The 142,899-nt window shown below is 38.9% G+C and overlaps 10 protein-coding genes across 14 annotated transcripts; 6 read left to right on the top strand and 4 right to left on the bottom strand.

Moving 5' to 3' along the window:
• The first annotated feature begins 2,503 nt into the window (after positions 1-2,503).
• Positions 2,504-5,146, top strand: LOC119886402 (elastase-1-like). The gene is made up of 8 exons (XM_038697107.1): positions 2,504-2,662; positions 2,923-3,020; positions 3,169-3,269; positions 3,651-3,776; positions 4,075-4,211; positions 4,320-4,462; positions 4,730-4,879; positions 5,011-5,146. The coding sequence occupies exons 1-8, from the start codon at positions 2,623-2,625 to the stop codon at positions 5,020-5,022; spliced, it is 807 nt and encodes a 268-aa protein (XP_038553035.1). The 5' UTR covers positions 2,504-2,622; the 3' UTR covers positions 5,023-5,146.
• Positions 5,147-5,543: 397 nt separating this feature from the next.
• LOC119886403 (elastase-1-like) lies at positions 5,544-8,678 on the top strand. The gene is made up of 8 exons (XM_038697108.1): positions 5,544-5,593; positions 5,735-5,838; positions 6,451-6,551; positions 6,760-6,885; positions 7,206-7,342; positions 7,434-7,576; positions 8,272-8,421; positions 8,555-8,678. The coding sequence occupies exons 1-8, from the start codon at positions 5,554-5,556 to the stop codon at positions 8,570-8,572; spliced, it is 819 nt and encodes a 272-aa protein (XP_038553036.1). The 5' UTR covers positions 5,544-5,553; the 3' UTR covers positions 8,573-8,678.
• Positions 8,679-11,094: 2,416 nt separating this feature from the next.
• On the top strand, positions 11,095-15,213 carry LOC119886405 (elastase-1-like). Of its 2 annotated transcripts, XM_038697111.1 has the most exons (8): positions 11,095-11,184; positions 11,301-11,404; positions 12,599-12,699; positions 12,851-12,976; positions 13,521-13,657; positions 13,823-13,965; positions 14,698-14,847; positions 15,114-15,213. In XM_038697111.1, exons 1-8 carry the CDS (start codon positions 11,145-11,147, stop codon positions 15,123-15,125), a joined length of 813 nt encoding a protein of 270 aa, XP_038553039.1. In that variant the 5' UTR covers positions 11,095-11,144; the 3' UTR covers positions 15,126-15,213. The 2 variants fall into 2 exon arrangements, with proteins under 2 accessions (XP_038553039.1, XP_038553038.1); XM_038697110.1 differs by lacking the exon at positions 15,114-15,213 and having other exon boundaries at positions 14,698-14,880.
• A 4,963-nt stretch (positions 15,214-20,176) lies between these two features.
• On the bottom strand, positions 20,177-36,372 carry gls2b (glutaminase 2b (liver, mitochondrial)). The gene is made up of 18 exons (XM_038697109.1): positions 36,055-36,372; positions 34,701-34,800; positions 34,490-34,611; positions 30,796-30,925; positions 30,297-30,376; positions 29,331-29,494; positions 28,303-28,361; positions 27,473-27,505; positions 27,309-27,367; positions 27,084-27,150; positions 25,729-25,779; positions 25,431-25,607; positions 25,128-25,259; positions 24,568-24,660; positions 24,419-24,480; positions 23,817-23,893; positions 22,594-22,657; positions 20,177-21,688 (listed from the first exon to the last, which is right to left on the bottom strand). Exons 1-18 carry the CDS (start codon positions 36,225-36,227, stop codon positions 21,532-21,534), a joined length of 1,800 nt encoding a protein of 599 aa, XP_038553037.1. The 5' UTR covers positions 36,228-36,372; the 3' UTR covers positions 20,177-21,531.
• A 1,443-nt stretch (positions 36,373-37,815) lies between these two features.
• On the bottom strand, positions 37,816-40,619 carry rdh5 (retinol dehydrogenase 5 (11-cis/9-cis)). The gene is made up of 5 exons (XM_038697112.1): positions 40,490-40,619; positions 40,023-40,345; positions 39,653-39,911; positions 38,970-39,133; positions 37,816-38,434 (listed from the first exon to the last, which is right to left on the bottom strand). The coding sequence occupies exons 1-5, from the start codon at positions 40,585-40,587 to the stop codon at positions 38,214-38,216; spliced, it is 1,065 nt and encodes a 354-aa protein (XP_038553040.1). The 5' UTR covers positions 40,588-40,619; the 3' UTR covers positions 37,816-38,213.
• A 2,517-nt stretch (positions 40,620-43,136) lies between these two features.
• Positions 43,137-47,156, bottom strand: bloc1s1 (biogenesis of lysosomal organelles complex-1, subunit 1). The gene is made up of 4 exons (XM_038697113.1): positions 46,952-47,156; positions 46,747-46,819; positions 45,727-45,859; positions 43,137-43,872 (listed from the first exon to the last, which is right to left on the bottom strand). Exons 1-4 carry the CDS (start codon positions 47,010-47,012, stop codon positions 43,762-43,764), a joined length of 378 nt encoding a protein of 125 aa, XP_038553041.1. The 5' UTR covers positions 47,013-47,156; the 3' UTR covers positions 43,137-43,761.
• Positions 47,157-49,133: 1,977 nt separating this feature from the next.
• itcha (itchy E3 ubiquitin protein ligase a) lies at positions 49,134-69,840 on the top strand. Its single transcript, XM_038697114.1, has 24 exons — positions 49,134-49,261; positions 50,353-50,423; positions 50,735-50,876; positions 53,665-53,789; positions 54,674-54,805; positions 55,133-55,181; positions 55,283-55,461; positions 55,659-55,893; positions 57,016-57,111; positions 57,710-57,884; positions 58,758-58,827; positions 58,955-59,039; positions 60,091-60,219; positions 60,381-60,453; positions 60,680-60,751; positions 60,858-60,946; positions 61,134-61,293; positions 61,401-61,534; positions 62,532-62,672; positions 63,100-63,220; positions 63,303-63,407; positions 66,630-66,726; positions 66,834-66,906; positions 67,098-69,840. Exons 2-24 carry the CDS (start codon positions 50,399-50,401, stop codon positions 67,195-67,197), a joined length of 2,607 nt encoding a protein of 868 aa, XP_038553042.1. The 5' UTR covers positions 49,134-49,261; positions 50,353-50,398; the 3' UTR covers positions 67,198-69,840.
• Positions 69,841-71,187: 1,347 nt separating this feature from the next.
• pxmp4 (peroxisomal membrane protein 4) lies at positions 71,188-73,862 on the top strand. Its single transcript, XM_038697753.1, has 4 exons — positions 71,188-71,344; positions 71,961-72,023; positions 72,127-72,325; positions 72,435-73,862. The coding sequence occupies exons 1-4, from the start codon at positions 71,232-71,234 to the stop codon at positions 72,702-72,704; spliced, it is 645 nt and encodes a 214-aa protein (XP_038553681.1). The 5' UTR covers positions 71,188-71,231; the 3' UTR covers positions 72,705-73,862.
• A 5,922-nt stretch (positions 73,863-79,784) lies between these two features.
• On the top strand, positions 79,785-85,641 carry tgm5l (transglutaminase 5, like). Of its 4 annotated transcripts, none has more exons than XM_038697366.1 (14): positions 79,785-79,895; positions 80,085-80,267; positions 80,407-80,640; positions 81,012-81,130; positions 81,503-81,631; positions 82,008-82,185; positions 82,404-82,539; positions 82,806-82,909; positions 83,007-83,246; positions 83,355-83,417; positions 83,511-83,720; positions 83,820-83,977; positions 84,388-84,518; positions 85,050-85,641. In XM_038697366.1, exons 1-14 carry the CDS (start codon positions 79,799-79,801, stop codon positions 85,201-85,203), a joined length of 2,136 nt encoding a protein of 711 aa, XP_038553294.1. In that variant the 5' UTR covers positions 79,785-79,798; the 3' UTR covers positions 85,204-85,641. The 4 variants fall into 4 exon arrangements, with proteins under 4 accessions (XP_038553294.1, XP_038553295.1, XP_038553297.1 ...); XM_038697367.1 differs by having other exon boundaries at positions 83,355-83,411; positions 83,508-83,720; XM_038697369.1 differs by having other exon boundaries at positions 83,355-83,411.
• Positions 85,642-85,882: 241 nt separating this feature from the next.
• Positions 85,883-113,848, bottom strand: eya2 (EYA transcriptional coactivator and phosphatase 2). Its single transcript, XM_038697370.1, has 16 exons — positions 113,529-113,848; positions 104,073-104,152; positions 103,622-103,663; positions 103,122-103,242; positions 102,266-102,382; positions 97,236-97,312; positions 96,851-97,034; positions 96,349-96,485; positions 96,127-96,210; positions 91,754-91,843; positions 89,590-89,648; positions 88,746-88,906; positions 87,970-88,084; positions 87,686-87,807; positions 87,423-87,523; positions 85,883-87,045 (listed from the first exon to the last, which is right to left on the bottom strand). Exons 4-16 carry the CDS (start codon positions 103,222-103,224, stop codon positions 86,965-86,967), a joined length of 1,431 nt encoding a protein of 476 aa, XP_038553298.1. The 5' UTR covers positions 103,225-103,242; positions 103,622-103,663; positions 104,073-104,152; positions 113,529-113,848; the 3' UTR covers positions 85,883-86,964.
• Between the last annotated feature and the right edge of the window lie 29,051 nt (positions 113,849-142,899).

Here is a 142,899-nt window from a genome sequence, read left to right on the forward strand (position 1 = left end):
AAGTGCCCAAAACAATCAATCTAAATCAATTAATACTGCTTAAACAACACACTCTCTTGCCTCACAGCAAGTTGAGGGTTCCTGATGGTGACATGGCAGTGCTGATAACACAGTATACTGGAAAGAAAAGACTATAAACCAAAAGTAATGCTGGTTCCTTATTTTAATGGGGTTTAAATCTTTTAGTTCCACTCTGTCAACAGTTTGAGCTTTTCAAATAGTCTCACATTGGCATAATCAACAGTTAGTCTGCGATAACCCTCCCAGACTTTCTATCACAGTCCCAATCAGTGCGTCCCATTAATTTTTTTTGGGACCTCAATTTCCTGCCCATGTGTGAGACATCTTTATGGGAACCAAATCGACTATTCATTAACGAGGGGAAGTTGTATCAAGAGCAAACATCTTTAATTAACACATCCCCAGCACTTCCTGTCTTTGATCTCCCCATTTGATTTATGCCTCTGCAAGAAAAGGTTGGGGAGGTGGAGGGGTACACGAGGAGTTTGGAGTTGACGAAGACTCTCTATGAGAAAATTATGATAGTGTGGAGCCCCTGTTGATCAGAAAGTCGAGCAGCATTAGGACCTTTTCCCTGTGTGTCATGGGACCAGCTCAATTACCAGCCAGCGTGGCTATCTCTTCAATACCCGGATAAGGCAATAATCCAAAATGCACACAGTTTTAATGACTTTCTGTCTAATTAAGGACTATAAAAGACAGACACATCAGAGGCTTTCCTATTGTCCAGAAACCTATTGTTGGAAATATCAGCGTGACCAGTTTAGAAATAGTAAATGGCTTTTAAAAAACCTTAATATATACATATTTTAGTTAGAGACTTGCAGTGCATAAATCATCGCGTATTCCATCTACGATAAAACTGTTCAATATCAAAGAGGTCAGAGCAAAGTAGAGAGAAATCCTCTTCGACTCAGTTCTCACACCGGATTTAAATCTTTCAAGATTTTGACTTTGTATTCAAATGTTTTTTTTCGGCTTTTTTAAAAATCTCAGTAAATCTGTATTTAAAATTGACTTGTATGAAGATTTGGGTGTTGAAACAGAAATTCCAAGACTACATGTCAGCTGTCTGCCTCCAGTAAAATACAGATGAAATGCCTTTTTTAAGGTGTGTGTTCTTACATGGCTGAGTCGAGATTGTGTGTGTATGTTTTAGTCTTTAGCCCCATCTAGTGTTGGGCTGTATGTACAGTCAAAATGATTGATAATTTGACGTCTCTCCTCTTGACCTGAATAAATGAAAATCACTGCAAACATCTTAGAGTTTAATTACTTTAAGAATAAATACTTTAAACACTTTAAGAATGAATTTTCCAGTTGCATAAACAGCTGCTGTAACATTCTACCTTTTTTATTTTTACATTAAGAAATAAGTAGTCATTTGAAGAAAATGCAAGTAGCAGTCGTGCAGTGAATGTGCAGGAACTGAATGTAACCAGAGCCAATTTATTCCATGCTGAAACTTAATTCCTAAGCTCCATTCTTTATTTACCCGTTGCTTGAATATAATTAACTTTGGTATTTTCTTTATATTTCTGACTTTAAAAATCAAACAGAATATTTGGTTTTGGGAATACCAAAGAATATGTTCATATTTTAGTTTCCATAATTTGATCAACCATCATAGTTAGATTTAGATTTTTTGTTTTGTTTTTATTTGAGTTTTATTTAGAGTAGAATTTCAACATCTCCAATCTTTCTTAAGTGCTTGAAAAAAAAGCATTAGTAACAGACAAAAAACATATACTCTACAGTTACTCAGCTGAAGTCACTGAATGATGCCATAAAACAGAATGTGTCATTTAACAACAAAGGAGAATCTTTTTATAGAAGTATAATACATTTTGTTGTATGCTATCTCACATTGCTTGTTAATTATCATGTGCCTTTGCCTTCTTTTTCTTTATTACCTCTCAAAGAACCACTTGGGTCAAGAGACAGCACAGAAACATGTTTTCCAGTGCTTACTTCATAATTCAAGCTGGTTCAAATGGACATGTGATTATTTTGTGATGTAAATATTCACAAGAACTTGCTTTATATTACATCAGACAATTCATTTTAAGGTTTCATATTGGAGAGTAAAACCAAAAATGATATTTTTGTATATGCATGAAGTACACTGAAACCCATTCAAACAATTCATATGTTCAGCAACAAAATTGTGATGTTTGTTCATATTAGATTACTCAGCCATAAGGTCACCAGTCATCATTACACTTCTCCCCTGCAGGTCAAATTTCTGACTTTTTTCCCATAAATATTTGCCCAAAATACATGTGGTGGACTTTATCAACACAATAAATACATAAATATCCTTCTAAGTCTTTGAATCACTGTGACTCATGTCATCCAGTAATATACTTGTCAGTCTACATGTCATTCTTCATTGTAGACCGCTTTCTACTGGTCATAGCAGGAAATATGTGGTAACTGACTGTGATAACAATGTGTGAGACAGGCCACAGGTGCATACTTGGCTTTTGTCACAGGGGAAAGAACAGTCACACTTTTCTGCTCCAGCAAAGGTCAAGTTGAGGTATAAAAGAAGGGGAGAAGCATTCATTGCTTGTAGAAACGTTGTGACGCACTGCAGACATGCTCAGGTTTCTGGTGTTGACAAGTCTTGCAGCCGTGGGTAAGAAAATGACAGCACACACTGCGCTTTATTCATTATTGATCTCTTTCTGTCTCCTTCACTCTCTTGCTCTATCAGTCAGTCACTCATTTTTAGTTTAGTCAACACACAGGAGCTCCAGATAATCTGCTCTACCAGTCACACTCTCGCTGCGCTTGTTTCTCGTTTCCTCTGTTTGTATGTGGAAAGCAAATACTATTATGAGGCATCTGGGGAACCATGTATACATTGTGCCTCCTGTTTTTCATGTTTTTAACCAGTGCTGGCTGAGCTGGAGCCCCAGCCCAGGTACCTGGAGGACAGCTTTCAAAGGGTTGTGGGAGGTGAGGTGGCTAAACCCAACTCCTGGCCCTGGCAGGTAATCTACAGCCACATAAAATTGCAAATTAAATGCATTGATTCAGCAGGAAACTAAATTATGTTTAAGCTCTGACATCAGTTTAATTAATTACACTTAATAATGTTTTCACACATACAAAACTCTGGCCTTTTTTCTTCCCCCTTAGATCTCTCTTCAGTACAAATCTGGCAGCAGCTTCTACCACACATGTGGGGGAACCCTGATTGAGAGAGGCTGGGTTATGACAGCTGCTCACTGTGTGGACAGGTGACATAATGATTAACTAGAGCATAGACTCAGTGCTCTTTGGCTGTATGGGTTTTGGGTGTATTCATGATCCATTGTGAAATTAGTTTGACTTGAATAGCCATAGCCCACTCTTATCACAACCCAGAGGTATGATTTATTTCAGTATTTCTAAATGTCACCAGCATGAGGCAACTTCTCACAGCCTCATTTATAACTGTCACATCACCAGGGGATTTGTTTATTTGATTAGTCTCCAAACAAAGGAATAAAAAACAAAAAACAAAACCAGGAGTCATTTCATGGTGAATTGTGGTCTTTATTTCTTTTCCATCAGTTTACTGTAATACGAATTCATAAGGCTATACAGACTTATTTATTATTATTATTATTAAATTGCAGCAATAGGACATGGCGTGTCATTCTTGGTGAACATGACCTCAACAGCAACAATGGCAGAGAGCAGATCATGGACGTCAGCCATGTTTACATCCATCCCAAATGGGACTCCAGAAGAGTGTCTGCTGGGTGAGGATTGCATTTTTTCTTACATTTATCATGTTAAGGATCTTCACCGTACGTGTTTTTGTTGGTTGTTTTAAAATTATCCTTATAGAAGTAAGTTATAATGTTTTGAAGGGAATTCATTCACCTAATTTCTCAAATATCTCTGGATACCATATCTGTTCTAAACTGATACAGGGTAAGAATGTCACCTTAGGGAAGTGCAGGTCTAACCCATAGACAAAATGTCATTCCCAGGGGTTAGTATCTCTACAAAGTGATATTTGGTTACTCCTGTTTGATCCATGGATCTCCACCTCAGGTACGATATTGCCCTGCTGCGTTTGTCCTCTGAGGCCACCCTGAACTCCTATGTCCAGCTGGGCTCTCTGCCTCCCTCCGGCCAGATTCTGCCCAATAACAACCTCTGCTACATCACCGGATGGGGACGCACTTCCAGTGAGTTGATTGCATGATCCCTCTGAGCACCCGTCAGTTTCAATGCTGTACTCAGATTTATTCTCTAAAGCTCAATGTATCTTACCTTTCCAATTTCACTTTTTCCAGCTGGTGGCAGCCTGTCCGCCCAGCTGAAGCAGGCCTACCTCCCTGTTGTCGACTACAAGACCTGCTCCAGCAGTGCCTGGTGGGGCAGCACTGTCAAGACCACCATGGTGTGTGGTGGTGGTCGTGCTGAGGCTGGATGCAATGTGAGTCTCCTCCTACACGGAAAAGAGTTGCACTCTCAGTAACTAACACTATATTATCATCAAGTCTTATTATAGAGGACTTATTTGACCTGTACCTAGAAAAGTTTTTTCGATTTTAATTAAGATACATAGATGAGAGAACATTAAAAAACACAAAGAAGAGAAAGTAATCCTGCAAAATGAAACCCTCCAATGAATTAACTATATATACCACTGAATTATTGTCCACAATACTGAAGGTGCTCTCTGTAATCTCGTCCCTCTCAGGGTGACTCTGGTGGCCCTCTGAACTGCCTTGTTGACGGAAAATACTACGTCCATGGAATTGCCAGCTTTGTGTCCGGTATGGGATGTAACGCTCCCAAGAAGCCCACTGTCTTCACCCGTGTCTCTGCCTACATCGAATGGATTGACTCGGTCAGTATTAGGGATTTGTATGTCTATCGTATCCAAAAGAATATATCAGTATAGGAAAATTTAGGTATGGGTTTTATGGAATTTAAGTTGCATATGATGGGTAATCATTATTTCCTTCTTCTCTTTTCCAGACCATGATGTAAACAGAAGACTCATCTGTGTTGCAGCACACAAAGACGGAGACCACAGTTGACCATCTTTTCATGTACTGTCCTTCCTCACTTGTCTGGTCTCATTATACAGAAAATAAAATTAATCAAACTTTGAGTGATGACTCATTTCTCATCAGAACGTTTATGCAACCACACTTATGTATCTCATTATGAAGGTTACATTTCTTTTGCTTCAGAGATCAAACTATCCTCCCGAATGAATAAAATACCCCTAACTAAAGTACTAAAGTACTATAGTACCATTTCATGGATTTAAATTAAAGTGTGGACATGAAAATAAATGTTCAGCCCTTCAAAACTGATTGAGATTCTTGAAAACATGTTTTATGTTTCAGTAAATCCAGTGTGATGTGGCAACACGCCGTCACACGCTATCACAAACTGATAAAGTGTGAGATGGACAACAGGTGGCTTTCTGCAAAGCATAGTGTCCACATCAAATGAAGGTCAGCTCAGGGTATAAAAGATTGAGACGTTTAGAAATGTTTAGATGCTGCAGACATGCTCGTGTTTCTGCTGTTCACCACTCTCACAGCCACAGGTAACAAATATCAAGGCTGTACTGTGTACAATCTACTGCTGTTAAGAAAGGTTTTTTTTCTTGCTTAAAAACTTGGAAAACAGATATAATTATGGGAAACATGTTTAAATGGTGTTTTGATGAGTTTCCTCTGTGCCTCAGTGCTGGCTGAGTTGAAGCTTCAGTTCAGTAACGCAAAGGGCAGCACTGCAGGAAGAATTGTGGGAGGTGAAGCGGTGCCTTATCACACCTCCTGGCCTTGGCAGGTGCAGTATCACATAGCCAGACAGAACATGTAAAAGAAAGCTGTGTAAGTGCAAGTTCCTGTCTTTGTCATGCAGTACAGGTAGTACTATAGATGTAACCAAAAATGGGTAAACTTGGGCAACTCTCCATGTACAGTAATATCTGTTGCAGTCTGTCTTGTGTTATCTCCAGGAGTGCGATGCTACAAAATTCTTAAAAAGAAAAGTTTGGCATTTTGGGAAATACCCTTTCTTGCTGTGAGTTGGAAGAGAAGTTTATTCATTAAACAAGAAGCAACAGACAGCATCCAGTTAGTTAAGCTTAGCAGAAAGACTAAAAATGGGGGAAATAGGTAACTCCGTCTGAAGGTAACAAAATCTGCTATATTTGGCTGCTAAGTGGATTTTGTTATTGTGAGTTTGAAACACCCTGGCTGTCTTTATGCTAAGATAAGCTACAGTAACTCATCTTTTTTATATACATGTATAATTCTAAACGTATCAGCTTCTTCATTCTAAGTATGAGGACAATGGAAAAATCCTTTATTTGAGAACTTTCCTCCTTTTCTTGTTAACCTTTATAGAAAAAAAAGACTTTTTCTGGATAAGAACATGTGGTGAATCCTGCTCTAGGTCTCTCTCCAGTACCTCTCTGATGGCTCCTATCACCATTTCTGTGGAGGAACACTGATCAGGGCAGGATGGGTCATGACTGCTGCTCACTGTGTGTTCAGGTAACAGGTGCAATTATTCTAATCTAATAAACTGCATAGTAACTGTTAAATGTCCATACATACTATGGGCTGTATGTTTTTTTTTTTTTTTGAGATTCAGGTTTTGTCTTATTACACACATCTTGCACAAATATGTGTTTTCTGTTTCCTTTCATTTCTTTGTATCTTACCTCTCTGTGTTTTATTGTGGAAACAAACAAACTAACAGTTTCAGCTCTTTGCGTGTGGTCCTCGGTGATCTTGTTCTGCACCAAAGCTATGGATCAGAGCAATACAGGAGTGTCACTAGTGTTCATATCCATCCCGAATGGAACAGTAATAGCATCTCCTCTGGGTGGGTCTATCTGTTATTGCACTCTAACATCTGTCTAGTTTTCATATACCACACACAGTAAACATTTTGGGTAAACAGTTCGTATTTTCTTTAACATCTTAGCTTTACAGAAGTTTAGCCTTACTTTTACAGTCTTTTAAATTAGAGTTAATATTGTTAAAAGAGTTTTAATGGCTATGATAAGGTTAATTGCCTTTGAATGATGTCTTATATTTGCACCATTATTAAAAAGTCACTCTAATATATTATGCTCATTCAAATAGTTGAATGATATACTTAAAGTGGGAGACTTTCAAACAGTCTCATTCTTTGACCTTTAGTAATGACATCGCGCTGTTGCGGCTGTCTTCTGATGCCTCACTGAACTCTTATGTGGGGCGGGCTTCTCTGCCTCCTATTGGCGAGATCCTGCCCCACAACCACCCCTGCTACATCACTGGATATGGGCGCACCTCCAGTGAGTCAGATGCAACTCCTCAAAATCATAATTTTGACTGTAAGTATGCAGTCACCTGAGTATCACTGTACATGTTTGTCTCTCTCTTCAGCTGGTGGAAGTATGCCCACCAGAATGAGGCAGGCCTACCTTCCCATTGTTGACCACCAGACCTGCACCAGCTCCGGCTGGTGGGGTAGCACCGTCAAGACCAACATGATCTGTGCTGGAGGAGGCGCCCAGTCCGGATGCAACGTGAGTCTGCTGATGTAAAGAATATGAAAATACTACACATAGAGTGAAAAATACATTTCTAAAAAGCAATCAAACCAGGCACACTTGATTATACCTGCTAAATAAAAGTAGACACAGTCACCTTCTGTTGTTTATCATGATCTACTGTGGACGAATGAAAAACACATCACATCATCATACTTTATACCAGCATAACACCTGATAATACAGCTGTTAAAACATTACTAAAACTCATTCAGATATTTGTTGCTCTACTGTTACATTATTATTCTCATGAAATAAAGTATTGTATAAAGTTTTATGTGCAGTGGTGTAGTTGTAATTATAGCTTTTTAAATAAATTTTCCAGAAATTTGTGAGTTGAACACATTTTTATGAATTCAAGTATCACAAGAAGTTAATTCATTTAAACTAATTTTGAAAAACCATCTATAAAAACAGATCAAAGTGGAATAAGTGGTTATTAGCATACCCCTCTACAGTTTTGTGGAAGCCCATTTTTACCATTGTAAAAGTACACCCCATTCCCATCATTATCAGTTTGAGTCACAAAGTGAGGCTGCAAAATAAAAGAGTATCCCACATCCACCCAGAATATCAGCCATCAATTCCCCAAAGTTTGTAAATAACAGAAGTAAGATATGCTATATTTATGGCTATGTGTCTGTAACTAACAGTTCTTTGTTTCGTCCTAGGGTGACTTTGGTGGCCCTCTTAGCTGCAAAGTTAACAACAGCTGGTATGTCCACGGGATAGCCAGCTTTGTGTCTGGTATGGGATGCAACACGCCCCAGAAGCCCACTGTCTTCACTCGCGTCTCTGCCTACATCACATGGATGAACTCGGTCAGAGAGCAACAAAAAAACAGATATTATAAAGAACAGAATTACTTTAATCATCAAGTTCTTTTAAAATACAGTAGTTCACCAAGTCAATTAGTTGATGATATATTTAATATATGTAATTTTCTTCTTCCAGGTCATGAACAATTCTTGAAATGGATTTCTTTGCTACAGAAATTACTCCAAATTGAACATGTTTTCCATCTGCAGCTAACTGTGCTGGTTAAATGTTCTACAAATAAACTTCAGAATCAATTGTGTTTGTGTTATTAAACTATTTTGTAACTGCCTGATGTCCTGCACGTCTTAGTGTTGACTGCTTTTAATTTCATTTAACATTATGACACTGATGAAAAGAAATTCTGATCAAACCACCAATTATCAAACCATTTTCTTATCAGACCTCCTAAAACTTTACATTTGCCATTTTCCTGTTCAATGCAGCATGTGAGCATCGTTAGCACACAGCAAGTAAATCTGACAGAAATGGGACAAATACACAGACAAGCAGACAGTGGGGGCCATACCAGGGATATGAGGATATGCAATGCAAATTTGATCTGATTCTGAGTCCTGACAGCCAGCAGACCTGAATAAATGCTGACTTCATTTTGCAGTCCTTTGTCTTCTTTATTCTGTTTTTTTTTTTATTAATTAAACTTTATGTTCTCTTTTTGCTTCCACCAGAAGTTGGATAGACAAAATTAGACTCAGTGGTGTTAATAATAATAAACAGAAGGTTTGTGTTACCCTTTCTGCTGCCTCTGGTGGTTTTATGACATTTTAGAAGGAAATGGCTGCAGTGAGCACTGAGGCACTGAGGGTAGAGGCATGTTAAGTCTGCCTAAAGTGGGCTATGCTGTAATCAGAATGGAACTAGATACACTGATTGTTGTAACTGAAGAAACTCATTGCACTCATGTCTGATAGCCTTTTAACAGGTTTTCCATGAGCCAAGCACTTATTTTATTGAATGTGCCATTTTGACCTTGAAACATGGAGTATTTTCAATAAATATGTTTAAAGAAGGGCCTATGGGGAGGTTGTACTAGCCATTAGTTATGTGGATGTATACGTTACACCCTCCCAGCTATTCTTTTATTACTATAGGTTTGTTGTACCGGATGTTTCTAGCAGGACTTTTTAAAGTTTAAACTCTCACACTACAATGTGCCACACATACTAAATGGGCAGTTCTCTGTTTATCACCCTGTTACATTTGCAGTTAAATTGAACCAAAGAAACTATGCAATGAGTTTCTGAATTGTTGTGTAACAACGAGTTAACATACAATTGGTTTGCAGAACTTTAATTTAAAGCAATAGTTTGACATTTTGTTCATCTCCCTCAAACCAAGTCGTGTGCTGAAGCAGCCCTTTCTGCTGTACACTATCAACATTGAACACACAGTTATAACCTCCAGTGGGCCTCATGAATACTTATCAAAGGCTTAAAGAAAAAAGATCTGTTCTGTAGCCTCAGGGTTGTTACTGTCATCTTTAAATACTGATCTTAATCTATATTAATCAACAACTTGCAATTTGCAACATAATCATAATCTCATTACAGTGCCTCTGTCTCTACAAGTTCCCTTCTACCATCTATAGCTGGAGCTCGGCTGTCAACCAGCTGGAACAGCATGTTGTTGACTTTTAAAGCAGCTTTGAACAGAATGTGAATTTTTGTGCTTGATGAGACACCCATTTTTCATGGCTGAGGAGTCTGTGGCCCTTTCAAAACATGATGTGGATACTGTACTATACGTGCTCCACATCCTGTTTCGCTCATTAAGCACATCATATTCTACACATTACAGTAAAAGGTTTAGCATCTAAAAAACATAGTCAGCTGTTTCTTGGGTATAAACACAAATATGCAGCATGAGTTGGTCGCTGTTGATATTCAAGTCAAACATTTTACAAAATCACAGTTCATGAAATTAAACCTAAAATCCATGTCAAAGTGACAGCAGCCATACATGTATCCATCTTTGAAGATCAATATAAGCATTGGTTACATCTTGATCAATCTTGATGATGATGCTAAATTCCCTAATGTACTTACACTTGTCTACTACCACTAAACCACTAAAGGTGGTTTATGTTTTCAGCCACTCCAGCTAGTGTGAAAATGCACATTCTGCTCAATTGAAGTGACATACTGTATGGTCTATGCAGGCCAAATGCTTAATCACACTGTGGGGATGATCTTCCTTGGAGTACTACATCATTATGTATGAAAATTGTTTTTTCACATGACCTATGCTAGTAGTTGATTGCCTCCAGTTGGCTACACACTAGTAATATGAAATGCATCTGAGGAGGGGTTTTAACTGCAGAGGTGAACTTGTGTTATGTGTGTGCTTCAGGGTTTGGTTTAGTAGTGAAAAACGGTAAGAAATCTAGGCCAATACACGTGGAAAAAAAGCATTCGCTGGCTGAGTCAGCTATTCCATCTATCAACCCCCCCCCCCTCGTCCCCACTGTGGTGATAACTGTGAGACAGACACAGGTGGAGTGGTGCGCTGGTACTGAACAAATTACACACACAAACCCACGCACACACACACACACACACACACACACACACACACACACACACACACACACACACACACACACACACACACACACACACACACACACTATCAGTAGAAGAGGCCGTGAGGGTATAAAAGAGTAGTGGGCAGAAGTCTCCAGTGCAGAAAGTTTCAGGAGACTGCAGACATGCTTAGATTTCTTGTATTGACCTCTCTCGCAGCCCTCGGTAAGAACTACCTGATACTTCCTCTCCTTTGACATTCTGCAGACACAGAAACTCCTAACACACTTGAATACTTGATATCTGACTACAATGCTTGTATGTGTCTGTGCTTTGCTCAGTGCTGGCTGAGCTGGAGCCCCAGCCCAGGTACCTAGAGGATGACATTGCTCAGGAGAGAGTTGTGGGAGGTGAGGTGGCCAGAGCCAACTCCTGGCCCTGGCAGGTACTATATACTATGCTTCACTCTACAACAGTGGTGACAGAGTGTGAAAATAGTCTGTTATGATTTACAGTTCTGATTTGAAAATCGTACTTGAGTTAAAGCACTAAAGTAAAAAGTATTATCAACAAAATAAACTATAATAAACTAATTTTAAATGTACATCCACCTTCCTCCATGTAGCCTAACTATAACTAACCAGAAAACACAACAAAACTCAAAAAAAAGGAACAACCATTGGACACCATGGAGGGTGCAACAACCAGTGCGCTATTATGCTACAGAAATCAAATAACCTAGATTAACCTAATTTTTTTAAAACTGTTTTTAAAACTTTTTAAAACTTCTAATAGAATTAGCAGTAGAATAAAACGCCACCAAGGCAGACAACACAAAGATAAACAACAAAAACTCAACACCTCAGAGAAGGTAAAAGATTCTAAATGAACACAGAAGTCACACTGGAGGCTCCACCATGAGCATGTTAGCATTTAGCATGTTAGCCAGCGTGCACCTGTTGGTAACGCAACGAAGCGGGTATGTTCGATTTGTTTTATGTTTGTTTTATACAGCCTATGTTTTTTAAATAGAGTCAAGTGTGATTAATGGGTGCATTAAACCTGTGAAAAATGAATTGGCTGCCGCTTTATCATGCCATTTTCATGAGATTTTTGCTTTTGCTCATTGATGGGGGTAACTGGAACTGTAGCAAAGTACAATGGGCCCACTTGAAATAATAAATACTCAAGTAAAAGCAAAATTAAATATACTCAAAAAAGTACAAGAAGGCTACACAAAAAAACTTGTTACAATAAAAAATAAATAAATTTTAAAATTTTAAAAATAAAATAAAATTTGTTACAGTAATGTGAGTGGGCCTGAATGTATTTGTTATTTCCACCACGGCTTGTTAGTAGCCTCCCTGGCAACCCCATATGGGCCTTGATTGATAGCTTTGCACAACTCATCAACATGTCAAATCAGCCACATAACAGGATAAATGTAATGGAGAACAAAGCACAGTATTTCCCTCCGTCATGTGCTAGCATGGAAGTATAGGGTAGCATAATTAAAATCATGTCTAAATACAGTACTGTATTTAGTTACTTTCTACCAGTACTGTGCCGGATGTTAATATGAAAATGTGAATGTTTTGATTTCTTGTGGTTGTAATGCTCTCTGTTATCATTCCATTAGATCTCTCTTCAATACAAATCTGGTACCAGCTACTACCACACCTGTGGAGGAACCCTGATCAGGACAGGATGGGTCATGACTGCTGCTCACTGTGTGGACAGGTCGGTGTTTCATTAATCACATAATAGCTGCTGAACCTAAAACTAATAGAGACATGGATGAAGTAGCAGGATTTTTGGTTTGAAAAAATAAATTTTCAATGTGAAATATTGAGTATAAGTGGCAGAAATGTTCATGTTTGTACATCTACAGATCCCAGACTTGGCGTGTTGTTCTTGGAGATCACAACATCAACTCCCACGAGGGCACAGAGCAGTACATGAGCGTGAGCCGTGTTTACATCCACCCCAACTGGAACTCCAACAATGTTGCGGGAGGGTTAGTGGCTACTGCTCGTGTTTTAACCCACTTCTACATACAAAAACATGTGCCGGTACATGTACATCACATATTGTACATATTTATTATAAATATTTTTAACATGAAAAAGTAATGAAAAATGTCCTAAAAAGTCACATTATATGGGTATGTGATTTTGTATGTTTATTTAAATATTTTATCAATAAATACACACCCAACCATGCATCTACAGCTGAAGCAATTCATTTATTGCAACTATTTTGATAATCAATGTATTGCTTAAATACTTTTTCTTAAGCTAAACTGACAAACCCTCTGTGGTCCCATCTCATTTAATAAGAACATTTGCTTATATCTGTTTTAAAATGTTGTAAACATTGTGTGTGATTTGAAACGGGTGGTGATGGTGCAGGGGATAGGACACATACCTTTTGTGTGGGGAGACCCAGGTTCAACTCCCCACTGTGACACATCCACTGATGTGTCCCTCAACAATACACTTGACCCCTAGTTGCTCTGGAGGCATGAAAGATGTATTACTTTATGTTGGTGTTACCCTCAGGTGGGACATTGCTCTCCTGCGTCTGACCAATGTTGCTACTCTCAACAACTTCGTCCAGCTTGGTGCCCTGCCTCCCTCTGGTCAGGTCCTGCCCAATAACAATGCTTGTTACATCAGCGGATGGGGTCGTACCCAGAGTGAGTCTGACATGATGATACCTTTGAACCCAGTATTCAGTTTAGTATTTAGATACATTAAGAAAGTAATCTGTATATTACAACACATTTTTAAGAAATAGTGTATCATTCTGTTATTATAGGCTTCATCACAGTTGTATCATGTGTTTCTCCTGTCGTCCCCAGCTGGAGGTCAGCTGTCTGCCCAGCTGAAGCAGGCCTACCTGCCTGTTGTTGACTACAGGACCTGCTCCAGCAGTGGATGGTGGGGTAGCACTGTGAAGGACTCCATGGTCTGTGCTGGTGGTGGCAGCGAATCTGGTTGCCAGGTGAGCCTATGTGGTCTTAGAAAGGACTGTGTATGCTTTCACATTTAGTAGTTTTTAAAGAGTAGACTTAAAAGAGTGCTAAACCAATTTTAGCGTTACTCTCCTATGATATTGCCAAACTCACGATGGAAAGATATGGTCTTTTAAATTCCACACATCTATCTTTCTTGTCAAAACCTGTCGCCGACATTACCCACAAGGCAATCCTGAATCCGTGGGTGCTAGTAGTCACTTACAATTAAATTAATAAGAACTTCTGGGTTGCCAGGTTGTGGCTAATCCTGATGACTGATTGGACTTTATGACCACTTACCTTGTGGAAAAGAGCTGCAGATGGTCTGGACCAAGATCCATTTAAGAAAAACTTAAAGAACTGACAAGAACTTGTCAGAATTCAGTCCCACTCCTCCATGACAAAGTGAAATTGAACATCTCCCCCCTGAGCTGAGGGCTGACCCCTTCCTGTCAAGGAAGATATTTGGGAGGACACATGTGGGATCACTTGCTGCATCAGCAGGGGCATACGTCAGTTACAATGATCCAGGCGAGTGCTTAAGCTGCACAAAGTGTCAAAGTCTTGCAACTTAGTGTTCTGCACTAACTTGCTTGGGGCTGTTTGAGTTTAGAAGAAGATATGAGAAGAAAATTGGTGAACTGGAAAAAGGGTTATTTGCTCCCAACTCCACTAAAGGGCTCTGAGATTTGTCTGTAATGTGTTTTGTCTGAATCCAGGGTGACTCCGGCGGCCCCCTGAACTGCAATGTCAATGGCAAGTGGGTTGTCCACGGTGTTACCAGCTTTGTGTCCTCCTCTGGCTGCAACGCCTACAAGAAGCCCACTGTCTTCACCCGTGTCTCTGCCTACATCAGCTGGATGAACAGCGTCAGTATTAAACACTAACCCATATGAATCAGAGTATCAAATATTTTAAAAACATTCAAACATAAAACCTTTTAATGCTGGTTATGCATGATTTTTTACAGTGCAGTACAGACTTTTTACAGTATACTGCACATGCAGTAACTGGAGAATTTCATAATCTTTTCATACATTCATTCACCCTTACAAATGCATGTCTCTTTGTGCAGCATTTAGTTGGGATTCTTAAGGATAATCGCATAATTATTCATTTGTCCTTGCTTTGCCAGATCATGGGTTGAGAAGAAGTACGATCTCCATGGAGACAAGCGAACACTCATTCATTTCAGTTTCTGCCCATCTCCATCGAATAAAGTGTCCTATAATGTGCTTTTGACTTGCTTCATTTTTTTATGTTGTGTCCTGTGTGGGAGATAACAGGCACTGATCATCTTAGGATTTATAAAAGCAGAAGCAACTGTAAGTGAAGTGTAATTTCAGTTTATTTATTCACAGTTATTTTTCATGTCAGGGAATTTGTTTGAGATGACCTTCGGATAATAAATTGATTCCAAAACTAAAACATTTACACTGTCACAAATAGGGAAAATTAAATGCAGCTTTCAGTGAAGCGGTGGACATTCTGTGAAACTGCTTTTTATTGCGAGGGGTAAACAAAAAGATGTGATTAGACTGTGAAAACTTAAGAGTTCCTAAGACTTGACTTCAAGTGACAGCAACATTTAAGATGATTCTGTCTTTTAAAAAAAATCAAAGTCAGTACTCTAGAATACCTTGCATAATTGCATGAATGTGTTTAAACAATAACAAACTAATAAGCTGAGTTTCAGAACTTGCATACCCAGGTAATGTGGATACAAATATTTATAAAACGGGTAGATCAAATCAAGCAATCTGATTGGTTCATAGCAGTGATATAATGAGCGTATATAACGGGTATGACGTTGAATTCCTTTGCACAGATCCGTATGACGAACAGGGTTCGAGTTATAATCTGAGCTTCGTGGGGGTCACACGCCCCAGTTACACCTGGTATTAAAATGCGATATGATACAGATCCGGCGGAGATAAATAAATAATGAGAAAGAGAAAAAATCATTGCTTTTTACGTGATTCAACATTCCCCTCTCGCACACACGAAAACACACACAAACACACTCAGCAGTCCACTACTTGCCCCAGATGTCTGCGATAGTGCAAAAAAGTTTAAGTTTCAATAGCCTCTTCAAAAGACTATTGCTCAAGGAGAGAGGCAATTCTGCCCATTATGGTAGGTATAATATTTAAGTGTTATTATTTTAGGCACTGCTTGCCGCCGGCACACAAGAGTAAGCATATTATAAGTTACCAAAGTCAATCTACTGACGCTGGACAGTTTTTAGTGGCTGCACAATAAACAACAATGTGCATAAATAAATAAATAAATGTCTGTTGATGAAATAAAATAAAGTCAAATTGTAGTGCGTCTGTTAGCCTACTTTCCTTTTGCCACATTTGGTAACCGTTTTACAGAAGCAATAGCACACTTCAGGCCGTGATATAAGCCTACGCTTATTATATCACAACAACGCCCCTTAATATAATAGCCTAAGCGTATTCCACCGCCTGTCATGAGCTATTGCTTAAATATATATCAGTAATAATCAGTGTTAATTTAATTACGAGTGTCCATCCGTCCATCGTCAACCACTTATCGTGCGTACAGGGTCGCGGGGAGCTGGAGCCAATCCCAGCTGACATCAGTTGAAAGGCGGGGTACACCCTGGATAGGTCGCCAATCAGTCGCAGGGCCACACATAGACAAACAACCAGTCACACTCACACTTCACCTAAGGACAATTTTAGGGTCACCAATCAATCTAGTCCGTACGTCTTTGGACGGTGGGAGGAAGCCGGAGCACCCGGAGAGAACCCATGCAGACGCGGGGAGAACATGCAAACTCCACACCAGGTTAATAATGAGTGTGAATTAAAAAATTAAATTGTTGAAAATCAGCAACTGTGTGCACATCTCTAAGTAACATAAATATTTCAGGCTGCAAGCCAACATACACACATAATATTTCCTCAGAGGGTCATATTCACTTTCGTGTATTTAACTCTCATGCAGTCTATTTTTATAAGCGTGCTCTTTTATATGCTTGATCCTGTTACAGGGTCATGGGGGGCTGGAGTCCATCCCTATATCATTGGACTGGGAGAGGAGATCAGAGTCCCTGCAGGAAGCTCTCAGAAATGCAGACAGAGACATAGCCTACTGGTTTCACTCATAACTGAGCAAATTCATGAAACTATGCCACCTCTCAGATGGATGCCCTATTCATAACAAGAAAAATATCATTTTAAATGTCTGAATCAGTTTGTCAAATGATCTTCAAATGAAAACCTAATAAATCCCCTTGGCTGCCTTAACATTTATTTAAAATCAATCTGTTATAAGTTGTAGAACTCATAAAGTAGATCAACCTGCACCAGTCGCAGGGAGAGATAATAGCTGTCAGAAAAGATGAAATGGATATCACATGAAAAGCAAACAAAAACTATTGAAAGGAAGGACAATATTAAGAACATGCTTACACAAAGACAAAAGCGTACATGTCAAGGACCAGAATAATAAAGACCTCATGAAACAAAATTATATATGTGTATTGTATGTATATGTGTATAAAAGTGTTCATTTGACTTTTTAGACTATTTGGTCTTACTGAGATAAACTCACACTCCATTCACTAGGTGCCAATGTTTCCAATCATGCATTCACAATTCTGTAAAACATTTGAAATTCAGTCACAAAACAACGTTACACTTACAAATCCACCATCTCTGTGGTTATTAAAGTCAAAAATAAATCCATGCCCCCACCAACAAAATGTGTGGGAAGGGTCAAATCCCCTGTGGGTGGACTTTTTTAAACCACTTTCTCAGCTGAAAAAAAAAACAATTGTTAATGTGTCTGTAAAAGCTCTGTACAGTGGTTATGTCCTCTGCTTTAATGAGAAACAGTCACAACACTTGTAGGACTAATTAAAACCATTCATAACTTTTTTCCTGCTTGATTAATCATATTCTTGTGATGAAAAATATTCACCTCTCAATTTAACACACTTTCAGGGTGAATACAAATTCTACAGTATTCTCACATGTGCTCTCACAGATGGTTTTACCTTGACGCTGTTACAGTGAGTATTGATATTTTCTGTTTGACTAATTGGTCTCCACAGGTTTGTCCACTGAATTCATCCTTACCACCCACAACAGCTGTGCTCCCGGCCAACTGACCACATCTTGTCCCACAACAACCTCTGCTAAACCACTGCACACACTTCCAGTTAGACAAATAAATCATCACTACTGTCAGGGTGGAAAACAAACAAATCACAAATAAGAGTTGGGCTGTGTTGGAAAATTTGCTGGTGGATTTTCTGCCACTTTAGAAGATAATTGCCATGTAATTGGAGGTTTTCAGTTCTGAATGAAAACACAGCTAATAAGCACTAAACACAAAGTACAACTGAGGCTTATGGAAATGTCATTAGTTTTGCAGATTTGATCTTTTGAACAGAAACTAGACCTAGATCTTCAACAGTTCATCTTGGGTACATGAATAAATGTACAGCATGTCATAGCAATCTAATAGGCCTACCACAATGTGAGCAAACGTCAGGGGATCACCAAAGTCATTAGTTTCTCATTAGTTTCATCCTCTGGGGATCATGAATATCTGTGCAAATTGTCATGGCAATCCATAAAATAATTAAAATATTTTAGTCTGGCCCAAAGGGGTGGACCGACCAACCAACAGACCAACTAGTCGCTAGCATGGATACAAATATTCACATAAATCTTCAAAAACCAACTTGCTCTCCATCAGTTTACAATGACTGAAGAGCAGTACAGATTATATACTAGTCCACCAAAGCGTTTTTTTTTCTTAGGCCAGCGTCTGTTTTCAATTCATTGCAATGGGAGCGCCGCGTTTTTCAAAGCTGGTAAAAACGCCAGCAGCGTGACCAGGTGCTGAGCGCTGAGCGTTGTTTTCCGGTCGCCGAGAGTTGAAAAATGTTCAACTTTGGGAAAAACTCTGCGCTCATCACTGTCACTTTTTACTCAGTTGTCCAATCACAGTGCAGGAGGGGCGGGACAAACACCACACCGTAGCAACGGTTGCTATCTTGTAATTGGGCTTCGTTCAACCTCAGCTCTTGGACTAATCGGTGGTTCTCGACGAACCGATATCCGGCGAGTCCGTCCTCTCTCTCTACCTGCTTCAGCCTTTTCTTCATACAGAGTAAGGACCAGAACAAGTACTCTACTCTTTGTTGACATTTTTACATCCAGTAAAGTTAACTACTTGCAACATCACTTCCTCGGATTTTATGTATCATAGCAACCAAAGCAGTGGAAAAAACGCTGGCCCTCAAAAACGCCCGCCAGCGCTTCCTGCTGCTTTTCAGAAGAGCGGCTGGCGTTTTCAGCTGGCAGAAAAACGCTTTGGTGGACAGGGGCCCTAAAACAGAATTAAAACAATAGCAAATGTCACTAAATTCAAACCTACTCTCTCGGAGTCCATGGTAAAGAGGCCCTTATTTTTTCCAGGAAGAGTACTGGATTCAAGAATGTAATTTGGAAAGCGAAATTTGGAAAGCAACAAAAATGTGTTGCCTATTGAGACAGCACATATTGATATCTAACCTGCTGTCTTCCTTACCACAGAAAGCTGCATTCATCCAAAGCTTCCACAAGGTAGCCAACAAATGGTACATTTTTTGAATGCTTTCGAGAAAACAGAGAGCACCATAATATATATAGGCCTATTGTTTCACTCTTATCAGTGGGCTCCCACCAATTAGGAAATAGGTAGCACATTTTCCTTTCACTCAAAATGCACAGGCTTTTCCCATGCAGGAGCAGTATTGGTCTAACAGACTAAAGCAATTACAGTTGAAAGAAACACTTCGAGAGCAGTTAGAAATAAATTATTTTTCATTGTTTCCTTATTAGCTGATGGCGTCTTGTCTGCACAGCTGAAACAGGACTTCCTGCTTATTGCTCCAGTGGAGCAAAATAGAGGATCTATACATGATCATGGCCTGTACAGGCCAGTCTGATATAAGCTCTTTTCTACTCTGTAACATTATTTTCCTGCACAGGGATCTACAGCTGCTGCATCTGATGCTGTGGGTTTACCAGTCCAGATCACAGAAATGTATTTGATGGGGGCACAGTGCCTCCTGGTGGAAGCTAGGAAACCTGAAGCACATGCAATCACTGTGTTCGCCTGCGTCTCAGCCTAAAACAGCTACATGGACCAGGTCAATAAAGGGACAGTCAGTCAACACTGATTAATTCCAAATTTATAAATAAATACAAGGGAAAGTCTGTTAAAATGAGATGGCCATGCCACAGTGTAAGTTAGTTGTCTCATTTGTAGCCACAGGTGAATTTATCTCCTTACTGTCTGTTTCCTAAAAAACACAATTATGCAAAGAAACACTGTTGTAATAACGGCATTTAAAACAATTCACTGCCGACCACCTCCTGACAACACCAGACGTCTCCTGCTGCTTCTTCATCTTGTATTCCTACATTCAGCTGATTTAGTACATGCCGCTTACTGTCTTAACATCAAATCGTTGACTGCATGATGCATTGACTCCTCTAATAAAATCAAAACAAAACTACACTATGGGTGGCAGATAAATAAAATATGTTTAATGGATGTCTTCAATGTCAAAATAATTCACATGATAAATTAGTCTTTGGAATTTCTTGTTCACGCAGAGTTAAAATGTGCATAAAAGTTATGACATTTTGTATAATAATATATTTATGTATCAGCAATCCAGTGTACTTATTTACAGCTGAAGAACACAATATATACAATATATCTGACATTCAATTTATAGGGATCATGTACTATTCCTTACCTTGCCTCCCACAATTAGCGATACATGAGTCTTGCATCCAAACATTTCAGATAGTTTGGCATACTTGAAGGTTTCAACAAGGCACAATAAAAATGTACTGCTGTAAGAAATGAGAAGCAATAGAAGGACAAATATCCACCTTTTGAGTTTATCAAATGCCTCCTCAACAATACTAAGAATCTATGCTACATATAAGCCTACATGAATATTACCATAAAGTGAACATTGTGTCCAGGCTGGTGATATATTCCAGCAGCACTGATTCGAAATTAGTCTGAGTCTGTTAGCAGCATATGTTACTGTTTACACAAGCCCACAAATGTTGTATTCTGTTGGCTTGCTTATTATGCTTACTCTCTCCTATTGTCTGTATTGTATTTTCTTCTCTACTTTATATTGAGGGGTGGCGATGGCACAATGGATATGCCTATAGCTTTGGTGTGAGAGACCTCGGTTCAATCCCCCACTGTGACCCATCCACCATTGTGTCCCTGAACAAGACAATTAACCCCTAGTTGCTCCAGCGGCATGCAACCTCTGACATGTATAGCAATTGTAAGTTGCTTTGGATAAAAGTGTCCACTAAATGTATATTCCATTTTCCTGTTCACTGATAAACATTCTCTTTTACTGCAGTTTGCATAGTTAATTCATGTTTATTTAGTCATATTCTGCTCTTTGCTTGGCACTCATTTTATGTGCTACAAACTGACCTTCATATTTCAAACATGTTGCACTTTGTAGACTTTATTTAAAGACATCACACCATGCCCTCGATAGTGTCCAACTTTGAGGAATGCTCGGCCTTAGGGTGCTGTATTTCCTGCTGCCTGCAGACCTGCTGGTAGTCTTTCAGCAGCTTCACCATCTCGTCATGTCCGAACTGCATGGCATCATCAACTGGTAGGTTCCCCCACCTGCGCAGCAATGAGTAAAAGTAAAGATAAATAGAGAAATCAGCAGATAAATTATATAGGAGAATTTCCAGCAATGCACATTTCAGTATTCAATTATAGATTAACAATTTGTGGTTAAGACAATTTCAGCTCAAAGGTTCACTCTTAGAATGTATTAATTTATTCACACTTTGGTGTTTCATCTGTCATTAAAGGAAACCCAAAAATGTGGCAATTGTTACTCTATAGGTCATGCTAACTTTGAACTCGCCACCTCTGTTGAAGACATTTGGAGAAACAAGGACTCAAAACAAGCAGGACAAGCTGTGTGAGCCACCTACAGCTTTCCAAAGACAATACTTGTCTCTGTGCCATTATGGCTTACTGCATAGGGATCTACATCTGGGTCAGCTTGCACATAGGTTTGTTTACATGTGTGAGGCTGTCCATTAAGTGTTTGTTTGTGCTAGAGAAGTATACCAGCAAGTGAGATAAAATGGTTTCTGCCATCAAGTTTCCTAATTTCAAGATTAAAAAATGACAAGATACACGTTGTGCAGTTTTGTCGACTAGTGCTGATAGAGTAGCCACGTTTATGGGAAATACGCCAGGTTGAAATATACCGGAATTATCCTTTAGAGTATATCTACTCTATGCAGATGTAGTTGTGTTTGTATGTTTTGCTCTGAAAGATCATTATACATTTTCAGTTAATGGTAGATGGGATGGGAAAGAAGAAGAAGCATCCAAATGTGGGTTATTCTCAGCAAAGTGAGCTTTTGAAAAAAGGATAGGAAAAGACCTTAACGATTCTATCTGAAAACAACAAAAAACAAACTAGAAGTCAAAATATTTGCTCATGATCAAACATATTGAACAGTTTAGAAATTCAAAGCTAAAGAAGACAGAAGTGATGCTGATCTCACCTGTCTTCTACAAATGGATCAACTTTGCAGGTTTCAGTAAGGAACTTCACCACATCTAAGTGACCTGAGAATAAACAGAAAAGATGACAGTTTATAGTTTCTCGACGGGGAGAATTAGATTCATCTTTTCCTGATAACTTAGAAACCGTTTTCACTTTGGTGTCAAAAAGCAATGCAAGAGCAAAATGCCCATTAAAATTTAAAAAACGATGTATCATTATTCCCGCCAGTCACAAGCCACCTCAGAATCCGATTTAGGAGAAGAAAGCTCTGCCTTTTTCATTTGGAAGAAAACAGTAATCTTGTAAACAAATGACTTGCTTAAAAGGCTCTTTTTGAAAATTTGTACTGTTAAAGACAATGCAGTAGAGCATTAAATTTGTGCTGTGAATAAACTTAGACCACAGCAGAAGACAAATAATCGACCATATGGCGGTCTGTAAGGGTTTGTGAGGTGGTTCTTTAATGGTTTGGTGTAGTATGAGCCAAAGGTACTGTGCCTCTACAGTTAATCACAAATGAAGTGAAAACTAACTTGGCACTAATTACAGCTGTGAGGGTCAAACCAAAGAACTTTTGTAATTTGTGTAAAGTGTAAGTATTTTTCTGTGTCAGTAATAGATAAACATAAAATTCCTAATCTTTTTGCCAGATGACATAATGAGATAAAGAAAAACATTTCTTTTACAGAATTAATGAAAAACAGGGTGGGCATGAAGAACAGCAACACATGCAAGTGTCAACGTACAATGCAAGAAAAATGCAATTGTCCTTTCAACTGAGTTTAAATAGAAGTTTGTGGGTGTGTGATAATGGGGATCTTGGGTTGCTGTGTCAAGAATTTCTACATACTGTCTAACCTCATTGTTGTTGGTAGCCAAAACTCTTGATAGAGTTTAGCAATCTCCATAAACTGGGGGGTAAGTGTTGCATCTAGAGCTGCTGGGGTTCTGGGGTTCAGCTCTCCGGAGGTATTTATTTTTTTATTTTCTGTCAATGTCTCATGTTTTTTTGGAGTTCCTATTTTTGATTTCTGTGCTCTGTAATGCCTTCTCTGACCTTTAATAGCTAAGGATGTCTCTGTGTTGGAATGTTTATTTTTGACCAGTGGTCACACAGATTTGCTGCCTGACTGTTTTATAGTTTTGCCTAAGTTACTTGATTTAGTGTTGCTCCTTTAAAACATATCAAGACCACAGACGAACAAATTATGTGGAGCTCACCCTCTGCTGCAGCGATATGTAGCGCTGTTCGAGAATCATAGTCTTTTAGGTCCATGTCCATGGATGAGAGAGCAAACCTGAAGGAATAAATACCAGTACAATTTAACGATACTTTTGTTGATACAAAAAATATTTTCCCTCATAGTAATATAAATATACAAAAACAATACACATTTTAGCATTGTACTTAAGTTTGAAGCCACATGCAAATAACAGTATGAGCGATTACGGAATTTTCAGTTACGTCGACATTTATGTTGATATGAGATATTTTACTAACAGCTCCAGAAGATTAATAATTGTAATAATACACAAATAAAAAAGTCACTGGTGTGTCAGAATTGACAGAGTCGTGAGTAGCACCACTCTAGGTGTGTGACAAATAAAATGATGACTGATTAAATTAGTAGAAAAACATTAACAAATGCACATGCTTCAACATAGTGCAAGAGTCAATTATGAGGAGCAAATTATGTGAATCATAAACTATTATAACTGGTCTTAACAGTCATCACATCTCAACCCAGAGATTTTGAACTGAAGTGTTCTGAATTCCATCTATTATACGGGACAAACAATAATCAGGTTTGCTGGTAATGTACCTTCTCAGGGCTGACACATCGCCACTGTAGGCGGCGAACATCAAACTGAAAACAGACTTGTTCTGCAAATAAAGGGAAGTAACATAAGTAATAGAGACAAATAACACATTTAATCATATCAGAGAGAACAAACTAACAAAGCAACAAACCCTGTCATCTCCACCCTGTCTGCGAGGGTCCTGCTTCTTCACAAAGTGCCTCAAGTTGTCATAATTGTGGAAATTGAAGAGTGACACGAGCTCCTGAGGATGATAAGATACAGTATTTATTTTTATTTCTTGTTTATTTGACAGGGACAAATGAATGATATGCTTTATAAAGTATAAAAAGCAGATCAAGCATACAGGTTTCTAGCCATGACTAATTTGAAACCCCTGTCCCTGAGTACTTATTATTATTATTTTATTATTATTTCTATGTTTTAAGACAAAGACAACTATAATATGAGCAAAACAAGCTTATCAACAAAGGTTATCAGAAAATTCAAACCTAACCTGGTCACTTGGATGTAAAATCAGCCCCTTCTACAATTTGTTCTCTGTAAGGCAGCTACATGGTTTACATCTTGATGATATTGATTGTTTGTGCCTAAACTTTTAGGTGCTGATCGGCCATTAACGTTAATTGATAAGTGCAACTAAGCGGTACAGTCTGAATTGCAGTCCAAATGCAAAAGAAACAGAAGAGAAACTGTAACTCTCGGTCTTACCTGACAGAAGTGTATTCCCCGGACGCTGTTTCCAACTCTGTCCAGTGGAGGAGACCAACACATCACTCCCATGACATTCGGGATCACCAGCAGTACTGCACCGGACACCCCAGATTTGGCCGGCAAACCCACCTGGGAGATGAGAGTGAGAAGCTGGATGTGGGATTGGATTCATTAACAAGCATTTCCTTCACAGCGTAGGTAAGTGATCACACCGAAAACTGATTCATCTTTTAGTGAACATTATTTCTGTTGTGTCAGAGTGGTGGTGAGAGTCTACACACACTTCCTGGTGTTACTCACATGAAAGGCCATCTGACCAGAAAAGTCATACATGCCACACGAGTGCATGAGACTCAAAGTATTTCGGACTGCCTCTGCACTCAGGACACGCTCGCCTGTGATTGGACAGATCCCTCCGTTGGCCAGAGTGGCAGCCATGATACTTCCTGATTCACAGGTCACCTCGATGGAGCAAAGCTGAGACCAAAGGAGTATGAGTTTATGGTCAAAGCTAATGAAACTATTTTCACTACAGCTAAATCAATATCCGACTTAAAGATTCTTCACGAAGAGCTCCATTTATAGCAGAGCAGTTTACCTGGAAGTAGAAGTCCAGGGCATCGATCATATCTGCGTCCGGAGGAAAACACTGGGGAATGAAATATGATCATCATGACTATTTGATTGAAGTATTCTGGCCTAACAGTATTCAGATATACCATACTATCTTAGTTTGGTCCATCAAATGGGATCAGTGTTTCTTGTTATTGCCCTCAACAACACAGTTCCCAGGGTCAAAAGGTAATGCATAACCCCTCTAACATGATAAAGTGGCGATAAGCAGAGGGGTGTGGGAGATGTATGACGAGGCTACAGAGAAGGACTTTCAGTTGTTCTAACAAAACGGATGGCAGAAGGAATTTTATATTTTATTAGAAATCTAAAAAGAATATTTTAGAGATTAGATAAGATTAAACTGTATTCTGTGATTGGAGATATCTGTAGGAATATTGGGCTCACAAAACCCCTTCAAACAAACAATAACAAAATATAAAACGTATACATCGGACAAGCATGCTATTTTTCCTTTTTTTACCGAACAACAATGATATCTAGGTTTTCTGAACATTAGCTAATGCTTGCAATTGTAAATGCCTTTTATATGTAGAGCTGATACAACTTAATAGAAAATGAATTAACAACTATTTTGAAAATTGATTGTTCATTTAAGTATTTCTTTCCAAATGTTCACGTTTCAGCTTTTCCAATGTGATAATTGGCTGGTTTTCTCTGTTTTGCAGTGTGACGGACTCTGCAGGGTGCATATTGCCGTTGGTGTACTTTCTGTCTCCAAGGCTGCAGACATGATTGGCAGGGTAATCAACGGCATGGGACACACCTGGGCCCGGTGTGCCCCATGCATATAAGCCAGAGCAGCAGTCAGTCTTGGGTTGGACCTCCTCATCTCACAGCTTCCTTTGTTTGTTTGGTTTCTTGTCTTTGTTTTTACAGCACAACATCCATGCAGCACATTTTCACTCATCCACTCCCTACACTACTGACTTTACAGATTCTTCCCATTCATTGGTTTTGCTTATTTTCTTATTAATAAATCACTTTGTTATTTAGTTTACCCCTGTGTCTCCCGTTTTTGTCCAGTCCATGAGCTGGGCTGTGACAGCAGTAACTGATTGGAGGAAATTTTTTTCAAACTTTTCACTGATGTTTATAGACTAAATGAATGAATTAATCAGTGACGCAAGAGAATAACTGGCAGAGTCATCGCAATACGAAAATACAGTAAAAGTTTAAAGAAACATGTCACAAAAACATGTGAATGCAAAAACCCTCAGTTGGAAGTATGTATATAAACATTAAGCTTTGTCTCAAACGGATACAACAGTAAATAAAAGGCATTTATAATGCCGCACATTTCAGCATTCTGTGACGGACCTTCTTCTCTTTCATGTAGTATCCAATGGCAAAATTTCTGTCGCCTGTTTCTTTTTCTGACTGGAACCTGAGAGACAGAGAAGCAGAGGGGGTCAATACTGAAACATCAATAATGCAATAGGGCAGTGGACAGGCCATTTGCCTGACACTTTCAATCTAGGTGTGCTAAACTAAGATGGGTGATAACATAAAATGCCTAAAATGACATAAAAACAGTACACTCACGTGGCATTGCTGAATCCCACATACTCTTGACCTGCCATCTTTTTCACAAACTCCATAACCTTGGCGAACAAAGACAAAATTATATGTGTAATGCAGCATAACTCTGACCACTGAGATAATCATATTCAGAGATATACAGAGAAGAGAAGAGGCACTCTACTTACATAGTCGAACTTCTCTGCCTTATTTGAACGAGGCTGCAAACAAAGCGATATATGCTTGTATAAAAATATGCTGATTGTAATTGCTACACTCATGCCATTCCCATAGTCATGAAAACCGAAAATGACTTAAGTACTACTCATTAGACATTGTGAAACAATACATGAATGATTCAACGATTGCATAATTTAATATCCTATTATTAGCTGGTACAGCAAGAGGAAAGATTAGGCAGTGATCATAAACCACAGAGCTCAGGAGGAGTTCAGGTACTAAACAGGACAACCATATATCTCAACAGACACTCAACAAACTTCATGCTCTAAACTACAACATAATGCACATATCATGGCCATACAGGGCTGGCAGAACTTGTTCATTATTTAAAATAATAACAAGATTAATATTTTTGCAGAATCCATTTGAATACTTGGCAGCTTTGGTAGCTTTGTCTAGCTAAAAAAAACATTCTTCAATGTAATGAGAAATATGTCAATAAAGGTTTCAAATAATGACAATAAGCAACTCATTTGTTAAAAAAAAATATGTATGCAAAAATTAACAAAAAACATTTTAGCATGTTCAAATCATGTGACCTTCAATAAGCAATGATTTATGCTGACTTTCATGTGCAGAGTCCCGCAAAATATAATGATACTCCACAAATTCCATGACCAGTGGGAATCCTGTCAATTTCTGAATGTAAAAAAGCTTGAGTGATTCCAAAGTACAAGTAACAGTTTGTAAAATTTTCTGTGTGACTGACTTTTTGCTAAAAGAGAGTGATTTACTCTATGTACTGACTCAACACCATGCATGTCCATCTGTTTACCTTGATAAGAGAGCTGATCACTATGGCTCCAGCGTTCACCATGGGGTTGTGGGGTTTATCTGGGAGAAAGAACAATGAGATAAGGCACAACGTTGATATGGAGTTCTATACTAAATAATACATTTGTTGTTTGGGCACTAATCAATCAATTATTCAATCAATCAGTACATTATCTTTATTGCCTAGTCCCTAGTATAGTATTGTGCCTAGTATAATATCATATTCTAATCTTACTAATACCATCAAAAGCTAGAACCAGCAAGTGTTTGGTATTTTTGATTGAAAAAACAATTCCAATTAATAATCAATTATCAAAATAATTGCAGATTAAGCTTTGGTTGATTGATTAAACGATTAACCCCTTAACGCTGACTGTCACAAATTCGCATCACACCGCTTCCTTTCAAACTGCAGCCAAGATAGCATATGAATTCCATCAATGCCTGTTTGTGCATATTCAATATGTACCTAGGAACCTTTTGCAAGCACTGGTTTCTTGTTTTTATTTCCTGTCGTCGCTTATTTGCATCATACCTGAATTTATATCTTCCCTATGTTCTATAGAAAAATTAACAATCTCCACTTAATTTAGCATCAACTTGAAAGCAAATGAAAACAAAAATAATACATTTTCTTATATAATGGTAAATACATTCAGGTGTCAAGGGGTTAACTAGCAGTTTTAGCTCTAGAGCTTGCATTATTATGCAATTGGAAAAGTTAACGAGAGACAGAAGAGAGAAATGGCATGACCTTTACAATATTTACTGCAAGAGAATTATTGATTACACATCTAAAGTGCAATTAAAATTGTGAGCCTCAGACCACAGCTACATTTCTTTCTTGTTTGCAAACAAAAAACAAAGCTTTTAAAAAGATATGATGTGGTGAAAATATGATGGAGGAAGACAATAATCATTCAGTGAGTAATTACACAGATACAGTCAGTAAATCACATAAATATCTCAAGAAGTGTCATTTCCTCACACTGGGTGATGTACGCAGGACAGTGATGATGCCTTACACACCTTCATCATCAAGTGACAGCATATTGAACTTGAATCCACTGGGCTCCATGCCAACATAACGGTGAACAGTCTCTGTTCCTGCCTCATGGACAGCGACAGCGTACTGCAGGGGTTTCACACAGGACTGCAGGCAGAAAGGCAGCTTGGTGTCACCTACTGAGTGCCTGGAGGAAGAAGACAGAGTAGATACATAAAAAAGAACAAAGAATATAGAAAATAATGTTTCCAGTTACACTTAACATAAAACTGCTCCACTTTGACAATCACACCAGGAAGATGTACTGTACTTTGCAGTCTGGTCGTATTGCTGAGTACTACCACAGTCATATCTGTTGGGCACTGGGCCGTTTGAGCAAAGGGGGTGTCTTGCGCAAGAGTCATGTCAACGGTACCAATACGAGAAAGGGCAAGTACAACTTACAGCTTTCCTATCAAGAACTATCCTCTTTTCTTCAGGAGGCCTAAAATCATCGATCATCAAACAATCATTAATCATTAATCATTAATCATCGAAAGCAAGAAGACTTTGCATGACAGACAAGTTCAGTCTATCATTAACAGAAAGTACTAATCTTATTAGATTAAAAGTACATTCTTTATCTTTAAAACAGTAATTGAGTTAACAGTCTCACCACATGGCTCATTCAGTAGTTGTTCTGAACAACTTACACAGTCTTCTTCATCCTCCTCAGTCACATCAAATCACTCTCAACTTGGAAGCAAGCAAGGACAAGAAGTCTTTTAAGTGCTCCGAAATGTTCTTATTTGAACATCTAGAATTCAATAAACTCCCATCTACTGAGTGTAGGGACATTTCTTAGTAGACTTAATTCGGGTAATAGGTGAGATATATCTCAGGGACAGGTCACACTTGGGGAGCAGAATGCTCCCTGAATTTACAGCCATAGTTCATTGCCTCTGTCGGTGAGGCTGTTTTTTGTCAAATACAAATCTGTAATTAATTACCTCTGGCCATCCACTGTACACAAAGACACACCCCACAGTTCGGGGCTAAACTTGGCCAACTGGGGGATGTAGTCTGCAACCTAAAGCCAGAATACACAAGAGAGCCACTGTGAGTCCAACCAGTTGAACATGATGGAGTAAGTGTCACAACCATAGGTATTGCAGCAGAGGAGGGGTTTAATTATTTTTATTCTGAGCTGGAAGATGGAGTAAGGAAGAGTCAGTGAAGAGAGTCAGCATTTTCTGTCTCATCTTCAGTATACAATTTGATGCAAATAGTGGAAAGGCAGCATGTTATAGAGAGCCATTTCAATCTTTAACTGATTGTTCCTGACTATATTGTCTGCAGTACATATCACAATATGTGAAATAGTTAGTTAACCACATGTGCAAGGCTTAAACAATGCTAAGCTATCTATTTCTAAACTCCTTGTGTTCACTCAAGACCTAGAAATTCCAATTGTATATAATAAGGAACAAACACACAACAAATACCTACCTTCCCATCTCTTTGTTTTTGCACTGTGTTGTAGATTTCATTGATCTTTTGTGCAAACACATCAAACTCAGGGATGATAAATTTCTTTCTGAAGGCCTGGATCAGCAGGACAATGTTTCCACCGACACACCTGAAAGGAAAACACCATAATGAGGAAGTACTCCAAAGCAATTAGTGAAAATGTAATACTTTCCTAAATTATTTTAATATTTTCTAAATATTAAAGTAAATTTTTTACTTGTAAATGGCTAACTCACTTTCCTCAATACTGAGTTCACCTTTGCAAAACTCTTGAAACACAGTCTTCACAGCAGAAGTCACTGTGGACTAAACTATGGATCCCTTTTCATTGCTCTGACACAAAATACATTCAATGACTGCATCTTTCAGAATCCATGAACTGTTTTCTCACTCAAACTCAACCACCACCAACAGTATTTACAGTCTGTTCTGGACATCTTAATATACTGTTGTCAAAACTGTTAAAGTTCAAGTTTATTTATATAGCACATTTAAAAACAACACTAGTTGACCAAAGTGCTTTCCACAATAGACAACAGATATATATGACAACAGTAGAAAAAGTAAAAAATAAAATAAATGTCACTACTCAACACTGTTTGAAGGCCAATGAAAAAAGATAGGTCTTTAGCAAGGATTTGAAAGTGTCAGGAGTTTGGGCATTTCTTATTTGAACAGGTAAAGTATTCCAAAGATTAGGAGCAGCTACTGAGAAGGCTCGGTCACCTTTAGTTTTTAAAGTTCAAAACACAACACAGACTTGCTACAAATAATGCTACATATAAATAAATATATAAAATTAAAATGCATTAACTCGTAATTGGGGCCTTCAACATTGATCGCCTATTTTCTGTCCCTGATTACCTCAATGTGCTGGTTGAGGAAAGGGGGGCCAGTGAGGCAGAACGCAGAAGGTTTTGTAACGGTATGGGGCAGTGTGGCATTTCACCAATTCCAGTCACAGATTGGTTTACAGCCCAGCCTAGCATGGTGTCACTTTTCCTTCCAACTTTACTCTCCATTACAACCCCATAGAGGAATTATTGTCCTCACGGTGGTTTAAAGTTTATGACCACCAGCCACATGATCAGATGTGGCTTTTGGACGCAATGAAAGCTGGATGTCTGGACATACAGTATCTGCATAAGACTGCCAGAGATGGATCGGACATGCAGGAGTCATTATAGCTTTATTAATTATTAATACATAAAACATCACATCAAAACAATATTTACACGTGACAAAGTGTCACTGTTGAGAGACAAATGTTGTCAGTGTTCATGTATAAGAGCTGATCCTGAGATGGGTATCAAGTGTTTTGGTTGCATTAGTGCATTTTGGATGTGAGATTAACTATTGTGCTGTGAGTTGCATGTCCGTAAAGAGAACTGTGTGAACGGTTTTGAAAAATGTGAACTCAGTGTAGAGATTGTGTTACAAATTTTAAAACACTGTAACATAGTATGTGTGTGGAGTGTGTGTGTATGTGTGTGTGTGTGTGTGTGTGTGTGTGTGTGTGTGTGTTTGTGTGGATTCACGGGTGTGAGTGCAGAGCAGCAGCTGCTAGTTATCAGCCTGAGCAATAGGCCTTTGCTTTTGACATTAACTAATGCTGACATGTCCTAACACAGTACATAACACTGACTTGCATACCTCTGGGTTTTGACTAACCAAAAGGAATATTTCACCACATGTCTATGCACATGTTAGCTTTCATTGAAGTGTTAACATGCATGATTAATTACTTGTTTTGTTTAGCTATACATATATACATATATATAACCAACAGAACCCACAGTGATATGGTAAATATATACATGTGTTTTTGTTGTTAGCTATTATTATATTTTTGGTATTATTTATTTAACTGATTGCAGGTCGAAGAAATAACTATTTTCCTTGACACTATTCATGACCCCGGGTCATTAACCCCCAACACAGCCCTTCGTGTATATGATGGGAGTGGGAGCATGACCACTCTGCAGTATTGCAACTAAAGTGCACCATAAACTACAGCCTTAAAAACTACCACAGAGCTGAATCAAGACCTTTCAGTCAGTCTCAAAAATGTATTAATCAAATTACATTGCATCATAAATGTGTTCATGTTATTGTGTCAACCTTCTTCAGTTCTGACTCCCTCCACATCCATCATGTTGACTACCTTGCTACTGTCATCAAGTATTTAGAACGTAAAGCATGTTGAAGACAGAGGCTGAGCGACAATCATGCCGCAGGTCTATATACAACAATCCTTCATTACAATGGATTGTTGTTGGAAGGTCAGACTAAAAATAGTTTGGTCTCATGCCTGCGCCGGGTGGTGAATGGAAAACAAAACACAGTGAGACAGTCAACATTGAGATATAAGTCCATTTTGATGGGAAGAAGAGCAACACTCCCAGAAACGGGCAACAAAAGTGAGACAAATCTAGTGTTATATGTTCTGTCAACTATGTGATTAAATCCATAATTCTTGGGCACTATTGCTCATTAAAGTTGCCCAGAAAGTTACCCTTGTTTTGAGTTGCAGATCTGCTATATTAGAAGTTTATGTACAGATGGTAAATCCTTTCATAATTTGTGGGCTTTTGAGAAAGCACACAGAGAACACAGCAAATAAGAATCTGAGCTAAAGCATTATGTTCAGGAGTTTACCCCTGGCTCAAAAACATCCCGATGTTTGCAGTGAATATATAATATACTTTATAATGTGTCCCTTAGGATGAAGATATAACTGGACGTACTCAGAGGCAGTTTACCTTAAAGGTTCAGTGTGTAAGTTTTAGTGGCATCTAGTGGTGAGGGTAGCGAATTGCAACCAGTAGCTCATGGTTCATTCAAGCTCTCCTCAGATGGTCCCTTTTCCAGAGTTTTGAAGTCATTCTTCCGACCTCAGTGTGTTCAAGTGCTCTTAAGTCGCAATGTGGAATCAGTATGGACGCTACTACAAAGATGTGTTGGATTAGTATTATCAGAGCATATAAATGACACACAGACATGTATTTCACTCTACATGGACAGCAAATTAACTGTTATAACCATATTACATATTACATATATGAAAAATATGTAAATGCAATATGTGATTTTGCATAATGAACCACTATGTTTTTATTACCTTAGAATGAGCCATTTCTATCTACATACACCGCAGGTATATCTTCTTACATGGATGTCAACATGTTGTGCCTGCCATGCTTCTACAGTAACCCAAATGGACAAATGGTGCTACGTTGAATATGTACAAAGAAGACGAAGTAGAAGAAGAACAAGTAACGTCAACAGGTTTATTAGAAGTAAGAAAAGAAGAGAAATTTGGACAAATGGAGGACCACACGTATTATTTAGACAGAGCGTGTCGATTGGCTGTATGTCATCCCAACAGAATAAAACCCTTAGCATTTGGTTTGTGATGAATATTAAAAGTAAAAAAAGTTGTTATAAATTATATAAAGTTGATTTCCAAATAAAATGGGACCGTTTGCAAGATAATCAGTCTTTGTTGTGAGCCGTGTGTCCTCTCTCTACATGGTAAGCGTACTCAAGTTATGTGCATCTACATATTTTAAGTTTTTCTGCTGTTTTTAGTAAATTGCTGTCTATTAGTTCACTAGGTGATTGATTGTTTGATTCAGTCTTCACCACTTGTCTATCGCCTCCACTGTCTCACCTGTGGAAAAGGTCTCTGTCCATTATCACCTCGCTAACAGATTCATTTGCAGCGCTTCGAAGCTTCTCCATGCAGTCCTTCAGACGAGGGTCTGATGGGTGAAGGCCAGTTTTCTTCAGGGCCTGCAAACGACAATAGAACAGATGAAAACATGATAACAATGGATGGATGGATGTCGCTGGGGATGGTGGGTGTTCCTTCAACTACTTACTGAGGTAAAGTATGAAATGGGGACTTGCTCTTTCCCCTCTGTAATGGTGTAATAAAGCATGTCTTCCACTCCAGAGCTGGGGGACTTTGAATACGCATTCCTGCCGAAGTGAAGAGTAAGCTCTTGAAAACAGGAAAGCCATCATTCTTCTTGTGTTATTTATTTACACAAAGCTACAAATGACGTGGCTCAAATGATCATTTCCTTTTGAGATTGACTTTAGGTTAATTTACAGATAAATTTGATTTAATTTGATTTGATTTATTAGGATCCCCATTAGCTGAGGCAAAAAAGCATCAGCTACTCTTCCTGGGGTCCACACAAAACACTGAATAAGAATAACAACATACTACACAATCAATGCACAAAATAACACATTACAAGAATGTACACAGTCAATGCACAAAAGAATAGCTTACAAGGAAAATACAATCAATAGACAGACCAAATACACAACATAATAAGACATCACATTCAAAACAAATACATAATCATACACAGAAATAACAAATTATAAAGAAATACAAATATAAAAGAATGTATGACACACTCTGTTTTCTAATATAAGCAGACATGAAATATTCCTTTCTTTGTTTTGTTTTTTTTTTTCTATTTTGAGCTTTAACAATCTGACCTGGAAGGGCATTCCATTCAATCATAGCTTTATACAACACTGTATGTTGTTTTGAGTTTGTAAGTCATGTCAGTATGACAGAAAACATTGTGTTCTTTTTTGTATATGTGTTATGATTTTCAGGACTGTTCCTCTTATTATTTTAAATAATTCTGCAGTATCTTTATGCGGTTTTATTTTGACGTGTTCACCTGCAGTTTGTATACAGGAGACCTTTTGTCTTTGAAGCTCTGATGGGTGTCCCATGTTGCTTTAAAAACTCTCTTATCAAAGTGCTGATTGACTAATCTATAGCTGACACATGCTGCTAACTGACACACTGATACCTGTAACATGTACCAGTAACTTTTCTTTCTGACCTGAATTCTCTTCCATTAGGCATTGAGATGATTAACTCTGGATATCCTGTGTCCATAATATATATGTTTTGAAATACAGTGCTGGAATGTAACACGTGCTTTAGCAAATATAGCTCTCAAATCTGTACTTTCATTTGAGGATTTTTTTACTCCCATTACATTTGTGTGATTACTTACTTTAAAAATGAAGATGTACAAATAAATGAATACTTTTACTTAAGTAAAGGATCTGAATATAATAACTCCACCACTGTTGCAATGTGTCTAATAGGCCTATATTTAATATCCAAATCCGGCTAAAACTCATTTATCAGTGACGCTGTGGGAGAATCCACATCAGCAGGAAGGTTATGCCACTTACGTTTTGAGATGGAAATGATCAAAGTGAGCAAGCGGTCGTCTCTGGGGCACTGTTGTTGATTTAGTGCTCAGACAACATGCTGGCTGGATGATGAAAACCTTCTTCGCCGCTTCAGTGTTTTTGACGATCAGCTGTCCAGAGTTTGACAGACGCAACGCTCTCAGACAGTTCATGGCTGCGACACACGACAGCCCGATCTGATCTCTATTTAACTCTACTTAACTGACGGTGAATAATAAGCTCCAGGAGCTACAACACCGCGGGGTTTTTGAGTGGGTGTTCTTTTTTGATCGGCTCCTGCGAGGTCACTGACTTTCAAAAGATAGGGGGGAAGTTTTGCTGCCTTCAGGTGTCGTCGGGAATAGTGTCAAAATTAACTTATGCGATATAGCTTGTGTTGTTAAAATATAGCTATATGTATGCCTGATATTTAGCATATACACTTTAATATACATAAAGTACTCTATGTAATACGCTACTTTACAAAAAACTTTGACCATTTGTTATTAATCACCAAACGTGTGGTGGGCAATTTAGAGAAAATTACATTTTACGAGGGGCACCTGAAAGCAGCAAGGGGCTCTGCACGATACACTACAGACCTACCACTTCGTGTAGCAGCTGTTATTTGACTGACAGATACAGTTGTATCTGGGGTCCAGATATATGTTTTGACAACATAAGTCTGCCATTAGGGCTGGTGTCACTAAATCTGGATAAATAATAACTGAGTCTTTTGAATGAGCTGGAGGTAGAGTAGCAAGCAATACTTAGCTATGGTGAAATCATAACATAACCTTACACCTAGCTGTCACTGCCTCTGCATGGAGAAGTCTGAGAAAGCCTTTGACCTGTTGTCAAACATCACATGATCTGCCAACACTCTGGTCACAGCTAGCTGGGCGTGTTCAGTGCTACATTCTGTGCTTAACTGATCAATAACTAACTGAAAACTCTAATAAACTGTCAAAGCAACAAAAAATGTTAAGACAAATAAAAGTGAGTTAAGTGAACTGAAAAGCAAAAGTGAATCAGGTGAACTGAAAAAGCAGGTGTAACGCTTCTGTTAGAACATATTACACACCATTACTTACTGAAGATATTAAAGTGACACAAAAATCTATCAGCTAGAAAAATAGATATTACACAGATGAATTAAATGCTTGTATAATCTCAGTGTGCAGAATAGTGTGGGACAAAAACTATATGATATGTAGCCTATGTACAGTACACAACTTTTTTTTACATAGACAAACACAAAAATATTATACTATGTGGAGAATGGTGACCACCACACACTTTTTTGTGTGAAGTGTTTTTTCACAACCTTATGTGAATATAAGCACCACCTGGCAAGATGTTCAGTCAGTACAATATAAACGGATGTTAATTATAAGCAGGCAGTTTGATCCTAATGCTGGTGAAGCACATTTTTTGTTTGTTATAGTGTTTCTGACTTTCAATGTGATCAAAATGTCTTAAATCATTAATGTCATGCCACTACAGTACACACTAACACAATGTTGATGCTGGCTGATTTTCAGGTGCTACGGAATGGTTTCGGTGTTAGTTAGATCACTTTGAGATTCAGAATTGATCAAAAAGTGTTCATGGAGCATATCTCACCCCACAGCTGAGAAATGCTAAAATCAAAACATGAAAATCATCAACATTCATGCATCATTGTTCACATTCACCAAGGCTATTTAGAACCACCACGATGTGGCGGCACATTATTGTAATGTACAGGGTGTAGACATGTTTTCGTAGTAAAGCTTTTAGCCATTTATTTTATTTGTGTCCACAATAAGATCATTGCATTCTGAGGAACTTCAATCAAGGACCATAAATAACAGTGTCAAAAGATACAATAATTAAACAGTAAATTACACAGTACAGTTTCATTGTTTTCTTTCATATTGTCTAAATATCTCAAGAAGACATTAGATAAGAAAAAAATACTTTTACATGGGAGATTGTGCGCATATACATATTTTAAGAATTGCAACATCAGATCATTGCATGGACAACGTAGATAAGGAATATGGGTATTTTGAAAGGCAAAGCATTCATTTCAACCTCCTTGCTGCTTAAAAATGTCACGGAATGACATAAAAAGGCTAATAACTTTGAAGACATGTCTTCAGCGTCACCATGAGTTACACACTCTTTGAGGGGCGAGGCAGCACCAGCTTCAGCCCAATGTCAACTACACAGGAAGGCATGTAAGAGAGGGGGATCCAGAGAAGCTTTGCATCCCAGCCGGCGCTGTATCTGGTTCGCGGGTGGGCAGCAGTCAGAGCGTGCTCCATGCAGTTGGTCACCTTGGAGAGGTCAGTGTCACAGACTGCATTCATGATCAAACGCTGGATCTTGATGTCTGAAAATGAAGATCAACTAAAATATATTTTATACTTTTTTTTACTTCACTTTCAAATGTATACTGTTGAGTGAGATTCATGATATTAAACCTAAATTTTGACAGTGTTCTGGAACATTCATTGTATATATTTCCTGATGTCTATATTAAGATATACAAGGTTTTTATACTATAGAAGTATATGTGACAGTAGGACATTTTGTGTTTCCTTCAGGTGCAGCAGAGCTGCTTGTCTTCAGGAAGTAAATGCAATGTGATTTTTATATAGAATACAGAAAACTTTTTTAAATTAGCAAACAATCACATTATATTGTGACTCTAAAGTTCATATTATAATTTAAAAACAACTTCAACTTCCAGCATAAGAATGAGATTTTTGCTTGACTCTTACAATTTGTCTTTTGATTTGACATTATCTGACAACAGAGAGTGTGAAATGTGATCAAAATCAAAAACAGATAAAGAATGTTTGTGTCACATTTCAAATAAACAAGTGATGTCATGCTTTTTCATAGTTTGCATTAGGTGTACTTACACTTATCAAGATACTTGTCTCCATAGCTGGCTTTTACTTCAGGGCTGAGTTGGTTCCACAGGCGATGCAGCTCCCTCTCGAGGGGCTCGAGGCTCGTCACTGCAGTCTTGAAAAACCCCGGCTCAATGATGCACACATTGATGCCAAAGTAGTTTATATCTCTCCTGAAAACAGAAATGTGATGTAGGATAACATTATACATGAAAGTTCAAAGTTTAATATATATATATAGCTTCAAACTGGTTTGTAACACCGGCTGCAACTTTCTGCAAACATCTTTTATATCATAAATGGTTGTAGTAGCTTGAGTGTAAGACATAAAAACACAATAGGGTATCTAGTAAATAAACAGTTAAAGTAAGTTCAGCTTAATAAAAATAATTGAGAAACAGTGAGAAGGAAGAATGTTTTTCCCTGTCTGGTCTCATCAGCAAATTTTTGTCAGTCTAGCACATGCTGAGTATGTTTTATTGTTTTTATTGCTTTAAATATGTGCTATTATTTGTCTTTTATATTGCTGAAAATTATTAAAATAAAACCCTGTCTGCATTCCAAACCTCCATCATGGGACAACAATTTGTCCTTAAAATTACAATACAGGTTTTTCAAAAGGAGAGAAAGAGAATAACTGGCTCCGCAAAACACACTCTCATCTAATTTTGATGAGGCTGTGTAAGTCTTACCTGAGGCAGTCAGAGAAGGACTCCACTGCAAACTTGGAGATGCAGTATCCACCACCGTTTGCTGCCACCCTGCCCAGCACTGATGCTACGTTCACAATACGGCCGCGAGCCATTTTGATGAGGGGCAGGAAAGTCATCGTCATGGCAATCACCCCATTCATGTTGACTTTCAGTGTGCTGTGGAAATCCTCCACTTTCATCCACTCTGAAGGACCCATGGGTAATGAGCGTCCAGCGTTGTTCACAATTCCCCAAAGTCCTACAAAGGAAATGAAAGACAAAAGGTGAAACAGCGTGTTTTGTGTTAGGGATCTGCCTTATGAAATTTGATTAACAGTCATCTTATATTTCAATAATTTACATTTCTTACCCTTATCGCCAACTTCCTTCTTTGTCCACTCCATGGCTTTCTGGATGCTGTCCAGATTGGTCACATCGAGCAGGACAGTCTTCAAATGAGGCCCAGCCACCCTTTTCAGGTCATCAGCTCCCTTTTCTGTGAGACAGCCAGCCAGCACATGGAAACCTTTACGATCGAGCTTCCTACACAGCAGGTTTCCAAAACCTGAGTCACAGCCGGTCACAAAGACATACTTGTCAGGGATGTCCCCTATCTCCAGGCTGTCTCTGTACAGCCACACGATAATCCACATCACCACAAAGGTAGAAATGATGTACAACCAAGCATTTTCCCTAAAAGAGATGAGAGAGGAGAAGTTTTGACAAGGCAGGAATTTGAGTCTTAGAAAATATTCTAGCTGTGTAAGCTTGCATTATCAAAGGTTAGGCTACAGCTGCCAAATTATTGCCCAAACTATGGTTCCGCATATTTCTTACCCTAAAAGGTCGTAAATAAACTGCATATCCATGCTGCTTCCTTGATTAGAAGTGGGTTTTTGGTCACTTGGAAGACTTGTTGCTTGCTGAAAAAACATGGTGAGCAAATGTTACTGGGTATTGACATGGCAAACTGCCAAATCCGATATTTTAGGAATGGAATGGAAAGTGGAAATACATGGACTTATTTCAGGAATCTCTATAACCAAATTTGAGGTTTTATTGTGGCATTGTCCTGGTTTATTGACTATAGGATACAATGAGTTTGTTCACCGAGGGCCTTAGTAGAGGTGCATGTAACACAGAACTGCTTTGTGCACATGGGAAATCTTTGGATAATACTCTTATGGAAGAAAGAAAGGTATTTATGAGGGAGGGAGACCCGAGGAGTGAGAGATGCATTGTTTTGAGCCATAAATGTAATGCCTGTGTAATGCCTGGAGCTACTAAAGCTGCTCATTGCCAATTAGTTTTCTGGTTTATTAGCAAGAAAAACAAAATGAAGATAATTTGATAGGATCTGTTATCCATTATGTCAAAATTGCCTGTAGACTATCAGATACAGTAATACTGTTGCTGTTGGCATAAGAACATTTAATTAAAACATGATCCTGTAAAATTACAACACAGGATAGAAAATTAAATTTAGTTTCACAACAATAGTTAGCATACACCAAAGAGAGAGAGAGAGAGAGAGAGAGAGAGAGAGAGAGAGAGAGAGAGAGAGAGAGAGTCTTTAATGAAATGTATGGGGTTGATTGTTCTTATGTAGTTTGTATGATGGTTTGGCAATATTGTTGTTACACATTCATGCCAATAAAGCTAATTTGAATTGAACTGAGAGACAAACAGTCAAAATAACTTGAGTTCATTAGTACTACAGTTTATTTGCTATTTGCTTTCATTATACACATATAAAGTAATTATTTCATGGTTTAAAGTTCACATTTGCAACAGGAAATTGTGATCATTAACAGTATTACAGTGGTTAATCAGTTAAAAAAAAAAAAAACGACCCAAAACATGCAATGCAGAGAGAGTCCCTTGTTGTAATTCAATGGAAATTGAATGTATATTATCCTACCTTTTATCTTAGAAGTGATGGATCTCCGCAAGTTAGCCGTCCTCTTCCCTTTCCCTTTCTGGTTATTCTTCTGTATTAACTCAGAGAGGCTGGTCACACAGAGGCTTTATCCCCATAGTTTATCCCCTAAGACAAGTCAGCAATTGGTAATCCCCCAATCCCTAACCACTGGGTTTGTGCATGCGTGTGTTAAAGAAAAGAAAAATGTGGCAATTACAGAATACAGATAGTTTTCTGTACACAATGTGAGCTTGGACATGTATATTTCAACTTCTCACAGTACATCATCTACTTTCAAGTTATAATCGGGTACAATTAAGTATATGAGAAGAAATCTTGCCCATTCCTTTTTGTAGAACCGGCTGGTTCCCAGGATACACAGGCATAATAAGTACTTTATGTTTTAAGAGTGTTAAAACAAATTTACAAGAATCCCACATGTCCGACAGCTTTGTGCACACTCAAAAACATCTGTATAATCTTATTGCCACATTCAGTTCACTGACCTACTCTATCAGTTTAAAGATTAAACACTATATGCAGTATACTTTGTAACTGGACATCTGTATTTGCAACATACAGTATATTGAGACTAGTTAGCTCATACCGCAGAGATTTTGACAGTTAACAAGAGCCCATTGTATTGAACATTTTATTGAGGCTTATTAATGTATTTAGCAACAAATTCCTGGTGCAATAAGGAAAAGTATTTTGTATAAATCTGACTTACTTTACTACGGAAGCCCTAAGCGGCCATCCATTCAAATCTTTTTTTACTCTGTTTCCCGTGATAATGGGATAATCATCTCATGAGTGTGGGGAGAAGAGAATTCCAAGGCAGTTGTGAAGCATACTTAAAAAGTATTATAAGAATGTTCATGGTGATTTAAACCTGGTTTCACAGGGACACATAATGTGAAAATTTGAGATTTATTTTTTTGCTGGGGTGGTTGTTTACAATCACGATGGCAGCTCAACGTTGTGATGTCTGCCACTTTTTTTAAAATCTTTTCTATCGGCCCAACCCTACTTGAGATCAGGAGAAAATGATCCCGTTATCACAGAAAAATGGAGTAAAAAAAATTTTTGAATTGATATCCATACTTTACAATTGCATTTCTCCATAAAAAACTAGAAAATGCCCTAAGGACATTTACACTAAAATGTTGGCTTGGATAAATACACATTTTATCATGTGATACAAGACTCACATTTATGTGTGCAAAGTGAAATGTAATTGGTTACCAAACAAGCCTGCAATTACATGAGTGAACTCAACAGCCTGGTGCGTCATGACGTAACTTTCCTCCACGTCACACATTCCATAAACTGTCCAATCAGCCTGTCGTTTGGCCTCCTGCTTTCAACTTTTGTAACATACTTTGTCTTTATTAAGAAATCAGCACAGAATTAAACATTTGTCTGGCTAGTCCTTATCCAAGTGTATGTCTTCATACATCTCTTTCTCAAATGATGTTCTTTGTGCAAACTGAATTTGCATTGATACACTCTAGTGGTAATTTAAATGTATTTAACCTTCTTGCATAAGAAAGAACAACAGTGCATTTTTTAAAACTTTATTAAAAATAATGTTCCATCACTAAACGGTAACAAAATTTAAAGTTAAGTTGTTTGACAACAGTAAAGTAATTTCTGTACATAGACATACAATACATGATTCAGGTATCAGGTGCTGAAAAGAAGCCTTCCCATAAAATGCTTTCAGGAGATCCAAGAGACAAGGAGAAAAGTGGCAATTTGTCTGTCACCCCTTAAACCTATTACAAGCTGGTGAACTAATTAACTTACTACCTTTATATGTGACACATTTAAACACCAATGCTGACATAGCTCCTTCCTGGCCCATTACTCAACTGCCAAAATGTTATTTGTTAATTTTACAAACAAGCTTGATCTTTGAACAACCTCCAGCGCAATCTTGTTAACCAGTTCACCTTGGTTAATATTGTTGCTCACACAAGAACTTAAGCAGTGATGCAGGTGTGCAATTAATTGTCAAATGCAACAGACTTTCAACATTTCTCTGAACAAAGTAACCATCAGCCCACCCAGAGGGGCAAGAGGACAAGCAAAGTGCTTACTGCTCATCTTTGCTGACAGGAGTCGACTGGATTTCTGTTTCATTCCAGTGTATTGAGTTTCAGCCGTAAACGTCCCACCGTGACGTTTATGAGGAAGCAGACTGAAGTTGACCCTTCTGTACATACTCCAGAGCTGTGGCGATGGTCCTCATGTCCATCTCAATACTGCGGGCCCAGTTCTCCACATCCCCAATTTCCTGTTCAAATGAGTGCAGAGAGACAGAATTCGTATCAACACAGCACTGTGTACATCTGCCAATCTAACCTATCATCAGGACCAGCAACAGGGAAGCTTTAAACATTTCCGGGCATCCTTTCACCCTGCCTCACTATGTGAAGATGACATAAGCAGAGGGTCATTGATAAATTGGTTTTACCACCTGTCAAATCCACTTAAATGTAAGACATGTGCCTTGAATGAAACTAATCTGCTTTTAGTAAACCTGTTAAAGCAATTATAGGTTTTGATGAATCACTGTGCTCACTGTTTGAAACAATTTTGTTGTGGTATTATCTTTTACTAGAACAAGGTGTATGGTGGGAGATTAAAGGCTCAGGAAACCTTTGCAGGTGTTTTGAGTTAATTAGCTGATTAGAGCTCTTCTCAGGTCGACATTTCCAGTATCATTTTGAGATACTGGAGTTTGGATTTCCATGAGCTGTAAGACCTTATCAGTAAGATGAAGAAGAAGAAGATAAAACAAAGAAAAGGCTAGATATATTTTACTTTGCGTAATGAATTTAAAATATCTGGAAGTATCACGTTTTGAATTAAATTAATAGAAAAAAAATTAACAATTCCACAATGTTCCAATTATTTTAGATGTACCTGTATATGATATTTATATCGTCTTTCAAACAACGATGACACTTCATATCAGTAGGAAATTAATTATCTTGTAGAGTGGTACACAGACAACAACCTACTGCTCAACGACAGCAAAACAGGGAGCTGATCATTGATTACAGGAAAAAGGAGACAAAGACACACACTCCTGTCTATGTAAGTGGTGCTGAGGTGGAGCAGGTAAACAGTTTCAAGTTCCTGGGAATCAGTATCACAGAGAACCTGACATGGTCATCTCACATCTCCACGCTGGTGAAGAAAGCTCAGAAAGGACTATATTTCTAGAGGAAGCTTAAGAAGGCCAAATTCCCACACCAAGTTCTTGTCAGCTTTTACAGATGAGCAATAGAAAGCATCCTGACTGGAAACATCACAAACGTGGGATGCACACGGCCCAAGACTGGAGGGCTCTGAGGCGGGTGATTAAAACTGCTCCGAAGATCATTGGTACCCATCTCCCAAATATCAGTGATATCGGTGAGATGAGGTACAGTACCCACCCAGCCTCAGCCTGTTCACCCCGCTGCGTTCTGGGAAGAGATATAGAAGTTTCTGCTGCCACACCACCAGACTGCAGAGCAGCTTTTCCCCCCAAGCTATCAGACTTAAACTCAAATTCATCCTCAGCACTGCTCCATTGAACATTGAATATTGTTTATTTCTGTTTACCATTTTTATAATTGCTTCTGTATTCATTTATATTGTCTGCTTTGTAGCAGAAGGGAGTTACAAAGCTCAATTTCATTATATAACCTGTTATATTGTGCTAATAAATGTACCTACCTACCTATATACAGGACCTTTTTTTTTTTTTATAGAATTCAACTTTGCATATTGCAATAAAAAGTAAGGGCACTTATTGTTTTGATAGCCGTAGGCTTATGAAAGTAAACAATTTAACAAAGTTTATATTGTATCTGATGCATGGCCTGTCTCCTTATAGTGCTTTTCTAGTCTTTACGACCACTCAAAAAACATCACATTCACTCCATTCACACACATTCATACACTGACAAACAGAGGCCAAGGTGCCAACTGCTCACCACAAACTCACTGCCGAAGGACACTTAACATGCAGACTGGGGGAGCTGGAGATCAAAACCCAGACGTTCTGATAAGTGGACGACCGCAGTCGCCCCAGCAGAGTACATTACAGAAAAGCCTTGTTTTTTGATTAATTTCTCGCTGGTACAGTGGATCCTACCTTTAGGGCCTGATTGAAACCCTCCACCATACTGATCCACTGAGCAGTTTGTTTGGAGAACTGGCTCGCCTGCACTTGAAGAGTCTTCACCTCATGGTCGAGCTTACGCTGGTTTACGTATGCCTGGGCAACTCTAAAGTAAAACAGGAAACAACAATGAGAAGGTTACAGTATTGTTAATTCATGAAGATAAAGCATTATGTATTATATGTCCACTGTGGCATGAGTGTGAATTTGTATTTGATTCTAAGCCATTCATTTCTCCGTTCCTCTCTGAAGAAACATACAGTACTTTTCTAGAATAAATCTTACAGAGTCACTTAAGGATTTTAGCCATAATCTTTTTCATAAACAGAACAGCACAACAGTGGTCCTTGCAACCTGCTCTTGTTCCTTAAGCTGATTATCTTGGTTTCATCACAAATTTCACAATGTTAACAATCATAATGTACTATTTTTGGTCATGTCACACATTAGGCCTATTCTGCCCTGCCAAGAATGCAGTGCTAAAATCATTATTCAATCAACTGAAACATAATCTTCAACAATTTTGCTAATCAATTTATAATTAAAGTCACTTATCAAGAAAAAATACTAAACATTTACAGTTCCTTCCTCTCAAAAGTGAGTGTTTTCTGACATTGTATATATAGTGGAAATAATTTTCTGGCTGATCATTATTGATTTATAAACAATCGAGTTTAATATGTTTTCAAGTTTGAAAAGTAATCACTCGTTTTATAATAAAGCCCAAAATAACATAATTAAAGCTACCTGTACAGGCTATTGCAGTTTATAGTTACGTTTGTCTAAATATGTGCTGGCTTCTGTTGGGTGTGTTTGCGATTAAGAAGGCAAAATTACTTAGAAAATACTTTGCCAGGAAGTCAATACTTCCCATGTCCAAATCCTCACCTACCACCACCACTACTTGACAACTGTGCAATGTAACGACGGGCCTCAGCAGCAAAAAAAGTAACAAATAAAAACAGCAGTGGGCAAGGAGAAGAATATTTATACCCCACATTGAGGTGGTCTACCAGGGCTTCTGTCAGACAGGTGGCTGCAGTAATAGCTTCACGCCTGCGTCTCTCTGAACAAATAAAAACACCAACACAGACAAACAAATTAGAAATTACTATGGTGCACTACGGGGCATTCGCACAACTAATCAGCTTTGTTTTTAGCATCTGTTAGCACGATATCTAATAAACCATCTTCTCACCCTGCTGCTCCTTCCGCTCATTTTGCTTCGCCTGGTGCTCCTTCAGTAGACGAGACAACATCTTTAGTAGTCGTTGAGATTTATTCACAAATGCTTTTTTTCTTCTTTTAGCAACCTGAATGACATGACTTTTATAAACCGAGACGTTGGAGATGCTAACAGCTAACCAACACAGCCGCTATCACGAGACCGGCGCCGCACGAGACCAAGCTCGATGACGAAAAAAGTGGGCGTACCCGGAAAGGCGTCTATCGTGGCGCCATTGAGCATCATCAGTGCAATGTTTATTTGGTTGTCTTATTAATTAACGCAACACACAGCGTAGAAATCAAACCAGCTAGTAGATTGCATGGTGATTTAAGGGCACATGAGAGCTCTTTATTTGATTAGTTTCAATTAATATTTTTTTATGGGGATGTCAATAACAGTTTCAACGTCATACGGTTTTAGCCTTCAAAGTAAAAGTATAAATAATAAATAAATAAATAAAATACTGCTACTACTACTACTAATAAAAATAGTACAAAATACACGAACTTTGAATAAAATAACATTATATAATAACAAAATTCACGAAAATACCCTGTAGGAAAGGGAAGAGATTGAAATAATCATCAAAAGCAGGTACAAAGGTAGCAAGACAAACTGCTTTATTATTGGTGTTGTGAGTACAGTGGCAATAAAAGACAAACTGTACTGAACTGTAGACCATACAGTCTGGTGACAGACTTGCACAACAGAAATGGCAATTCCATTAAAATCCTTAATTTAAGTGATACAACAGAAAACATTATGGGGTGTTGATGCGCAGTGCATAAGACACATGCCTTTTGTGTGGGAGGACTCCCACTGTGACACATCCACCAATGTGTCCCTGAGCAAGACATTTAACCCCTAGTTGCTCCACAGGCATGCAACCTCTGACATATATAGCAATAGTAAGTCACTTTTGATAAAAGTGTCAGCTAAGCTACAAAGACACAACAGGCAAAAATGTTTTTCTTTCACTGGTCAATTTTGAGATTTTGGGCATGTCTTCTGAAAGAAAACACCCCAATACAGATTTACGTGTTTATTTTACTACACTTTGTCTCTTTCCATCTGTAGATTTTACATAAATTCACCAACAGTTAGCATTAGATAATGCCTCATTTGCATATTTAAACATAACATAACAGAAAACTTAATTATAAAATAACTGTCTTAATGTAAGCCATCAACTAGGGATGTTTCATGGTGATACCTATTACTTAAAATGTGTACCCTATACACCTGTAGTATCTGGCCTTATCACAGTCCTAAAAGTGCCATGGCCACAATTGTGTCAACAGCTACTGAGCTTGCAAGTCAGACAGACAGTCAAATAAGACTGATCCATCTCCATGTCAACAAAGCAAACTCCACCCACTAATGAAGAGCCTGTGATTGTGTTGAAAGCTCCAGAGTGCTAGTAAGTGGACTTTAAGTTGGACATGTTTGTCAAACTTGGTCAAACTACTTTTTTCAAGACCAAGACTGAACTTGCATGTTTAATTATTGGGTAGAATGCATTTTGCAATTTAATGTATAGTTATAGTTAGTGTTGGGGAGGAAGTAGTTACATGTAATTTAGGTGCATAATTTAATTACAAAATCAATGTAAATGTAATTGGTTTGAGTTACTGGGAACAATGTGTAATTAAATTACAGTTACTTATGAAAATGTTCATGATTATGTTAGGGGTTACATCTGAATATTTTCTGTGAAAAGCCAGTTATTTTGTTGCTTTGCATGTTTTTCATGTGCACAATGTCTTCCATTGCCATTTCCAGCCACAGCCTTTTAGTAAAGTTTGATGCTGTTCTGATGCTTTGATTGATTATCATTTTTGAATTTGCAACGCCACCCATCTAAATTGCCTCTTAAGCTGTATGGTTAACAGTTAAAAAGCAATTTAGAAAAGTCATAAAAAAGTTATTTAATGTGATAAGTTCCATTAGTTTGCAGCAATGAAATAGCAATTGAAGTAGTTACACTACTATTTCATTTTAAATAGGGTAACTTATAATCGGTAACCTGTTACATTTACAAAGTCACCTTCCCAACAATGGTTATAGTTTTTAGCAAAAAAGATTGGCCAGCATTTGGGTACCGTACGGACTGGTTGGTACAGATACAATTTTATTATGAAAAACCCGTACCGGAATTTCTGGTCTTGTTCTGGCCAGCGGGACTCAGCTCTGTGTGGTGATGGAAGGCAGCTATCTGTCAACAATCTAGACATAGCTGAAACTAAAGTCTGTCGCCCTTTTATCGTGTGCTTCTATCAGGTATGTTTTTTTTTGTGTTTCAGTGAATGAGAAGTGTGAGATTCGAGCGATCGAAGCTGCTCAAGTAGTCCGGTGGTGTTAGCATTACTAACGTTAGTTAATGCATTGTTAGCTAAAGCCTCACGTTCAGGACGTTGGCGAAATAAGTTGGTGGAACTTCCCAGTTTTTATTAGTAATTCACAAAAGGCATTTACGTTATAGACAGTAATACATATTAGGAATGTCACAGTAGAAACAGATACTAAGTGTTTTAAGTTGTCTTGACAGCAAATCGCCTGCTGGCTGCTAACCCCCTGCTAACCTGACAGCTATTAAGCTACAGTTGTACGTTGCTGCCTTCATGTTGCAGATAGCAGGAAACACGCCGTCTCCTTGGAAGCATTTTTTGATGCGCTCAACATCTTTTTGTTCAATTATATTAATGCATCCCCCTTGTCTAGCATTTAAATTACCTTCTTGTCCTGTCAAACGGTATTGTCAAAGATTGACAAAGTAGGATAGGTTTAAGTTAGTGAGACTTAATTTAGCCAAGTTAAGGATAGGATTTCCCGTTATGTAGCCTATACCTGTCTTGAAATAGCTAAGATTAAACCAAGTCACTGGGTAACGTGCATTTTAGTCCAGTTTGTATGTCTGAACACAACGACACTGCGCTGAGTTACTGTATAGAGTTTTCAATGAATACTGTAAGTTAAGTTAGACATATTCAGGTAATAATGAAATACAATCAGTTATTTTAAAACGTGTGCCCAGTTCATGTAGATTAATATCAAACTGTAAAGCACCTGAATATTTCGCTTAACTTTATTGTGGAGATAAAAGTTATAGATAAAAGGTTATTAATTTGAATTAGGATCAATACTAACACACTCTTTTAATGTCTCCAGATACCTGACCCTGTCAGACATACACCTTTTGTTCTTTGTTGTTGTTTGTTTTAGTTAGATACCCTCTTGAATCCATGTGTGCCATTGTATGTAAAGTCAGGTTATACTTTCCACTGACTGTAGCAACCTAATAGCCTAATCACTCTTTAAGTAGTTAAGAGTGTCTTATGTTGATCTGATGCCACTGGTTGCAATTGTTGCAGGTCGTTTTGGTGCAGCCTAGCAAGGCTGCAGTGTTATGGATGTACCATGAAGGCCCAATTGCAAGTCACAGGTAAGTTACTGTTGCAAGATTTGTAAGATCTTATATCAACAAAAATTAGACACTGATATGGTAAATTAATGAAGTTTTAGTGTTCAGTGTTGCTTGACTTTGGGTATTGGAAGCTACGGGCTATGAGTCATCAAGTTCCTGTTGTAAAAACTAAAATGCCACTCACTGTTTTTGCTACAGGAAGTGGTGGTTTATTTTCCAAAGTTAATGGGAATAACAAGTTGTAGCATTTTTACCAAATACTACTACTGATCAAATCTACTGAAATTTACAGTACTGGCAACTTCACTGTCATGTTTTATCATTTCTAGTGCTTTCAGCCAAGCTGAAGGAAAACAAAAAGAACTGGTTTGGTCCCAGTCCGTATGTTGAAGTAGCCGTGGATGGCCAATCAAAGAGGACTGAGAAGTGCACCAATACGCACAGTCCCAAATGGAAGCAGGCGCTCACAATGTGAGTATGACTGTTCTGTTCTCATAGGAGAAGAAGCAGTTTAAAAAATAGTTGATTAATTATGAGATGATGTGCTTGTTTATAATAGAAATATTAATTAGAACTAAATTTAGCTTACATACAACATTGTCAGGATTTTTCCTGCATAGAGTAACTTTTGGTGCCCCTCAATGTGGTTTTAGCGAGCAGCAAAGGAAAAATACCAGCGCCAAAATAATTACAATAATTCTCCAAATGTGTTTTAATAGCCATTTATCAAACAACTGTTGAGCAAGCAGAACATAAACTTATCCCTTTCATGCATGAATTATGACAGCCTTTGTCAGGATTTTTCAACATACAAGCATCAACAGAACATCAAATACAGATCAACTGACAATACATACTAGTAAGAGCAGCAATAAATACTAGTAAGAGTTCATAGTACATATTACATCAATGGGGTAAATACCTAGGGAAGGAAGTAAGAGTTAACAAATAGTGCAATCAAAACAAGATCATTGTAGGTGATAGAAGAAGAAGAGCACAGGAAGTGCATGTTAGGGGTTAGGAGTTAGAGGTGTTATAAGAGGAAGTGTTCTCAGAAGAGATGAGTTTTCAAGAGCTTCTTGATGTTAGAGAGGGACGTTTTGTCTAGAAAACACTGGTGAAATATGAAACGTGAAATGAGTGATCCAGAACACGAAACAGCTGTTATTATAAAGATAGCAATTATAAAGACAAAGAATATGGGTGTAAGGATGGATTAGCACACGCAGGTAGCAGGGATTGTCTGAGCTACGGAGAGAGCTGAAGGTGAGTTAAACTGTGCAGCTTCCTGACACCCAGTTAACGAATGACTGTGAGGTTAAAACTCACGGCCCAAAAGAGAACAACAAATGCACGTGTACATTTTCAGCTGAGGACTGCGGCTTACTTTGGCTAGCTTTCATCATCAATCATGATTTCAATTAAATGCTAAAGTTGCTGTTACTGTTACCTTTTCTGTGGTCCGCTGGCAGAACACCGGGTGCTTTCTGATCAGGTGCCGTCGTGCTGTTGCCGAGGCGACATAAATTTCGTTTTACGGTGGACGGACGGTAACATTACAGAGTTGTTGTTTTCTTTAACTTGAAATAATCCCATACTTTGGAATTTGAATTTGCTTCGATGCATTTTATTAATCGATTTAATCAATGAATCGTTTCAGCCCTACATATAAATGAAATAAAATAAAAAATAAAAAAAATAGTCAGCAGTTCAGGCAATTAAGTTTACATATATTGAGAGTCTTTAAGGCTTTGGGGTTTGAAGAGTGCTGAATAGTTTGTATGTATTGGTGCAATTCGCTCATAAATAATAAAAGGTTTGCGGTTACAAAAATTACTTTTGTGAATGTGGAATTTTGCTACAATAATGAAGAGATTTATGAGATAATATTGTTTTTGTTTTGCAGACATCATAAAAACCAAGCAGCACATCTTTGTATAGCAGAGAAAAATGGGCAGAAATGTTACAGCTGATATATTGTGCAGTCTTTCAAAAAAATAACAGTACAAGGGCAGCTCCAAAATAAGTGTATGGTTGCTTCACAATGAAGTCCACAGAAAGAGCAGTTAATGTCAGTGTCATTTCTTAGTCTTTGCAAATAATGTTTTGTTGGGTAGCATCGATGTAGAAGTTTGAAACAGACGTCTCGAGGTTTGTTTATGATCAAGTATTTTGAGGGTATGGTCCAAACATCTGGTACATTGAGTGTCAATGAACATTAACACACGTGAAAATCAAAACACAACGCTAAAATTAATTATTTTTGTTCATGAAGCCACCTGTCTGTCATTAGGAAAAAGACAACAACTGTGGATATGTAGGTAAATCATGATCTTTTACCTAATTTTTATTATATTCATATATTCATTCAACGTGCGTGTGAGATCTCTCTGCTGTGCTGTGGCTGCCTGAAGCTACACTTTCCCTGTCCTCGCGACTGTAACTGCCACTAACCACAAGAAAACAAAAATGGGGAAAGAGCGCAAGTTTTACTTTGTGGCTATAACAACGCTGTTGACACAATGTACAGATAACCTGCAACCCCTGCTGGAGCAAGTGAGCTATAACGATCAGTATTAAATGTTTAATTAGGCTATAATCAAAACTCATTTTAGGTCTAACTTTCGGGACAAACCGGACTGCAGTCGTGACAACTACTCGTAATTCAGGACTGTCCCGGATTTTTTGGGACGTCTGGTCACCCTAGGTTTTCTGGGCACTACGTACCACGAAGCAGGATTTGAGCTTATCCATGTAACTACGGAGTTAACCCTGGGTTTTCAGTACCACGAAGGTGGTTTACTTCTTACCGGGGTAGATCGCCATGGAAACTTACACTGAACGGCTAACCTGCTCCGAAGCAGGTTATGTTCCAGATAAGAGATCAACTCTATGAAAACTCCGCTACTGACCAATCAGCTATCTTGGAAAATGGCATCACCATCTGTAGGAAATTCCACAGACTGTTTTATAGGCTGCTTAATGTTTGCTGCGGTGATACGGATAAATTCTTGAAGGCTATAGTGATATCATCCCACAGAGACTGATTAAAAGCGTTAGGCAACCAAAACCTTTTTAACCAGCAAATGTTAGGAATTGATACTCAATAAATGGCTTTAATGATGGAATTGTATAACAAAAATAAGACAGACAAGCAAGGTTAAGAAGCCATAGCCTATGAATCTTTTCAGCATTAGTGCATCATCCATAATCTTTTTGGTGTTAACTCGTATCTTGTAATCGTCTTACTTTTCCACAGAATTGTGACTCCAGTAAGCAAGCTGATCTTTCGTGTTTGGAGCCACCAGACACTGAAAGCTGACATTCTGTTGGGAATGGCCACACTGGATATCAGTGAGACCCTTAGGGCTAACGACTTGAAGCGTAAGTTCACACTATTGTTCACTTTGTGTTTTCTTTCAAAAGGCCAAGCAAAAATATCAAATCGCAAACGTTCCTCTCACTTTTCCATTTTTTGGCACAAGACAACTGTGATCATGTTATATCACCTGGCTATTTGGTAGAGTTGCACTCTCTTATTTGTCATTTCATCCTTGAATATGGAAAATATGTGTTTTCCAAGGAACAAAGTATGGAGCTAATATTTCTAGGCTCTGTGGAACTTGGGTTGATTCCCACAGAATAGCGTGAGGTATTCAGGATAAAGTTTCCACCACATGACTGATTTATTTCAAAATAATAACAAGTAGTATCCCATGTATTTCCCATCAATTTTAGTATTAATTTTCTGTGACTGTGCCAGCAAATTTTGCAAATGGTGCACACACCGTAAACACTGTACGCACTTGTTGTATCTGCCTTTGTTTGTTATGAAAATGTTTAATTGGGTTTTGTTAAACTTCACCAACCAACATGTCTGGTCTGTATTCTGTACAGATACTTGCTTTTCATTTGCCAATTGTGAACAAGGCTCTAGAAACCTTACCAGCAAGTGGTTTGAGCTGTCACTGCAATCTTTAGAGCCCCATACTCTCACTAGCAGGGCTGAAACCAGTAACAAAATACCTTGAGATTGAGGTGATTATCAAGGGCCAGTGAGGTGGCCCCTCCAAAGGAAAATGTCTCTTAATTTGACTGTCAGATTTTTCAAGTATGTACAGTAATTTCTACTATTGTGGTGCAGCCTTAGCATCATATGATTTAATTTTGTTGTGATGGGTCAATGTGTGTGTTTGTGTCATGAGTTTACCTGGGGTGTGTTGTCAGTCTAAGCACCTGTTTAACACTGTATTCTGTGCCCTCCCCAGTATATGAGGTGGTGCAGACACTGCAGCTGTGCTCTGACAGAGAGCACCAGGATGTTGTAGGTGACCTGTCGGTCTGTCTGGATGGCATGCAGGTAGACCCAGAAACCTTCGCCTCAGCAGAGAAAGAACATTGTAAGAAACCACCCACAGACACAAACCCACTATTCTAGGTCGACCACAGTATTTGAGAACATGAATAACAATGAATTTATATACTTATAGAGCCTGTCTGATACTTCAGCCAACTTAACTTATAACAGAACTATAAAGATCAGTGGATGTCAGCTGTTGAGTAACAAGAAATTGTAGTGCAGAAATGGCAAAAATAATAAAATAAAAATCCAGTGTCCGTTTGGCTCTTCTTTAATATTGAGTAAATACCAAGCTGTACTGTTGCAGTAACATCTGTTATTATTTCACATAAATAGTTACTTCTCTGCTTTTTCTCTGTCCTTCTAGCTACTGTTCCAAATGGAAATACAAGACAAAATGGAGACACTGGCAACAGGTTTAGTAAACCTTTATTTTATATTTTCTATATACATGAAATTTGTGTTTCAGTCATTGTATACCTGTATAATAACTTAAGTAAATATCTTGATTTCCCAGGTCAAGCAGAGACACATCTCCATCCAGTGACTCAGAAGATTGGGTTATAGTACCTAATGGTCACGCTGTCAATGGTACGGGTTCTCCTTCCCAATCTCCAGGAGGCCCCAACGCTTCCCGTCCCCCCAGACCAGCCCGACCTCCTCCTGCCACGCCTCGCAGACCAGCAGCCTCACCAAGTAGGAAAAGCACTAGACATAAAATACTCTACAATATAACATTAGCTCACATGAATTTGACATACCAGTCGTTCTCACATATAAAAATGTTGCGTGCATATGTGTAATCACTGCAATCAAAGCAAATACACCTCTGCACATTCATTCAAAGACTAAAAGGTTATCTTCTCTGGCGTCCTCACCACTCCTCTCCCCAGCCTCTTCTAGCAGTTCCTCCCCCAGTGAGCTGAGTGAAGGTCCAGCTTCCGATGGCTCTTCTCAGGCGTCGGCTAGTGGGTGTTCAAATCAGCAGGATGACTCAGGTGCAGGAGCAGCGACAGCAGGTTCTTCACAGACTGCAAGTGGCCCGAAACCAGAGACTTCTGCCTCAGCAGCTCTGCCCACAACAAATCCCAGAGTCACACCCATGAACAACAGTCTCTTACCACCAGGGTAACTTAATTCAACAAGTCTTCGTTGTGGCCACGATTAATAGGCACAGCAGCCTTAGAAAGCCTTAATGCAGACTTAAATATTTGTACGTGTTTTGTTATTGTATTATTTAGCAATGTTTTAGGTATTTTAAAGAATTATAGGTTTTCACTGACAATTTGCTCTGCAGCTGACCTCCATCTGAATCCTGTTTCTTGTGCTTCGTCTTTGCTCACTCATTTGTATTATATGGTTTTTACAAGGTACAGGGAGGAAGAAGGGTTTTGACCAGATGTTCTCACAAATTATTTATTTCCCTTGTTTATTTATATTATTTATTTTTTATGGTGGATATATACATATAAATATGTATGTTTCATTTTCGTTTTTGATGTAAATATGTTTAGCAAAGTGTAAATTATTGAGTAGTGTAGAAGAGGTAGGATTAAATAAGTTTATGCTCTTCCAAGTCAAGTCAAATTTATTTAAAGTGTAAAATCACCAGCTGTGGTCCCAGTACACTTTACAGAAAACAGAGACACGTAAAGATTGCAGAATTGGATAAAAAAAAAAAAGGCTGACAACACATACACATTAAAAAACAACAATAAAATACACAAACTATAGGCTCTGGCTCCAAATCTGTATCTTGAGACCCTTGGCACTGTAAGTAGCCCTGCATTTTGAGTGTGCAGTGTTCTCGTAGGCCAATATGGTGTAAGGAGTTCTGTCAAATAAGATGGTGCCTGACCATTAAGGGCTTTGTATATAATGTAATTTTACCGGGAGCCAGTGCAAAGTTACTAAAACGGGTGATATGATCTCTCCTGCTGGTTCTAGTCAGTATGTGTGCAGCAGCATTTTGTATTAACTGGAGAGACTTAAGAGATTTTTTTTTTGAGCAGCCTGAAAGCACAGAATTACAGTAGTCAAGACTTGAGGTAACAAATGCATGGACAAGTTTCTCTGCATCATCTTGATACAGAAGGTTTCTAATTTTCGCAATATTGCGAAAATTCTATTCCATTTCAGACATGTTAAGTTAATTCTCTATTAGCTTTTACTGTATTATTATGATTGTTTTTTTTTTTTCTTTACATGTTCGAAATAAAGCCTTCATTCATTCAGTCATTCTCTCTGCAGGTGGGAGCAAAGGGTGGACCAGAACGGACGGGTGTACTATGTGGATCACATTGAGAAAAGGACAACCTGGGACAGGCCTGAACCTCTTCCTACAGGGTACCAAAATACTTGATTATCTTTTATACTATGAATACTAACATGTTTGTTGCTTTGCTCTCTTGGACTGTGCAGTCACGATACCATAAACGTGATCCCAGATAGAACAGACCATTATGACCACTTTTACAATCACTGTAGAGCTGCGCTCTTTTGTTCACATGTTGTTTATAAATGTAATATTGGTGATGTAGTTAAAATAATAGAACAGATCAAAACAACTTGTGTCTCTGGTATTGATATGGATGTCAGGTGGACCCTTGAGGCACATCTGTCACTTGGCCTTCATTGTCACTACACTTGTTGTGTCAGAGGTCATTTCTGCCTGTGTTTGCTATGAAATCGTTTATTTGGGCTTTGATAAGCTTGACAACCAATAAGCACTCTACCCACTGGGTTGTCCCTCAGGTACAGGCCTCACTTAAGCTTCCCTTCTGCTTGCTTCGAGTGTGTTTACAGCCTATTACAATGGCTCCCCCCAGAATTGGTCAGCATGTGCAAACCATGTGACATTAAAGTCTGGTCTTGTGCTATTCATATGGATGTCAGGTGTCTGTCATTTGTCAACTCAGCACTACCTTCTTTTACCCTCCCATAGGTGGGAGCGCAGGGTGGATCCGATGGGTAGGGTGTACTATGTCGATCACATAACCCGAACTACTACATGGCAACGCCCCACGCAGGAGTCAGTGCGGAACTATGAGGAATGGCAGCACCAGCGCAGCCAGCTGCAGGGAGCCATGCAGCAGTTTAACCAGAGGTTCATTTATGGGGTGAGAGCGGTCATTGTCTTGGTAACTGGATTTGTTACATTCACTGCACATGTAGCACACTTTGAAATCCACGGTTTGGGGTGGTGATTGAACAGTGGATAAGACACATGTTCAACTCCATTCTGTGTGTGTGAGCAATGAAGGTTTTCACATCACACACAACATCAAATTGCATACTGGACATGATTGGCTTCCAAGCTAGCTAGCTAGTGGATTTAGTGATGTCACAAAATCAAGTTTGTACATCTGTGTGTTAAACAAGAGTGAGCTTAGACAAACTTCCACCTTTAGCAGATGTATGTCAAAACTGCCTTTTAGTGTCAAATGATGTTGGTTTTCAACATTTTTGGCTTGCTCCCCAAAATTCTTTAAATCATCTCAAAATAAAAATAAAATAAAGCCATAACCACCTTGAGGATTTCCTAGCATAGGAAACATAGGTGTTAAACTGTCCCAGTCTTTGCCATTTCTTTTCTCATTTCAAATGTTCTAAATCTATACTACTTCTCAGACTTTAAAAAATTTAATTTGGCTCTCAGGTCTGAAATAGGTGAATAATGAAGTTGACCGTGCATTACTCTGTATGATCATAATAATGGATAGCTATAGTATTATATAGTATTACTTTTTTCTTTCACCTACTGTTTTCCTGCTTCCTGTTTACACCGGCATGCGCATGTCCAGTGTACTTGAATGGCCACTAGATGTGCTCTTTCAGTTGTTTTAATATAGACAGAGATCAGTTCTCAAATGCAGCTAAAATGCTGGTGTGGACGGAGATTGTTTGGTTTCAAAACTTGATAGTGTGGATGTGGCTTTTAGTTGTTTTTTTGAGACTTTGTCAACATGTGTCCCATTCTCTCTCTGGCTCAGCTCCAAGACCAGCTGGCAGCCACGGCCAATAAAGAGTTTGACCCGCTGGGACCTTTGCCACATGGTTGGGGTAAATATCACTGAGCATTTATTTTAGAATTTGTTACTGAAAGGACTACGGCTCTAATATTAGTAGCAATAAATGTCAGTGAATTGATACTAAATTACATATAAATTTTTTTTGTTTTTCATGTCAGAGAAGAGAACAGACACCAACGGCAGAGTGTATTTTGTTCATCACCCTACTCGGACAACACAGTGGGAAGACCCCAGGACGCAAGGGTGAGTGTATGCCTGTGTATCTCGATGCTGTCATTTTATCATACTGGTTTTAAATGATTCTGCCTAACTCAGCTGCACTTCTGTTTTAGAGTCTGTAAGAGGCGCTAAGGTATCAGCAACTTGCTAAGCTCCAGTATTTCCAAAACACTTCAGAATAGGAAATCAGTCCTATCTGGTGCAAAGAGTGAAGTATTAAGAATTGAGTGACACATATTTGGTCCTTTTTTTTAGGCTTATGAATAAATGCAATTAATAACCTTCTCAAAGTAGGAAATGGCTTCTATCTGCTTCAGGAATTTAGCAGAGCTACATATAATCACAGGACACATGCAAATAATCTAGGAGGGGAAGTAAAGAATGTAGAATGTTTAACATAACCAGAAGAGTTTTCAAATATATTGATTGGATTTAAACAGTTTTAGTAGGGGATAATTGCCCTAAACTGTGCCTGCACTGAACCGTTGAACCATGAACTGCTACTGATGAGGCGAATGAAAGAGCATCTGATTAAACACTGTTTACTGCCACTAGTCAATGACTGAAGCAGTACAAAGCAAGCCATGATTTTATATGTTAAGTGCAGGTTTTTTAAAACTGTCCTGGGTTATGTTCCTGTTTTTTTGACCTATAATATTAAGATGTAAATTTGAGTATTCCATACTTATGTATTCTGTTTTCAAAAGAATAAACAGTGACTAGCCACTAAATTATTTTAATTAAACATATTGAATAATAATAAAATTCTGAAGATATATCTGAATATCAGTCAAATATCCTGTGACTGTTTTAAATAAAGAAAACCTCAATGTGAAGATTCTCTTTCAGGGCAATCAATTAATATTCTGAGGAGTACGTAAAAAAAGCATATATTGTAATATCTGCTGTTTTGATGTGGACATAAATCATTTATGCTCTTGTTAATATGTCCTGGTTATTGATGCTCATTTTCTCTTTCTCCAATTCCACTTGCAATGTAATTTTTTTGTATGTGTGTATACACTTTCTGAAACAAATGGTTTGATGTATTTTCGTGTGGATTTGTGTTGTTCAGGCTGCTGAATGACAAGCCCCTGCCAGAGGGTTGGGAGATGAGGTTCACTGTGGATGGTATTCCCTACTTTGTAGACCACAACAGGCGAACCACAACCTACATTGACCCTCGCACAGGGAAATCCTCACTGTAAGTTCTTATTTAAAGGTCAACGTTAACGTGCTCAAGTTAAATGCACCTCTTACAGGAGGAACATGACTTTAAATCATCTGCCTTTTTACACAACATGTGCATACATTAACTGAATGTGCTCGTCGATTGGACATTGAAAATGGTTCTTCTTTCTACAGCGAGAATGGGCCACAGATAACCTATGTCAGGGACTTCAAAGCCAAAGTGCAATACTTCAGATTCTGGTGTCAGGTATGTGCTGCACAACATGTGTTGAAATGCTTTATCTAACATAATAAAATCAACAAGGTGATTGTTGGATCTTTCTTTATCTTCATGCTGCTTCACTGTAGGCACTCATGTCTCTAGTACTTGAATGTGCAAAGATAAAAGTTAATGTTCACTGGTGTACAAAGCATTGAAATGGTCTAAAATGTATTTGTATAGTTCTTATTGTTGTTTTTTTTCTCCCGCTCAGCAATTGTCGATGCCTCAGCACATTAAGATCACCGTCTCCCGCAAAACTTTGTTTGAGGATTCATTCCAACAGGTGATAATGTCAATATACCGAATGATATTTTTGTCACTTCTCTGGCAGTTTTGTCTCGTCAGTGTTCGAGGCGTGTAGCTGTTTATTTCTTTGTTTATATTCAAAGATCATGAGCTTCCAACCACAAGATCTGAGGCGAAGACTGTGGCTCATTTTTCCTGGAGAGGAAGGCTTGGACTATGGAGGTGTAGCCAGGTAATTTTTATCACATGATTTGTTTTTGTACATTTTATTGTATGACTCATAAGGTGTGTTTTGTTTTAATTTGTAGGCTTTTGGACACCTCCTTTACCTTACTAAAGGCAAAACTTGTCCCTAAACCAGTATGACTACTTTGATTTAATTGTTTGGGTTTTTTTGTCTCCTGTGGTTGCGTTTCCAGGGAATGGTTCTTCTTGCTCTCTCATGAGGTACTGAACCCCATGTACTGTTTGTTTGAGTATGCTGGCAAGGACAACTACTGTCTGCAGATCAACCCTGCCTCCTACATCAACCCTGATCACCTTAAGTACTTCAAGTTCATAGGACGCTTCATTGCCATGGTACATGCACTATTTGTCAACACAATTACTTAGTTTACTTAGTGTGACATCAGTTTTTAAATGATGGCATTTTTAATACATTTTTTCATCTGTGTGTTCCTTCCTAGGCCTTGTTCCATGGCAAATTCATCGACACGGGTTTCTCCCTCCCCTTCTACAAGCGTATTCTGAACAAACCTCTGGCTCTCAAAGACCTGGAGTCCATAGATCCAGAGTTTTACAACTCACTCATCTGGATCAAGTAGGTCTGGGGGATGCAAACCTTAATGTGTGACCTGGTGGGTGGGTAGCTGATCTACATGTGCGTAATATAGTGATAATGGGGAGAGTTTGCTTGATTCGATGGACAGGCAAAATATTTATGTCACTTAAAATAGCCTTGCTGTCATTAAATGGAGACACTAATGGTTAACGGATCATAGTTGATCCATGATCTGTACAAATCTGGGGCCCTTGTAATACTTGTTCTCCTGTCAAAAAAAAAATAAAAAATCATCGGTTCAATCGGCTCCTCCAGGCTGCATGTCGAAGAGTCCTTGGGCAAGATACTGAACCCTGAATTGCTCCTGGTAGCTGTTCCACTAGTGTGTGAATGTTAGTTTCTGTTTGAGCACTTAAGCTCTGTGTGCAAATGGTGAATGCTATTTCAATGTTTCATACATACAGGCTCATTTGTGACTTGGGCATAAGCATTACTTTAAAATGGAGCTAAAAACATTCTGAATTCAGCTGACAATGCGCATTGTCAATTTCTAAAATTGCCATGTATATACACAGTTCTTGGAAAGGAAGTAAATTGAAATACAAGAAAAATAGATGATGATGGCCATTTATTGCCTTTATCTTTTTTTTTGTGGGGTGTTTAGCTCCACATATGATTATTTTAAATTTCCATCTCTCTTCATTCAAATTTCATCCAATTACCCTGTATGGTACATAACATGTTTGAATAATACTGGGGGAAAAATTGGAAACAAATTTAGATGATGGTGTATATACAGTAATAATGGCAAGTGATTTCAGTCGTCATGTATCTAATTCAGTTTAATGTTTCCACTATCTATCCCTGTTCCGTTTGTGTCGTGATGCAGATCCAGAGTAATTTCCTGAAATTGTCTGTTTTTGATGAAAAGGCCTTAGACGTGTGTGTAGCCTGGTGGGCATCTGTGCTCTCTGATTGCTTTCCAGTGCTGTTATTTTAACCATGTTAATAACGATGATGACTCTCTGGCCCGCAGGGATAATAACATAGAAGAGTGCGGCCTGGAGATGTTCTTCTCAGTTGACAAGGAGATTCTGGGGGAGGTCACCACCCATGAGCTGAAACCAGATGGAGGGAACATCCAAGTAACTGAGGAAAATAAGGAGGAATACATCAGGTACAGCTGCATCTTCTACTGCCTCTCATCCACCATCTGTCTTTAACCACCATATTTACATTTCACTTTATATCTAAAAGATTACACACCTCAGTCGTGGTCTTATCCAGGCTAACATGCAATAAGTGCAACAGTTTAACAGACTGATATTTCCCACGGTCTTTCCTGTAATGTAACATAAGCAATGCAGAGATAATGGCCATTAATAAACTAACTGCATTGTGTATACAGAACAGTAGAATTTAATTTAAAGTAGAATTAATGGATATTATTATGGTACTTCAAATTTAAGATGAGGTATTGCAGTTTTTGTTTGATGATTATATAGAAAGTTAACTTCTTAATTGTTAAAGCAACCATAAATCTTCACGCCTTCAGTATGCTTGATTTTATTTCAATATGTTTATCTTCATATCACCATATGCAGGTTGGTGGCAGAGTGGAGGCTGTCCAGAGGTGTGGAGGAGCAGACTCAAGCATTCTTTGAGGGCTTCAATGAAGTTTTGCCTCAGCAATACCTTCAATACTTTGATGCTAAGGAATTAGAGGTACTGAAGTAACTAAACCTATTCCTTTCAACCTTTACCAAAAAATAGAAGGTCTAATAGAAGGTTTCCTTCTTGCCTGTAGGTGATGCTGTGTGGGATGCAGGAGATAGACTTGGTGGACTGGCAGAGGAACACAATCTACAGGCATTACGCCCGAAGTAGCAAACAGATCCTCTGGTTCTGGCAGGTCAGTACTAAACAGTTGCATACTTGGACTGTACTGTTCAGTCTGTTGAAAACACCATTTCTCATGCATCCAAACTAGGGCTGCACGATTAATCTAATTGCAATCGCGATGTCGTCATGTCTGCAAAAAGTGTGCGATTCAAGTGTTGTGTGTGTTGAGACTCTCCTCTCAGTTTTCACTGCAGTCTGCTCATTATCTCCGCTCACACTGGGCTCTCGCATGTGCCCCTAAAACAGATAAGTACAAACCACATAAAAACTATTTATGGGCAGTGAGCGAGTAACGTTAAAGACAATAACCTAACATGACAGAGACAGTTACAGTAATGTTATAATGTTAATGTTATATTTTAAAGAATATTAATATATATTAATAATTTTGCTTGCACAAGGATTGAATAAATAAAAACAACTCACAGAAAAGACACATCCATAACCGGATTTAATATTCAGTACTAGTGGTAAAATACTATACTATTATATGAAATTATAATGAATTTAGTAATGAATATATTAAGATTATACTAATGGTATACTATTAACTGAACATTATACTCTTTATTTAATGTTATAATATACTACTAATAATAATAAATAATAATAATCTTTAATTGTAGAGCACTTTTCAAAAACAAGTTACAAAGTGCTTTAACAAGTGTAAAGACAATAATACCCAAGAGACAATAATACAAAAACAATAAAAGATAAAAGCAAGAAAACATTGAAAAGACTGAAATACAGATAAATATAAAATTAGTAAAATACAATAAAAATAAAAGGGATAAAATCAAATAAGATCGGGAAAGGCTCTCCTATAAAAGTATGTTTTAAGAAGGGACTTAAAAGAGTTCACTGACTCAGCCGACCTGATTTCCTCGGGCAGGCTGTTCCAGAGCCTCGGGGCCCTGACAGCAAACGCTCTGTCCCCTTTTGTTTTCAGTCGAGACTCTGGAACAGACAACAGACCTCTGCCCGAGGATCTCAAGGTACGTGCTGGTGTGTATGGGACTAAAAGGTCAGAAATATAACAAGGCGAGAGGCCATGAAGAGCTTTAAAAGTGATCAATAGAATTTTAAAGTCAGTTCTAAAACATACTGGGAGCCAGTGTAATGAAGCTAAAATAGGAGTAATGTGGTCATAATTCTTTGTTCTGGTTAAAAGCCTGGCAGCTGAGTTCTGGACAGTCTGGAGTCGATCAATAGATTTTTGGGTTAAACAGGTGAAAAGGCTGTTGCAATAATCCAGGCGTGATGAGATGAAGGCGTGTAAAATGGTCTCGGTGTCCTTAAAAGTTAACATAGATCGAATTTTTGCTATAATTGATTTGCCATCTGCTGGGACCCGATGACCAGGATTTCTGTTTTGTCTGAGTTCAGCTGGAGGAAATTATTTGACATCCATTTTTTAACTTCACAAAGGCAGTTGTTAAGTGAACTCAGCATTCCAGGGTCTGTGGATCTGACAAGCAAGTATATTTGTGTGTCATCAGCATAAATATGAAAAGAAATGCCATGTGTATGGATAATATGGAAAACAAAATGGGTCCTAAGACCGACCCCTGAGGCACACCATATTTAACTGGACAGAACGAGGAGACATAGTTGTTTACAGACACGCAAAACTTCCTATTTGACAAGTAGGATGAAAACCATTCTAGGGCAGTACCAGAGATCCCCACCCAGTGCCTCAGTCTGTCTAACATATTGTTGTGATCAATGGTGTAAAAAGCAGCGCTAAGGTCCAGGAGTACCAACAGAATCTATTACTTTCTGTAAAAACTTTGTAGGTATTACATCAAGTGGGCTGGAGTACACTCTCATTTGTGATACTGTTTTTAAAAGCTCAGACAAGTCGATGGGATAAAACTGGTTAAAACTCTCTTGTTGCTGGTGAGGGACCTCTGAGTAAGAGGCTGCGGGGGTAATAGAGGCTCTGTTGACACCACCTTATTGGTAAAATAAGATAACAATTCACAGTCATCGTTACTTCCAGCTGAGGCACAAGGTGGGGTTGGGTTTACCAGCTGATCCACAGTCTTAAATAGAAACCTGGGATTGTGTTTATGTGTAGTAATGAGTTCAGAAAAATAGTGTGTTCTCGCATCCTTAATACACTCATTTACACTAGTTGCTCTTCCAGGTTGCGGTTAGAGCCTCTGCAGTGGACTGATGTAGATTTAGATCCAGTATGCCAGTGTGCCATGTGTCCTTTTAGCCATCTCCTTTGTAGAGCAACATGCACCCCTTGTTCTGTTTTACGTCTGTTTTACTAAAGTTATTATTATAAATATTGTTTAACTGTGTTCAAGTTGAGAAAAAAACATTTCAAAATGTCAGTATTTTGTGCATTTTCCTTGACAGTCAAGCAAGTAGACTCAGAGTACCATTTGTTCCATTATAATCTAATCGCAATATTGTCCACAAAAATTGCAATATAACCTTTTCTCCAAATCATGCAGCCCTAATTCAAACTCTGTGCTGTGCTCTACTTAATATAGTAGATTAATATGCATACAACAGCAGTGCAGGTGTATGTTTTCAGTCATAGGATTTAATTTCCTTCAGTTCATAACTTTCTTGATGATTGCATCACCTTTTGTTGTTGTTTTAGAGACAGTATGTCTTCACTGGGTCAAAACGCTTAACAAAGCAAAGAAAAAACGTGGGAGTTCAGGAGTATTATACGCTGCTCAAAAGAATTAAGGGAACACCTAAATCAAGTCCTTGTGTAACGGCCCGTCTCCTGGTGTCCTCTCCATGGTCTTGAGACTGTGCTGGGAGACACAGCAAACCAAACAGCACGTATGGATGTACCATCCTGGAGGAGCTGGACTACCTGTGCAACCTGAATGGGCTGCAGGTACCGCCTCATGCTGCCAAAGGTGACAAGGACACTAGCAAAACTCAAAACTACAGTCAGGATGGATAAGGAGAGAGCAGTTGTCTGTGGCCACCACCTGCTAAGCGTTCCCTTTTTTGGGCATTGTCTTGCTGTTGCCTCTCCAGTGCACCTGTTGTCACTTTCATTTGCCCCAAAACAGGTGACATTGATTCACAAGCCCTTGATATTCCTGAGGTTTAATTGACTTGATGTGATACTGTGATGATTAAGTGTTCCCTTTTATTTTTTTGAGCAGTGTATATTACTAAGATTTCCTTTGATCATGAATAAAAGTTTACTGGATCTGCTTAGCGCTATTAACACAGAATGATTTGTTGACAGTTTGTGAAGGAGATGGACAACGAGAAGAGGATGAGGCTGCTGCAATTTGTAACAGGAACCTGTCGTCTTCCTGTGGGTGGCTTCACTGACCTGATGGGTATGCAAATAGACACATACACACACAACAACACATTATGTATGTCTGTCACATCATAATTGTGTTCTTAATTAAATTATCTTTATGCTTGTTATTGATTAATATAGGAAGCAATGGCCCCCAAAAGTTCTGCATTGAGAAAGTGGGCAAAGAGAACTGGCTTCCACGAAGCCACACATGGTAAGACCAGTTATTCTCCTTCTAAGTCTTCAGGCTTCAGCAGTTATGTCAAAATCTGTTTTAATGAGAATGAAAATTTTTATTAGTTTTTGTCCCTTGTGTTTGTTAAGAAATACAGAGTAAGAATGTTGGACATTACACATTATATCCAATATGAGAGTCATTTAGTTTCTCTTTTTTTCACCATGTAGCTTTAATCGTCTGGACCTCCCTCCTTACAAGAGCTATGAGCAGCTGAAGGAGAAGCTCATGTTCGCCATAGAGGAGACAGAAGGTTTTGGGCAGGAGTAATGCAACAAGAGCAGAAGCTACAGCATGGGATGGAGGAGTGTGGGCTTGGAGGAGCCTATCCATTTCAGACAAGAGCACTTTTCAACAGATTCTCCTTGCAGCCAGGCGCTGCTTATAAACTGGTAGATGGACGTAAAAATCTTTATTTTCTGTCAAGTTATCATATGCAGTAACAAACTGTTTGTAAGCTGTTTGTCATAATTTATCCCACAAGGGACCTGTGAATTTTCCTTACCCTGTTTCACTTTTCACCTATCAGTTCCACCCTAATCAAGCTGATCTCACTTAGCCCTGCTCAGCCCGCTGTCAGGCGATGGAGGCAGAATTGATGCCTTTCTCACCCTGACATGTCTGCACTCGCTGTACGTTGCGCAATTGCAGTTTCTACACGTACGTCTGTGAATCTGTGCAGTAGTCACTTCTTAAGAAGCCGTCTTGCCGGGTCTATGCACTAGGATTAATCATTTCGGAGGAAATAACCATATTTGTGCATTTTGACGTAAAATAAAAAGATTCATATCTAAAAGCAACATCAAAGGCACATATATGGCTTTGGGTCTTTCAGACTCAACTTTTAGTTTTCTTTTGTTGAAAGGGCGGATGAATGGCTGGATGATTTTTTTTTTTTTAACAGCTGATTAACTGGGCTGACTCCCATAGCACATAATGCAGTTTCTTTAATAACTTTGATAAATATAATCATGCTAATTGAAATGATAATTTCTCTTATTAGGTTGATTTTCTTATCTTTATAATGAGTTGAACTAGTTTGCACATACTTATGTGAGCAGTAAGGCAGTTGTGATTGTTGAGAGAGAGAGAGAGAGAGAGAGGTTGTATTTTTATGTGCAATAGTTTTGTAGAAAACATGTATGCCAATACTAGAGCCAAACAGTGATTTGTTTGATCATTTTATAACACTTTGGTAAGTTTCAGCATTTACTATTGATTTAAATTCTCAATATGAAGTATAGAACTTTTGCATATTTGCAACTGTATGTGGTGAAATTGGTTTGATAGTGATTTGATTTGTCAAACTTTGCCTTCCCAGGTCACTTTCTTTACCAGTCAGGGAGACTGAAAAGTCTTTTCTTGATAATTTCAAGCTGTTACTAATGAAGTTGGAGCATTAGGATGTATTGTGAAATAGAGAAAAAATATGTGTCGAATAACGTCCTATTCCCACTGAATGGTAGCCAATTCTTTGGTAGATGTCCAGAATTAAGTATTATCTTAGATCAATAATGAAGAAACTGAATGCTAACTGTTTGTGTTAAGTGACTAATGCAGATTATGTAATTATACTTACAAACTAGAAAGTGTTTTTTAATATCTTAATACATTTAGTTCACCCAAGAGGTGGACCCCTTTGAGTTGTTGGCATAAGATAATTATGGTTTGAGTTAATTTAATAGAAAATGGCCCTAGTTTTATAGGGTGTTAGGTATTCAGATTTGTACAGTAATTGTGTATTTTATGTCTTTTCCAAAATGTTTTAGTTTCTTTTTAGTAGTAGGTAGAGTATCACTTAGAAAATGACTATGGAACCAATTTACCAAAGTTTAAATTTAATTATTTTTGTAAACAATTTGACTTAAAAGTCACCAAGTGTAATCAGTTGTTAACATCCCCTAAATGATTACATATTCACATCGATTGTCACTATTAAGCAGTTAGTTGTCCTTTGTGGTTAACGCTATGAGGTACAAAAATGTAAACAAAAAGGTATCTCAGCTACTCCAATTTCAAATACAGAATTTGAACAAAATTTCAATCCGTAAAGTGTTTTGTTAACAACTAGTAACTGTCCAAGCATCAAGCTGTGTGTGTGTGTGTGTGTGTGTGTGTGTGTGTGTGTGTGTGTGTATGTGTGTAAAATTATGTGGTATAATTTCACTGTGTATCCCAGATCACTAACAATTCCTAATTACAAATTTACTTTCAGCAAGTTCCCTTTAATTTCACGGTAAAATGTAAAAGGACATCCACTAATGAATTTGACCATGTATGAACCATGTGGCTGTATGTCATTTCATAATGTCAAGCTCTCCCTTACAGCCCGACTGGCATATTGACCCTCAAGTCAATTCCAGTTGCTGCTCACTTTATACTTAATTGTGTCAGAAGTTTCCCGTTAGCTCACCCCCCCCCCCCCCCCCCCCCCCCTTACTGGCAGTAATTCAACACACACACATAAACCTACAAAACCTGGTGTGTAGCTGCTTGTGTGCAAACTTGTAAAGACATTATTGTAAAAAAAAAACAAAGAAAAACTTGATTAAAAAAGGTTTCATGATTAAAATGTTGACTGAATATTTTAACAAATTAAATAGATTAAAATTTATAACATAGCACCTTGACACTCCAAACTGGTTGAATTAACCACTTCACTGTTTAATCACTGCTGTGTTCCAGATCATGGGGCAGTTAAATGTATAGAAATATGCAAAATAGTGTTTTTAGTTGTACCGATTGCATTGTAAATCATGTTGAAAGTGTAATCACTGTTTGTTTTGAGGCTCTAACTTTTTTGATAAGTGGAAGTTAATGGTTGAATACTATTTATTTTGAGGATGGGTTTCATGTAACAGTGAACTGGATTGATTGTGGAAAAAACATTAATAAAATGATTAAAACACTGGGCTCCTGCAACATTTTCCACATTTGTTTACACCATCCTACACACAGTTCTTTACTTTTGTTTGTATATTTCTTCTAAAACACGATTGTTTTGCATATTGACCTCTTGTTTACTTTCCCAACATTGTGTTAAGGGAAATGAAAACGGTACTACGCACCTCTTAGCTACAATTTCTGGGTCCCCCTAGAAGGAATATATTGCTGTGGGTCCAGCCTTTATCATTCCATTGATCTTACCAATCCCATAATGCATTATATTTATAAGTAGGTATATTGTGTTTTCACACTGGAAAAATGCTCACAGTACACTCAAAGATGTGTGATCTGCTTGAATTATGTCTACTGATTTTTGACACAAAATATAATGCACCACTGAAATTCTTAAACTTAAAACAACTTGCAGGTAGTGGTGAGATAGTCTCTCCACAACGGTTTAGTGGGAAATATATATATATATATTTTTAACTGCACTACATTCATTTAACAGCTATTGTTGCATACGAAGTATGTGATTAGATTATATAGTTTGAGGCAGTTTTCATGAACAACTACCCAGCAGTAAATAAATTCAATTAGCTCCACTTCAACCTGCTACAACAATAGAATGCTGCTTATACATGAGTGAAACAGTACTTATACTGAAAGGGGGCATTCTGTATGTCTGTTTGATATATTAGGTGTATTTTGCTGATAATCCAAGTGTATTTGTATTATAATAAACGTTTGATTGGCTTTGTTGTATTAGTACTTTTACTTAATTAAGTAAAGGATATGAGTACCTCTTTAACCAAAGATCATAGTATTTACTGATACAGATTCTTATTTAATCATATGTCTTGCATTGAGCATTGGTGTTGGAGAATGTAAGATAATACTGTATATGTATCTGCTCTTAAATTGGCTTTACTCAACTAATTATGGCCTCTCTTTGACTCCCATTTTAAAAACATTTGCACCACCTGACTGAAATTCTCCTGCAGGATATGTCTAATGACTGGCCTTGAATTTCTTCTTATTGCCTCAGAAAGGTGTTGTGAAAATGTGCCTGCACTCTTTGCACGAGGCATCCACTCTCACATTATATAATATGCAATAGCTAAATGACTATTGCAATTCCCGATGTTTGATATACAGCTTTACCTCACACCAGATGTTGACACAGCACGACTCTAACAAATCACTTTTGCCGTCTCATCTTGCCTACATTTTACAATAGTTTTTTTAACCCTAAAAACGCATGTTTTTCTTTTATGTTTGTACCAAAAAACAAAACAATAGTTCACTGCGCTTAATTTACATAGGAACCTAAATTATAATTGTGTACTACGGCGCACATTCGCTGTGACACTGGATTGTTGGTGCAACATGTATTTGTGTCCTATCGATTGAAAGTCATGGCAGGACCTGATCTGATAAACACTCTCCTGTATACCGTCAATAATCTGCTGCAGCAGGAGAAATATAAAGCGGCATTGGCCGTTTTGAAAGGATTCAGAAACGGCGCCGTGTGAGTGAAAATATTCAATAAACTAGTAGCTAGCTGAGCTACGATAGTTAACTTCTTTTACCACTGAAGCTAATTGGTCTTTGGCTAATCAGCAGTGGTGGCTAGCTTTACATTCCTGGAGCGGCCAGTGGTGCAGTGTAACTAAGTACGTTTACTCAAGAGGTACTTGTACTTTACTTCAGTATTTCCATTGTATGCTACTTAATACTTATACTCCACTTATTCAAAGTCAAACATTGTACTTTTTACTCCTCTAACGTTACGTTTATCTAACTTTAATACCTTTAGATACTTGTTACTTAATAGATTAGTAATAGCAAATATAAATCAATTTAGTAATGATGATATATTGTTATAGATTAAACTACCCTGCATTATAAAAAGAAGTTGGAATTAGCCCTAACTGTTTTACTTTATGGTACTTTAATGCTAATACTTGTTTATTTTTACTTAAGTGGGCTTTTGAAAACAGAACATATACATGTAACAGAGTATTTATACATAAGATGTGAGTACTTCTTCCACCACTGCTTAAGGGAACATATTAGCAGGGGATGTTGTTGACTATACAGAAAGCACTGAGGATGTTTGACATTACACTGTGTTTATTTTTCAGATATGGGGCCAAAATCAGAGCACCACATGCCCTGGTAATGACATTTCTATTCAGAAATGGCAGGTAAGAATCGGAAGTGTTATTTACTTTTAAGTATCAGCACCCTGCTTTTTGTAGTACTCCTCGTGCCGCTAAAGTCTGAAGATGTTTTTCTTTCCTCTGACAGTTTGAAGGACAAGCTCAGAGCCATTTTGAAGGCCACTTACACCCATTCCCGCAATCTGGCATGCTTTGTATTCACTTACAAAGGACTGCAAGCCGTGCAGGAGAGGATCCAGGGAAAGACTTTGCAGTCTCACTCCTTTCTTGCTGCCTGTGTTGGAGGATGGTTAGTGTTTGGAGATAACAACAACATCAATAGTCAGGTATGACTGTTGTCACTTTTACTCTTCAAAAGTACATCATTATAAATTTAAGACTGTCGTTACTCAAATAAACGTGTGCAGTCCATTAAAACCCTTCTATCTTCTCTAGATCAACATGTATTTGCTGTCCAGGATCCTGTTCGCTCTGTCTCGGCTGGCTGTAGAGAAAGGAATCATACCCCAGCCGAAACACGACCCTTTTCCACTGTTCGCTACGCTGGTGTGGGGCATTGTCTTGTGGCTGTTTGAATATTACCCACACACCCTCCAGCCCTCACTGCAGTCTTCAATGAACTACCTCTACCATGATAGCAATGTGTGGCATGACATCTCAGACTTCCTTGTTTATAATAAGCCAAGGACTGCTGCTCAGAAATGAAGCTTTAGTTTTTGTCAGTATGGACCAGCTACAATGCAATAATTGCATTATTTAAATAATTATTATTAATTCAAATGGTATTGACTGTTGCCTTTTTTAAATTAATGTTATAATTTGTGCTGTACTGTGTTTGATTCCTTTACATATGTATTTTCTTGTGTGTCCTGCACATTTACGCAGCTGTCAAAGCCAACCACTGTTTGTTTGACACAATTTTCCAGGTAAAGAGAATCCCCAGCATATTTGCATACCATTTTCAGTACGATATTTCCTGCTGATATTTGGGTGATTTGTCTTATTTTCATTTCCAGAGTATGTCACTAAATACAACTGCCACAGAATAAACAACAAAAAGACATTTAATGCAAAACAGGCTGAAATTCTGTTTTCTGTTCTGAACATGCTGTTATATAGAGCCACAAAAATGTCAAAGCATCATTATCATCTTTGATCTTTTTTAAAAATATTTGCACATCCCTATGGTTCTTCTATATAATACACAATTAATAAATAAAAAAATGGCAGCTGTCGAGTTTTTTTAGTTCGAACAAGAGTTGTTCTGTTGTAGCACTACTGAGCGTCTTTTGCAGGTTAGATTGATGACTACCTGAAATATGGAGCATTCTGTGTTGTAAAAAAGCATTTTGTGTGTTATCACTCCTAAAAATGATGATTCCCTCACCCTGCTGGAATCACGAACATGCTCTAGAAATACTAGATGTGCAAGTTTTTGTTTGTTTAGAAGCCACAGGTGTGCCATTAATATGTTGTTTTATGTGGGCTGAATGAAATCCTGCTTCAGACAAACCTGTCTGCAGTTTTTCTTTTCTTCAAAGGCTTAATCATCTCTCTTGCTATTCGTGATCTATCCAAAATTAATTGAGCTACAACTTGTTACCTTGTACAAATGATTTAGTGTAGTTCTTAGATCTAGCACTAGTTTTGTGCAGTATCAGTCTAGATTAAAATACATTATGCACAATCATTTTAATATGTTCCAATGTGTAAACAGTGATGACGTAACCATAATTTGTAAAGTCTGTGCTTGACTCCCCGTCATGCAATTTTACTTGAGAATTTACATTTTATTTAAATTAATAGTTTCAATCTTTGTGATAGCAAGTGATGGAAAGTAACTAATAAAACAGCTTTTAAGTATTTGTGCTTTACTTAAGCATCTTCATTTTATGTCATTTTCTGTCATCAAAGGGGGAATATTTGACAGTAACTCAACTCCATTTTATTTGAAAGCTATTGTTGGTAGATATTAGCAGAATAAAGCTTTGCGTATATGTTACAACCCCAGCTCTCAGACCGCAACAAAGAAGGAGGCTGCAACTCAGGTTGGCAGGCGCAAGCACCGACACTGGCGTCTGGGCGGGCTGGCTTAAATAGGTTGGGTTCACTGGCCAGGTGCTCCCAATCTCCTTAATTGCCTACAGGAAGAAACAGACAGCAGACAGACACCACACAATACAGGAGGCCCAACACTGAGACCTCTTGGGGCCGTCACAGTATAAAACATATAATCAGCTTATAATACTGTAGAGAGAACTATAGATGACATTCAATCAAGCTAATTTTGACAGCTACTTCCGGTCCCGCCCCCATACCGGATATGTGTATGTAACTGATAAGAGGGGTGCGTACATCCTTCCGTTGTGTGTTTTTGACTGATAATTGGAGGAGATTTTTCATTGATTTAAAGACTTTATTAAATAATAAAACATGAACTTGAATGAATTAACTAGTAGGTGTTTATGGCAATAAATTTATCATTAAAAAAAGTATAGCAATGAGTTATACGTAAAGGATGAATCTCCGGGGCCAGCAAAGGATCAGTAGGAGGTTTCTTCATTGATTTGGAATCAAGTCAGTCTTTATTATTAAACAAGTAAGGAATAAATTGAATTAATTATGGTAAAGCAGTAAAATAGATAACAGTGAGTTAAAATTAAACAGCATTTTAAATTACCTTCAACAGCATACAGCAAAATAAGAGTGAGTTCCAAAATTAAACTTCTTTGCTAATGCTTTGTCTTACAAACTTGCCATCATTATCACTCCTGTGAAAAGCTGTAGTCTAGTCTTAAACTTGTGAGTCTTAAAACTTTAATCCTTCTAGAGTCTGTGTCTCTTCTTCTCTGTCCTCTCTATTTCTGGTGTAGCATAGGCTGTGCAGGGTGAATTGAGGAATGTGCTCCACCACCCGCACCTCCTTCCATCCCTCCCCTCCCTCCTTTTTCTCAATTAGCCACATCAAGTTGTGTGTTTTAACTGTCATTAGCATCTTCAGGTAATCTTGTAGACCAGTTATTAACTATGGTTATCTATAACCCGAGACTCCGGTTGTTAAAAACGGTCTGGGTTTATCAGACAGAGTTCATTTTCGAAACAGGAACCTATTTTTATCAGCCGGAGACAAGAGTTTGGAACTACAGACTTTATATAATGATCTGCTTGTACCAGAAGTAATGGTCTCCAACCCCTCACCAGTTCCCACATGCTGTCACATACAAAGTAAGAGGATGGGCAGAGTTAGCCGTGAGCCAATGATAAGAGACTAGGAGGGGTTACCATAGGCCAATGATGGGAGTCTGTGAAAATAAAACGAGAACATTGTCTTCAAGAAAATGCCAAGAGGGCACTTGGATCCTTGAACAGTATCTACCTACCAAAGAGGGGATCTCCATGTGGTGAAAACAACGGAAGGATGTACGCACCCCTCTTATCAGTTACATATACATATCCGGTATGGGGGCGGGACCAGAAGTAGCTGTCAAAATTAGTTTGATGGAATGTCATCTATATTTCTCTCTTACTGTATATGATGGAATGTTTTGAATAAACTAACCAACAGCATCAAAAGCTTATACAAATAGCTCTGCCATGACCAGCTACAAAATCTGAATTTTGCTTACACATCTGCAACAGTGGTAATCGTTACATTTACATTTACTCATTTGGCAGATGCTTTTATCCAAAGCGACTTACATTTGAGGAATAACATACAAGCATCAACAGAACCCAAATACCGCACGAGAACTACAACTGACAACACATATTAAAAGAGCGCTAATATATGCTAGTAAGAGCTAATATACATGTCACATCAATGGGGTAAATACCTAGTGAAAGAGTTAACAAAAAGTGCACATAATACAGGATAATTGTAAGGGTATAGAAGAAGAAGAGCACAGGAAGTGCATGTTAGAGGTTAGGAGTTAGAGGTGTTATAAAAGAAAGTGTTGTCGAAGAGAAGTTGACGTTAGAGAGGGACACCCCTGCTCTGATGGCATGTGGTAGCTCGTTCCACAATTGTGGTGTCACAGATGAGAACAGCAGGGACAGAGCATCAGTGGGGCTGTAAAAAAAATCAAAAACCTTCAAGTTCACCATGCAGGCTGCAGAGAGGGTTTTCAGATGGCTTTGAATCAGGAGGAGTGACAATGCTGCTGGGACACAAGCCAGCGTCTCATCAATCCTGGCTGGGTTGGCTGAGCTAGGGTTTATGATGACAATAAACACCTAGTGATCTCAGTAAACATCAATGATGATGTGTCCCAGCACATCCTAGGATGCTTCATCAAACAACTCAGTGATATGAAGACACCAGATTGATAGATCGACAGATTGAGCGACTGGAACCATTGTGACTTAAAGTCACTATTCATTCTTAAAAAATGCATTTGACCCGAGCTACTGAACATACCTGTTACTATAAAGAAATAAGTGACTTACTGCTTGAACATGATTTGCGCAATAGAGCTAAGTAACTCCCACGCCTCTATTCTGGGACAAAAGTAATTTGGTCCTCCTAGTGCAACATTGTGAAGGCTGTAGGCGGTAGATTAAAGGTTGTGCGTGTAGAGAGATAGAGAGAGACAGAGAAAACTTGCTAGTTGTGCATGAGGCTGTGTGTGTGCAATTTTTTAACCCTTACATACAGTTTGGATCAAAGTTGACATTTGACAGCATTAAAAACACCCTCATGCCATTCATTTAACCTGGAATTTCATGACTTTTGCTAAAGTGACCAAAAATGTGCTAAAATGAAAATATTTTGAAAACAGTTTTGTACCGAAGATACAGTGGAGAGAACAAGTATTTGATACACTGGTGATTTTGCAGGTTTTTCTACTTACAAAGCATGTAGAGGTCTGTAATTTTTATCATAGGTACACTTCAACTCTGAGAGACGGAATCTAAAACAAAAATCCAGAAAATCACATTGTATGATTTTTAAATAATTAATTTGCATTTTATTGCATGACATAAGTATTTGATCACCTACCAACCAGTAAGAATTCCGGCTCTCACAGACCTGTTAGTTCTTCTTTAAGAAGCCCTCCTGTTCTCTACTCATTACCTTTATTAACTGCACCTGTTTGAACTTCCTTACCTGTATAAAAGACACCTGTCCACGCACTCAATCAAACAGACTCCAACCGCTCCACAATGGCCAAGACCAGAGAGCTGTGTAAGGACATCAGGGATACAATTGTAGACCTGCACAAGGCTGGGATGGGCTACAGGACAATAGACAAGCAGCTTGGTGAGAAGGCAACAACTGTTGGCGCAATTATTAGAAAATGGAAGAAGTTCAAGATGACAGTCAATCTCCCTCGGTCTGGGGCTCCATGCAAGAGCTCACCTCGTGGGGCATCAAGGATCATGAGGAAGGTGAGGGATCAGCCCAGAACTACACGGCAGGACCTGGTCAATGACTTGAAGAGAGCTGGGACCACAGTCTCAAAAAAACCCATTTGCACCACATTATGCCGTCATAGATTAAAATCCTGCAGCGCATGCAAGGTCCCCCTGCTCAAGCCAGCGAATGTCCAGGCCCGTCTAAAATTTTGCCAGTGAACATCTGGATGATCCAGAGGAGGACTGGGAGAAGGTCATGCGGTCTGATGAGACAAAAATAGAGCTTTATGGCTAAACTCCACTTGCCAAGTTTGGAGGAAGAAGGATGAGTACAACCCCAAGAACTCCATCCCAACCGTGAAGCATGGAGGTGGAAACATCATTCTTTGGGGATGCTTTTCTGCAGGGGAGGATGGATGGGGGCATATATCGCGAGATACAACCTCCTTCCCTCAGTAAGAGCACTGACGATGGGTCGTGGCCACTCAAAGCGCTTTTACACTACATCTGCATTCACCAGTCACACACATTCGTACACTGAGCCTAAGTGCTCAAACGGAAACTAACATTCACACTCACTCATACACTGGCGGCAATTCGGGGTTCAGTATCTTGCCCAAGGACACTTCGACATGCAACCAGGGGGAGCCAGGATTGAACCGCCGACCTTCCAATTAACGGCCAAACCGCTCTACCTCCTGAGCCACAGCCACCCCGTATGCATGACAATGACCCGAAACACACAGCCAGGGCAACTAAGGAGTGGCTCTGTAAGAAGCATCTCAAGGTCCTGGAGTGGCCTAGCCAGTCTCCAGACCTGAACCCAATAGAAAATCTTTGGAGGGAGCTGAAAGTCCGTATTGCCCAGCGACAGCCCCGAAACCTGAAGGATCTGGAGAAGGTCTGTATGGAGGAGTGGGCCAAAATCCCTGCTGCAGTGTGTGCAAACCTGGTCAAGAACTACAGGAAACGTATGAATCTCTGTAATTACGAACAAAGGTTTCTGTACCAAATATTAAGTTCTGCTTTTCTGATATATCAAATACTTATTGGTTGGTAGGTGATCAAATACTTATGTCATGCAATAAAATGCATTTAATTATTTAAAAATCATACAATGTGATTTTCTGGATTTTTGTTTTAGATTCCGTCTCTCACAGTTACAGTGTACCTTACAGACCTCTACATGCTTTGTAAGTAGGAAAACCTGCAAAATCAGCAGTGTATCAAATACTTGTTCTCCCCACTACATACTCTTTGTATATAGAGGTTGGGCTGTTCTGGGTCAAATTAGACCTGTATCAATTTTAGATCCACTAGGGTGGGTCAAATTAAGGAAAATGGTGGATTGATGGAATCTTGAAACTGTCAAACTGCACATGCCACATTGGTGTAAATTTTTTATGGTGAACGGCCTGTAATACCAACACATTTGCCTTGCCTGAGCTGCCATTTAAAGGACTCAGGTTATGGCAGCAAGACTTACTGTCCAAGAAGTCAAAGTTGAGATTAGTTTGCAATTATTTTTTTGTTTTGTTTGTTGGTTTTGATGTTAGTTAATGTTGGATTAAATGTATTATTATAGTTGTACTATAATTAAAATTAGATGGTAGTGAGCACTTGTTTATAAAAAGGCAGTGGGGACAGTGTTTTTAATGGTTATAGATGGTTGCATAATAAACCCCACAGAATGTTCTGCCATTTTCAATAAAAAAATATAATTAATTAGCCATTTATTAGCCAAAGACAATGATGAAAGACTATTGCGTTTGAGTTGTAGCAGTGACTCAAGAGAGAATTGTGATTTAGCCAGCCTAAGATTCCTGGGAAAAAATCCTGAATCACCTTTTGTTTTCAAACTAAATTTTGGTTAAAGTTTTGGTTGAAATCTAGCTAAGGGCAGATACATGCGGCACTATGCCTAACTTATCCTCGCTATATAGTGTTATAATAGCACATGTTGTGAAAACATACTACACAAAGAGTTTGTGAGCTGTATGAACAGCAGGTTTCTCTCACTAAAATAAGTATTACTGCTCCTGCTACAGGTCTCACATTGTTGGGTCTCTGTAAATAATATTACAAAGAGTACGGTCTAGACCTGTTCCATATGAAATGCAGTGAGATAAACATGTGTTATGAATTAGCGCTATATAAACAAAATTGAATTGAAAAAAATAATTATCTGTATTTGAGAACTTTGCAGCATGTTGAGAGTTCACACCCTCTAAACGTACTTTTTCCCTTCCAGCTGTCTGTTCTTCCGTAGAACTGGGTGAGTCTGATTACTGACGGAAGGCCTGCTGTATTTTACACATGAAACTGTACACCTGCAACATCGTCAACAAGGAGGAGTGTCCCATTTATTGGCGTATGTTTTGATAGACACGCCTTAACAGCCTTAGTAACAATTGAGTGATACGTGTCCACTTTCACACTACAAAATGCTTTCAGAGGGTTGGGCAAAGGTTTATATAACTGTAGAGGGTGACAGTGGGGACATAGAGTGTTGCTGTGAAAAAAAGGACTCACATATGGAAGGTGAGATTTGTCTTCAGAGATGCAAGCTCTTTTTCTCTACTCATTTTGTTGTTTTATCACTTAAGCCCAGCCTGCCTTTTTGTTCTTGATCTTTCTGTTTATTGCCTGTTGAGTGAATTTCTAGTACCATATTACTGTTGAATGCATTTATTCTGTAGTTTTCTTACATTTCATTTTCTTAATTTGCAGACTTGAGTTTACAATATGTCAACCTGGAAGAATCTGAAAACCTGGAGAGACACAGAACACAGGGCTTCAGGAGCTCCAAAGCCCTGGTGGTGCGAAGAGGAGCACCATTCAGAGTCAGTCTGCAACTGGAGGGCAGAACCTTCGACCCCAAGACGGACTTTCTAAGGATCAAAGTCATGCTAGGTAATCTAGATTAGATTTAGTACTGATTTGTTTGGACGAATGGCTGTTTGGGAGTTTTGGGAGCTGTTTTGTATGCAACCAGTCTGAACCACAATTTAATATTCCTTTGCCTAATTATCTTTCTTTCTTCCCTCTTCAGGCAGCCTGTATGTGATAATTCCAGTCACTTCCTCCAAGAAGGTTTCTTCCTCCAGTTGGAATGCCTATATTGACCCAGAAGGCCTGAACCTCCAAAGACCCTCCATATTCATCTGCTCTCCTGCCTCGGCCTCGGTGGGCTACTACAGATTTCAGCTGTGTGTGTTCACTCAGGACAGCCGGACGGCCTGTGCAATTGGCAAATTCATCCTGCTCTGCAATCCCTGGTGTCGTGGTGAGTACAAGTGACAACGCAGTGAAATGATCAGAAGCTATTAGTTTTGCAGACTCAGAAGGTTTTGGTAGCTTATAATATTGCAGCAGCAGTAAGCTAACCCAATCAGATATGTACTTATAGATACGGTTTGTGTGGCTGAATGAGTTCATGAGGATGTATTGTGTTTATTCATCACCTTCAAGTATTTATTTGTTCCTTTAACGGCAATCTGACCTGTACAGTAATAGCGGTGATGTGCTGTGTGAGTCAGATATGGATTAATCATAAATGTCTGGCACCAGCTGCAAGTCTTAGTTATTTATGGTGTATACAGCAATGCATTTTAAAATACACTAGGATGTACCAAATGTTCGATTTACTTCTTGCAGAGGATGCAGTGTATGTTCCCTTTGAGGACCAGAGAGAGGAATACGTCCAGAACGACTCTGGGTTGCTGTTTATGGGGACACCTATGAACCTTGTGTCCAGGCCATGGTCCTTTGATCAGGTGTAAAAACTATATCTGTTGATCAGACTTTTTCAGTGTAAGCAAAAAATTTTCAGGTTGTTTACAGTAGAGGTGCTGACTCAAATTTGTTGTCATTTTTTTGACTGCTGCTTTACATTTAGCCCAATGAATGCACTAACTATCGTGTCCACTCGCAGTATTTAGTGGTTTGAACCCTTCTGCCAGGCAGCAATTGAAACTAATAAATAGAGGGAATAAACAAGGGAATATGTTTGGTGATTTAGCAGAGTTAACAGCAAACAGAAACCGCTTAGTCAAATGTTAATAGGTGACAAAACATGCACAAATTTATTAGAATATGCTTCAAATGTCATTAAATTAACTCTCATTTCTTTCTCTCTACTTGTGAAGTATGAGCCCGGTGTTCTAGAGGCATGCCTGAATCTGCTCCAGGTCAGCCCTCGGCATCAAAAGAACACAAGATTAGACTACCTCAACCGGAACAACCCCGTCTACATCAGCCGGGTCGTGTCTGCCATGGTAAGTGTGAAGAGATTCAGAGTAAAAGCATGAACAGAACATACAAACTTCAAGAGGGGATTAAATCACGTGATGTTCTGTTTTTATTTACTTTGTATGACAACATGAGCGTCACTGCTGCTTATTAAAAACAGGTTGTGGCTTGAACTTGGACACTGTGTTTTGCACATTGTAAATACACACACCTCCTGCAGAGTTCTGAATACTACATGACACTGTAATTATTGTTGTTAACAGTTGAGCGAAAGAGTTATAAAGCTGCCAATGTAAATCAGAGTCATCTCAGAAGATGTGAGATGCCTGAGCATGCATTATGATCTTTAGAGCATGAAGTGCATAGATGGAAAATTACATTTATCTTTTCTTTCGTGTTTAGATTAACAGTGAGGATGACCTTGGAGTGCTGAAAGGGAACTGGTCAGATGACTTCAAACAAGGAGTTCACCCCTCCATGTGGACTGGGAGTGGGGACATCTTGAAACAGTGGGCGCAGTCTGGATACAGCCCAGTCAAGTATGGACAGTGCTGGGTGTTTGCAGCTGTCATGTGCACAGGTGATTATGTCATGATAATTCAAAACTTTTGAATTTACAAAATTCTAAGAATATCATAGAAGCAATCTTTACCCTTAAGTTTTTGTGCAGTCTTGAATAACCAGTAATAAACCTCTAAAATAAGACGTCACGATTGATGTCTCATCTGCCTTGTTCACACAATTTTTCAAATATTTTCATCAGCATGTTAACGACTGTGTTTTAACTATGCCTTTCAGTCATGAGAGTTCTTGGCATTCCATGCCGCGTCGTCACAAACTTCAACTCTGCTCATGACACCAATGCCAACCTGGTGATTGAGGAGTACTACACCGAAACAGGGCAGAAGCTGAACGTCAGCAAGGACAGCATATGGTCAGTAGTGATTTAACTATTGAATCAGCAAATAGGACCAGGAACAGTTTTTTGTGACAAATTTTCTAAAGCAACCCCTGGCTTATTAAATCACTTTTTGAATAAATCTTAAGATATTGTTATCAATCATTGGGCATTAGAATATGAACAGTTTATGTTTATGTACTATGTATTATTGTACTGCTGAAGTGCCATAGTACATTATTTAGTGAAGCAAAATAAGCCTATTCATGCTTTGTGATATCTTATTTTGGCCATTTTTACAGGAATTTCCATGTGTGGGTGGAGTGTTATATGACTCGCCGGGATCTGGGACCTGGAATGGATGGCTGGCAGGTTCTGGACCCAACCCCCCAAGAGAGGAGCGGAGGTGTGTAAGAATCATTGTTGTGAATTTCATCTCTGAACTTAAACCTTTCTTGGATAAACATTACTATAATCTGCTTTTCTTCCTTCTTATGTCGTAGGAGAGTTCTGCTGCGGCCCGGCCCCAGTCAAAGCAATCAAGGATCGACGTATTGACATGCCTTATGACATTCCCTTTGTCTACGCCGAGGTGAATGCCGATGTCCTCTCGATCATAGTGAGCAAGGGTCGAGTGATCAGCTACAGCAAAGACACCGAGAAAGTGGGATCCCTCATCCTCACCAAAGCTATTGGCTTCCCCATACACCAGAACATCACTGGAGACTACAAACACATCAAAAGTAGGAGCCAAAAATAGAAAATATATTCATGAAGTGCCATAATATTCACTCTAAGGCATAAATAACTAGTTACTTTACTCACATTTTTGTTTGATCTTTACAATGTAGGCCCGACTTCATCACTTACACCAAGACGTTCTACGATGTCAAGAGACTCAACATTAAGTAGGGGTAATTTTGAATTTTGGATACTTTAATCAGACTCGTCAACTGTTAAAACACACGTCATCTCAAGCAATGCCTTTCTCCCTCTTTATTCAGTAGGCTCGTCAAATGGGGTGTCAGTCTCCCTGACCCTGGATAGAGCTCATGTTGCCGGGGAGCCTGTGTGCTTCGCGGTGAAAGTCATCAACAGGCAGAACGTTGCCAAGAAGATGAAGGTGCATTTCAATGCCCAGGCTAAAGAATACAACCACGGCCCCTCAGACGCCTTCTGGGAGACCCACGGTGTCATAAAGCTGGCACCCATGGAAGGTACATTCACTTTTCACTCATCTACACACTTAAATGTTCACTTCTGAATGATTGCTTTGGTTTCAATTTCTGTCTTCTTCTCCCTATCTGTCTTTCCAGCCAAGGTTGTTCATCAGCAGATCCTCCCAGCCGAGTATGCGCATGTGTTGGGAGACAACCTGATCAACCTCGCAGTAGTCGTGGAGGACATGGACAGTCAGGAGCGGGTCTTGGCCTCGGAGGAGTTCAACATCGCCAGCCCACATCTTACTGTACAGGTACATGAAAAACAGAGAGATTGAGATGAGATGAGAGATGTTACTCTCAAGTTTGGAAAGCAATGTCACTTCTGTTGAGGGCTCTTTAAATAATAGATTCAAGAGTTAATCTCTCCAATCTAGCTGGACTCACTGTTGTATGTAATGCATAGATGCCAAATATGGAATGCTAAACAAAGGGATAATGAATACAATTCTTTTACAAGGAATCTATTTATTTATCTTATGGGATGGTGCAGCAGCAATGCAAAATGCATCTTTGGTTGGATACTTTCACTCAATTGAAGCAGCATATAGCTTCAATTAAGAACTGTAGGATACATACAGATTGACAATGACTCACTTTGAAGTTATTTGAGGGGTAATTTAAAGGAATTATCAGGGTTTACTAACATACATTTCTCTTTCAGGTTGCAGATTCCATTGTACCTAACAAAGTGCAGACTGCCTCAGTGTCCTTCACCAACCCATTTTCTCACCCAGTGAGTGGAGTACTGACTGTAGCTGGGGCAGGGCTGATCCAGGGCAAAGTTAACTTCAGGTGAGAATGATGTTCGCTATGTGTTGAATGTTTAAAGTCGATGGAAAGATGAATGAGCAAAGGAATGTTCAAATATAGGAGTGTCACTGTGTAGTATTTGACAGTACAGTGGGTCCTTGTTGAAGGAATGTAGACTTGTAACACTTGCTTCACACTTGTATTGTTCTGTTTATGTGCTTGTGTTCAGTGTTCAGGCAGGCGTGGCTAGGATCATTAAACGAAATGTTCGAGGCCAATAATTATTTGGGAGAACTGAAGGGTTATTTTAGGCTGCATGATTCAGTAAGGAGTGAAATTAGTTATCAACAGAAATATAACCTTACAATGTGTGCTAAGTTTAGACATTCACAGGTAAATAATTTTAGCTTAGCTGTCAATAAACTAATTTAGTCGGACTCAGTCATCTCCAACCAGGTGAAAGCAGGTGACAGAGTGCTTTTTTTTTTTTTGCGATCACTGCAGTAGTAGTAGTGGTAGTAGTATTTCAACATTTTGTAAACTCTTTTATATCTTCCCCGTGTCTTCCTGCAGGGTGCTCTCACTGTGTCCAGGAGGAAGAATGGAGCAGCACATCACCTTTGTACCCAGCATGGTGGGAACAAAGATGCTGCAGGCCAGCCTGTCACTCACAAACATTAGCTCCACAATCAGAGGCTTCAAGATGGTCTCTGTCCATGGTGCTTAGGTCTATAACAGTTTTGTATTTTTATTTTTGCCTTTCATTTGGCTCAGGTGCTACATTTGGGCACACTACTTCTGATGTCAGTGTTGTTTTGCCTCAGAAACACACCTTCCACTTGTATTGTAAAAACATCTCCCAACTGAAGCCAGAACATTGCAATCAGGTGGTAGCATCAGTCGCAGAGGAAAAGGTTTTTCTGCTATCCAACCCTTATGTTTTTCTATTGTTATGTATGGTATCCGGAATACTTTATTGATCCCCGAGGGGAAATTCTTTATAATATAAATATAAATGTGAATGTAAATTATCTTTATTTGTTTTGCTATTTATGTAGCTATTTATGTGTTTGAGCCATCCACATTTTTACTTGAAACTGAAAAGCTGCAAAAATAAATTGAATGGATTAATGTGCTTTTTGTTTGAAAAATAAAACAAACAAAATGTGTTTAAGTCTACTATGTTACACTTCTTCAGTCAAACATACTGTCTGTGTGGGGATTTATGTTTTTGCAGTTCTTTTTCTGCCCTGAAGAGGGAGACCTTTCCTCAAAAAAGGCCACTTCAGTTCTCAAACCTCTTGATAATTAACACAGTCATCATTTATTTATGTCATTTAATCCCTCTTGTTTCATCCTCCTCTGGGTTGAGTAATTCTGTGAAATGAAATGAAACTCGACTCACCTTTCCCCACAATGCAATTAATTTATCTTTATTAATCTATTTTAACAACAATAACGACAATAAAGCATTATATACAAATCATAGCTAAGCTGACAGACAGTGTAATCGGCACATGCACAACCATACCAGTTCATCTATATTACAAACAGGTTATTAGGAAATTGAACAAGCACAGAAAAGAAGGAGAGTTAAAACATGACAACATGTACAACCCAGAATCAAAAGTAAAGATTTGAGCACCAGCCTATAATACAGCATCTTCAAGACAACTTCTTATTAAAACATATTTTTGGCATTTGAAGGGGATTTTTTGCCGAACTGTTTATACCTCATTCTGTTGTAAATTTAACTAATAATAAATACCTCACTGTTTAATGGTAAAATACAATCAGACCATTTTCAATAACCTCTACCTATGAGGAGAACATCATCTGACATTTCTCTAGCTGACATATTAATAAAAACAATTCTAAAATAAAAGGCAAAATCTATCCCACGTAACATCATAACTTTAATTCTTGTTTCTAATTTTGTTTTTAAAATAGTATTGGTCAGGGGAAAATGGATTTAGTCTCACAACACATAAAAAAAGACACAGCAGAACAAACAAAATATAACAAAAATCTGATCTTTTCATCCATATGGACATACTGTGTTCAAGAAATGGGATGCACAATTTAGCGTTCAGTGCATCATAGAGTTAAGATGAACTGAATCTAAAACAGTTAAAGAGGTTTTAAAAAAGTATTTGCAGCATTCGTTCCCTGGTGTTTCTTATGAAGCTTTGGTCCCTTATTTGAATTTGGTCTTTTATTTTGGTCCAGCACTTTTGGCTTCATGTGTATGTGTCATAGATAGACTGCAACCTTGCTTCGAAATCCTCACACCTACTTTGGCTTTGGTGTGAAATTGTTCGCTTGGGTGCTCATTAGGGATCAAAATGCCTTGCACCAAACCTTGAAATAGCAATACTGACTCTGAATCAGTATCTAGGGTGCACCTTCACCTTCATTAGCTGTACTCAGGAGTCCAGGAGCTTTTCATGATTTGGGTGGAAGAGCAGAGCCTGAGAGTTGGCGCCCTCTAGAGGTAGTCCAGCTCCAGTGCATGGCTCAGAGCCTCCAGATCGGCCCGACAGGAAACCCTCCAGAACGGCATGTTCTTCTGAGAAAACAAAAATAAAATAAAAATAAAATACTGGTTTAATGTGAAACATGCTAACTTAACACAGGCATACTTTAGCAACTTGAAGTGTTCCTGAAGATGCAGTGCAGATGTGAAAATATAGACTGTGGCTTGGAGGGGGGTTGTAGTATTTGACAAAGTACTGTTCATGAGGACAACATGTTCGCCTACAATGTACAAAAGTATAACACAGCTGTACTGTCAAAAAGTCTGAGATTTCAATGCAAAGATTATAAAAAACAAAACAAACGCAGACACAGAAGCTGCAGAAATCGAGTGTGTCTTAAGGTTAACTGATTAGTTGAGGCCCATTTTTCAACAGACAGAGTCATAAAATAAACCAGATTGAGTTATACCTTCTTGGCCACGGCCTCTTCTTCGGCTCCATCCCCTATCACCACATATACTGCTCTCCGACCAAACCTCTGAGAGACACGCTCAAAACAGCTCTCTTTGCCTTTGAAAAGAGGGAAAATCAGACTTTAAAATATTAAAATAGTACATTTGAAGAAAGACAGGAAATGCATTGGCATTGGGAATTAAACAGAACAGTGGGAGAACGTTGATTGTATTTTGAATCATGTTCTCATTAAACCCTTCTTCCCTAAATGTTCCTCACCTGTCTTGGTGGCACTGTATATGTTCTCTATGGGGAAAGCTGAGCCCAGGCCATACAGTAACACCTTGGAGAGGGCTGGAATGAGCTGTGTGGTGGTTACCAATACATTCACACAATTTGGCCTGGAACAGGACATGACAGACACATTTATATCTGCAATTAAGATCAATTCAACTCATAATGGGATATGGAGAAAAATCATAGTAAAACAAAATATTGTACAGCTAACAGCTAATGTTAATTGACCTGCTGGTGTAAATCAAGTCATGGTAGCATGAACTGACCTCGAGTTGATGAGAGCCAGGGCTTTGAGTGCTTGAGTCAGCCACAGGTCAGTCAGGACCTCCATCTCTCTCCTCAGCTGTAACCACTCCTCTCGCTTCGGGCTGCCCAGCAAACCTGTCAATCAGGGAGAAGCACAAGATTGATGGTTAGTCTTTGGTCTTTGTAACAAAACATGGAGGACATGAACCCGTATAGCTCCAATGCATAAAAGATCTCATTTAGTTTTTGGTTGGATGATTCTCACACAACATCCTCTAGCCAAAACCTCAGACACATTGTTTCCAGCAAAGTTAAAGCAGCCAGCTGTAATCAGCAACGCACAAGGGTCCATACTGAACAACAACTTTTGACTCATTATCCTAGTTGACAAACAAACCTGTCTCCTTCCTTTAGCATTTTCACCACATGATTCAATCATTCAATCAATTTAATACGTAATATGTCAGTAATAAACTTTTACAAAGACTCTTCTTGGAGAGAGCAAGTGTTTATCGTCGTATGCTCACCACACCTCACCTTTAATAGAGGTTTGGCTGATGCACAAACTGGAGCTTCAAAAGTACAAAATGCACTTTTCTGAAGCAGTTTCTGTATTACTTTATATGAGACATATAAAACATAAAGCAACATTATCTCACTATGACTTATTTTCTGCCATCATTTGGTCTAATTTCGCCACATATCACCCTTATTAAACCTGAGAGAAAGTAAGCTAATATAAGCATCTAGGTTGCCTGTACACATCAGTGTTAAATAAAATGAGAGCAGCGCTTACCCCCAACATTATTCTTGTATGTGTTGTAGATCTCCTTGACTCTGCGGTATCGGAAAGCCAATTTCCTCATCCAGTCCACCCCTCCATGGACCCCTGACCCCAGGCACAGAGAGCCGGCCCCTGCTGGGCTCTGGAAGCCGTCCGACCCAAAGTTGTAAGTGCTGCAGGATTATAATACAGGAAACAGTCAGGATATAGATCATAAAGACACAAACTGCATTTTCCGGGACATCTTATAGCAGCATTATCATCCGTGTTACAGAGCGGATACTCTTAGAACTACAGTATGTTCATGGATGTAGTTTCTAGCTCTAGGAATTGATTCAACTATTCAGGTTATGAACAAGAAGGAAGTGCTTAAACCATTCATCAGATTTAGGGAGGTGTGCCAGTTCAACCACAAAAATTTCAGGGACAAGACATGCTTTGAAATTTAACTTGTGTTTTAGCTGTGAATGAAGGTTTGTCAGTAAGAAATCATGGCAAAAAAGTACTTTGGTACTGTCTGGCTCTCTCAAATCACTGTAAAAGTATCCTAAAGTGCTTCAACAAGTTTATGCAATAAAAAGTCTGGACTGAGGGAGACAGAGTGAATGATAAAGAGATATTTTGATGAGAAATGAAAGCGTTGGATAATGCTGTGACATATTATATGGCTGTGGAAGTCAGGAAAATAAAAGACATGCACATGCTTGCATGCATGAACACACACAGAAGAACACACTCTTCATACTGCTTTTTTCCTTCTGTGCACTAAAACCCAGAGGGCAAGTCTGGTGCACAAGCCACAGCAGAACTGTCTCTCAGCAGAGACCCAAGCACAGTAACACAGTAGAAGCTTTACCTCAGGTCCTGTCCGTTGTCATCTGATGCCACGTCATCAATATGAACCTGGTCACATTCCTGAGAAATGAAAAGGAGAGCGGATATGTCAAGAGATCCATTTCAGAGTGGAGCCCTGTACAGGCAGGTCTCTCCTCTTTAGGGGAGCCTCTGGGAGTGATAGCAGCTACAGACATAAAAATGAGCTAAAATAAAAGACATGGAAGGAGGAAATAAGGTGTCGGGACATGGACAGCGAGGCGCCAGAGATGCGGGACAGTCAACATGGCTGTGCAATTCAAGTGTAACCACACAGTAAATTACAGTAAAGTAAATCTGCATTTTTTATAGTGCGTCCAACATTTTGGTTTAAAAAAATCCTCTGAAGAAAGGCCCATTGTCTTTGACAGGCAAAGTGGTGTGCATGTTGTTCCTCTCTATTGGAAGTTAATACATCCAACCAAACCGCAGGGATTAAAACCACACTGTAGCTTAAACATGTGGCTACAGCCAAAGCACCTTCAACAATATGCACTTAAATCAGAAACTTGAAAACAGTTATTAAGATTGCACATGTTCGACGAAAACAAAAACAAGGAGCTTAAATCCATCATCATAGGCCAGGAGCAAATACACAAGTATGTCTAACTATAACCGTCTCCTAAAAAATCCTAAAATCTCTCTTACTTCTCTGTCATTTTGATAATCCATCATGTCCTGCAGCCTTGTATCTTCCACATACACATAATACACATGCAGTGATACAAACACAACCATGCAGACCGTGCTTGATACACATACAACCAAAGCAGAGTCCTAATGTAACGTCTAATTGTCATGCAGTGACCCAGGACAGACCAGGGTCTCCTATCACCTTTCAGCTGCCTTGAGCCAGACGGAGACGCTACCTCATCTTCCCTCCATCTCCACATAACTCAATTCCCAATGGGGTGCAACCCACCACCCACTCAAGTGCCATCCGCCACTGCACTACACTATTACTGACCCTACAATACAAATGACTCTGTCAGCTCTTCACATATATACTGAAACGCAGAGCAGTCTGATTCAGTGCCTACAGGGCATTTGAAAATTTAAATTGAATACAGTCATCGGGATCTACTTTTTCAGAAACTCTGACTTTGATTAAATTATTTGATCTTCTGGTGGTATTACACTTTTGACAGCAGCGATAACACTCGTAGCCACTGATGTATCTACTGACATGGGAAGGACAAGATAATTATACCTCAAGACTTAACAGCAGTTGTCAGCCCGCTGTGGCCTACTGCTTTAGAGATTTACTGAGCCCTGACAACAAAAGAGGGGATAAGAACCAGGTTTGCAAATGGCTTTGTTGGCTCCTTTCCCCTCTCTCAACTGTTCCTCCGCCCATTTGACTAATTTTCCTCTCGGATACTAAGACACCCACCTATAATTACGGCACAAAGTGTACTTGTTCTCTCTCCTCGTCCCTCTTTAATCTTTTTTCTTTGTCAGAACAAAGAGGAATGCAGGATGAAAAACATATGAACTTTTCAGTCACTAGCAGGTATTAAAACTGAATTTTAATGACCACTTAGTTTTTTTGAGGAGTCACCCTTTTTAGAGGTTGCATCAATGTCTATCTTAACTGCGGAGGATTTTCAGGCAGCAGGTTAGGTCTAACTGTAAGAGCACTTATGCCAGCAGTTAACAACCCCTCCTTTTAATATTCTTGCTCAACTGAGGAGGGCAAATTGTTTGGAAAATGCATTTAGTAAGAATGAATACAGGATAGATTTTGTGTGAGGTGATTTCTACAATGACTGCCACTGTGCTTTATGTGAGGTAAGAAAACAGCACCAAAATGTCAAACCTCTTACTAGACTGTTACAGGGAAGGTTTTCTGGTCAATGGTATGCCAGTTTATAGTGCTGGATATGCCCTCTGCTGCTATTTTCCAGCTTTCTGGAAAAAAAATTCTAGGTTTCAAAAATATTGCAACAAAAAAAACTGAGATAGAGAGTGGAATACGAAAATAAGTATGATTTATGTGAAGTAAGGCATAATGTCCAGTATTTTAATAGTTTAAGGGGACATATATTAATAAAACTAAATTGAATCCTTCAATTTTCTAAACATGCTCCCCTCACACCTTTGTTTCATGAGCTAATTTACAGTATCCCTGAAATGTAAAAACTCACCTCCAAGTCATTAAAGAAGAGTCTTGAGTCAGCCAGGTTGAAGATCATCTCCTCCATCCACAAACCAAGAGACACTGACTTCGAGGAGTCCTGATGCACAGACACAAACACCAATCCTAGAATTAATAAATTGCTCTGGAAACAACACTGTACAGTTCTGCTACAGGGTCAAAAAGGGTCTGCATTTTTAATTCTCTTTAGATTCCTGAACCAAAACATAAACTAATTAATCCCCCAGCACAATTTACTTCCTATGAATCAAATGCGCATCTTAGTGGGGATGCACTGTATACATGTTATGTCTTGAGGAGGAAACAGCGTGTATATATATACTGTGGTAACAAATCTCTTTATCAACCAGAGTTACAAAGCCTTCAACACAATAAAATGTAAGAAAACTGATCTGTAAACTACAGCTCGGGGTAGTAAATAAAAATGATGTAAGAACAACGGCTTTTTATCATTTCCGTTGTTGCATCCTTATTAATTAGTTAATAAATAATAAAAGCATTAACTCAGGCCAAGATTGATAGCTCAACAGGTTTGGTATTTAAAGATAATTTAAATCAGATTATTATTATAAACATCATTACTCATGTAATTGTTCTCGCCTTGTCAGTAGAGCCGCCTTCTTGTCTCTATAGTTTTCCTTTCACTTCCTCTGCAAACTCATCAACTGTGTTGGCATAAACAGGTTTTAGGGAGAGGCAAGTGTAAATATCTGTCAAATTCTCTGCTGACTTATCTTCACCATCTCTCTTCTGACTACCTTGTTTTGTCTCTCTTTGTTCCAGTCAGCCAGTTTCTCCCAAATTTAAACCAATTTAATTCACTGCTGACTTTTAGATTACATTTAGTTAAAAAAACATTTTGAACACCTTTTTATTAAACTGATGTTTGATCCATTCATTCTGTCTTCTCAAGGCTTAACTAGCCCTTTCAGTATCTATCAGCTTTTGCTGACCAATGGTTTTGAACCGGTTTAGGCTGTAGAGATAAGGCAACTAAGGTTAAGAGACTACAGTCACGCTAGTAGGGTTGCCACCCGTCCCTTAAAATATGGAATTGTCCCGTATTTTAGAACTAAATAGCATATCCCATTTTGAATCAATACGGGACGTGGTTTGTCCCATATGTTGTCTTTAATGCAGCATCCCATGCAAATAATCCTTTTCTATCGCAGCAAGTATTACCCAATCTACTGATTGGGTAATACTTGCACAATACAGTTCACATCCAATTTTTCTGTGGTCTCACTGTCACACATTGTTGGCCTATGTTTAGTATTGTCATAGCGGTGTATTCAGCTATGACAATATGACCACTAGTCTGTTGAGTTTTGATAGAGAGAGACTGAGGGAATCTGTAAAAATAACTTTTTATAATACTTACTTTTGAATTCAATAACTTATTATAATGTCCATTGGTATAAATCTTAATACTTTCCTGAAAACATGTTTTAAGTTATGATATACCACCACTGGCACACAATCGGGCCTGTGGTTTTCCCGGGCCCCCGAGGTGTGTGGCCCCCCGACTCCGACAGGCGTCCCTTATTTTTCTGTATTGAAGGTGGCAACCCTACACACTAGCGGACTCTACTCTGTGGGCTGTACCGAGCTAAATGCTAACATCAGCATGCTAACATGCTTACGATGACAATGCTAACATGTTTAGCAGGCATGATGTTTTACAAGGTTAACAATCTTAGTTTAGCTTATTAGCATACTAGCATTTGTAAACACAAAATACAGCCAAGGATAATGGGAATTAGTTTTGCAGGTATTTGGACATAAACCTATTATAAAAAAGTCCCCTTTCATGGAAAGTATACTTTACAATTTGGCATAAGCACATGACATTTTAAAATGCATAAAAATACATACATATAAAATTGAGAAAATGCATTCAATTACTTAAACCAAAGTACTGCACAAATAACCATGATGATAGCACCAGATGAAAAGCAAAGGGATCACCAAAATTATTACAGTTCCTTCTGTGGGCATGTACCAAATTTGATGGCAATGCATCCAACAGTTGCTGTGGCATTACACTTAAAACAAAAAGTGTCAACTTCAGGGGCTCACCAAAGTCATTAGGATTCATCTTCTGAGGACCCTGAATGTCTGTACAAACATTAGATTTTCATAGAAAGTGTCATATTTATGAATGGAAATCAATGACAACGGGAAAATACATCCAAAAATCTCAAATACAACAGCAAGTCTATGTGATTTGTAGTAAATGGGCTGGCAGGCTGGTGTGGTCCTTAAAAACATTTCTCCTCCACTTCATTTGCTCTACATGACTGCAGTGGATTTAATAGTTCAAAAACAGTTCAAAAAGGACAAGTATCTTTACAACATTGTAATCTTTGTTTGTCTTTCAGTGTTTTCTCTTGACACTACTTCTCCTGTTCTTCTTCTCAGGCATGAAAAGAAAACCCCAAACAAATACCTAGGAGTTACATTACACCAACTTCAGTTTTAGCAAATTATAAATCCTCACCTGGAGAAACACATATAGCAAATCAGGATGTGCCAACAAACAGCGTGGGCGTGCTGTCATTCAAGACTAAAATAGCAGGTGTGTGTATGTTTGTGTCACGTATTGTTTGGAAGGCAGAGTTGACTTGTCTTTGGCAGCGAGACAGGAGAAGAAGAGGGGTGTCAGCCAAAGGTGAGCATTAGATTAGTGCATCTGAAATGACAAGCAGAGCTGTCTGTCTTCTGGCTTAAAATGGTAGAAATGGGCTTGATGACACAAGTGGGGTAAATGATGACTATTAGAGGGCGTAAAAAGAAAATGGTAATTGAGGATGAAGGGCAGAAAAAGTTCAGTAGGAGGAGTAGGTGGATGACAAGGAGAAAATGACGACAGGGAGGATTGAGAAACACTGGCCAGAAGACCAAGTGATGAATGGAAAGGACTAAGGGGGAAGGGTTAAAGGCTTAAGAAAGGTTTGTTCTCCTTGTCTTATAATTGAAATAATTATCTGTAATCACCTTCTTCCAAAAATGAGGGAAGCTCTATAGAGAAGGGCGGATAAAAGCCTCATTCTGAAAATCCCAGAGAAGAATTATAGAAGAATGACAATAAAGGAGGAAGGAAAAGACAAAGCATTCTGTTCCAAACTTTACTCTTGCGCAGAGGATGTTTGATATGAAAGACAGAGCTGGGGAAATAAATTCACACACTAGAGGACAGAGAGGGTTGCTGTATGATAGATGAGATAATGGAAGAGCGGTTGCAGGGGAGGGAATCAGCTCCTCATGTGGATCTCCATTCACCTCTGGCTCACCAAGCTGGTGAAAACAACTGTCTTTCAACACGCCCATTAGTCTTTCCTGCACACTGGGCCCAGACTTGCCTTTACGTATAGGTCCAAACATTTGTTTATGATAAGAGTTTAATAGGCTGACGCTAATGTGAAGAGCCAGGGCTATTAAAAGTAGTCAGAAAGTGGGACACAACGTAGTAAAGTAGTGATAAATCATGCCAGAAAAAAAAAATTGCATTATCAGGGTAGGATGAGTTAGCTGTTTGGGAGGGAGAGAAAAAAAAGAAAAAAATACTGCTAGCTTGTAAGCCGTCTTGACGCTTTGGACTGTTAATCTGTTTTTCCGCTGTCACTCATTTAGTTCCTCTGCTGCATGTCTGAGTTTTGATGTCAGAGTTTGTCCAACTGAGCTTTCCCTGGATCCAGCAGCGGGGTGTTCGGGTGGTGGGAGGAATAAGGAATTTTTGGCACATGAGTCACATTTCAACACATCCACTCTCTCGCTCGTTGTCTCTTCCTCCCTGTTTCTCTTCACCCCACTCTCCGTGGCAGAAAAGAAAGAAAAAGAAACAACGGCATGCATGGCCTGCCAGGGGCTGAACCGATCAGAAACGCTGCTCTCAAACTCCCATCAGCCTTGTGTCAACCCGCAGGGGGACCGTGAGAATTCAAAACACACATCCCCGGCCAAAACCAAGAAACGCACCACTGTCCGCCCCTTGTCAGCTGCCTGCCTGTTATGGAAAGATCCCACTGGCTGTCAGTCACGCCACAGGATGCCGAGGTAGCTAAACAACCCCGGTACATTATGAAAAGAAACAAGAGGGCAGAAAGGCAAAACAGTCAGCGTGTGAAAATGCTCAAGGATGAGAACCAAAGGTCAGGGACTCGACTTGGGCAGCCAAACCTTTGACTGTTAAATAAGCACTCGATCACTGAGACGAAGGGTGATTTGACTAAAGCAAGATAACACTGGTTTGCTGTTGAGAGGGTTTTGTGCCAAGCTACGCCTATCTACCGTCAAAGTGTGATGAGCTACAGCATGTACTTGTTACAGTAAATGAAAAGGGGAGGGGCCGTGTCACCGTACCTTGCCAAATCGCGAGGAGAAGGTTCCCGTGAGGAGCGAATGGAAAATGATGATGGTTTCATCCAGGTCCCAGATAAACACACGCTGCAGTGAAATAACACATATGTAATGTTAACCTCATGAAAATGTATGTGTGTGTGTGTGTGTGTGTGCGTGAGAGAGAAATACAAATACTGAAGAGAAATACTGATAATTTTCAACCCAGCGTGAGTCTGTGTTTACCTCTATATCAGAGTCCAGAGGTGGAGCAGGGTCACTGACTCTTTTCCTCCCCCTCAGCTTCCCATCTGACCCCCTCCGTGCTGGGACCCCCTCCTCTTTACCTGGTGTGGGGGGACTGGGCGGCGGGTGGTACTCCCCTAGAACACATGCACACATAAAACAAAGTTGTCATCCAGATTCACGCTTTGATTTATTCAGTCAAGAGTATGTTTAAGTAGTCAAAAACCTTCCTATAATTTCAATTTTGATGCAACACACACTTTACAAGATTAGATTCAAAGAGACTTTTTTGAATTATTTTTTAGTATCTTTCAGTAAGTTTTTTTTGTGGGTACCCATGTTGTACATGGCTTCCCTTCACCTCACCCTGTACAGTACAACCCATATTGTGTGTGCTTTTGTGTGAGGTAGGGTTTTAAGGCGGGTAGAAAGTGAATATACATTAAAAAAAAAACATGATGAAGATCCAAACAAAAAGCACAGGTGAGTCGTTACTTCTTACCTGTGTGTGACTCTGGGCTGTGATTGGGAAGCATGATGGGGTGTTCTGGATGCTGATAGGCTAACGGAGCTGTGATGGCAGCGGGGCTGATGTTGCTGCTGCTTAGGTAGGGGCTGTTGTAGTGATGTGAGTTATAATACGGAGAGTACTGACTCTGACTGTAGCTTGAGTACGCTGAAAACTCCTGTCAACATGTAAACGATGACTTAAATTAGTCAATGTGATTAAAAAATGTATGTTTGCATTCAAAAATGAGACACATTTATATTTAGAAAGTCAACGTTATACTTTATATCTAATTTAAGTTACATCCTATATATCCTTCCAGAAATGGCTGTATCCTATTGTGGAAACTCTTCGGATGTCTTCTTGTTACATTACTCACTTGTTGGGTGGAGTTGAATGGCGTTGAAGTGGAGATCGCATGGGTGCCTTGAAAAATTCCAGATGAAATACCACCACCTGAGAAATGATGTGAAGACAAAGATCAAACTGAAGGTAATAATCCACCATGCAGTAACAAATAGAAATTTACATCTTGCATTGATGACTCAACGTCATATATAATTTCACAGCATCTTATCTGATCTGTGAAAATCAGTGACAACTCGGTGCTGCAGGGGCTGCGAGTGAGATTTATGTTTGACATAACAATATAGGTGTGGAAGTCTGCTGCTCTGGGAATCTTCTCAGTCTAACCAAGCCAAGGCAGGAATGCCTTTGTCCAAGCAATAGAGTCAGTCAATAATGTTTGTTTGTCTGATTAATTATTTCTCTTGTAATCTATGACCTCCACCCGCAGCACTGGACAGCATTTCTAATTTTCCTTCCATTCCTTCTGTTTGTCAGTTAGCTGGATATCTCACAATGTTACAAATGGAAATTAACTGGCTGGCCATGGGCCAACAGATTCACTTTTGACATGAACTGGGCAAGAGAGTGCATTGTGTGTGGCTTCTTATAAAGGACATATAACTTCTTAACAGCTTCATGTAATATTATTAAACTTAGACAGTATTTACACCCTCCATTATCTTTTCAATCAGTCAAAAACCATAGAGGGAAAGGAGAGCTCCTTACTGGTGTTCAACACTTGATGGAGTGGCAGAAGAAAATCAGTGAACAGATACAGTGCTTAATAACCATGCAGTTACGTTTAAACAAGACTGCTACCAGATTTTAGAGGCTGTACTTAGGCACAGCGGTGTTTTGAGCTAAATGCTAACCTACTCCCAGTGAGGATGTTCACATGCTGATGGTTAGCAGGTATGTTTCATTTATCTATTTATATTTATGTTCACCATTTTAGTTTAGTGTGATTTGTTTATTGCTAACATTTGCTGATCAGCCTGTAAGACAAAGTGCAGCTGCTAGTGATAAGACAACAAGGTATTTGTTAACTAACTTAAGTATTGGACAAATTAAAGGTTATTACAATTCATCCCATGGGCAACATGTATATCTGTACCAAATGTCATTGTTCTATCCAACAGCTGTTAAAACATTTCACTAAAAATCACAGATGGGTCAAAAGATCTCCTAAGTTAATAGAATCAATCCTCTGGGAACTATGAATGTCTGTATGAAGTTGGCATGGTGGTATAGTGGTTAGTACTGTCACCTCACAAGAAAAAGGTTCTGGGTTTGAACCTGTGGGACAACCAGCGGGCTTTCTGGATATCTGCATGTTCTCTATGCCTGCGTGGGTTTCTTCCAGGTGCGCCTCCCACAGACCAAATACATGCAGATAGGATTATTTGGCAACTATCCATAGCCCCAGATAGGTAACACATTATTACTGGCAAGACATAAGTTGACAGTTGCTTTTGGATATGCTTTTGTACACTGCAATTAGACCATCAATTATTCAAATAGATAACAGGTCACATGACATTCACAAATAAATGCTTGGTTTTCAACTGTTTATTGAATGGGTGGTTTTTACTATATACACAGGAGGAACAATTGATACTATGTAATTTAAGTACTCAATAGCGATGGGTTGAAGTTGATTTAGTATTGTTTTCTGTGAAGGACCTACCCTGTTTGTCTGACTGCTAGCTGTACAACAAGTTGCCCTTGGGGCTGACAAAGATTTCCTCTTTTCTGTCACGACTTTAACTGTTCCGATATACTGTATGTTTAAAGATTAATTTCCTCAGGTCTTCCTTTCATCCTTTCAATAGTCCACTATTGCTTTGTCTTGAAGCAATATGAACTTGCCTGGTAAAAAAGCTATATTTTTATGCAATAAACCATCAAAAACATCATCCAACTCATAATGAAACTGAATATCTTCCAATACGCTTAGAATATACCTGCAACTGTACATTTGATGAAAAGAAACTAATATGCAACAGTTATTACACAATTTTTCAAAAATATACCAGGCGAATGTTCATGTTTTGGCCATATTTATTGTTTGTAAGTAACACATTTTTCTGGCAAGACATAAGTTGACAGTTACTTTTGCAAATTCGTGTGTACACTGCAGTTAGACCATCTATTATTCAAACAGACAACAGGTCACATGACATTCACAAATGAATGCTTGGTTTTCAACTGTTTATTGAATGGGTGGTTTTTACTATATACACAGGAGAAACAATTATACTACTATTTAATTTAAGTACTCAGTAGCGATGGGTTGAAGTTGATTTAGTATTGTTTTCTCTGAAGGACCTGCCCTGTTTGTCTGACTGCTAATTGTCCAACAAGTTGCCCTTGGCGCTGATAAAGATTTCCTCTTTTCTGTCACGACTTTAACTGTTATGACATACTGTATGTTTAAAGATTAATTTCCTCAGGTCTTCCTTCCATCCTTTCATCAGTCCACTATTGCTTTGTTTTGCTCCCCATTTTTTCTTCTCCAGTCCACAGTGCATGACAAACAGAAGAATAATGACTCAATGGAAGAACCACACCGAAACCTCCCCGGACAACACAACAATCCTCAAAGCGACTAAAGGAAAATACAGGAGGTCTCTCGAGTAAACACAAAAAGGCTCCCATAGTCCCCATTTGGTTTCGGTTGTACACACAGTGTACCATAAGTTTTTCGATGGCTTTCTGTGTGCGTGCTTGTGTGTTGTGTACAGTATAATGGATGACATGGAAACATTCTGAAATCCCACAAACATTTGGTTGTTGTGGCAGTTTATTACCGTTTGAAGTTTGCAGTTAATGATTTATGCATAAAACTATTCAAACAAATTTATTTTGTTTGGGAACAGTGTCTTTCAAAGTCAAACTACACTCTGTTAAAAAACAGTTTTTTGGTTCAACAGTCGTGCTCTAGCAGAGCACAGTCATTGAAGGCTTTTGACTTGTAAGAGGTTTCATCAAAAGTGTGTTTACATGAATATTTACATTCCTGTATAATGTCTGACATGTGAATATTCTGTTAAAGAGGAAGTGATATGGAAAACTACAGTTATCTGGGAAGGGCTGAAAAATGAAAGCTCTGGAAAAGGCTAGTAAGTGGACATTGACTTGATATTTGTCGAACTACTAATCCAGGGTCAAGTATGAACTGTCATGATCAATATTGTCAATGTTGGGTGGATATTCGCCGATCTCTGCAGGAGCTATTAAAGCAGGGCTCCACCAACTTCAAGACATGATGTAACATTATATCATATCTAACCTTCAAATCGGGGCCTGACTCAGGCTTGCATATGATGAGATATGATTGTCAGCAAAACTGATAACAAATGCTCAGTTATGTTAAGGATGATTTCAGTTAATTAAAACATGAGTCACTTCTTTTAACTTTGGCCCTCATTTCTATTGGTTATGATAAAAAGTTGCTGAGATCTGGTAACATGGTGAAATCCCTACAATGAAGTCAGACAGGGCAGAAACTACTATAAGCGGTCAGACAATGAAACAGGTTGTAAATAAACCAACAGTTATGCTTGGTTATCTTAACCACTTTATTTGGAGGTAAAACCACAAGTGTGCGCACTCTAAATGTCGGTAATAATCCCTCGTTATGCAGGAAAAATGTGTGAGTCGGCCAGTAAACTGGGACAAATGTTTACAATGGACATTTTGGGTAACAACTGTATTGTTCATCTACGTCATCTATTCTAAATCAGTTTGGCTAACCTGGGTTTTTTTTTAAAACCTGTTTTACGTTTGATTGCCACTTTTCCTGCACCTTGCCCCTGAGGGATTATTACTAACTTTTCGAGTGCGCTGACTTCTGATTTTACCTCCAAATAAAGTGGTTTAGATAATTTGGCAAAACTGCTTATCTGAACACTCATATATCGGATTTATCCCGTAATAAACTCAAAATAAGCTAAATTTTTTGTTGGTGTACAGCTATGGGAATAAAACTACTCTTGGTGAAACCCAATAAACCTTGGCGAAAGAAACATCATCAGTGTGTTTATTTGCCATAAAGTCATAAAAGAAAATACTATCTCTTAAACAGATGCTATGTGAATGCATGGGCCCATTAAAATTTAGAGATTAGCTCATATTACAATTATTAAAGTACTTATAAAAACTGTATATTCCAGCTTTTTTAAATGAAAAAAGCTGTGATTTACACATTTACACACTTCATCTTTTTACTGTTTACTCCTGTTTGTCGCTCCTTTGTCTCATCCATAGAGTGGAAACGGGGTCACCCCCCCGCCTGCAACATTAAAACTACTCACCCCTCTGTATAATGCACCTTAACTTCTCCCCTCTCACACACAAGGTCAATTTCACGCTGCTTTCAAAGCCATAAAGTCGCACTGAGCAAGTCATGCTTTGGGCGCCGGACGACTGAGGAATGCGTACAGCACAGATACACAGACACACAGACACACACAAACACACACACACACACACACACACACACACACACACACACACACACACAATAAGAAACACACACACAAACACATACAGCCATGCGTGGGCAGAGAGCTGCACACACTCCCAAGCATACCACGTCTTCATTTGAGGTTTTGTTTTCGGCAGACATCCTCTGCCCATCTCTTGTTGTCTCTTTCTCTTACTGTTTTTCTTCCATCCTCTCTATTTCTCTTCCTCCCTGCCTATATGTTTCTCTAACAGACACAAGCGCTCGCATGCTGTGTTGTTGGTCTGAGTGGAGAAAAGGGGCCTGACCCCGAGAAAAGAGGAGGGGTGGGGAGACTTTTGACGCCAGGAGTCCAGACCGCAGCTAATGGAGAACAGGTGTGGCAGTGAGAAGGAGAGGAAAAGACAGAAAGATGAGGAGAGAAGAGAAAGGCAGGAAAAAAAGGAGGAAAAGAGTTGAGGAAGGCAGCATAAGAATGGATGCTCCTTCCAGTAAGGTTGAAATCAAAAATGGTATATACAGTACAAGGTTTGGGTGCCAGTGTGTGTGACAGTGTGTCCATACCTTCGGTCCACACCGTGTTTCAGACTAACCGTGTGTGTGTGAGTAGCTGTAGAGACCCTGACTGGGAGGACTGCTGCTAAAGTTTGAGTAGCCCAGTAGTCCCGTCTGTCCTGGAGAGTGACTCAGGCCATCTTCTGTTTTAATGTCTAAGTGTGGAGAGATGCAATTAAGCAGAAAATTAATTTGTTAGGTTTCATGGAAAACTGATCATTATGCATTGTTACTGTTTTTATTCATACATAAGGAGAAATACGTGCAAATAATTTACATTTGGTATTATGTGATTACCTACGACCCTGTACACAGGATAAGCGGTTGACGATACATGGATGGATGGATTATGTGATTAATTAATGTTAACTATGTCTGTATTTTTTCCACTGTGGAGAGATTACTGCCACTGTAGCGAGAACTCTGTTTTGATTGGTAAGCTGATAGAACAAGTTATGTCTTCGTTGCAAGTTAATTCATGTTTATCAGGGTTTTGTTTGTGTCTGTTTCTTGAATGTGAGCACTTTTCCTCCACAACCCTGATCACCAGCTTTGAACTCAACACATAACACATGCCAGTCTATCTCTCTAACACAATGTGCTAGTTTTATTTAAATATTACAAAATGGTTGTCATTGTTATGTGTCTTGTTCCCGCTGGTGTCCCCCTTGTGTCTCCCAATGTGCTGTATTGTTATTGTGTGTTGTTGCTACCGTAATAATAAAAAAAGAATGTGAGCACTTCAGAGAATTAGACAGAGTTACACTAACCAGCAGAATGTGATGTATATAATCTGAGATTTAGCTGTTCATGTGTGCCTTGCAATCACATTGCAAAAGTTTTTTTCATTTCAGATGATCATTAAGATACTGCATATATTTTGTTTATACTTACTGTAAGATGGCATGCTGTAGCCTTGCGTGTGGTGAGTGTAAGGTGTGTATGGCCCTGCGGGCTGGAGGGCAGGGCTGTACTGAGTCTGTCCATATGCAGCCATGACACTTCTCCCCGTCACCTGATCTCAAAGAATGGAGAAATAATGAGGAAATTGTTGGGGACAAGTTCTCCTTGTCTGTGTCTGTTACAACAGAACTCCTGTGTTTGTCACAATTAGAATTGACTTTGAGGAAGAACATTTTTGCCAGAAGGTAGAGGGGGGGATTTTTTTCAGTTGGATGCTTTCAAAATCTAGCTGTCGTTTGCAAGTTTATCCACTGTTACCTACCCTGGCTTTGAAATTCATTATCACAACACAGTTTACAGATTCATTTTCAATGATTTTAAAGGATGTGGCAGTTCCTAGCCAAAAGTTAGTTTTTATTCTTAGAATTATAAACACATAGACTCTGCAATTCAACTTTCAATTTCAGTGACAAATGCCATGAAAAACTCACCTGCAGTAGGTACGATGACTTTGAAATAGGTAATAAGAAGCCCTGTGAATGAGACAAGAACAAAGAAGATTAAGAGTGAAACCAGTTAGGAGAGATTTAAATAAGATTAAATAACTTTAATCTAACGGAGTTCCCCCCCCCAATATTATTTACTAATAATTTTTGTACAATTCTAGAGAAAGTTTGCTATGTAGAAGGAGACTCTCCAACCAAAACGTCTTATAAAAGGTTTTGACAATTTTGAATACTTTAAGTGTCTCCTCTTTAAGTCTCCTCACTCCCAAAAATTAGGGTGTGCAGTCCTGATGACCATTTTTATAATTATGCAAGAGTTTATTTTGAGGATATATAATCTGTTGAATTCACAGGCAGACTGGGTGATTGCAGTAACTCCACCGGGCCCACTCTTTTCATCCTGAGCACTCTTTTCTTTGTAGTTTTGCTCTCTCACCTGCCTCTGTGCAGAGAGCTTTATTCTCTTTATCCCGTCACACTGCTGTTAGTCAGGTTCCTCTCGAGCCATCAACTCTCCTGTGAAAACAATAGCAAAGACACACCATCAGGACACAGGTATGCAAGTGACTGACACATAGCAATGTGCCTCAGGCCCTGCTGCTGCAGGATGAGGAGGGTGGAGTGGATATTTTCTCCATGCACATGATGAGGGGAATAGGTTTAAGGATAGACAGAAAGAAAAAGGTCAATGTGGTACTGTAATCAGTGTGGTCATTAGAGATGTTATAAAATTCTCCACTATGCCACTGCTGACTCAGTCACCGGTTTGGCACTGGTGTCATGCATGCGCTGGGTGTAGCCACTTCAACAAAATGAACCAGGAAACAAACAGGGTAAATATTTTTTTAGTGCGTGTGGAATCTCCAGCAGAATTTCTCATGTATGTTGGGTTATTTGATGAGATAATAGAGCTGTGTAAGACAGGAGATAATGAATTTGAATGACAGGCTGAGACAGGAGAAATTTTGCAATACAAATTCTACAGAGGTTGCTATCTCTTTTAGTGAATCTCTGGTTGCATTAGATTGTTGCAGGCAATGGTGCAAATCAATAAGCAAGGCTGCTTTATGGCAATATGGGATTCACAGATTTTTGCATAACCTTGATCAAATACATTAATTTGTTAGGTATTTAACTGACTTAATTAAACAAAAACAGACCTGTATGGTTATTTAATCTATAAATACTTTTCATGTGAACATTCAGAAAATGAATTGTATCATAATATGTTGCACTATTATTATTTAAGAATACATATACTTTTTAGATTTTCTACTGTATATTGCCAACCCCATTAATAGAAGTAATCAAGGGATAAAAGAGAGAAAAGGGTGAAAAGAAGAGAGGGAAGAAGAGGTCCAGGCTCAGTAAGGTGAAGGTCAAAAGGTCAATGCCAGATGAATTAATCTAAGCAGGAAGCTGAACGAGGTCAGTCTGTTCAACAGCAGACCCTAAAGCTAAACCACAAAAGGTACCAGTCAATCTGAAGTAAAGTGTTCCGTGGGTGACTGAAATTCTTCTGGGAAACCTTCAGGTAAAAATGTGATCTAAAGTATGTGGACACTAACTACACTTCTGTGTATCTTTGGACTATTTGTAATGGGTTGGGTTTGGACACTTATTTCGTATGAAGGGAAATCTTAATTCTACAGCAAGCAACCATGTTTCAGACAATAGTTCGCTTGTGTGTATAGCAACATATTAAAGCACATGATTTTGGAATGGGTTGTTCAAAGATCACATGTAGGGGTAATGTTTCACTGTCCACATACTTTTGGTTATATAGTATTGGAACATAAACACACACAGAAAACAACAAAATCTTAAAGTAATTCGCTTTTTGTTCAGCAAAATTAGTGTTTATTTGTGCTACATGACAATGCAACAGGCTGACCAATCCCCTCTCCCTCCGTCTCTTTCTGTTTCGATCTCTGTCTCCAACCCTGGGCCATTCCAGTCTGGCAAAGCTGCAGCTAACTGCCTGACCCCTGACCTCGCTGACAACAAAACGACAGAGACAGATGACAGTCTTGAATTATAGGGGCAGCAGGGGTTTACGGCAGCACTGCTGCAGCAGAGAGATGACTGTGAGGGAAGTACAGGCAGAGAAAAAGAGAAAGAAACAGAGACAGTATGCTTTACCGTCACTGGCATCACAAAAGCTGAGACGACCTACAGCATCTTTTGTATTGTTCTCGTGTCATTAACAACAGCATTTTTGACAGAATAGCAGAGAAAACTAATCTATTGTTATGTCTCCTCCAGATGACGGAGCCACCCTCCTGACTTTAAAAACACCCAGGACAGCTCACAGTGCTTTTTGAGGAAAATATGTATTTATATGTATCATGAAGCAGTCACAAAGACTCTACAGCCACAACATCCACCTGCACATCTGCGTTAGGGACCGGAAATTGACATAAGTAAAACAGACTGTAAATGTGAAACTAAGAAGGTGATTTACTGTTTGTCATGTCAGTAAAAGTCTTGTGTGATGTGAAAAGACATGGACAAAAACATAGAGACAAATTGGAGATGAGCTGGAGATTTCTAATGTAATTTGTTGCTTGTGAAGATAATTATTATAACTAAAGCCCCAAATTCAGCAACAAATTTAGTTTTTTTTGTTTAAGTTAATTAAAAATATGTACTTTTAACCTAAGCCACGTGTTTATGTTCATCATTGGTTTTCCTATGATTTTCCACATCAGAAATGACCCTTAAGATTTTGTAGCCATCAGAGACCTAGATCTGACCTTTACTGCAGGCAGACTGTGAAGAGAGAGTAACTGATCCCCCAGCACAGAGGAAAAATAAGGAAAGTCCTGTTGTGCTTTGCATTTCCTAGTACTTTCCAGGGATCAAAAGTTAAAGTGACGCCTGCTCAGGGTCCTCTTGACTTCAGCTGCATCCCTGCAACAGTCCTGTATGCACACACATACACGCACACACAAACACAAAAACTGTGCGTGATAGTGAAGGCACTTCCTGGTTCAGGGTGAGGCCTGGGAGGAGGGTGCACAAGGCCATGGGAACTGCAGGACACCGGAGGGAAGACGAGCGCAGCTTAGCAGAGATGTGGAGAGCTGAGGGCTGAAACTAAAGCTAAAACAAACCCAGCAGGGCCACAAGGGGCCAGAGGGCCGCAAGGCCAGTCCGACCAGCTTCACCTGGGACCCAGGGTTCTGCTAGACCACTGCGTCTTTCACGGATATCAAATTCTAGCCTTTGTGCTGATGGATTACATCACAGGACGGTGTATTGTGCTTTAAGTTTAGATGTAATTTGATCCAGTTAAAAAAAAATACTATGGTGGCCTAGAAAGACAAACGCGCTACAGCAGCCCAAAGCATTTCTATTAGGAGATACGTGCTGCAGTTTCAAAAAACAATGCCAATTCAAAAACACATACAACAATGGAAATGTGCTGCAAATGAAAGCCAAAACAAATACATTAACAGAAAACATGCTGCTAATGCAGAGGCAATGCAAAATCAAAAACACACACACCCCGAAAACGCTGCAGGTCTATTCAACACAGCTAAGCTCTCCAGGCCTCTAGGGGGAGTGCTAAGCACCACTATATGGTAAAAGACTAAGGCCAAATCTAAAAAAAAAATACGTACCTCCTTATGTTACCTTTCTACTCCACTTCTCTCTTCTGGTCTTGAAAATCAAGCTGTTCCACTTTTTTACATTAGTTATCACTTTTTCAATATGATGTTGTGTGTGTCATCTGTGTTTACAGTGTCAATATGTGTGCAGTGTCAGTATTTGTCTGAGTCTTGATATGACAAGAGTCCGGTCCCACACTGCGGTGACCATCTGATGCTTTCACCTTTTATTGAAATGTTATGGTTCTCAATCAACTGCTTGACAAGGTGACTTGCTGGTCTGTAATCTTGCCATATGGGACCCCACCTGGAGACCTCAATTTGACAGTCTGCCAAAGTGCCTGGGGCAAAGTTGGGGGTTGATTAACTGCTGCACACAAACCCTCTCTCTCAGTCACTGATAAAAGACACAGAACAAGGGCCCACTATTTGTGTGACACTATCAGAGGTTTCGCGGAAATTGGTGCCATCTGCCAGTTCCTGCCCTCTTTAGCCACCTTGGGTGCACAGCTGACAGTTCAACAGGGCATACTGCAGTAAAAAGATAAATCATACAGCAACTTTTATTTCAGTATCTGTATAAATTTTAGAATTATAGTTAAATGTTTTCATCTACGTCCATATTCATAAGCAAAAACAAAGCAGGTTATAATTATGTGTAGATTAGGCTTTATAACATGAATAAGCCTTCTCCTTAAATACTTTTTTATTAACAATCTAATGGTCGTTTTTAAGGGATGCTTGGGCAAAATACTTTGTTAGTATGTGTAGACAATGTAAGATGTATTATGTTAGTTGCTGTTATAATAAAGATTGAATGTGATCACTGTATGCTAAAGCCACATGGTGTTTTTGTCTGCCTGGATCATGCCTTCTTGGCAAAGCAAATTTCACGATTTAAAACTAATGTGGGCCAGGGGCCTACCCTCCTACTTCCAGTGCCCTTGCTCAGACCACTCCCATTTTTAAAACCTGGCCTTCAATTTTAATCCCAACTACACACACGTACATTTAGACAGATGCTCAGACAATCTTAACCCACCACAACCTCAGCAACCAGATAATTCATTAAGAGGCAAATATAAGTGTGTGTTTGTGTGTTCAGTATGCACATATTCTGGCATCATAGAGGATCATATATGAGCGAGACTTGTTATAATTGTCAGTAATGTTACTGGTCTATGTACGGACTATTAAGTACACTAGCCTTATTCTAATTGAGGTCCTATTTGTGCAAATATGTTTATACTTGATACACTACAACTCGTTGCCAAACCTAAATCAAATTAAATTAAATCAGAATATTTCTGTTTACAAAAAGACAAAGCCATGCATTAGCAAAAAAAATAAAAAATCCCTGAACAACAGTGGATTACTTTTGACATTGGGAAAAATGCTAATCTTAACAGTGATCTCTTGTGTTTTTGTTGACTCCACATACCAAGTCTGACATTTGCTGAGACAGTAAAAAGCAAAAACACAGGAGTAAGATGTTTCCATGTTTCCATCACCTGTTTACGATCGGAGCGACCCATTTCAATGGGGTTTCACACAGCCAGCATGCAAACGTTCCTCAGCTTACAATAATTAAGCTGTAATGTTTACATTATCAACCAAAGACAAGGAAACTTGGGCAACTTGTTTAAAACCTACGTAAGCAATTAAAGCCTTAATTGACAGGTTTAACTCTCACAGGAGTTTCTGCAAGTTTTTCCTCAAATCACCAAAACACACACACACACACACACACACATAAACGCGCCTGGCTAATACCGAAGATCTTTAAATTAAAAGTGAACAAACAGTTAAGTCTTATAATGACAGACAGATACAGAACGCCTTTGAAGGAAACAGAAGTCCTTCTACGAGAGCCTCCAATTAATCTCTGGCAGCAGGGAACCTGTTGCCGACTCTGTCTGCACTCTGTAACTTTACCTCCCAGACTTGGTGGCCTTTCCTTTCCACTTGACTAACTCTCTGCAACAAGACTGCTTTAATTCCAGAAGCTACCCCCCTCTGTCCCTCAGTAATCAAAACCTCTTTATTCAACAATGCCAGTGTTTTTATCACCCTGTTTTTCTCCAGCACACACTTTTCAGTCTTTCCTAAATTACCTCTCTTCGTAATTCTTTCTTTCGTTCCTTCTTACTCACCTCCACTGCCCATATCCTCGCACACACACTATTAATACCCCGAATAATTTCCCCCAGTAATATTGCCAAATCCGAGAAGGACCACCTACCCCAAGGCCCAGACTTTGACTCCCCAAGAATCAGTGCCCCGGGACGGGGGTCAGAGTGAGGGACAGCTGGCAGACCTCCCAGCAGCCAGGAGGAGCGGGTGTGGGGTTGGAGGACTGGGCTGACCCCAGTCAGATGGTGGTCTGGCTCCCAGGTAAAAAACATCTGGTCCGGTGATGGGAGGTTGGTCGCACACGCGCTTGCACACTCAACTGACACACGCCTGACTGCATGAGTGCTCCTGTCTTCTCTAATGAACTCACACTGTGTGTGTGTGTGTATGTACAAAAATGTACACACGCACACACACACACACACTCTCTCTCAAACTGGCTGCTTTATTAGTCATTAGGACATAAAAGGTTTGCCCTCTATCAGTCTCCTCAGTAGATAGTGGCAAGTGGCCGCCCTAGTTGCTAACAGCTGGCCAGACTGAGCTTGCTGTGAGCTGAAGCTCACAGGCGTTACAGACGGACTGAGGTCCAATTACTCCTTTAGTGGTAGATTTACTGTGTAAGTATGAGTGTATGTGAGAAAGAGACAGAGAAAGTGAGAGAAAACAGAAAGCGAGAGAGTGATTTATGACTTTTTGGAGAGATAAGAATGCAGGACAAATGAGATTAGACAATATTAAACATGAGTCGGCTTTAAAAGACAGAAATTGGTGGGAAAATAACTATATTCAGGAAAAGATTCAACGAAGAAATGTGATGCTGAAGAAAAATTCTGACACCTAAAAAAATACTTCCAGAGCCACGGAGAATTCTTAAATCTCTTTTTAGTGGAAAGTACCCAAACCGTCATTAAGCACAGAAAAGTGAAATATGGACACTGCAGGCTATATGCTGCGATGTGTGTGGCTTCACTGTCCTCAAGATGAGATAACGGGAGCGGAGATCGACAGAGAGACAGCTGTTGTGTGCTGACAGCCTAGGGTTTCATACACACACAGAGACCTACACACACACCACCACAAGGCCTCCCCGGGTGCTCTCTGGGGCTTAAGGGAATTAAAAAATGGGAGGGGAAGGCGGGAGAGGAGAAGACATTTAGGGAGATAACTTTCGAGCATCAAACTGTTCGAGAGCCAATAGATCAACCAGTAGCGTCACCAGCATGTTTCAATCCGGATGTTTTGTTTCACTACACACAATGCCACGTATATGCAGATTTAGATTCACAAACGACCGATGTCTCACGACACACACAAACAAACACACAGACACACAGACACACACACACACACATATGCTGAAACATTACTGTAGAAAAACACAAAGCAAATATTCACTGACAAAAACTTTCAAATTTGCTCAGAGAAAATGAGAAGAAAAAAGAGAGCCAACAAAACTGTTTTTAACGCAGCTCTGTTATTAGAAATATTTTCTCATCTTTATTGTATTGTCTTTGGTTAGCAACATCAACATCTGCGGTTGTTTTAATGCTTTGCTTTGATAAAGAGTTTTTACAAAGTTTGGATTTAGTCAGACTTGCTGTTTGTACAGACAGCTGCACATATCAGACTACATTCATAATTGCTTCTTCTGAAGTTGTATAAAGTTCAGAAGAAGTCGTTCCATGAACTGAAACCTAAAACTCACTAAAGAAACTGAAATTTTGATTTTATTAACCTATAATTTGTACAATAAATTACCTTGCAACTGCTGTACTTCTTTGTAGTACAATGGTACCGGTATGTCATTACCCTTTGACCTTTTTACAGATTTTACTTTTTTTTTCCTATAGCACTGTTTAAGTTTACTTCTCTCATTATCAAATCCCGGACACACTAATATATGATACTTGTCACCTTGATCAAACATAATGTACACAATATTGGAACACAGCCGTGTAAATATCTCTTCTTTGAAATTGGGAGATTATGATGACCGCATAGATTTGCTCTGTACACTTGGGTTGGGCAAAGACAAAAGATGGTGTGTGAATTAATTTGATAGTGTCACAGAACATTTTTAGGCGTCAAACACCAAACTCTCTAACTTCAGTGCAGCAAATGAAACTGTGCTAAATTACTTTTACATTGACACTGTGAATAAACACCCAGTCTAGCTTTTAGTACTGGGATGATACCTTCTTTCCAGGCTAAGAGGATGGATTGAATATATTTTCCCTGGTGTAATCAAGGCTGTTTGACTCCCAGAGAAAGAGAGAGAGAAAGGAGGAGAATGGGAGCGAGGGAGAGAGAAGCACAGAAGCTAACAGACATCAAGAACTGTGCTGTTCTGGAGAAATATAATGAAATTGGTGCAGATAAAGTCAGGAAGAGCAGAGCTTCCTATAAAAATATTTATCATTCCACAAACGTTTGGCTACAGAGGGGTTTGGAATTAATTTGTGTTTTCTTAAGAGGGGGTGCCTTGCGCTACAGGATGGGGAATTCTCCACAGCCCGGGACCTTTTGGGCTGCCGCTTATTCACAATTTATTAAAGCCAGTAATAGGAACCATGAAGGCTGAGAGAGGGAGAGACTGAGAGGGTCCCGGCCCAGGAGAGCGAGTCCAGAAATGGGGCCTAATGTTATTAAGAGACGAACCACAGTGTTAAATCAAACACACCCGAGCACACACCTTTGGTATGTATTCTGAGCACACCTCCCATCCCACTCCATCAAGACCCCTGAATGTTATTTGTGGGGTTTAAAATGCAGGTATATAAAGGAGAGGAGATTTATGATCCGTCACAGCCTTGAATCTGATACAGCAACTATCTAAATTAAGAACTGCTCTTTGGCTGGCCATTACCCCTGCAGGTTTATCTCAGATTATAGACGCTGACAAGGAGAGATGTATGTCCAGTTTATTTGATAAAATCTAGAAATGAGTGTGACATTTTTGAGAGCTGGTTTATGGCATTTTACTCTAGTTAAACTTTCTATGATGATAAGGGGGGAAAAAAGCTCCTTTCCATCCATGAAGATGCTAAATGTTATAGTTCAAATTATGCTAATTTAAATTTGATTTAAAAAAATAAATGATGTTATGATCACACATATTTCATAGTTAACCATTACATTTTAAATATCAGATTTCTTTGTTTAAAATCTATTTATTTATATTTTTCAAAAACCAAAGAGCAGACCCCCCCATTAACTCTCACTCCTCCAACTGTGTAGCTGACAGATATGTTTAAAGGTGATTTAAACAGTTGGGGAAACACAGTGAGCGAGCTTCTAGTCTGGAGCCATGAAGGGTTCCTTGAAAAATATGAATACCAGCCTTTGAAAAATGCTTAGCGAGGCTCCCCTTAATTTAGTTAATGAGGGTCCCTGCATGGCTGCTGAGGGGGTGCCAGTGATTTGGGTGTAATCTTCTGTACTTAAGCCGAGCAAAAAAGTGTTGCACTGATTCAACCGGCACCAAGAAAAACAAAGGAGCTCAATCTAAGAGAAGGTGCCTCACACACTCCCTCTCACATGTTTTAAAGAGCTCAGTGAGGCACAAATAACTGATTTATTCTTCTTTATGACTCTTACAATAAAAAAGAATAACAAAGCTGAGCAGAATGGTGATATGGAAAATTATGTGACAGTATCCGCAGCTAACAGGAAGATTTCCAACAGTACTGGAAAAGAAAATATTTTATTTACTTTTACATTGGTTTGTCTATACAAAGCATTTTCTGTTTGTATGAGAATTAGCATAAAAAATTAAATACCCATAGGCCTATGTCTGCTAGTTGTTGTTTTCTCTAATACTCACATTATATGAAAATAAACGTTTTTGAATATTCTCATCTTTAAATTAAAGAAAAGTGGAGAAATAAACTGGGAGTATTTTATATAATGAAATATTTAGTTAGTTAAGTTTTTTGATCTAAATATCAAATAAATACGAAGTTATGTTTATTTAGAAGATGATCACTTTGATCACACTTTGATAGAAACATTCTCCCAGACAGAAGGATGAACTCTATGGGCTATTTTAGTAAATGCATTGATTGACTTGAACCAGACTTAACACTTTGACATCACGAACACGATCTCATGATCAAAGTGAATGTAGGTTATTTCACACTTACCATTATTCAGAAAGAAGAATATGCAGGAAAAAATCCGATTATCAGTCAGAGCAGTTGTCTCTCCATACCCAGATGACTCCGCAGACTTTGCAGAAGTGTCCCAGCAAATCAGTGACAAAGTGAGCGCTCCTGCTGACTCGCAGTTCCTCGGAAGAAGAAGGAGCAGCAGAAAAAGAAGCACGCGCTCTTGGTCGAAAGGCTCCAGGTGCAGACAGCTGGCAGCTTTCTGCAGACAGTCGCTCACATCGATCTCACTTCTCTTCCTCTACAGCTTCAGGTGCGTGTTTGCTTTCCAGGCGTTGGGGAAGTGATGTTAAGTAAATGTGCGAAGATTTCTGGGATACTCCTCCTCCTCCCGAGAAGTGCGCGCGCTGCAAACAGCCTGAACTAAGGTGTGTGCGGGCGCGCGGTTGAGCCAGTGCGCGCACTCTTATCTCTACCACTCCTCTCAGCAGAACATCTTCACTTCTCAGCTTCTTTTTCTTCTTCTCTATCTGCGCTTTAAATCTTTGTTTGGTCAAGGGCTCTTCTTTGTTTGTTTACACAACGACCCACAAACTATTCAGTCCGACTCTCCAAAGCAGCGGACTCTCTGTATGCACTCCAGATAGGAGGATTTAGTTTGTGGTAAACAACTGCAGACTATTGACTGTTTTATCAAGAGTGTTTGTTATCTTTTACAGTGTGTGATTGTGGATGTGTGGACGGAGAATCTTTATTCCCATTCCTCTCTCATTGCCTTGATATTAGACCTACTTCTTTAGAGGTTATAATTTATGCGGCAGGTGCCATTTCTCTGTTTGAAGCAATATACAGCAAATACAATTTTGCAGAAATGTGTTTTACATTCACATATAATTTTTTATCGACTTTTTTTTTAAAGGTTTTGTTTTTTTTCTTACTTTTTGGGTATATGCACACACAATAGCCTATGCAAACACAGCCTATGAGTGAAAATTACTCACTATGCAGAATAACCTCTTAAAATAAAGCAGCATATAAGTGCTGTTACTGGTTTGTAGCTATGAACTACCTTGCATGCTGATGGGTAGTTTTTTACAATGCACTGTATTTTATAAGATGACTTTGTGTTTTGCATGTGAAATCTTCAAATTTTCAGGTAAATGTTGTAGAGCAAAAAAATAATATTTTGTTGATGTATAAATATCAAATAACTAAAGTGGAAACTGTCATAAAATGGAAGTGCCTCCAACTGTAGAGTAGACTTCCCATTGCTGATTATTTATTATTACATGCGACACATTTAAACCAAATTAAAGACGCAAAAGATATCTCTTAAATTCCAATTTCAAATTTCAAATATCACAGTACTGTAAACTTGATCTCAATTGCTCTTGTAACGTCTATATTCAGTAGATAATACATGTTCATATGATACTATTTGTAACCTTAAATCAGTCCACTCTTACTTCCAGAATCTCCTGATAAAAAGGCATTTTCACAGCCCAAAAACGTCTAGAAGCTTTAAAATCATCAAATGTTGTCATTTCTTATATCAATATTACTTATATAAATGTTTTCATTTGTCTCTGACATTTCCAGAATAATTGATCAGGAATCAAACCCATTTTTAGATTCATTCTTAGAGTCTCGTTTTTAACCCAAGGCCTAGAGCATATCACCTGCTCATCATTGTGTATGTGAAATGTCAAAGATCTTTCAGGGTTACCGAGGTATATGGATGTGTAGTCTCAACAACACCTGCTAAACTGAAGAAAAGCAATTTTTGACTCTTTAGTCTGTTTAATCAGTTTAAGGGACAGTTTAGTCCTCATAATTTCAGAAGGAGACACAATACAGGTGTCTCGTCCTCTGCCTGCCTGTTTGTTTAACACAATAAGAATATGTTTGTGTTTGTGCCTGCTTTATGTGAGCCCAATGTGTGTGCCATTGTCTCTGTGTATATTCTGTAACATGAGGAAGACTGTGTTAGAGCTAGGAGTCAAGACCTAGGAGGAAACAGGTTCTCCTAAGCAGGGACAACAGGATGCCCTCTCTGACACCATCTTAACACCTGCAGACAAAGATACATGAGGGCACCTGGGGGAGATCATGCTACTTTACATCTGGACTAGTGTTGGCATCACTGACCTTTCCAAATAAAAGAAAAGAACATCCTCGAGGGTAGTATGGCGTTCGAAAAAGCTGGAAAACAACACGTGTCCTGGATGAAAAGATGTTTTTTTTCAATACAGTGTAAGATAAGGACAAAAGGACGAAAACAAGAGAAAGACAGATGGAGAAACAAGTATATCTTGAATATCTATTAAACATTTAAAATCCAAAAGAAATTAAAATTGTACAAAAAGAAGGATTTTAAAGGCAAATGCCACTCTTTTATACACTAAATTATTTAATAAATAAATAAATAAATAAATAATTTCCATTTACTACTTTATTTCCTTGACTCAATGCATCAAGAATCACTTCAGTTAGAAATGTCCTACTTTACCAATAATTACTTCCAAAATCCCTCAAAGAATATGCCTCAACCTGTTGCACTTGGCACATGTCAGCTGTCAGCGCTGACAGCAATAAGGAAGAGAGAACGTAGTGTTGTCTAGAAAATGATTTACGGCCCTCACTCAGTTCACAGCATTAACTTGTAGAAACAGCAATGCATTTTGGCGTATTGAGGCCACTGTCAGTGGAGAAACTGGTATGTCTAACTTATGTAATGAGTGATGACAATTATGAGTCTAAAAAGAAGCGTTTGGTCTTTGGTTGTGATGGAACACACAAATGCATTCTGCATCAGTGTGACAAAGACGATGTTCAGGACCAATGCAGGAAGTAGTGAGAAAAATACAAAATAACAAATAATAAACAGAAATGTCATAAAACAACAAAATGCACCCAGAAATTAAAGGTACATTGGCAGTAGCAGTTTTGGTTTATCATTTGTTATGCACAAATTAATGTATAACTGTTAACAATAGAGGCTATGTTTTTTTTATTTTATTTAAGCCATGACCCCATGAACTCAGTTTCAGTTGCATTATGAGTAATAATCACCATGATGTCGCAGGTCCTCTGTCAATAAGCAATACCAAATATTTCACACTATGCCAGTGATATGCTTTACTCATAGCACTTAATAATGCTGGTGTTATTGCTAAAACTCTAAAAACAAATATACAGACACGCTGGAAAAATCCATCATTGTGATCTTACTGCACTGAGGTACAAAATGACAATGGCTCTGGGAAGTACCGTGACCCAGACACCATGAACTAGTCTGCCTCAGGTTCAAACAGCAGGCGGGCAAGCCAACTGCTTTCTTCCACTGGAATGTGCGGTGGAGAAATAAAAGCTGCCATTGTCTCTCTCTTCCTCTGATGGCCTCAGTTGGCTGCATGTCAATCCTCTTGCCAGCTGGTGGTATCCGCTGACGCACAGTTACTGTCACGATGTGTCATCAGTGTCCTCCTATCAGGATACAGAAAAAAAAGTGTGTTTGAGTTAAATAAGATGTCAGCTGTGATTTTTAACTGAGACAAATCTGTCTTGAATAGTAACTGTCTTGATTGCGACTCTGATGTGACGCGGTTCCAGGTTCGAAGTTGAACATTTTGTTGTGTGAAACATTAACGTGAATGTCATGTAAGCATTATTATTCCCATGCTGAGGGATACTGAGAGAATTCAGAAAAGGGGAGGGAGGGAGAATATAAACATGAGGAGAGAATGAGCGTAATATTATACTTTGCAGGGTTTAATGCCATGTGGAAGGAAGCAAGAGCCCTGTAATAACCACATCTGCGTTTAGATGTCCCCCTATTCATACCCCAAAAGCATAAAACCTAGCTTGCCCAGGCCTACATTCCCCATCTGCCCCATGGTATTACCTCCACCTCCAAAATCATATACCTCTGCAGAAAACATCCCCAAAATCAAATAAGCCTGCAGCTTTTTGAATTCTCAACATCTGTCCACTTGTCCCACACTTTACTTTATATTTGAGCCAATCACTTTCCTTGACACTACTTTTTTTGTTTACAAAAATGACCAGAACACCCACTAAATAACTAATAAGCATGCACCAGTAAATACAAAAATGTTTTTGACTATGTATAAAGCAAAGGGACCATATTATTGTTTGCCTTTTGTTTATTTTTATTATGTAGGAAAAAGACAATGGTCCACTTCAGAGTTTGTTTGCTTACTGTATGTGTCCACCCGAAGTAAGTTGTTGGGCCACCTACGAGCCTTAACATAAAGATTCTACTTCTGGAAGGATGAAGACCATTCTTCCAAAAGATATCCCCCCCATTTGGTGTTCTGATGATGGTGGTGTAGAACGCTGACTAACAACTTGTTCCAAACGTTCTCGAAGGTGTGATCTGGCGACAGTGACTGCCATAGGACAGACTATGATTCACATCATCCTGTCATATTCATCAAACCGTTTTCTAAAAAAGAATCTCAAAATAAACCCAAATATCTAAAAGCAGAGGTATCCCAGCACAAGTACAGTCTTTATGTTGACAGAACAGGAGGTAAATCCCCCCTCCACTCTTCTAAAAGCACTTTTCTCTCCCTCTGTCTCTAATAAACACACCCAGCATCCCTCCATTCTTCCCCACTGGGACCGGTGATGGAGCAGCCCTCCCTCCCAGTGAGACAGCTCTCACCCAGACTGGTTATATGCTGTGCGTGTTATTTAACTGACCCTGGCCTCTAACCGTACAGCAAGGAGGCCCATCAGGAACACACGCATGTGCAGGGCCGGGAAGGGGTTGTTTTTCAAATAAAATATATTGCAGATCTCTATTTGACAAAGCAATCCATAAATTGATATTTTAATAAAATTTTTTAGATCATTTACAGTTATTTAACACATAGTTCCACAATAACAATCAGACTCCTTTCTTTCATTGAAATAGGTCATGTAAGAAATAAAAAGTGATTATTTTAGATGCATTTGTATTCTTATTGCTGTATTTTACAGATAATTACAGTTTATGTCTTATATAACCTTATTCTTGTAGACCCATTATATGCAATCCATTCCCACTCTGCGCAGGAATCTACGCATGAAGAAGTGAATGTGCTGTGTGCATGCAATACACATATACATTCACACACAAAGGCACACATATATACTCCCCCTCCATAGCTGCTCTGCACCTCTCTTCGCCCTCCTCAGTGCCCCCCATGTCTCAGGAATGTGGGAATGATTGCCTTAATTTTATAAAGCGCACGGCTTCCTTTGGTTCAATTTTCACCAACACCATAAAAAAGAAGCAGTTGTAAGGTCAGCAAGAACCCATCTGGTTTTGCCATTGCTGCGGCTTTAATGACCAGGTAATAAAAGTTCAATTTGACAGAAATTACAACAGATGTTTCAGGCTGTAAGCCTCAGACAGAGTTGGTTCCACAGTGGGATGAAACCCAGCCTGCAGGAGCTGCCTGACTCGTCTGATATACTGTATTAAATGACTAATGTTTGTACAGCATGAAAAAATTGCATTCAAAATGCACATGTAACATTACAGTGCAGAGGTTTCCCAGCTGTATACTTCTTTTGGTTGTCCTTTTATTAGTACATGCAGGTTTTCTACACAGTCTGCAAGGCAAGTTTGTTTGTGTAGCACCTTTCAACAACAAAAGCAATACAAAGACATAAAAGGCATTAAGGCAAGATATAAAGCAACACAAGGCAATATAAAAAGACACACATAAGTAGGATTTAAATAGAGCAAATAAAATAGAAGATGATTTAAATGTTCTGTGGGTTTGTTCCAGATATGAGGTGCATAAAACATTTGGACTCTGGGGACAGTAAGCAGGCCTGTCCCATATGATCTAAGAGGTCTGGATGGTAGTGGAGCAGCAGACTAAGCAAGGTATCAGTGAGGGCATGTAGTATCTATTGCAGATACTGACACATTAATGTTATTGTTATTTTCATTAAAACTACAGGTGGTGGACACAACAACATAAACACCTGCACAAGACAATCCAATCCAATACATGCTACCTTTGTAATAGGGAGGTGTTGATTCATCTCTGGTAATCTGTGGTTTGTGGTGTTGCTGTTATAGATTGTATTATACTAAACTGTAAGGCAGTGGTTCTCAAACTGTTGCATGTCACGGACCCCTAAACTGACACAGACAACGGATTTTATCCCTGGGTTCCCCATCTGATACGATTTTTGCTTTTAGATGTTTTATTACAGAAAGTGTACGAAACCCAAAAATCTTCATACATTCTGTCATTGTTACAATTGAAGGAATTATAGCGATAATAAAGTATTGTCCCACTTTAAGAACAACTGATCTTAAGATGTCCATAGTATTTTGTCCCCGTCTGTACAAACGCCACAAAATATGACCTCAGAAACTGCCATCTTGTTGAATCACCACCTCTTTGACACATTCAACAATAGCTGAACATAATAGTTTATGCAACTTGTTCACCTAATTGGCAGAAAATAAATCTGCAACTGCTTTGGTAATAGATTAATCATGGTGATAATCATTATGGTTTAAGTCATTTTTTCAAGCATTATTTATTTTGTTTTCCAACCTGATGCCCGTTGTTCCTCTGCTGCAGTGGGCCGAAACATGACTTATAAACGACTGTATTGATTTAATAGTGATTAAATGTACACACTACACACAAGATGGATACTGTCAACCCAGTACCTATCATTCAATCTCATTATTTTTTCAGTTTATTTACCCAGCAGGTACAACAAAGACTGTCAGACTCATCCTCCGTGTCGACCTCTGAGTTCACTGGTGAACCGTGAGAAAATGTTTGGTTGGCTGACACCTTTCTCACAGAACATACAGTCTCGCCGGATGTGTGAAATTGAACATCCTCAGGGCAGGTATTCATCTGACTCTTCTGTATGATTTCCCATGTGTAAAAACACAACAGTGGCTGTGCCAACCTGTGTGAAAATACATTTCTGCTCTGTGTATCGCACGGTATGTGAGTCAACACTTCCTATCAATCGCTGTCAATAGCAGAAAACCACTTGATGTAAAAAGTGCAACCACCCTCAAAAAACTATAAACTCCTGTCAGTCTTAAGAAAACTAAACTACAAATGTCTGTACAAACACAGCTGGTGTTCAAGCGACAGCTCAGGCGATTGACACTCGTTCTCACTTCTTGTGATTTATAATTCCCTCATGAATGCAAATAAAGCAAAACCTCAACCTGTCTCCTTCTCTCAAATGATGGATGATCTCCTGCGAGAATTCCACAGGCTTTTGGTTTTTGAAACCCTCCTCCCTCACCCTGAGCCTACACACAAAAATACACTGTCAACTCTTCCATTTCCTGTGCACAGGCCCAGAGGTGAGACAGATACGTTCACACATAGCTTTACAAGTTCCCACGACAAAGCAGAAGGCATCGGATGTTAAGATTCCTGCTTGAAAACATGGGGATTTTTAAAACTCTCTCTTTCTCTCTCTCTCTCTGACAAAAACAGAGATGAGGTGTGTTGAGAGTATTGTATTTCTGTCCTGTTCATGTGACACAGGGAATGGTGTGAAATAGTTTCACAACAAAACAGCCCATTGTTCTTTTGACAGTGTAGGAAAAAAATGTTTTTGGTGGTGGTGGTGACAGAGGAGTGACATTGCTGGACAGTAATGATACTCTGAATGGTTTTCCCTTTGCTTAATAGTTTTTAAGAAGAACAAGGAAAAAGGAAGAGACGTGAGTCAGTTACACCTCAACTCTAAGCCTACATGTTCATCAACAGCATTTTGTGAGGTCAAGAAGCTGTTAGTTTACAGACATTTACAGCTCAAATCAAAATATGAGCTTGGAATTTAACTAAAGATTAAATACCTCCATTATGTAGATCAAATATCACTTTTTCATTCAGGGATGATTTTCACCATGTGTCACTTAGTTGACCTGCTCATGTTTCCTTGAGCAAAATGCTGACTCATTCAGAAGCTCCTGTTCTGTTTACTGACCCTGCGCTCTGGCCTCCATTTGAGAGGGAAGCACGGCGAAAAGTTATTTTCAGAAATTGTCATAAATATTAGTATAATAGTTTATTTAGTGCATAACAATATTGTGGTTTCAAATAAAGACAGTCATGCTCTTCTGAATATATAAAATGGCTGTGGATAAAACTGATTGTTTAATGTGTTACATAGAGTTCAAACTTTTTATTTTAATGTTATGCCCTTGTTTAGCGGATTGTGCCTCAATTCAGATACTTCCTTTAGTACACATGTGGTACACTGTGTACACCATGTACTTACTTGTGTGGTGTGTGGCTTTCGACAGGTTGTTTCAAATGAACATAGACACTTACTGGAAATGATGATCGCAACATTGATCCACTAAATATTTTTTTCTTTATTAAAATAATGTCACTGCTGTTTTAAATGATGTACTTATTCCACATATTTGTCAGTTGTGTCTACAAAAAGAACTGTCGCCACTTAAGGTACAAAGTGTTATTACGAGACTGTACGGGCCGGGCGGGTTAGCATACTAACATCCATAGATAGCTCTGTAACACAATCGTCTTTGACATAACGTCAGAACTGTAATTCTTCACATTCTGTTGATAATGTTACTTATTTTTTGGATGTTTTAAATTAAAATTCTGAGGTAGTTCAACAAAGGAGGTTAATTAGTGCTTTTTTATCAGCAAATATAAAATGAAGCCACTCCTGCATTATTCTCATCACAGTGATTTATAAAAACATGTATCTCACAAATATTCAATTTCATTATGTATCGTGTTTATAATTGCATTGAATTGCCACAGGGCAGTTGCATCACATCATGATGCAGTTTAAAGTATTGCCAAGTGTAATCACAAAGCATCTGCTTTATAGAAAAAAGAAACATGACCATTGTTAAAAACAGTGCCAACTGACAACACTACAGAAGAAAGCAATCAGCAATATGATTAATATGATGCAAAAACAAACCTTTAATGACAAACATCACACGAACAAAACATTGGCAATTCAAGCAAAACACCCAGCTGGCAGTGAAAGCATTTCATTCATCTATTTATTTGTTATTTGCCATCTACTTTTGGTGCACAGCACTATACTTAATATATCCATAGAGCAAAAACAAAAACTTTTTTGTTGGTTTGTGTTTCTGTTCTGTATAATGATATGGGATTATATTTGACCTGTGAGGATACTGCATGATGTCACTTCTGCCTATGTTGTGCTGGATTCCCATGGCTGGAAGGCTGAAGGAAGTAAGAGTTCATTACATGACCTGTATGTGCATGTCTGCGTGATTTCTGCCTTTCTATCTGAAGGCAAGCAAATGTTTTAATCACTGTCAGCAAACGGAAGTGAGCTGCTGGGGATAAAGAGTAATAAGATCGTGGGAGAAGGCAAGAAGGGAAGAAACAATGAAGGAAAGAAAGAAAAGGAAACACATTTTAGTTATAAAGTGAAAACGTCATTAGGTGTTAGAAAACATTCGCTCTTCTTGATTTCACCTGGTCTTGGCAAGACTATAAGGAACTCATCGCCACTGGGGACAAAATGAAGCAACTCCTGCATATTCCCTCATAAATCCTCACATCTTCGCTGAACAAAGACAAAAAAACAGAAAGAAGAATAAAATAGAGGGGAATAATAAAGACTGGTTCAGATAGTAAAAGTGAAAGATTACAAGCAGAAGGAGGTAGGGTGTCTTTTTTGCATGAAAGGGGACAATCACAAATACTTTCTCATGGGTTCCTGGGTTACAGAAGCCCTGCTGCCTCGCAATCTGAAACAGATTTGAGATGTAAAACAAGAGAGAGAGCCAGTAAGGTGCTGTGGGGCAACTGCTCCTTCTCTCCACTGGATAGTACTGTACCAAGGCCAAAGGACAGGAAAATAATCAAAAACCCTAGGTCAAAAATAATATCAGTACAGAGGCTTGTATGCGATCACGAGGCACACCCTAAGATGTCATTAACTTCCCACTCTTTAAAGATGTTGATGCGTATTGCATACAGTATTTCCTACCCACCATGTTGAGGTTTAATGTAAAAAAATATATTTTTGTTTCATCTTCTGTCTTTAGCAAATATTTTCAAGCTTTTGGTTGAACATCACCCACATGCAATTTTGAAACATTTAGACTGAACTTTCAATTTATTTTCACATCTATTCGGCTCATTGGAGCCATGCATGATGAACTGTACTTTTAGAGTGCGTCTGTCTGAAAAATATGAGATGAGACTACTTTAATGAGGATAATAAAAATACCCAATGTCAGAAAGGTCACTGTCTACATCTCAGATTTGAACAGAGAGCGCAGAAAAACAGAGCAAATCAAGTTAAAGACTTCATTTCTTACACAGTATTGTGGATTACAAATTACTTTGCTGTTTTGGGTGAAAGCTTTTGATTGCACTGACAAAACTACTGAATCCTAATTACTTGATAAGTATTATGTGCAATGATGTCTTTAAATGGATTATTGATGGTAAAACCAAACAGGACAAATTGCTGTCGCTGGTTTACCCATCTGCTTTGACTATTAATATTGATCGAGTCCAAATTAAATGTGGGACAGTGACCTATCCTTGGCCTTTGACCTTTTTCCCGTGCCACCCAAAGCTTACAAAAAGCCTTAGAATCTATCGCTGCAAATCAATGATTTGAAAAGTGATACCTGAACAGGAAGTTAATGAATGAGGATGGATATCTGTAGCGCTAAAAGATGTATATAAACCCGCACCAAGATTTATTTATGTTCTGAAGCAAAAAAACACAGAGAAAAGTTTCCCTTCCACCTGAATGAGAGAGCGTTAATTTCTCCCTTTTGCATAAAAGAAATAATGGTTTAGTGAAAGGAGTGTTTTCTGCTTATAGGGAGAAGAGAGTAAAAAAAAAACTTGCAGCAGTGACCAAGTACGTCATTCACCTGTATTTAATTGTTTAGCTTGTCTCTTGGTATAATTCACAGACTGGAGCAATGAACATTCTGTAAGGAGTTTAAAGACATCACTTTACATTACCTGCATATGTGGAAGTTGATAATGTAACACATAAAGAATAGTCACAACAGAATGAGAAATTATAAAATGTGCATTAACTCTAAAGTGCAAACAATATGTTTTTTACACAAATTACCGTATGTAAACATTATAGTTCTCTCCCATATTTCGTGACTTTTCTTATTAAATGTTCTAAAAGTCTAAAAGTTGTTCATGGCTAAATTAGAAAAAATGGTGACTAAAACTAAAAGCTCTTTTTTCATTATTATCTTACTAAAGTTTGAGAGACCAGGCTCTTAAAGAGTATAGCGAATTACCCTTTGGCTTGTATTTTTTAGCCACTGAATAATTTGACGTGAACATGAAGGAAGAAAAAGATCTCACTGAACAGGGAAGTGATATGGGAGAAAAATGTGGTGATAAAAGCAGACACTTGTTTGACTCCCAGAGTGACGTGCCCTGGTTGGATGTTCAGGACTGAAACACCCTCAGGCTTGTTTTTCTTTTTTTTCTCACTCTAGAAAAGAAATAGAAGGGAGGGGCGAGAGAAGGACGCCACAGGTGACCTTTTGGATCATCATTTTGTTGCCTGGGGTGAACAAGTGAGACAGAAAGAGGGAGGGAGGGAGAGAGAGAGAGGAGAGGTGGAGACGTGTTGGGGTAAAGGTAAAGGTGTGAAAAAAGGAGTGATGTGTTCATTTCCTCTCCGATCCGCTGGTGGCTGCAGGCGGTGGATTTTCACCGAGTCCTCACCTTGTTGCACATTGCCTTGTCACAGCAAAGTGTGTGAAAACTCCACCCACAAAGAAAGGAGAGCGGTAAAGGCTCAGTGTGAACACTTGAGGTACACAAAATCCTGAGTAGTTACTAGTGAATGACGAAAGAACAAATCAGTAACCAACTTCAAATTAAAGAACAGCATCATTTTACTTCATGGTACAAAGAGAGTTCCTCATATGTACATTATAAGAAAGAAGTGATTAATATTTTTGTGCCATGCCCTAATTGGGCTAATAAGGAAAATCTGAATGCAATATCTAGGAACTTATCATTACAGACTGATTTAACACACACACACTTGGAAATGTAATAGGTTACAGATTACAAGTGACCCTTTTTAAAATGTAATAGTAGTGTAACTTTTTCAATTACTTTATCAAATAATGCAACCTATTACATTTAATTACTTTTTAATTACTTGTCCACATTTCTCATGAATGTTAACCATTTTCAAAAGACAGCTGGAGAGGCAATTTAACTGGCAGACAGGTGGTGCCACTCATTCAAACAGAACAATCAACAGCATCTGAATAGCATCAAACTTTACTAAACGGCTGTGGCTGGAAATGGCAAAGGAAGAATTTGTGCACATGGAAAAAAATGCAAATCAACACAATTAATAATATGCAATATATAACCGAGCCTTTTACAGAATATGTTCAGATGTAACCCCCAATGTAATCATTAACATTTTCATAAGTAACTTAATTAAACATTTTGCAATGGATTACAGTTACATTTATTTTGTAATTAAATTATGTACTTAAATTACATGCAACTTCCAAACACTGGACACACTGACCTGAGACTTGCACTAATATTATTTTCTTGCATTACATTTAATATGAGCTCGTTTGATGTTTTCAAGTTTAAAAAGAACCTTGAAACTCAACTTGCATGCCAACATGGACAAGAAGGGCAAGACACCTTAGTCTGCTGCTGATGAAGATGATGTGATATGATCAAAAGCTTCAGAACAGTAACTAAATGGAACTTGAGCTGAAATTGTTAAATCAATATAATGTTGATTTAAAACAGTATATCTGACTTGAACCTTAAGTGTTGCTGTTCTTATATAGGTGTATATGTTTTTGTACGTTTTATTTATCTGTATGTGTGTCTTTTTCTTTCTTTGCATTTCTGTTATAATGTATAATTATCCTGAAAAGCACATTGAATTGCTTTTGTGAAATTGTGTTATGCAAATACTATTTAAACTTGAATGTTATCTTAACATATTATGTGGCAATCTGATCTTAAAATTTCTACTATATATGGATACAGAGTTGTTTTTGTGGAATTTGAAAAATACTTTTCTTAATAAACTGTTCTCAGTTTATTCTATCACAATAATGTGTCACTCGCATGTCGGTCAATATCGTCTGCCTCTACATAGAGATAATTTAGATTTCTTAATTTGGTAAGATTTTGTACATTCTGTAAGCATAAAAACATGAGGATGTATCAGATGTTTTATGCTTGTAAACCAAACATTAGGCTGAGGGCAGTTTGTCATGGTGTCAGTTCAAAGCTCCAGTCTAGTGCATCATTTTGTCAGACCACATGAAAACCAAAACCACACTAGTCAGTAAGATACCACAGATTGTGCTAGGACACTAGTCAGTGGCCATAATTGAGCTCCAGTTGCAGCAAATCACTGTAATTTCTTTAACGTCTAACATCTATTACACAACCTACAGATAAGATTCCTTATAAACTAGAAATAAAGAAGAAGTTAACACACAAATAAAAGTCAAGTTGGAGTTCAAGATAAGACAATAACACAAGGGGGAAAATTTTTTGCGACTGCTACACTCTCTATCATCTTTCCTCCTCTATCTGCAATGTCTTTCTCTCTTTCATTTTTGCACCAACATTCCTTTGTGATTATTGTGTTTTCTTTCTTTCCTCTCGGAAAGAAAACACAAGAGAAAAGACCTTATTGGATCCATCCCTGTCCTGAGGACTGTGCTGTGAATCCACAAAGCGCAGAGGCCCAACGTGTTTATGGTCATGTCTGTGAGCAGTCGACAGGCACTGGAACACCACACACAACCACACCTAATTAGAACAAGACTGTTTGACTTACTGCATTACCCTGTTATTACTCAGACTGGGTACTGAAGGACACACGGCTTTACTGTGCACAAAACTGAGGGAAAATGTCAAGCAATCAAAGTCAGACGAACATTCATATAGTCATGGTTGCGGCACTTTGCCTTTTCTCAATTGTCGCTGCAGCTTTTGGACAACTGAAAATCTGATGATGGATTCATGGATGGAAGAATGATGGATAAATTAAAACACACACATTAATCCAGATGGAGTGCATCAATTATTAATAACCCCCAGAGTCCCTCCAAAGATTCCATTGGCTCATCTATAATTCAGGTATCTGATCAGGAACAAATCCTCTATTGGCTGATTTAATTATCTGACAAGTAAAGTGGCTTTTAAAAGGTAGTGTTCTTTCTATTAAGGTAATCACTAAACCACCAGGATGGATAGTAAGACAACTGTCTTGGGACACAACTGATGGATGCTGAGTATTTTTTTCAACATGGTGACTGACTGTCCATTCAGACCATCCCCCCACCCCTTTCTGTTTTTTAGCCAAGTCTAGTCTTACTACCATCAAGCAGTGGTGAAGGAAGCAAAGCATGACTCAATGGTTAAGTCTACCCCGTTTGGAAAATAAAACATTCTTGGTACACAATGGCATGCATTAAAAGTTAAACTGCATGGTGACCCAACAAAAGTTTACACAGTTTTGGTCATGTTTTTCTCAGCAGGATATCTAAATCCAGCAGCAAGTGTTTCAACATTTGAAGTAAGTTTAGACAGCTGATTTTCTTTAGCTGACAACAACCCGAATGATACAGCAACATGTTTCCAACCTATCACTTATCAGCTGTCACTGAGTTGTACTGCTCCAATCTGTCTTTTCTTATGTCCCTTTCATCTTGCTTATCCAGAAAGAAGTTTTCACACTTGCGATTTAGTGTTGGCCACAGTGAATACTGATCCAGCCCCTCGTAGACTAAGATGGTAGTGAAATCGCACGGTGATTTTTACTAGTTTGAACAGTTTTGGGAGCGATATAAGCACAGTGGAATAGCCAATATTAACCCTGACTCACTGGGCCCAGTGACAAATCTTCGATGGAATATGTGCCTGTTTCAGGCTGGATGGTTGTGATAATGGGACGTTTGGGATCCATAAAACATGACGGCTGCAGGGGTGTCTGCATGTCTCAATGTGTGAATCATGTTTTCTGCTTCTGAACGCAGCTTGGGCTCTACTGTACGGTTTGAATTTGTGAGTCTGGATGTCTCTGTCTTTGTTGTAGTCTTCAGATGGTGGACACAGGATCTGACCTCTTATGCTGTATGGATTGAATTATTGAAAAATTACATGTTTTGCAGTAACTGTAAAACATTATCAGTGTCTTTGTGTTTTGAATAGTTCTACTTTAGTACTACGTTTTTCTGATCATCTGAACTTTAGCTTGAAAGTATAAACACTCGTCAGATGTTTATGACAATTACCTATTACAGTAGGTTATGTATTACTTCAGGCCTAATTCACTCTATAAAATGAATTGCTTTTGGTTTATGGGAAAAGAAAGACAACCCTTTTGTCTATCAGCAATTGCTGTTGCATCCCTTTAAAGGACAAATCTGGTGTTATTCTAGCTTTTTTTTATTGTTAAGTAATCCCAGCAAAAGACCATAACCAACAATCGACTGACAAGTATTGCCTGTGTAGCTGAAGCCTGATACAGCAGATTCTTCTTTGCCAGTTTTAGGGAAAAAAAGAGCAACTCTTTCCAAGGATATTCATAAAAAAAGAAAGCATTGTTGCCCTTTTTCAAAGCTGTTTGTGAGCTTTGCAGTTCATATCAAGACTAAAGCTTTAAACAGCTGCTACACTTTCACTCTGTGATGTAGCTGGGAAACCTGAGCTGTGCTATTGATCAGACTTCCACTACAGGGTTATTAGCTAGCAGGCTGATGTCTCCACGCTCACTTCATGACCCTCTCCTAAAAGACAGTGGGGGTGTGATGAATGATAGACAAAAATATACCACATAAATCTTGCCAGTAGGATTTCAGCATTTAGACTCTCTGAGGAACTGCCAATTATAAATACTTTCTTTTTCGTGAGCAGTAATTCCTTTAACCTTCTCTCTGAAGTGACAATTTATTTCTTTTTCATGATGTATATTTAGTCGTCAGTACATAATTGTAGTCTGCAAATGCAACAAAGAACTCACATCAGTGCCTACTAATGTTCTGTTGAGAAAGGTATGCTTTCTTACTGTCACTTTGAATGTTCAAGCACACTGATGTGCTTTGCTTGAGACAAACCAGGCAAACTTGGATTTATTATTTCATACTTTAATGATTATCTGGCTCGCTGTATTCAACATAACTTTACTAGCCTGTCACTCCAGCCTGGAGACATGGCTGTTAAACTTGGCCTAATCCTGCCTAAGGAAGAGGGAAAAAAGGGAACACCAGGCTCGCGAAAAGATAGGCATAGAGCGGGGGGATGCCGAAGAAAAATATCTGAACTGCATTTTGCAAAAGCGCCTCTTAAGTTAAGAAAACACAGGAGTTGAGGAGAAACAGCTGTATGCACTGAAGCCTGGCATCCTGAGGATGAAAACACAGGCCGTTAATAATAAAAATAATAAGCCTACTGAGTTCCTAATAAAAGGACCCTGATGAGATAATTCAGTCAAGTGAGGGGCCCTCACTGCATCGAAGGCTGCCCTAGTCACCGCACCAGCTCCACCACCACAGAAGAAGAGAAAGGGGAAGGAATTGGCACGGACAGAAGGATGCTGCTGGCTTCATTCTCTAATGCCACACACCAGCTCTACCACAGAAGAAGAAAGCTGGCAGGACGACCCAGTCTTACTCCACACGTGGGTATGGACTGTACCATGTTAATGTTGGGTCAGAGCCAGCATTTGGATTCAGAGTCTGGACTGAATACTTCAGCATTTATGTGTGGGTGGTTCGTGTGCATGTTTGTGTTCCTGGCATTAATGCAGAATGCCAGGGGAACCCCAAACCACCCAGTTTTTCATCCCGTCCTTTTCCTACCTTACTCTTTTTTTGCCATTTCTGTCATCTGTCTCTCTCTCTCTCCCTCCTTCTCTCTTTCTGCCATCTGGCTTCAGTGAACAGACCTCTGACAGAAGAGCTCAGACACTTCAGTCACACTGGTCTGTGTGGTGTTAAAGGGACTCCCGCAAATCTCATTGCAAAACTCAGCAACTTCAGCAGGCATCAAACTGTAGCAGATTTCTCCTTTTTTTTAGTGACTGAAGAAATAATTGTCAATGAATTTAATGTAAAAGGAGATAAATGGCCCTTGATGATGTTCAGGTACTGTTTAATTTGCCTTTTATGCCCCTGACTTTTTTTAGACCTTGCATATATGTTTTCTGTGGCATGAGTGGCATGTAGCCAAGTTTACACTGATTTATAGGAAACCAGGGAGCAAGAAAAAATGAAAGAGAAGCGTATTAGAACATAAGTCATCATCATCATCAATAACTACGGCGTCATAAAAAAGCAGCCAAACCTTTGGTGGAAGCAAAAGGGAAATCTGTTAAGAAAGATGACAGAAAAATGAGATCTGTGAGAAAAAGGAGAGAGATCAAAGACCAAAAATGGGCAGTAAACTAATACTGCCATGATTAGTCATGCTGTCGATGGCCTTTTGAAACGACCCTGCATGCCCCACACACCACCTATCCACTAGAATGTTTTTTTTATTCCTTTAAATCAAACTAAACTGCCTATTTTTTCTAAATTTATGCTTTAACTGGTCCATCCATTGTGTGAAAACAGAGCACTAATTAATTAAATGTTTAAAGCTGGAATATTAATATTTTGTAACAGCAGGTCAAATGAAACCTATAGATAATTACCACCTAACTATGCAGTTCATTTTAGCTCTACAGAGCTTTTCAGTGTCTGTCAGGTCATTGTTTTGGTTTTCAGGCCCACAAGAGTCAAAACTAGTCACTGGTGAACATATTGGAGCAGTTAGAAGCTAAACAGTCAGACATTTCCCTCAGAAATTGGTGGAGAGCAATACAGAGCTAAAAGGAGGAAAAAGGCAGAAGGCAGACAGAAACACAACTCCAAATGAATGCTAACGTTACTCTGTATTTGCTGGATGTGTAAATAAGCAACTGTTTGCTAACGAGTTCGCCAAATCAATTTAAAATAGGCCTATTGTGTTGTGTAGGTACTAAACCAAGATTGTGAAGTACCAGATACAGATTCTGTCAGTATTTGTTCCCTTCAAAGTTTTTATTCATGAGACTATCCTCACTAGAAAAACAACAATATAAGTTGTTTGTGCCGCACGTTATTCCATCAATCGTCAACCGCTTATCCTGTGTACAGGGTCGCAGGGGGCTGGAGCCAATCATGGGGCAAAAGGCAGGGTACACTCTGGACAGGTCGCCAGTCCATCGCAGGGCCACACATAGACGAACAACCACTTACGCTCACACTCACACCTAAGGACAATTTAGGGTCACCAATTAACCTAGTCGACATGTCTTTGGATGGTGTCAGGAAGCCGGAGCACCCGGAGAGAACCCACGCAGACACGAGGAGAACATGCAAACTCCACACAGAAAGGCGTGCTGTGAGGCAACAGTGCTAACCACTGCACCACCGTGCCACCTGCAGCACGTTATTATGACCTGTATTTACCTTTATTGTGGCAGCAACCTCTAGTGGCCATACAAAGTTATCAAAGGAGGAAGTCAGGTGAAGTATTATAAATAGGCAGATGTCATTCAGTCTAACAGCATTCGAGTCTCATGTGAAACTTATTTACTTTAACCCGAAACACAACGTAAAAATATTTTTTGTTGGCCAAACCTAACCAAACTGCGACCATTTAGCAACATTAACCACGTGTTTAATGTGGTTAATGTTGCATCACGTGATGTAGTTAACGCTCATATGTGTTGTTTTGGAAGGCATGGATAAACAATGGTGATGTGCTATACCACTACCAAGTAATACCCAAGCTGGTATTGCTGATACCGACGCCAATACCTTTTTACTTATCTTATTTCTACTTTAATGTAAATGTAAATGTAAATAACTAGTTTTATGTCTAGTTTAATGTAATGCACATGAAAAATATGCAAGCAACAAAATTAATATTATTCAAAATTTTGCCTAGCTTTTTACAGAACGCCCAATGCAATCATGAACATTTTCATAACTAATTTAATTACAACTTTTTTCCAAGTAACTGTAATGGACTACAGTTACATTTATTTTGTAATTTGTTCTGTAATTACATAACAAAATCACATGTAACTAGTTACTTCCCAACATTGTCCGCACATCACTAATAAAAAACTTATGTTGTCATTTATTAGGTTGGAGGTATTTATGGTTCCATTCAGTATTGCATTGGTGTTTAGGTGAATTAGGTGATTTTTTTTTAGCTTAAGACATCATGAACCACCTGACAAGCAAAGTCTCTCTGAATTTGAAGCTGAAAATCCCTCTAATGGTCTCATTTTGAAACAACTTTCAAACCATAAAACTATGAAATAAACACGCTGTTAACTGAATATTTAATTCATCCCATCCCTGATGTAGAGCTGGAACTGAAATGGCATCAGTGAAGTTGAATGGCCAGTTCAGGCTCTGTCCTTGGGCCGTGTGTTGGTATTGTTCTTTTGAACACAGACTAGGGAGTTGGCCAAGGAGGAAGTAAGAAACAACATCCACCCACACACAAACTGTACACACTGTGTAAACCCACACACCAACACATACATACAAGGTGTTCTCGGATATCTGTTTCATGATGCAATGGCCACTACCCAGCTGGTTTGTAGAAGCAGGCGGGGAGAAGGTGTTAGGTAACGCTGTTTTCTGTTACTCAAGGCAATTTTGGGGACCGAGAAAAAACATGGTTGCTCATGTATGAGGAAATTCTCATTGGCACAGGTAATGTAGGTATTTGACTTTGCTGTGCACTGCCCCCCTTTTGTCTGTCAAGCATTCTGTTCTGGCATGGCACGTATGCAGTTAATAATGATAACCAGGGGAAAATTTAACACTTGAAATGTTTAGTTATGTATATTTATAGGTTTATCATTTCTTGCAAGTGACCATTGATTTTGCCAGATAAAATGAAAACTGTTGCTGGCAGATTTAATTAGCTGTAGCTAGCAAGCTAATTAAGCTAGCATTAGCTCCATGAGTTGGTTTAAAGGTTAAGTGTGTAAGTTTTAGAGACTTCTAAAGGTGAAGGTTGCAAATTGCAACAAATTTCTCACTCACCGCTCCTCACCACTACATCTTGGGAGGGTTGGCTCATCTTGACTAACATACCAAAGTAAATCAAGAACATCTCAAAAACTATCACATCTAGTGCAAGTATGAGCAATGGCAGATAACATGGAAAATGTAAGCCTCACTGTTTCTGTACCACAGTCCATTATAAACCACATAATACATGATGCTTACAAAGGCATTGTCAGGTGAGGATCAAGGCTCCTCTTCACTTTGTTCAATTAGATCAGCAATATGCAAACCTTACCAAAATGTCTTTTTTAATTTTTTTCATCATACAATAGAAACATAAAGTAGTCTAATAGCCATAATTTTAGCTTGTGGTAAAATGGTGCAACGTTTTTAATGGGCATATACCCTGTTAATTATCAAATTACACATTTGTGTGCACAGCAGTGAAACTATAGCATACAAAACCAGGGGTGTACTGAGACTAAAATTCAGCCTTTGAGAAGGAGAGGTCTTTAATGTGAACACCCGTTCGGGGGCAGAGAAAGATTTTTTGCAGTTATTTTAATACATTATATTCGTATATATATATCGTATTTTTGTTGTATACCGTGAATCAGATTAAGTTGAAGACCTTCAAGAAACTTTAGGATGACACCTACCTTCTTAGTCTGTATAAGCAAGGTACCACTGCACAGAATAAGAACAGGTCAGGCAAGTCTGAGTCAGTCAGAGTGCTAAAATACTTAAATCAGGGTTCGAGTTATAATCTGAGCTTCATGGGGGTCTCTAATATGGGCTACTACCTAACGTTACCGGGGGGCGTGGGTGTAGAGAGAGAGAGAGAGATCATTGCTTATAACGTGATTCAACATTTCCCTCTCTCACACACACGCCAACGCACAAACACACACACACAGCAGTCCACTACTTGCCCCAGATGTCTGTGATATTGCAACAGGGTGTAGCTCTACTCACACTAGGCAATCCGTTAAGTTTCAATCACCTGAAAAATGCCAAGGAGAGACCGCAATTCCACCCTTTATGGTAATATGAAAGTGTTATTATTTTGCGCACTGCTTGTCGCTGGCACACAGTAGCAAGCATATTCATAGTGCTGTACTAATTGGAGGATGCATCAAAAAGCCAATAATACTAAACAAATAAGCTGCAGTCAATACAGAGTACTAAAGTAGGCTACAATACAACTGAGTTCATTTTCACGGGTCGCGGCTTCATCCTGTTCAGCCAAAACTGTGCGCACCATAGCATGGTGGAGAAGTGCAGCCATCCTGTCAGTCATGTGATGCGCAGCGTAGTTCATTAGGAAAGTGTGTTCATTTAAGTCTGTTTATCTTGTTTAATGTAAATAATAGTACGTACTAATGCCAAATAAAAAATACAATGACAAAGACATTATTTGTGATTCAAAATAATGGTTGTTGATAAATGAATTAGAGACCCCCACAGATGCATGATTTTACCGCTTCCATGGGAGCTCAGACCATCCTTATGGGAGCTGTGCTCCCACGTAACTCGAACCCTGACTTAAATATAATTCAAAACTACAATGCAGTCCCATAAAAATAGAACTGTGTGTGTATGTCCATATACAGCATCTATACTGCTGGAATTATACAACAATAAGAAGAAGAACGTAGAGAGGAAATGTGCTCTGTAGCGACGTTTGCCCGTTTTGACTAAACATGGCAATGAAACATAGCAACCTCCATGTAAGGGGGACCCATAGTTATGTTGATAGAAATGGCTCATTCTAAGGTAATAGAGACATAACGGTTCATTATGTAAGTTCTTTATACACCACTGAAAACATAGCTATTGATCTTACATTGCATTTCAGTCAATAAATCCTCAGAAATATTACACACTGAACCTTTAAAATGCTGTCTCCGACTGACCTTTTATATGTTTCCAGCTCATTTCTATTAAAGTAAGAATCCTGCCAATTTGGGTCGTTATTGCACTTTATGGCTACGTACATGATATCGTACTAAAAGACTGAGGATAAAGTCCGCATCCTCATCCAATCAAAACAACGACTAATGATAGCAAGAAGCTTCCACACAGTAGGAAAATAGGATGTGCTAGTCATGACTCAACCTTGGGATTTTGTTTTTTCTAGAGGTCAAAAGAAACCCCCACCCCCCACCCCACTCCAACATCTTTGAATGCAGAGAATCGCTCTTACTACAGTCCCATGCACATTGTTTTGGCAGAAATCCAAAGCTTGTTAGACCTGCGGTGACAATTACTGTTGCTAGATGATTGGACAGTCACTGTCTGAATGGTCTATTTTGCATGATCCATCAAAATCAGAGCTGTGTGAAATATAGCAACCCTTCCATATTTATTGTTTATCAAGTTGATAACCTAATTGTTATTTTCACATGAAAGACTGGCTATCAGTACACATTAGTGCAACACATATTTCTCCATGGCCCCAATACATAATGAGCATGTGGTGTTTTTTCTATGTATAAAAACACATCCTCAAGCTCTGTGTGTTTTGTCTGATAGCCTGACCACAATGTGTGATGTCAGCGTTTGGAGAGCTTAGACTGGAAACCTGCCTTTCCGTCCTCCATGCTTCTTCATCCACTTTCCCCCTTCCGCTTATACGATTCATGTGTTGCTGATTACCCCCAAGTCCAGGTCTGGACCCAGAGCTTCCACCTTTCTTACTTGGTTTGAAGCAGCCGGGCCACTAAAATTCCACTTTAAAGTACCCTGCACCCGCATGTGTTTGCACAGGTACGGGATTTTTGTGGTACAGGTACTGTTTGCAAACATACAGTACCCCCACCACACACACACACACACACACACACACACACACACACACACACTCCCTAGGGTCCTTTTGATTGACAGTGCCCACTCCTGCAAGGGATTATGGTGGAAAACGGGGGTGGAGGGGATGGGGGTCCCGGGGAGGGGTGAAGGGGTTTGAGGCCAGGGCGAGGGAGAGTGAGAGAGAGGGCTGAGGATTAGGCCCACTGAGCTTCATTAACCTGAATGTTTACACAAGCTGATCTCTCGCAATGAGACCCTTTTCCTTCCCACAAGTGTCCCCTTCAAGAATCTGCTGCCCCAGCCACCATCCCCTCAGTCCCAGTGAAGCAGTGAAGCACCGTCCACAGCCAGTAAGTCAGGCATACAGCCAAGCCTGATAAGAGCCAGGATTGGGGACAGTGTAGTTATTTTTCTGCAGTTGTGAAGTAATGATCATCAGTTGACTCAAGTTTGTATGTGTAGATGTGTTAATTCAGATGGAAGGTAGTTATAATTTCTGATTCTGGCAATGTTTCCATACAGTTTTACACAGAATGGTGGGGTTTCCGAAAAGTCTATGGTTGTTACTCTATGCAGAAAAAAACAAAGTCTGGAAATGAAAGAGGCTGGAGGAAGCCAATCTGCTTGTATTTTAAATGGCCCCTATCAGCCTGTTGCCTTTCCAAAGCTAACACTGGTAATATACTGTATTCAACATTAATTTTTAATGGTAAGTAAAAATAACTGAAGGGCACATGTGACCTGTGGAGATCTGCTACTTAATAATGTTAAATGAATATAAAATGAAGCTATTATTATTATGAAGCTGTTTTTTGCTACTGTAAAGAAACTGAGTAAATTTCCAATTTTGTTGGATCCCTTCTGTGGTTTCCATAATTTATGAGTTTAGCTAAGTGCAGACACTTTTGACAAAGCAGTTCATGTGTTTCCATAGCAGAAGAACTCACAGCTAATTCTATAATGCATTACAACATAATGTAAAACAAAAATACAAAGGGGGTAAAGAGCCATTAAATTACTGCCAATCACAAGGCAGACTTCAAACACACCAACTTGTGCTTTTGTTGCTACTCTCCAAGGACCCATTGAGCCGTCCAGAGTTGGGCCTGAGCTCTAAGGACAACACTGGGGGCTATTTGCTTCTCAGATTAAAGAGGCTGAGCAAGACAGCCAGCTGAAAGCAGCAACAGTAGGAAGAGAGGCTCCGGGTTTCTCCCCTAAAGAGCAGTTAGCAGAAAAGGACTGCCCGTATTGTTTAGCATCTCCGTAAAAAGGGTGTTTTCTCTCGGCACTGAGGTGGAAAAGTAAATTAGCGTTCACTCTGTGCCTGGCTCCAGCATCGACAAGCTAAGAATGGTGTGTTGACAGTCACATGACTGCTCTCTTCAAAGAGCTGTAACTAAAGGGACATGGCTCATGCTAAAGTAAACAGAAAGAGGTCTAGAGCTCTTAGTTAGACAGGCAGGCTGTGGCATGTATTTCAAAATCGACATCACATCAAATGGACAGGCAGATCACTTGGAAGTTGTTCTGCTAGAGACACTTCTTTGGCGGCATCTGCCATGTGGGTCTAATTTTTCACCTTGAATGATTGTGAATACTGTGGAGGGTCAATATAGGTCCGTGCCTGCTTGACAAAACGCTGAGTCGAGAGACAGAAAAGGAAAGGGAGAGAAAGCTTGGGGAGGAGAGAAAAAGACAGAAAGACCGACAGAGAGCCGACAAGAGTGCCAAATCACGACGGCTGAGGACCAGCCGTCTACACAATCTCAGACAGGAAAGGGAATGTGGGGGGAAAAGAAATGGAGAATGAGCGATTGGAGAAAGGTCTGCAGTGAGGAAAAGAGAGAAATCGTTATTGGAGACATCTGGCTTTGATTAAGAGGGGCAGTGTGGACAAGCCAGCCTTTGCCGCTTGTTTTGACTGGGCTTTTCAGGGGAAGTTGATGTTGTTTGTTTTTGAATGGCAAGTGGCTTGTTAATTGATGAACACGAGCCATGGACACAATGACAGAGCAGATCTTTTTAGCATTTTAGTAGCAGTGGTGGTTCAACTATTTATGTGTAGTTTGTGCATCTGAACGTACAAGCCCACTATGTATTTGTCGGAATGGGTGATGACTGCAGGGGAAGCTGGAACATATACAAAACATAAATTTTTCCTCAAAATGCCAAACGTTTCTTCAGTCTTGCTCTTTGATGTAACGACATGAGCTATATTTGTTAACAATCCTTTTTCCAGTCTCTTAGAAGCTCAAAAAACCACTGGAATTCAGGGAGTTGGTGGTAATGAATAATAGAAACTAAACTGGGTTTGCATTATAGAAAAATAGAAAAGAATTGAACTGAAGAGATTAAAACAAACAAGGCAAAAAACAAAAAGCATGCAGAATAGACTAACAGACAAGATCAGACTACACATGACTAGATGTATAGAGTAAAACACAATAGAATTATACCAAAAATCCTTGTTTGATGACTGTAAAACATCTGCGTTTCTGGAGAGAAACAGAGAAAATATGTGGTATTGGTAGACTTGATCGTCGTTCCAATCTCAAGATGAGAGCAAAACCTTTTAAACACCCATACAGCAAAACTGGGATTCAGACCTCCTTTCTGTGACTTCTTTGCAGACATATTGAGTGCGAGAGGAACCTCATGGCACAGGGTCCTGCACCGCTGAATATGAATAAACCATCAAGTGCAGAGACTCGAGCCAAGCCAAACTCAGCACGCAGGCATCACAGCAGAACAGTGCAGGACGCCCTGGAGCTCTTACTGGCAAGCACAGACAAACTCGACCAACCCCCCCCCCCTACCTCGCTGTAAACCCCCATTCCCAAAGTCAATTGCCCATCAAAAAAAGATAATGACTTGAAGAAAAATAATTCTGCAGTGATTTTTTTTCCCCCTGCTCTCTGATTTTCAATTATCGTTAGGGTGAGAAGACACGCAATCAAGATACTGTAGGTCCGAGTGAATGGGAATTCAAGGGAATACTGGTGAGGCCAGTGGTGTTTTGAAGAGTCTGAGATGTGAAATTGGAGAGTTAGGCTGCTTGTTCTCTGAGGGCTCTGAGGTTGTGATGATGATTGGAAGCGATGTCTGTATGGTAGCTGCTGCTTCTGCTTCAAGGGCAGCTGCATAAATGACAGCGGAGCTTGAACCTTGGTCTCTGGCACAGTTAGGCAAACTTAAACCCAAAAGGGTGTGAAGGATTGCAGAATGATTAAGAGTGGCGTTTATTAGCCAAAGCTGTCTTAAGGGCAACCAGGTAAAACTGCTACTTTAGCGGTGCATCAGACCAAGCTGGACTGGCTGGGATGGGACAAAACTCACTGAACACTTCTCTTAGTTTCTGACAAATATTTGACTGAACTATTTTTTCATAACAATAACATTAACAGAAATTTTTTTGAGAGGGTATTTTTGCAAATGCATCAGTTGAAATTTAAAATACATTGCACATTTGCCAGTTATATTTTAAGATAACCTTTAAGATAATAGTGGCACTTTATGCCAAGGTATACCACGCCAGTCTGGTAACAGTAAGCAATTGCTGTCACAATTTATAGATCTGTTGATTTTTATCATATTGTAAATAATAATTTAACTTTAACAACAATTTTGTATTAACATCAGAAGAGCTGATTCCTAAAATACTAGAGTATTTTTTATTTTGTGTAAATTAATGTGTTAATTCAGAGGCTATTACACAGACTACTTTTACTTCATAACTTTTACTGACTCTAACAAGTATATCTAATTGTAACACCATACTTTTATTGTATTACACAAATCATATGTTATTTAAAAGATTTAATGTCATCTAGTGGCGAGGGTTGGTAATTGCAACTATCTATCCAGTCTACCACTGGCCCCCTAACCTTTCAAAGAGCGTAGAACAGCTTCAGTGGCTGACAACAGCACAAAAGGTGTCTCTTCTGAGACAGCAGAGAGTGACCAGTCAAGAAATGAGGGATCTTTAGGTATATTTATTAAGAAATTATATTTACTTAATTATTCAGTAAAACCATATATTGTGACTTGGCCACTGACAGATAACATGAAAAATGTAAGCCAAGGGTGTAATCCACAGTCCATTGTAAACCACACATTAGATAAAGTTTATACAAATATTGACAAGAGAAACACATTAATTCTCTCTGTGATTATGGACCCTGCCAAAACTGCCTGCCAACAATAATATTTGGCCCGCTGCTAGATCATGGTGCTTTGATAGCGCCAAAGAATATAAATAAATAAATACTTTGATAGCAGTGCTGATATATGCCATTTTTCCATTACCAGTACCAGCTCGACCTCGACTCTACTCGACTGGGTTTAGCTGTGCTCCGTTTTCTCCGTTGCAGAGAGTCCCCAGAGATAGTACCCCTCAATGTAGCTGGTTGTCATAGCGATGCCACACAAATCTACACAGTTGATTGCTCACCTCGAAAATTCTCAGAAGTGGATTTAGTGATGAAATCACGTGTGAAAATTGTAAAATCTAAAATTTTCTGTTGCTGGCCTCTGTCTGGCACGCGCAATGATGATGAAGTGAATAGTGACGATTCTCTCTGACCAATCAATAGTCTGCTGTGTTTTCACATTTTAGTATCGCCTCAGCTCGCTTGGAACCTCAACGGAGGTGATACAAAAAAAAGTACCTGAAAGCAGGTACAGGTACAACTTTTCCACAATGGAAAACAAAAAAAGGCGAGTAGAGTTGAGGCGAGTTGAGTCGAACCTTCACAGAGTGTGTGCCTAAACCTAAGTTATTGATTATATGCATCTCGACCGGTTAACCCTACAGCTGTGCATATTGGCCTCACGGCCAACGTGCTAGCAGACAGGGTTAACCTCCTTCGTGTTGCTGTGCATTACCACCACCAGCACTCTACTGGATGGCGCTGTCGCAAAAGAACTACGGTCCTAGGATTGTGGGGGTCCTGAAACCGCAGTGTCCAGTACTGCAGCTACATAATATTGGGAAAAGGGGCTATAGATCTCAGTCATGATAGCAACAGTTACTCACATAATCACTTCTTCTTTAGTGATTTTGCCAACAAAATAAAAGCGTGAGAAGCTTGTTTACTACAATGCAGTATTGGAGTTGAACTGAGCTTTTACTTTGAAAAATTCTGAATGACATTAAAAGAGTCTGACACACCTCTGAAAGAGCCGTCAGAAAACGTGATTCCCCTAAATGTCCTCTACCTGGAGATACTGGGGAATTGCAAAAGCTTCTGTAGGTTGATGGATGTGGATCAAACACCGAAACAAAAGCAGTGCAGCACATGCCGTGATAACACATGATATTGACTCATGTCAATATCATGTGTTATATTCTCAACCACCATCTAATGGTTGAAAATATTGCTCTGATGCAAAACTTATTTGCAGACCCCTGCAGTATATTATTACTACTTCTTCTTCTTCTAACGTACGTATGGAACATAATGATAAGTGTCTGCACTGCCTGAGTTCTACCAGAAGTAGAACAAGAAGAACATAGTGACCAAACGCGCTTTGTATCGCTGGTTGTCTGTTTTCAGCTACCGTAGAAACTTGTTGATACAACGTGGCGACGTCCATGTACCCAATCGGATCAAACACCGAAACAAAAATATTGCAGCTCACCCAGACGTCCATGCGGTTGTGTAGATATAAATGGCTCATTCTAAGGTAATAAAAACATAATGGTTTATTATGTAAGGTCTTTACACACCACTGAAAACATAGTTATGTATCTTAAATTGCATTTCTGTCGATAGATCCTCAGAAATATTACACACTGAACCTTACACCTGAAAAGCAGTACCTTACATATTGGCACTTACTATTTCTAATGTACACACTCTCATAGCAACCTTACTGTTACACCAGGGTTGAAACGTTAACACCTTGTGCAGCGCAAAAGTGTGTTATCTGTGCTGTGTTCAATTGGCTTCAAGGTCTTGAACCTGTGGTCACCACACCTTGGCAACAGCAGTGTAGTGTGTCAGTGAAACATTATCCACAGGACAGGAAACCAGCTGGTGAGTGGAAAACAGGAGCGACTTGGGGATGTTCTCTCTGCTTACCAAACAGAAACTCATGAGGATCTGTTCCAAGGGTGAGGAGGAAGGTGCTAAAGAAAGTATCAATATCCTGGAGCTTCTCCCATATCTTCAGGGCCTTCTGTTGTGTTTGTGGTTGTGTGTGATCCTGTGTGTGATCGTGTGTGCATGTGTGTGTGTGTGTGTGTGTGTGTGTGTAAGACAGATTTCCTGGTCTTAGAAAAATATTTTACACTGCCCATCATAGCCAGCACACAACAGCTAGTCTTTATTTCTGCTGTATGACCACTAATGATTGCCAAACACTGGTGGGGGAGGGAATTCAACCATGTTTTTTTATTGTTAAGTCCGATGACGCGAGGTCTAAAAATTTCAATTTCCTATACTTGTTATTAACAAGAGAAATATGTGGCAATAGGGTCCATTATTGTTTAATTTT

Source organism: Micropterus salmoides, unplaced genomic scaffold (assembly GCF_014851395.1).
Source record: "Micropterus salmoides isolate LMB-PRFRI ecotype aquatic unplaced genomic scaffold, ASM1485139v1 Ms_hic_scaffold_4, whole genome shotgun sequence".
NCBI classification, from domain to species: domain Eukaryota; kingdom Metazoa; phylum Chordata; class Actinopteri; order Centrarchiformes; family Centrarchidae; genus Micropterus; species Micropterus salmoides.

Bases quoted from the DNA above. Each gene is read 5' to 3' on its own strand.
- LOC119886402 (XM_038697107.1), top strand. From the start codon at position 2,623: ATGCTCAGGTTTCTGGTGTTGACAAGTCTTGCAGCCGTGG. The intron at 3,021-3,168 runs GTAATCTACAGC...CTTCCCCCTTAG, and splicing joins CCAACTCCTGGCCCTGGCAG to ATCTCTCTTCAGTACAAATC. The intron at 4,212-4,319 runs GTGAGTTGATTG...CACTTTTTCCAG, and splicing joins CGGATGGGGACGCACTTCCA to CTGGTGGCAGCCTGTCCGCC.
- LOC119886403 (XM_038697108.1), top strand. From the start codon at position 5,554: ATGCTCGTGTTTCTGCTGTTCACCACTCTCACAGCCACAG. The intron at 5,594-5,734 runs GTAACAAATATC...TCTGTGCCTCAG, and splicing joins CACCACTCTCACAGCCACAG to TGCTGGCTGAGTTGAAGCTT. The intron at 7,343-7,433 runs GTGAGTCAGATG...CTCTCTCTTCAG, and splicing joins TGGATATGGGCGCACCTCCA to CTGGTGGAAGTATGCCCACC.
- LOC119886405 (XM_038697110.1), top strand. From the start codon at position 11,145: ATGCTTAGATTTCTTGTATTGACCTCTCTCGCAGCCCTCG. The intron at 12,700-12,850 runs GTCGGTGTTTCA...GTACATCTACAG, and splicing joins GCTGCTCACTGTGTGGACAG to ATCCCAGACTTGGCGTGTTG. The intron at 13,658-13,822 runs GTGAGTCTGACA...TGTCGTCCCCAG, and splicing joins CGGATGGGGTCGTACCCAGA to CTGGAGGTCAGCTGTCTGCC.
- gls2b (XM_038697109.1), bottom strand. From the start codon at position 36,227: ATGAACTGTCTGAGAGCGTTGCGTCTGTCAAACTCTGGACAGCTGATC. The intron at 34,801-36,054 runs GTAAGTGGCATA...TCACTTCGGCAG, and splicing joins GATCATTTCCATCTCAAAAC to GAATGCGTATTCAAAGTCCC. The intron at 30,377-30,795 runs GTAGGTATTTGT...TTCTGGCTTTAG, and splicing joins AAAAACAAAGAGATGGGAAG to GTTGCAGACTACATCCCCCA.
- rdh5 (XM_038697112.1), bottom strand. From the start codon at position 40,587: ATGTTTTTTCAGCAAGCAACAAGTCTTCCAAGTGACCAAAAACCCACT. The intron at 40,346-40,489 runs GTAAGAAATATG...CATCTCTTTTAG, and splicing joins TTTATTTACGACCTTTTAGG to GGAAAATGCTTGGTTGTACA. The intron at 39,134-39,652 runs GTAAGACTTACA...TTCTGTTTTCAG, and splicing joins TCCTTCTCTGACTGCCTCAG to GAGAGATATAAACTACTTTG.
- bloc1s1 (XM_038697113.1), bottom strand. From the start codon at position 47,012: ATGTTGTCTCGTCTACTGAAGGAGCACCAGGCGAAGCAAAATGAGCGG. The intron at 45,860-46,746 runs GTATAAATATTC...GTTTTACTTTAG, and splicing joins GTAGACCACCTCAATGTGGG to AGTTGCCCAGGCATACGTAA. The intron at 43,873-45,726 runs GTAGGATCCACT...TCATTTGAACAG, and splicing joins GTTTCAATCAGGCCCTAAAG to GAAATTGGGGATGTGGAGAA.
- itcha (XM_038697114.1), top strand. From the start codon at position 50,399: ATGAAGGCCCAATTGCAAGTCACAG. The intron at 59,040-60,090 runs GTGAGTGTATGC...TGTGTTGTTCAG, and splicing joins GAAGACCCCAGGACGCAAGG to GCTGCTGAATGACAAGCCCC. The intron at 60,220-60,380 runs GTAAGTTCTTAT...TTCTTTCTACAG, and splicing joins CGCACAGGGAAATCCTCACT to CGAGAATGGGCCACAGATAA.
- pxmp4 (XM_038697753.1), top strand. From the start codon at position 71,232: ATGGCAGGACCTGATCTGATAAACACTCTCCTGTATACCGTCAATAAT. The intron at 71,345-71,960 runs GTGAGTGAAAAT...TTTATTTTTCAG, and splicing joins GGATTCAGAAACGGCGCCGT to ATATGGGGCCAAAATCAGAG. The intron at 72,326-72,434 runs GTATGACTGTTG...TATCTTCTCTAG, and splicing joins ACAACAACATCAATAGTCAG to ATCAACATGTATTTGCTGTC.
- tgm5l (XM_038697365.1), top strand. From the start codon at position 79,799: ATGCTTTCAGAGGGTTGGGCAAAGGTTTATATAACTGTAGAGGGTGAC. The intron at 82,910-83,006 runs GTGTGTAAGAAT...CTTATGTCGTAG, and splicing joins CCCCCAAGAGAGGAGCGGAG to GAGAGTTCTGCTGCGGCCCG. The intron at 84,519-85,049 runs GTGAGAATGATG...GTCTTCCTGCAG, and splicing joins CAGGGCAAAGTTAACTTCAG to GGTGCTCTCACTGTGTCCAG.
- eya2 (XM_038697370.1), bottom strand. From the start codon at position 103,224: ATGGCTGCATATGGACAGACTCAGTACAGCCCTGCCCTCCAGCCCGCA. The intron at 97,035-97,235 runs GTGAGTAATGTA...ACATGTTGACAG, and splicing joins CATTCAACTCCACCCAACAA to GAGTTTTCAGCGTACTCAAG. The intron at 96,211-96,348 runs GTAAACACAGAC...ATTTCACTGCAG, and splicing joins CTCTGGACTCTGATATAGAG to CGTGTGTTTATCTGGGACCT.